The sequence below is a fragment of the Sciurus carolinensis genome, chromosome 4 (genome assembly GCF_902686445.1).
Source record: "Sciurus carolinensis chromosome 4, mSciCar1.2, whole genome shotgun sequence".
NCBI lineage: Eukaryota > Metazoa > Chordata > Mammalia > Rodentia > Sciuridae > Sciurus > Sciurus carolinensis.
In genome coordinates, this window is record NC_062216.1 from 124,415,385 (window position 1) to 124,537,280 (window position 121,896).

The 121,896-nt window shown below is 35.1% G+C and overlaps 1 protein-coding gene across 2 annotated transcripts; it reads left to right on the plus strand.

The window, feature by feature from the left end:
- The first annotated feature begins 53,029 nt into the window (after window positions 1–53,029).
- Lemd3 (LEM domain containing 3) lies at window positions 53,030–113,171 on the plus strand. Of its 2 annotated transcripts, XM_047549254.1 has the most exons (14): window positions 53,030–54,658; window positions 83,839–83,876; window positions 87,726–87,792; window positions 91,637–91,663; window positions 92,175–92,242; window positions 104,955–105,034; window positions 105,127–105,272; window positions 106,226–106,327; window positions 106,435–106,537; window positions 107,472–107,650; window positions 109,768–109,849; window positions 111,243–111,348; window positions 111,442–111,520; window positions 111,726–113,171. In XM_047549254.1, the coding sequence occupies exons 1-14, from the start codon at window positions 53,143–53,145 to the stop codon at window positions 111,887–111,889; spliced, it is 2,757 nt and encodes a 918-aa protein (XP_047405210.1). In that variant the 5' UTR covers window positions 53,030–53,142; the 3' UTR covers window positions 111,890–113,171. The 2 variants fall into 2 exon arrangements, with proteins under 2 accessions (XP_047405210.1, XP_047405211.1); XM_047549255.1 differs by lacking the exon at window positions 91,637–91,663.
- Window positions 113,172–121,896: the final 8,725 nt, after the last annotated feature.

Consider the following 121,896-nt stretch of genomic DNA (forward strand, 5'->3'; position numbering starts at 1 on the left):
CTTTGACATTTTTGTTGTATGTCTAAAAACCATTCTAAAATATAAAGTTATTTTACAAATAAAAGATGAAGGCCACAATACAGGTTTTAAAACAATTTAGCTACAAACATTTGAGAATCCAATTTCTTGTAAAAAGTGGGATTTCTGGCTTCTCTTACAAATTGAAAGGTCTGGCAATATTTCCTTCACACAAAGGGATAATCAGATGGTGTGAGCAGTGTCTGCTATTCAAACAGGGTGAGCACTATTTTAGTTCTCACAGATGCACCACTCCTTAACCAAGCTCACCTTTTAACCTGACCTGCAGGGCAAGGAGGGGCGACAGTGACACAGGGAAGGAGAAGGTGTCTGAGGTGGCTGGAGTCAGTCTTCTTTCTGGAGGTGCAGCTGATGGGGACAAGGGGCATCTTGTCAGTGCCCAGACATTCACTCAGCCAAGCAAGCAGAACATGCGACCTCAGCCAGAGCTCTCTTGGTGACTGCAGGTGTTGGGACTGAGAGTGGAGCATATCAGCGACACCCTGAGCTGTGTTTGGAGAAGGAGAGGAGCAGATACCCTCATAGCCCACTGCCATGGAAGAGGAGTCACAAGAAGGAAATGAAAAGCACAAGTTGCCAAGCATTGTGCTTAAGGCAATTCTGTTGTAAGAAACCATAGATAGGAACTTGGGAGAGGGAAATACTGGGGAATGATGTTAGTCAAATTATGTTGTTATACTCGGTGCATGTGTGCATGTGCAACAACAAATCCCACCATTATGTACGATTATAATGAGCCAATAAAAATGATGGAAAAAAGAAACTATAATTTTGTGTATGTGTATGTATATATATATGTATATGTATAATAACTATAGGTGCATAGTGATGTATAGATTATGATTATATGATGTACATATTTCTATATAATGCCTGATGGATTATATACCTAAGTATTTCCAATGATTGCCTATGTGGAATGGGAACCAGACTAGGGAATGTACACAAACATTTCCTGGCTTTTAATAAAATGAGCAGATGCTCCTGTAATTAAAAACTATTTTTAAGAGTAGAAGAAGACTATTTCTTTTGTGCTTCAGTCAGTTTCTCCCAAAGTAGGCAGCTGTCACCTCCACAGGCCAGCTCTTCTTGCTATGCTGCTTGCACACTGTATCACTTAAGAACTGCACGTGGCGACACTGACAGCTCATTAATACAGCACAGCACAGCTCAAATACTCATCATCAGCCCAGGCAGCTGTCCCGCTCTCCTTTCCTCACATGATGGCACTGCCAAGCAACCCGGCATATCCAGTCTTGCACAAATCATATCCATTATTTTCTGTTTATCCTGCTATTTCATCCCTCTGACATTTAATAAATGATTTTTTTATGATAGGGGAAAAAGGAAAATAATTTCATTGTCTAATATTACAGGAATGGGAAAATAAATTAGAATACCTTCATAGGATGAAAGGTTTTTTAATTCAAGGACTATTTGATGAGCTACTTCAGCTCACATTTCATTTGAGGAATCATAGGTACTTCAGGAATGTCTGTTAACTATATATTGAAAAGTTAATGCAGTGTTTGGATCCAAATGGCTATAGTTCCTCTTGTAAGTTACTAGTTTCTTTCAATTGTCTGCAGTCTGCAAAAATGTAGTCTCAACTCAGTCTGTTCTAATGGTCTGAATGCTTTGGACATTTATTGCTGATTTATAAGGATCACATCACTTATTCCCAAGGAATTTTTGCTCTGTCTTTTGAATATTGCAATAGAATTTTGAAAAATGGGAGCATAGATCTAGTTGCAGCAATTGAGCAATCCTAACAATACAAACTGGAATCTCAAAGAAAGCAATGTGGCTTTAAAAATTCTTTCTGTATACTAAAAAAGTTAACTTTATAGTTTCAAAAACCTTAAGACCTGTGTTACGAAAGTTGCCTTATTAATTAATGATAATTCCATTCAATCATGGCATAGGATCCTTCTAATGTGTTGCTGAATTTGGTTTGCTTGTTATTTTTTCAATTTCTTTTTATTTAATTTATTTTATTGTAAACAAATGGGATACATGTTGTTTCTGTTTGTACATGGAGTAACAGCATACCATTTGCGTAATCATACATTTACATAGGGTAATGATGTTTGATTCATTCTGTTATTTTTTTCCTTCCCCCCACCCCTCCCACCCCTCTTTTCCCTCTATACAGTCCCTTCTTCCTCCATTCTTGCCCCCCTCCTACCCCCCACTATGTGTCTTCATCCGCTTATCAGCGAGATCATTCTTCCTTTGGTTTTTTGAGATTGGCTTATCTCACTTAGCATGATATTCTCCAATTTCATCCATTTGCCTGTAAATGCCATAATTTTATTATTCTTTATAGCTGAGTAATATTCCATTTTGTATATATACACCACAGTTTCTTTATCCATTCATCAATTGAAGGACATCTAGGTTGGTTCCACAATCTGGCTATGGTGAATTGAGCAGCAATGAACATTGATGTGGCTGTATCTCTGTAGTATGCTGATTTTAAGTCCTTTGGGTATAGGCCAAGGAGTGGGATAGCTGGGTCCAATGGTGGGTCCATTCCAAGTTTTCTAAGGAATCTCCACACTGCTTTCCAGAGTGGCTGCACTAATTTGCATCCCCACCAGCAATGTACGAGTGTACCTTTCCCCCCACATCCTCGCCAACACCTATTGTTGCTTGTATTCTTGATAATTGCCATTCTAATTGGGGTGAGATGGAATCTTAGTGTAGTTTTGATTTGCATTTCTCTTATTACTAAAGATGGTGAACATTTTTTCATATGTTTGTTGATTGCTTGTAGATCTTCTTCTGTGAAGTGTCTGTTCATATCCTTAGCCCATTTGTTGATTGGGTTATTTGTATTCTTCATGTACAGTTTTTTGAGTTCTTTATATATTCTGGAGATTAGTGCTCATCTGAAGTATGAGGGGCAAAGATGTTCTCCCACTCTGTAGGCTCTCTCTTCACATTGCTGATAGTTTCCTTTGCTGAGAGAAAGCTTTTTAGTTTGAATCTATCCCAGTTATTGATTCTTGCTTTTATTTCTTGTGCTATGGGAGTCCTGTTAAAGAAGTCTGATCCTAAGCCAACAAGTTGAAGATTTGGACCTACTTTTTCTTCTATACGATGCAGGGTCTCTGATCTGATTTCAAGGTCCTTGATCCATTGTGAGTTGATTTTTGGGCAGGGTGAGAGATAGGGGTTTATTTTCATTCTGTTGCATATGGATTTCCAGTTTTCCCAGCACCATTTGTTGAAGAGGCTATCTTTTCTCCATTGCATATTTTGGCACCTTTGTCTAGTATGAGAAAATTGTATTTATTTGGGTTTGTGTCCATGTCCTCTATTCTGTACCATTGATCTACCTGTCTATTTTGGTGCAAATACCAGGCCGTTTTTGTTACTATTGCTTTGTAATATAGTTGAAGTTCTAGTATTGCAATACCCCCTGTTTCTTTCTTCCTGCTAAGGATTGCTTTAGCTATTCTGGGTTTCATATTCTTCCAGATGAAATTCATGATTGCTTGCTCTATTTCTGTAAGGTGCATCATTGGGATTTTAATTGGAATTGCATTGAATCTGTATAGCACTTTTGGTAGTATGGCCATTTTGACAATATTAATTCTGCCTATCCAAGAACATGGGAGATCTTTCCATCTTCTAAGGTCTTCCTCAATTTCTTTCTTCAATGTTTTGTAGTTTTCATTGTAGAGATCTTTTACCTCTTTGGTTAGATTTTTTTGTTTACTTTCTCAAAGAACCAACTTTTTGTTTTGTCAATTTTTTGAATTGTTTCTTTTGTTTCAATTTCATTGATTTCAGTTCTGATTTTAATTATTTCCTGTCTTCTACTACTTTTGCTGTTATTCTGTTCTTCTTTTTTCTAGGGCTTTGAGCTGTAATGTTAGGTCATTTAGTTGTTGACTTTTCATTCTTTTCTGGAATGTGCTCCATGCAATGAATTTTCCTCTTAGTACCACTTTCATAGTGTCCCAGAGATTTTGATATGTTGTATCATCATTCTCATTGACCTCTAAGAATTTTTTTATCTCCTCCCTGATGTTTTCTGTTATCCATGTTTCATTCAATAGCATATTATTTAGTATCCAGGTGTTGGAGTAATTTCTGTTTTTTATTTTGTCATTGATTTCTACTCTCAGTCCATTATGATCTGATAGAACACAAGGCAGTATCTCTATTTTTTTGCATTTCCTAAGGGCTGCTTTGTGGCATAACATATGGTCTATTTTCAAGAAGATTCCATGTGCTGCTGAGAAGAAAGTGAATCCGCTCGTTGATGGATGGAATATTCTATATATGTCTATTAAGTCTAGGTTATTGATTGTGTTATCGAGTCCTATGGTTTCTTTGTTTGCTTTTTGTTTGGAAGATCTATCTAGTGGTGATGGTGGTGCGTTATAGTCACCCAGAATTATTGTGTTGTGGTCTATGTGATTCCTAAAGTTGAGAAGGATTTGTTTGATGTACAGGGATGCACCATTGTTTGGGGCATAAATATTTATTATCATTATGTCTTCCTGATTTATGGTTCCCTTAAGCAGTATGTAATATCCTTCTTTATCCCTTCTGACTAACTTTGGCTTGAAGTCCACTTTATCTGATATAAGGATGGAAACCCCCGCTTTTTTACTGAGTCCATGTGCATGGTAGGTTTTTTCCCATCCTTTCACCTTTAGTCTGTGGATGTCTTTTTCTATGAAATGAGTCTCTTGCAGGCAGCATATTGTTGGCTCTTTCTTTTTAATCCATTCTGCCAGTGCAGAGACATATTTAAGCAGCTCTAAGATGGCAGCTGGCATTGGGCCAAGAGGTGGCACATAATTAGTGTTAACACAGCATGATCTCTTATGACCTTTTTCCTGATTAGTTAATGTCTCCTCTGCACTAGTGGTCAACAGATGTTCCTCATTCTTTCTTGATTGGTACTGGGTGCATGCTCCAATTGTGCTACTTAATCCTAAGCTGATTGGCTGTCTTAGTGTATATAAGATGGCAGAATGCGGGACTAAGCACACACCTCTAGGTCGCAGGTCGCAGGTTGCAGGACGCAGGCTGCAGGCTGCAGGCTGCAGTCTGCAGGCTGCACACCACACCCTGCACCTCCAAGAAGTGACTCACCTCTAAGAAGAAGAAGCAGAACTCTAAGAAATAGCTTCTCTGATAAGTGTAGCATCTCTGAAAGCGTAGCACCTCTAAAATTAAGCAAAACCTCTCTTCCTCTAAGCAAAGCCTCTCTTCCTCTAAGCAAAGTTTCTCTTTCTCTAAGCAAAAGCCTCTCTTCCTCTATAAACTAGTGAACAAGCAAGTAAGCAAGGAAGCAGCTCAGAAATAGAAGTAGTTCATTCCCAGTCCACCTCCAATAAATTCTGTGGGATTGTTGCTGCAGGTGGCAACATGCCAGTCTATGTCTTTTGATTGATGAGTTTAGGCCATTAATGTTCAGGATTATTATTGAGATATGATTTGCATTCCCAGTCATTTGGCTTATTTTTCAAGTTGGCTTGGTTTCTCCTTTGAGTGATTTCTCTCTAAGGTAGTTCCTCCCTTTGCTGACCTACATTGTTGTTTTTCATTTCCTCCTCATGGAATATTTTGCTGAGAACATTCTGTGGTGCAGGCTTTCTATTTGTAAATTCTTTTAACTTTTGTTTATCATGGAAGGATTTATTTCATCTTCAAATCTGAAGATTAGTTTTGCTGGGTATAGGATTCTTGGTTGGCAACCATGTTCTTTCAGAGCTTGAAATGTGTTGTTCCAAGCCCTTCTAGCTTTTAGAGTCTGGGTTGAGAAGTTGGCTGCTATCCGTATTGGTCTCCCCCATATGTAATCTGATGCTTTTCTCTTGCAGCCTTCAAATCCTATCTTTATTTTGAATGTTAGGCATTTTCATTATAATGTGCCTTGGTGTGGATCTGTTGTGATTTTGTGCTTTTGGTGTTCTGTAAGCCTCTTGTATTTGATTTTCCATTTCATTCTTCAGGTTTGGAAATTTTCTGATATTATTTCATTGAATAGGTTGTTCATTCCTTTGGTTTGTATCTCTGTGCCTTCCTCAATCCCAATAATTCTTAAATTTGGTCTTTTCATGATGTCCCATAGGTCTTGGAGATTCTGTTTAGGATTTCTTACCATTTTCTCTGTTTGGGCAACTTTATTTTCAAGATTAAATATTTTGTCTTCATTGTCTGAGGTTCTGTCTTCCAAGTGGTCTGTCTAGTCTTTTGGTGATGCTTTCCATTGAGTTTTTTATTTGGTTTATTGTTTCCTTCATTTCAAGGATTTCCGTTGGTTTTTTTTTTTTTTTTTGAGAATCTCTATCTCTTTGTTGAAATGATCTTTTGCTTCCTGCAGGTGCTCTTTCAGCTTATTGCTATTATCATTCATTGCCTGCATTTGCTCTCTTATCTCATCCTTTGCTTCACGAATCATCTTAATCATGTATAATCTGAAGTCCTTTTCTGACATTTCTTCTAACATACTGTCATTGGATTCTATTAATATAGAATCTAGATTTGTTTGGATCATTTTCTTCCCTTGTTTTTTCATGTTGTTCATGTATCTTCCCCTCTAGCAGTGCAGATCTGGGGTATTGCAGATTTCCCCCTATAGGCTCATAGTGGCCCTACAGGTTTCCAAAACCCTTTCTTTAAGGGGAGATCAATATTAGCAGTGCCCAATTCAGACACTATGCAATCCTAGACCAAATAGCTCCTATGAGGACAATAACAAAATTGTCATAATAAACAGAATGAGTTCAAATATTATCTTCAGTAAAACAAACAGATTTGCAATAAGATCTGCAGTTTCTAATGGAGGACAAAGAGGATGCAGAGGGATGTAGAATGTGGCTGTTAATGGGATAAGAAAAGAATATATAGAAGTTCTAGATAATAGAAAGGGTGAGAGTGTAATCAAAAGAAATTGGATATTAGCATGCAAAAAAGGGAGAAAGAGACTCTGAGGGAACAGGTAAACAAAAGGAAAAGAGCAAGAAAATAAAGAAATAAAAACTTAAATTTTTTCAATAAGGAGAAAAAAGAAAATCTACAGTATAACAATCATATAGTAATGAAACCTCCCAGTGTTCAGTAGCCTGATGCATGAGAGGTACCTGACAATGAGCTTCAAGCCTCCAGCAGGTGGCTCAGGATGGGATTTGCCCCACCTAAAGATGGGAACTATGGCGTCCAGGATAATCCAAGATGGCCGCTCTGGCTTCGAAATGTGTTGGCAAATGGGGAACTGCAGCTCAGGGTGTGGATGTGGTCAGCTGGAGGTCCTGGAGGCGGGATGCAGTTGGTCAGGCAGGGGTCCTGGAGGTCCAGTGTGTCTGGTGTGGTTGTGGGATCCTGGAGGCACAGGTGCAGTCAGTTGGTCTGGGGGTCCTGGTGGCAGGGAGCAGTCGATGTGAGGGCCCCAGAGGCAGGGAGTGATAGGTCGGGCTGAGGGGTCCTGGAGACGGGGCTCAGGCAGTCTGGCCAGGGGTCCTATGGGGCCTGGCTGTTGTCTCAAAATGTCGGCAGCCACGTGTAATCAAACCTGCAGGTACTGTAACAGTGAAGTTCCAGGCAACAGCAGGCAGCTGTTTGCTGGTGGTCGGCGATCAGTTTGCTGACTGTTGTCAGATGATCGGGAGGTGAACCTCGTGCGTTGGGTGATGGATAGGTGTAAAGCAGGCAATGGACCCGCCAGAGGCAGGCAAATGGCGGATGATAGATGCCTGACAGTGAGCAATCTGCACTCAAAAAAGGCGTCGATATGCTGGCATACTGCAGGTGATCACAGCAGACAAATGGGGTAAACACCAAGGGATCAATAAGCAGCAAAAACTGCCTCACCAAAAAACAGATATCCTCTGCTTGAATCCGGAGTTACGGATCGACAAGGAATGCAGCCTCCCTCTAGTCCACCATCTTGGATCCTCCTGCTTGTATTGTTTTGTTGCATCTGTATTCATCAAGAATATTGGCCTGTGATTTTATTATTAATTTTAGGTGCTAGGGATTGAACCCAGGACCTCATGCATGCGAAGCAGATAATCTACCAATGAGCTATATCCCCAACCTGTAATTTTATCTTTTATTAAGAACTGAAATCTTTGGGTAGGGTTGTAGCTCAGTGGTAGAGAACTTACCTAACACATGTAAGACGGGATTTGATTCTCAACACCACGTAAAAAAATAAATAAAAGATATATCCATTCTCAACACCACGTAAAAAAATAAATAAAAGATATCCATCTACAACTGAAAATATTTTTTAAAAAAGGAATTGAAGTCTTGTATCTTGTACTCATTCTTCAGGACACTGAAGCTTCCCAATACATCTTGCCCTCTACCACCTGAACATGATACATTTTCTTTCCATTCATGGGATTAATTGAAATTAAACAATACCAGATTATGTTTTCAGCATCATTCAAATAAACACTGAGAGTATTTATGTTGGTAGTAAATATCCTCTTTAAAAATATGCATCATGAATTTTTAAAAGGACACCTTCAAAATTTCAAGGGAGATTAGCTACTTGTAAAAGCAAGACCTACTGAAGGGACAATACCTTGGGCAGAGTTAACACAAAGTAAGAGTCGCTTTTGTATAGACAAATTTCAATTTTGTTACTTCAATGTTGATCTGCATATCAGAGATTGTTTCAGCTAAATTTAAAAAACTCATATAAACAAAAATAATAGTTTATTAATCTCTGTTCTATGTCTTTTAAGTGATTGCCAGGTATGGTGACAAGATGAGAAATAGGAAAGGCTCAGGAAAATCTGTTATTATACTCACAAGTCCTAGAAACAGGAGGCAGAGCACACCACGCAGGCCACTTGGGAAAGCACTGACATTGGTCAGCAGACAGAAGAGACTTCAACCATGTCAGGATAAACAGTTTAGGTTTGACTAGTTTGGATAATTTCAGCAGACTCTGAATTTTAGGAGTGGTCCCTCTTACCTGGTACTTGGCCCTGAGATAATCAAGGCAGAATGGTGTCTCCTGGAGTATATGGGCCATGTAGTGGGGTATGGCTCTGGACTAGTTAGTTTTCCAATCAAAGGCAGACTCCCTGGGCTCCCTTGGCTCCTGATATTGTCTAGCCCCAGCAGGAGCAGTCCCTCTCCAAACAGAAAGGTGTATAAGATGTCAAAAATCATAATTTACAGAAAATAATAATATAAACAACACAATCCCCAATGTGGGAAACAGTGTATTTCTGAAGTACATAAAAGTAGCAATTTAAGACATTTTTTTCCCAGTGTGAAGGTGTCCAGGAAGTTCAATTGGCAAACAAAAGATCAATGAACACTGATCCTTGATGAGATTAGTGAGCAGCATGATAGATATTTCATCTTGGCCAGTGGGTCTCAAATGCAGCCCACTAGGAATCATTTTATAAATTCTTGTGATTATTTTGTTTTTACAAGGACTGAAGGGTATTTGGGGCTCCTATGGGCTATAAAACAGGGATGGTAGATGTTCTGCTGTCCACTAGACAGGACTAAACAAGGATTGTTCCAAGTCTTTTGATTACTCCATTGTAGATTCATGTGGATGAAAAAGTCTGTTTATAATGATCTGAACCTAGAAACCTAACTGCATTTTATATTACAAACACACAGTTTTTAAGACATACTAAAATTTCTAGAAAAACTACTATGAATAGTAAGGTTCTGTGAAAAGTCAGAAAGCAAGATTGTACTTGGTTTTGTTTCTATTTCTACCAAGAATTGCAAAAATTTTAGAAAAATCACATCATCACACTCCTAGTGTCCCCCCACCATTTTTCTCTATTTCTTTTATATAGAACAGTTTCCAATCTTCTAACTTCCCTGAAAACTAAGCATTTTACTAAAATAGATGCAAGCATCTGACTACTTCATTAAGTCCAGAATAATTATGCTCAACTGTTTTCATTTTGAAAATGAAATATAATAAAAATTTTTTATTTTATTTTTTTGCTTTTTATGTATATTAGAGTATTATGTTGGTTATTTTGAAATTATTTGTGTTGGAGTAGATGATATTATCTGTGGATTCTATTTAAGAATTATAAAGGAGAATATCAAAATATTTATCATAAAAAAGCAGCTTTGGGTCTGTTCATAAAGGTTGAAATCTATGTGATTCCATTTATGTGACATTCTGGAAAGTCACTACAGAACAGGAACACACTCAGAGTTACAAAACACCAGAGACTTTGGAAAAGCTTTGATTATAAAGGGGAGCAGTATGAGGGAAATGGGGGGCAGGGCAATGTTAACTATTCTGAATCTTCATTGTGTTGGTGATTACATGACTGTATGCATTCACCAAACCTTAGAGACTTTTACACCAGTTTAAAAAGTGAATTTTACTGCACATAAATTTAAAAGACTCCAAAAAACAGGGGAACACAAATAAAACTCAGAAAATAAAACAACCAAATGGTGGCATTGGATCCTAGAGTTAAGAACCACTGAATGAGGTCATAGAAACCCCCAATGACATTCCTGCCCCTAGAACACAGTTCACATCTCTAGTGACTGAACTACTCATTCCCACCAGGTAGGGTTTCATTCTCTCGTGAAGAGCATCGATGTGTGAGAAGAAATTCCTTTTTATTGAATTCACACCAATGAATGAACTACATTTCAACCAAAGCCAACAAGTTATTGGCAGTTAGGGTTAAAACCTAGTTCGCTTAATTCTAGTGATCTTTTAGTACAACATATGCCTCCCAAGTTTTGTGCTAAAGTGGGAGAATACTGTGAATTATTAAGTTTTCCATTCATTGCCAGCATTGCACCTCTAAAGTAAAACAAAATAAAATGCCAGTTCTAGAATTATAGTACCACCTGAGTTTACTAAGAAAGCAAAAGAAAGAAAAAACTGGTTTTCTTAATAACATCACGACTCACATTCCTAGAAGAAAAGTGTTCTATAATGTCACTTCTATTGACAGGGAATACAAGCCTCTTGTGTTTTTATAAGGTGTTTATAACAGGTCAGTGTTTTGGCTAAGGTGTTAAAGGCTTTTTGCCATTTACAGTATATTCTGTAACCTTCTGAAACTGCTTTGGGAAATTTTAACATGTAGAAATGTTTGGTTCACTTATTGCAGGTAATTAAAATAGTTGAGAGGCACATTAACTAATAAAATACCTTAATTTGGATAATATTCAAATAATAGGTGTCAAGATGATGAATTAATAGCTCTTTAAATTTTCTTGCCAAACTGCTGTTGAGTCAATTAAGCAACATGAATAAGTAGCAAGAATCTAACATTTAAATAATCATTAATTGATACTTGTGCTAAGAACCTGTTATTTAAATCCAATATGCCTGACTTTCTAAAAGAATCAAATAAAAGTCAATTTAATAAATTTGCTTACAGTAATTGACATTGAAATTTGGTATGCATTCAAATAAAGACAAAAAACAAAACCTACCTCTATTGATTGTAAACTGAACCAAGGACAGATGAAAGTGGCTCCTTCCCACATGGCACATTCAAGCATCTGTGGCACACAGTCAGCCTTCATGGGTGCTCCTATTTTATTTTATTTTATTTTATTTTATTTTTATTTTTTTAGGGTAATGTGTTTTTATTCTTTTTTTTTTTCTATTGTATACAAATGGGATACATGTTGTTTCTCTATTTGTACAAAGAGTCAAGGCATACCATTTGTGTAATCATACGTTTACATAGGACAATGATGTTTGATTATTTTTTTTCCTTCCCCCCCCACCCCTCCCACCCCTCTTTCCCCTCTATACAGTCCTTCTTTCCTTCATTCTTACCGCTCTCCTTATGCCTAACCCTAAACCTAACCCTAAACCTAATGCTAACCCCTCCCACCCCCCATTATATGTCCTCATCCGCTTATCAGCGAGATCATTCCTCCTTTAGTTTTTTGAGATTGGCATATCTCACTTAGCATGATATTCTCCAATTTCATCCATTTGCCTGTAAATGCCATAATTTTATCATTCTTCATTGCGGAGTAATATTCCATTGTATATATATGCCACAGTTTCTTTATCCATTCATCAACTGAAGGGCATCTAGGTTGGTTCCACAATCTGGCTATGGTGAATTAAGCAGCAATGAACATTGATGTGGCTGTATCTCTGTAGTATGCTGATTTTAAGTCCTTTGGGTATAGGCCAAGGAGTGGGGTAGATGGGTCAAATGATGTTTCCATTCCAAGCTTTCTGAGGAATCTCCACACTGCTTTCCAGAGTGGCTGCACTAATTTGCAACCCCACCAGCAATGTATGAGTGTTCCTTTTTCACCACATCCTCGCCAACACCTAGTGTTGCTTGTGTTCTTGATAATCGCCATTCTAATTGGGGTGAGATGAAATCTTAGGGTAGTTTTGATTTGCATTTCCCTTATTACTAGGGATGTTGAACATTTTTTCATATATCTGTTGATTACTTGTACATCTTCTTCTGTGAAGTGTCTGTTCATTTCCTTAGCCCATTTGTTGATTGGATTATTTGTATTCTTGGTGTAGAGTTTTTTGAGTTCTTTATAGATTCTGGAAATTAGTGCTCTATCTGAAGTATGAGTGGCAAAGATCTTCTCCCACTCTGTAGGCTCTCTCTTCACATTACTGATAGTTTCCTTTGCTGAGAGAAAGCTTTTTAGTTTGAATCTATCCCGGTTGTTGATTCTTGCTTTTATTTCTTGTGCTATGGCAGTCCTGTTAAGGAAGTCTGATCCTAAGCCAACAAGTTGAAGATTTGGACCTACTTTTTCTTCTATGAGATGCAGGGTCTCTGGTCTGATTCCAAGGTCCTTGATCCATTTTGAGTTGAGTTTTGTGTAGGGTGAGAGATAGGGGTTTAATTTCATTCTATTGCATATGTTTTTTCCAGTTTTCCCAGCACCAATTGTTGAAGAGGCTATCTTTTCTCCATTGCATATTTTTGGCCCCTTTGTCTAGTATGAGAAAATTGTATTTATTTGAGTTTGTGTCCATGTCCTCTATTCTGTACCATTGATCTACCTGTCTATTTTGGTATCAATACCATGCCGTTTTTGTTACTATTGCTTTGTAGTAGAGTTGAAGATCTGGTATTGCAATACCCCCTGCTTTGCTCTTGCTACTGAGGATTGTTTTAGCTATTCTAGGTTTTTTATTCTTCCAGATGAATTTCATAATTGCTTGCTCTATTTCTGCAAGGTACATCATTGGGATTTTAATTGGAATTGCATTGAATCTGTATAGCACTTTAGGTAGTATAGCCATTTTGACAATATTAATTCTGCCTATCCAGGAACATGGGAGATCTTTCCATCTTCTAAGGTTTTCTTTAATTTCTTTCTTTAGTGTTCTGTAGTTCTCATTGTAGAGGTCTTTCACCTCTTTTGTGAGATTGATTCCCAAGTATTTTATTTTTTTCGATGCTATTGTGAATGGGGTAGTTTTCCTAATTTCTCTTTCTGAAGATTCATCACTTATGTATAAAAATGCATTGGATTTATTAGCATTGATCTTGTAACCTGCTACTTTACTGAATTCACTTATGAGTTCTAAAAGTTTTCTGGTGGAATTTCCAGGTTCCTCTAAATATATAATCATGTCATCAGCGAACAGGGATAGTTTGAGTTCTTCTTTTCCTATTCGTATCCCTTTAATTTCTTTGGTTTGTCTAATTGCTCTGGCTAGAGTCTCAAGGACGATGTTGAATAGAAGTGGTGAAAGAGGGCATCCCTGCCTTGTTCCAGTTTTTAGGGGGAACGCTTTCAGTTTTTCACCATTTAGAATGATATTAGCCGTGGGCTTAGCGTAGATGGCCTTTATAATGTTAAGGAATGTTCCCGCTATCCCAATTTTTTCTAGTGTTTTGAGCATGAAGGGATGCTGTATTTTATCGAATGCTTTTTCTGCATCTATTGAAATAATCATGTGATTCTTAACTTTAAGTCTGTTGATATGGTGAATGACATTTATTGATTTCCGAATGTTGAACCAACCTTGCATCCCTGGGATAAACCCACTTGATCGTGGTGCACTATCTTTTTAATATATATTTGTATGCGATTTGCTAAAATTTTGTTGAGAATTTTTGCGTCGATGTTCATTAAGGATATTGGTCTGAAATTTTCTTTCCTCGATGTGTCTCTGTCTGGTTTAGGTATCAGGGTGATATTGGCTTCATAGAACGAGTTTGGGAGGGTTCCCTCCTCTTCTATTTCATGGAATAGTTTGAGGAGTATTGGAATGAGCTCTTCTTTAAAGGTTTTGTAGAACTCGGTTGAGAACCCATCTGGTCCTGGACTTTTCTTTGTTGGTAGACTTTTGATGACCTCTTCTATTTCATTGCTTGAAATTGGTTTATTTAAGTTGTGTATGTCCTCCTTGTTCAGTTTAGGTAATTCATATGTCTCTAGAAATTTGTTAATGTCTTCGAGGTTTTCTGTTTTGTTGGAGTACAGATTTTCGAAATAGCTTCTAATTATGTTTTGTATTTCACTCGTGTCTGTTGTGATGTTTCCTTGTTCATTCCGAATTTTAGTAATTTGAGTTTTCTCCCTCTTTCTCTTTGTTAGTGTGGCTAAGGGTTTATCAATTTTATTTATTTTTTCAAAGAACCAACTATTTATTTTGTTAACTTTTCCAATTGTTTCTTTTGTTTTGATTTCGTTGATTTCGGCTCTGATTTTAACTATTTCCTCTCTTCTACTACTTTTGGTATTGGTCTGCTCTTCTTTTTCTAGCGCTTTGAGCTGTAGTGTTAAGTCGTTTATTTGTTGATTTCTACTTCTTTTTTTGAATGCGCCCCATGAAATAAATCTTCCTCTAAGTACTGCTTTCATAGTGTCCCAGAGATTTTGATAGGATGTGTCTTTGTTCTCGTTTACTTCTAAGAATTTTTTTATTTCCCTCCTGATGTCTTCTGTTATCCATTCATCATATAATAGTGTATTATTTAATCTCCAGGTATTGGAGAAGTTTCTGTTTTTTATTCTGTCATTTATTTCTAATTTCAATCCATTATGATCTGATAGACTACAAGGTAGTATCTCTATCTTTTTGTATTTGCTAACAGTAGCTTTGTGGCATAAAATATGGTCTATTTTAGAGAAGGATCCATGTGCTGCTGAGAAGAAAGTGTATTCGTTCTTTGTTGGATGGTATATTCTACATATGTCCGTTAAGTCTAAATTGTTGATTGTGTTGTTGAGATCTATAGTTTCTTTATTCAATTTTTGTTTGGACGATCTATCCAGTGGTGAGAGAGGTGTGTTAAAATCGCCTAGTATTATTGTGTTGTGGTCTATTTGATTTCTGGAATTGAGAAGGACTTGTTTGACGTACGTGGATGAGCCAATGTTCGGGGCATAGATATTTATGATTGTTATGTCTTGCTGATTTATGCTTCCCTTAAGCAGCATGTAATGTCCTTCTTTATCCCTTCTGACTAGTTTTGGTTTGAAGTCCACATTATCTGAAATGAGGATGGATACTCCAGCTTTTTTGCTGTGTCCATGTGCATGGTATGTTTTTCCCCATCCTTTCACCTTTAGTCTATGGGTGTCTCTTTCTATGAGATGAGTCTCTTGCAGGCAGCATATTGTTGGATTTTTCTTTTTAATCCAATCTGCCAGTCTATGTCTTTGGATTGATGAGTTCAGGCCATTAACATTCAGGGTTATTATTGTGATATGATTTGTATTCCCAGTCAATTGACTCATATTTGTTTTTGACATGATTTGGTTTCTCCTTTATTTGGCTATTCCTTTAGGCTAGCGCCTCTTGTTGCTGGTTTGCATCATTGTTTTCATCTCTTCCTCATGGAATATTTTGCTGAGAATGTTCTGTAATGCTGGCTTTCTTTTTGTAAATTCCTTTAGCTTTTGTTTATCATGGAAGGATCTTATTTCATCGTCAAATTTGAAGGTAAGTTTTGCTGGGTATAAGATTCTTGGTTGGCATCCGTTTTCTTTCAGGGCTTGGTATATGTTGTTCCAGGCCCTTCTAGCTTTTAGGGTCTGGATTGAAAAATCTGCTGATATTCTTATTGGTTTCCCTCTGAATGTAATTTGATTCTTTTCTCTCGTGGCCTTTAAAATTCTGTCTTTATTTTGTATGTTAGGTATTTTCATAATAATGTGCCTTGGTGTGGGTCTGTTGTAATTTTGTATGTTTGGAGTTCTATAAGCCTCTTGTACTTGGTTTTCCATTTCATTCTTCAGATTTGGGAAATTTTCTGTTATTATTTCATTGAATAGATTGTTCATTCCTTTGGTTTGTTTCTCTAAGCCTTCCTCAATCCCAATAATTCTTAAATTTGGCCTTTTCATGATATCCCATAATTCTTGTAGATTCTGTTCATGATTTCTTACCATCTTCTCTGTTTGTCCAACTTTGTTTTCAAGAATAAATAATTTGTCTTCAATGTCTGAGGTTCTGTCTTCCAGGTGTTCTATCCTATTGGTTATGCTTTCTATGGAGTTTTTAACTTGGTTTATTGTTTCCTTCATTTCAAGTATTTCAGTTTGCTTTTTTTTCAGTATCTCTAACTCTTTATTGAAATGATCTCTTGCTTCCCGTATTTGGTCTTTTAACTGTTGATTGGTGCGATCATTTAATGCCTGCATTTGCTCTTTCATCTCCTCCTTCAATGCCTGCATTTGCTCTTTCATCTCCTCATTAGCTTCCCTGATTCTTTTAATTACGTACATTCTGAACTCCCTTTCTGACATTTCTTCTGCTGTGCTGTCATTGGGTTTTATTGATGTAGTATCTAGGTTTGTTTGGGACATTTTCTTCCCTTGTTTTCTCATATTGGTCAGCTGTCAGTGGGACCCTGAGATATTGCAGATTTCCGCTATTGGCTTATAGTGTCCTGGTAGATTTCCAGTGTATCACCTCCCAGCCTTCAGTAGCCTGATGTCTTGGAGGAATTTGATAATGCAGCGCATCTGAAGAAAGCTGCCCCTAGCCCCCTACTGGTTCCAGGGTTTGGAGCTGGCTCTGTGTGGAAAGGCTCTCACTGGGGGCCTGCACCGTGCAGCTGGCCGTGTGGGAGGAGCCCACCGCCGGAGTGTGGAAGGCTACCTGGGGAAGACTCTAGCTGCCCTGCCCTGCTCTGATAAGCCACCCCTATCTGGGCCTGCCACCCAGGCCGAGCTTTACCCAGTGGGCAGACTCACCCGTGGCTCTATTTCAGTCCGAGTCTCTCAATGCCTCCCCTTCTTAACTCCTGGGTTCTGGAGTGACTGGGGGTGCAGTCACCCTCTAAGCCATCATCTTGGATCGCCCCGTGGAAAGAGCCTGTGGCCGGAGTGGGCAGAGCCGCCTGAAGAGGTCTCTGGCTGCCCTGCCCTGATCCCAGAGGCTGCTTGCGGATCGAAGCTCTCTGTTGGTTCGGGGACTTGTGGCTGGTTCTATGTAGAAAGCCTCTCACTGGGCAGTCTGGTCCGAGAAGCTAGCCTTGAAAGGCACCTCCCACCGCAGGGGTCCAGGTTGCTTTGGGAAGTCTCTGGCTGCCCTATCCTGGTCCCTGAAGCTGCTTGCGTGCCGGAGTACGCTGCGCTGCGCTGGCTCCGGGACTTGGAGCTTGTTCTGGTCAGAAAGGCTCTCACTAGGGGGCCTGCTCCGAGAACCTGGAGAAGCTGGCTGTGTGGGCGGGGCCCACCGCCGGAGTGCGCAGGGCTGCCTGTGGAAGACTCTAGCTGCCCTGCCCGGCTCCGATAAGCCACCTCTATCTGGGCCTGCCACCCGGGCCGAGCTTTACCCAGTGGGCAGACTCACCCGTGGCTCTATTTCAGTCCGAGTCTCTCAATGCCTCCCCTTCTTAACTCCTGGGTTCTGGAGAGACTGGGGGTGCAGTCACCCTCTAGGCCACCATCTTGGATCGCCCCTGGGTGCTCCTGTTTTAGCTGATCAAAATCAAGTTTGCAATCATCCTGTACCCCATCAATTTAAAATTGGTACCTTCTGTGATATATTCAGAATATATGGGAGTGGGGATGCAGGTATAGATGTAATAAGACTGGCTATGAATAATTAATAAGGTCATTGTTGAACCTAAAGCTTCCTTTGCTAGCCATGATGGAGTAACTGGTACTAGACCTGTCTTCAATTTGAATTTTCTTTCTCTTTGTCCAAACAGAAAATTAGACAAAATATAAGAAATACTTGTTTTAAGACATTGGACAATAGACAGCACAAGATTATAATCCCTAAAAGAAAAGGCAACAAATGATTTAAGTTCAATTATCATCTTGACTTTTCTTCTGAAGGTACTTTCACTATAGAATAGCGGAGAGGAATCTAAGAGCAAGGCTGTCTCTGAGAACAGGATAGAAGAGGTTGAGGCAGCTGGAATTTGTGGAGCAAAAGTCTAGAGCCTAGAATTTTGTTTAAAAAGAAAGAAAGAGAGAGAAGGAAGGAAGGTTATGGTTTGGATATGAGGGGTCCCCCAAAGCTCTATGTTAATGCAGGATATGCCGAGGTAAAATGATTGAGTTGTGAGAGCTGTAACCTAATTGGTCCACCCTAGTTTAAATAGACTAACGAGGTAACTGTAGGCAGGAGGGGTGTGACTGGAGAAGGTGGATCATTGGTGATGCCCTGGAAGGGTGCGTCTTCCCTGCAGAACCCCTTTCTCTCTTCACTGCCCAGCAACTATGAGGTGAGTAGTTCTCCACAATGTCCATCCACCACGATGCTCTGCTTTGGCCCAAAGCGATGGAATCAGCCAATCTGGTTCTGTAACCATGAACCAGAATAAATGTTTCCTCCTCTAAGTTGTCTTTTGAATATTTGATCACAGCAATGAGAAGCTGACTAACATGGGAAGGAAGGAAGGAAGGGAGAGAAAAAGCTCAAGAAGTCTGTATATAAAAGCCCTCTCTTGTCTATTTATCAATGATCAAAATTGATAGCGTAAATGACAAAAGACTGGTTAAGAAACTACTGAGAAGTTATAAGCTGAAAACTTCCCTCATCTCACTGGGAGTTCGGGAACATTTGAGTTCTAAATGACTGAAGTTAACAGACCTTGTTGACAAACTGAAGCACCTGATTGAGATTCCAGAAGACAAGCCTTTAATGGTAGGGTTAAGCTAGCTCTAGTGTGAAAGCTACCCACAGTCTACCCCAAAAAACTTGTTTGAAGGAAGTTATTGAGATTCAAGCACTTTAAAGAAAAAGTTAAAGATCCAGATATTTAAAGCCTAAAATTAAAAAGTTTTAGCAGAGAACAAAAAAACATTAGGCATGCGAAGATGCAGAAAAAAGGAATACATAAACTAGAAGATAAATGAATCACTAGAAAAGACCAAGAAATGACAGAAATGATGGAATTCACAGATGAGGACTTTCAAACACCTAATTTAAATATATTCAAGAATTTAAAGGAAAACATAAAATAATGAAAAGAGAATAAAAATGGAACTTCTACACTGAAAAAATACAATATATGTATCTGAAATGAAAAATTCATTGAATGAACTCAAGAGTACATTAGATAGAAGAAAAGATCAATAAACTCAAAGGAACAGTATTGGAAATGATCCAAACTGAAGCACAGAGAGGGAAAAAAATACTATTACAGAAAAGAATAGAGCCTCAGTGGTCTGTATAGTAATATTAAGTAGATTTTCACATGTGTCCTTGGAGTCCCAGAAAAAGGAAAGGGGACAAAGGCAGAAAAAATTACTTGAAAAAAGAATGTCTGAAATATTTCTAAATTAGATTAAAACTATAAACTCTCAGATGCAAGAATTTCAACAAACCCCAAGCAAGATAAACACAAGGAAAACTACATCAAGGCACATCTTAATCAAATTGCTAAAAGCAAATGATAAAAGCAATCTTAAAAGCAGAGCAGTAAAAGAAACATTCCTTGCAGGACAAGGATAGGCACAACTGCTGGAATAAAATTGGCTTTACAGTGCCAGAAAGAATAAAGTCAAGCTGGAATTCTGTATTCCACAAGAATGTCCTTCAATAAATTAACATGAAATAAAAACTTTTTCAAATAAATGTTGAATAAATTTGTCATAGAAGACCTGCATTATAAAATGTAGGGAGAAAAGGATGAAGGAAAATTATTTCAGATGAAAGTCAGAAATGCTAAGCATGTGGATAAATATAATTGTTTTCTCTTTTAAAAATTTCCTTAAAAATAATTGACTCTTCCTGGGCATGGTGGCACATGCCTGTAATCCCAGCTGCTCGGGAGGCTGAGGCAAGAGAATTGAGTTCCAAGCCAGCCTTAGCAACTTAAAGAAGCCCTAAGGAACTCAGAGAAACCCTGTCTTAAAATAAAACACAAAAGGGATTGGGGATGTAGCTCAATGGTTTAGTATTCCTGGGTTCAATCCCCGGTGGGTACCAATGATAAATAATAATAATAATGATAATAATAGAATAATAAATAGACTCTTTAAAGCAAATATAAATAAAAATGTGTCATGACATTTATAGTATGTAAAAGTCATGACAAAAACATGTAAAGAACCAGAGGAGGGCTGGGGATATAGCTCAGTTGGTAGAGTGCTTGCCTTGCAAGCATAAGGCCCTGGGTTCAATCCTCAGTACTGCAAAAAAAAAAAAAAAAAAAGAACCAGAGGAGGTAGGGTTAGGTATTTAGCTCAGTTGGTGGAGTGCTTACCTAGCATGTGTAAGGCCCTGGGTTCAATCCCCAGCAACACCACCAGGAAAAAGAACCAGAAGGGGAAATAAAAGTGTACTCTTATAAGATTTCTTATTATATATGAAGTAATAAAATATTATTTGAAAGTGGAATGTGTTTGATTAAAGATGAATATTATAAGTCCTAGGAAAAAACATCGAAAACCAAAACTAATAATAGAGATTAAATGGAATACCAAAAAAATCAATTAATCTAAAGGAAGAAAAAAGAAACATAGAATAGTTATGACAAAACAAATATCAAGATAATAGGCTTAAAAATAATCATCTTGCTAATTACACAAACTATACATGTCTACACATTCCATTTAAAAAGCCAAAATTGTCAGATTGGAATTTTAAAAGCCAAATTGTCAGATTGGATTTTGTTTACAAAAAGGAAAAACACTTCAAATGAGAAGACTCAGGTAGGTGAAAGGTAAAAGGATGAATAAAATGCATACCAAGCAAACGTCCAAGAAACCTGGAGCGACTTTATTGATATCAGACTCAATCAACTTCAGGATAAGAAATAACAGCAGTGTTACAGTTTGGATGTGAGGTGTCCCCCAAAAGCTGACATGTGAGACAATGCAGGAAGGTTCAGAGGAGAAACGGTTGGGTTGGAAGAGTCTTAATCCAATCAGTAAATTAATCCCTAATGGGATTAATTGAAGTGGTAGGATGTGGCTGAAGGAGATTGGAATTGGGGCGTGACTTTAGGGTATATAATTTGTATCTGGAGAGTGGAAACTCTTCCTCTCTGCTTCCTGGTCACCCTTGATGTGAACTGCTTCCCTCTGCCACTCTCTCCTGCCATGATGTTCAGTCTCACCTTGAGTCCCAAGGAATGGAGACAGACTTCTATGGACTAAGACCTCTGAAACCGTGAACCCTCAAATAAACTTTTCCTCCTCTATAATTGTGCTGGTTGGGTCCTTTAGTCACAGCAGAAAAAAGCTGACTAAAACAAGCAGAGAAAACTGTTGCACTAAGTTGATGAACACTGGGCAATTCTTTATTCTATTCTTTGTACCTTTGTATGTGCTTGGTGTTTTTCTTAATATAACATTAAAATTTGAAAAGGAAGAAATATGTGTTCAAACAAATGAAATTCTGTGTTTGGGATGATGGTGTGTGGGTAGACACCTTTTAAACACCAAAAAACCATCACTTATTTCTGTTACGCATTTTGAAACAAAAAAATAGCTTTTATTGTTTTTTCATTAATGGCCTTATACTACAGAGAACTACTTTTTCCTTCTTTTGTTACTCTAATTTCTCTTATAATGATTATTGTGCACACATTTTTGAAATAATGATACTTAGGGAAGGCTCATAATTCTTCTAGCATATATGACTATTGTGTTCTGGAAAGCTGTGGAGGATTTCAGTTTTATAGAAGTCCCAGAGTTACAATGTATGGAAGTGCTATTTGCAACTCATATTTTATGTATTCTATATTTTATGTATTTTTCTCAAATACATCAGAACAGAAACCTAAGCTTTCTGTTACTAACAGAATGCTTTTTCTTTTTGCAAAATAGAGAAGCATTTTGAAAAAAATGGCATATAATTTACATGACAATAAAGACTTCACAAGAGAATTGTTATAAATGGCATTTGGCCCAGTATAGAAAATATTTTTATCATTAACTTCCTTTCTCTTCATTGTTATTCATCAACCTCTTAAGGGTTTCATACTGTTTATCACAGATATTATTTCCAATCTCAGACCAGATTTTATAGATAAGCACTAAGCTATTACTCTCATATTCATAAACCAGAAATAAAATACACCTATGCATGTTCTTTCCTAATTCAGTAGGTATCACTTAATAAATTTCTATCAGAAACTGAAGGATAGTACTAAACAGAACTTTATGAGGCATACTACCTTAAACACAGCATTTTTACTATAGTTTTAACATCACACTTGTATGAAATAATACAAATCACTTTTGCATGATGAAACACTAACATTTATTTAGAATATGCCAGGCACTTTCATGAACACTAACAGTCTTATTTGTTTTAAGACTTGTTTCAACAGGAATTTTAAAGTGTTTTAAAAGACATAACTGGATTTGCAAACATTCTCAAGCCAGGGATCCTCTTAGAGTTGATGTCAGAAGATATTCTCTCCTCGGATGAAAACACTCTTGAGAATCTTCTTTTCCTCTCAGGAAAAAGTTTTCTAGATGCTTTACAGCACTCGTATTAGTGATTCTCACCCTGAGAATACCTGCAATAAGTATGACAGAGAAGAAATAATGTTATTGATAAAGAGCTCTTCCAAAGTAGAAAAAATAAAGTAACACACTAATGGCAAAATAAGCAAAGAACATAATTAAATAATACATAGGAAGAATGCAAAGGCAATAAGCATATGTTTGAAATATAAAATCAGTTTAAACAAAGAAATGGAAATTAAAATAAGACCAAGATACTATTTGTATTTTACAAAACTGAAACAGACATTTTTTAAAAATCATACTCAAAAGTTATCAAGAAAGTTAGCCACTGCTAGTAAAAGTGTTTACTTATGAGGTTATTTTTTTTTTTTTTGGTACCAGGGATTGAATCCAGAGGCTCTTAAACACTGAGTCACATCCCCATCCCTTTTTATATTTTATTTTGAGACAGGGCCTGCTGTCTGAGGCTGGCTTTGAACTCATGATCCTCCTGCTCTAGCCTCCTGAGTTGCTGAGATTACAGGTGTGTGCCACTGCGCCCAGCTATTCATGAGTTCTTTATGAAAAACAGCTTATTAATATGCATTAAGAGGTTTAAAGTGTTTACACTATTTGATTCAGAAATTCTCTGCTCAGGGATTAGACTGATTATTCTTCTCTTGTCCTCCTCGTCATTACTCCACCCTCTGTCCTCCTTTATGTCTTCTATGGGTTAGATTCATGGGCTCCTTTGCCCTCCAGCTTCTAGTTGGGTTTAGTCAAGAAAGACACTGGAAGGAGCTGAGAGGAGAAGTAGGGGATTTGGGCTGTATTTTTCTGATTGAATGTATTTACCCCCACCAGCTCCCTCTCTGCAGCGATGGTTTTGTGAGTGGCTTTGTTCCTCTAAGCTCATGACTGTAAAACTTCACATCAGAATCATCTGGGGGCCTCTTTTCTGATTCAGTAGAATGAAGTAGGCCCCCAAATTTCCATTTCTAACAAGTTCCAAGTGTTGCTGATACTGATGGTCTAAGACTACACTTGGAAAACACAACTTTAAAGCCACAGATCCCTTAGGTCCTGATTCTGTAGTTGAGGCTCTCTCTATGTTTTGATGATGCTGTGGCCTTCCCTTTCTCCCTCAGGTATAGCTGTGGGAAGGGCTTTTCCCTACATGTTTCACCATTCCTTATGAATTCCCTTAACTCTGCTCACACATTTTATAACTGCTCTCTTTGTTAACATTTCTTGATTATACTCTGACTATGCCGTCAGTTTTCTGCTAAAATCCTGGCTGGAGTAAGGATTTGTCCTAAGGGAAATAATCAAAGATTCAGACAAAGATTTCTGAGCAAGGACATTCTTTGCAGCATAATTAACAAGAGCAAAAGCATTAGAAACAAGATACATGTTCAACAGTAGGGAGCAGATAAAATATGCAATTATGGATTACTAACTGCATAACTATATTGACTAACCTGGTGAATGTTCATGATGCAATGTTTAATGAGAATAAGATCCAAACCCCTAGTTAAAGAATGTCCCCAATTTTGCAATTATATGTAGATGGGTTTGTGTAAAGTTCAGATTGGGGTAAAATTGAAGAAAGGAGTTTAACTGGAAATGGTTATACACACAGTTCAGTGGAGAACAATTTGGTTTGCAGGTATGTTTGTATTTTTCTGATTGAATGTTTTGAACCACATATGTAATTCCGATTTTGATTTTTCCTTCTTTGTTTCCAGTTGGTTTCAGTATTGATGCTATATTTAATAATTAATAAGAATATACTTAAATACTGAAAAATCTGAATTATATCCTAACAGTGGAATTAATTCTTCATGCCACAACTCCATTTTATGTAACTCCTTTTAAATATATGGATCCCACAATATTTACTTAGTGTCTGCCCTCAAGGAATTTACTGGCTAGCAGAGCACATAAGATGCAATGCAGAATCATAGAAACTACACAACTTGGAGTTACAACACCAGAATTTGAGTCTGGGCTATGTCATAACCACAATTAAGCAGCCCATGAAATCTTTTTCAGGGGATGTAGTAGGATATAAATTATAAAGCTCAATTATGTAATCAAGGAATCATGAAAAGCTTTTTCATCAGAGTCTGAATGTTCTGTGGCATACATAATAGCAAGTGTTTACCAAGTCAGAGTTAACGTTAGTCTATCCTTTTAATTCTCCAATTCAGAACAGACTTACACATTGTTCTCACTGCATTTGCATAATTACAAAAGTTTTATAGTATTGCTTACATGGAGAATGAATATTCAAAAACCAGAGTTGATGGCTAAAACAGAGGTGGCCTTATTCTTAGAGGGGAAAATGAGTATCCTATGCTTGGCTCTTATGGAAAGGTTGCTTAGGAGTCTAGTTGGTGGAAAGTGCAATGTAATGGGTATAAGTCAGAGATAAATGATAAAGAAAAATTATACAGTAGAAAGATGACACGATATTGGACTAAATTGACATTGACTGAAGGATTCCAATAAAATCTGAATGTAGGTTACTAAGATACGATGAGATTTCCAATTCTAATATTTCCCCTTTACATCACAGCATTCTGATATTATCATATTGTTTCACTCCTACTGAACTTACTCTTTGTTCAAAAACTAACTTTCAATTTTTTTACTTTTCTTTGTTCTTTTGGAATGTCTACCTGTTGCAACTTCATTTGCCTTCCTACCCCGTCTGTCTTTGTGGCTGGCTCGCCAGTAGTGTGCTTGTTTGACTGCTACATTGGACTCTCATCAGTACAAACATTTGTGTCACAACCTGTTGACCAAGACCTAAGCACAGGAACCCCTAGTGTCTATTTTCTTTTCTTATACTCTGAAGGTACCACACTCAGCTATAGAATCACACAACTAATTTCAACTTCTACCAAAAAGAGTAATAAAGGATATGATGATAGTTCTCTTCCAAGTTCCCTCCAAAATAGCCAGGAAAACATATTAAATGAGGAAAATCCTTTATAAATATATGGTAAGTTAAAAGATACAATCAGATTCTGCTAAGAAACAAATTAATACTTACCTCCTCTGAATTAAGATGGAACCATAACAACCCTGCTACTTGATCATTGCTCATTGACAGTGCCTGTGACTTAGTCATTAAAGTCATTGAAGTTTCACTCATCCCTAGTTACCTAGTCATTTATTTTCAGGTAGGGAAGCAATAGAATGAATGACGTTTTCAGTTCCCAAAGGACTCAGAAACAAGACTGCCTTCTCAAATAAAGGTCCTAAAGGCCTGCTTGAGAAATTCAATCATAATTTAAACTCAAGAAAAGTGGTGGCTAAAAGGGGGTTGGGTGATCACTAAGTTAAACATATAGATAATTGAATTTATACAAATAGCCTATAAATATAAAATGAGTTCCTTGAAGCAGAGACTTTATATGATTTAACACAAAGATAATAATGTAGCTTAGGACTACATTATAAATGAAAAAGAAAAAAAAAAAAAACCCAGGTGCAAAATGAGAAACTTCCCCAAAGGAAGCCAAAGCCCTGGGTTTCACATCCTTTAAGGGTGTTTTCTTGATTTTAGTAATTAGCTGGTAACAGCCTAAGAATGATTTAATTGAAACAGGATGCTTCCCTTCTCAATTAGTGCAGAGAAAAAGAGCAAACTAACGGTCCATACCTAAGAAGAGGAAAGGGATTAAAACCCAGGAAGCATAAAATAGACCTTTTATTTCTGTAACAATAAAAATGGTCATTTGCTGCTTTTTCTGCCCAGCACTCCTTCATTTCTCTGAGAAAAATCAATCGTCCCCTCATTCTACTCTAAATATATAAACTCCAAGTGGAGACATCACTGTTGACAGATGAGCTTATTACCTGGAAGAAGTGACTATCTGACCTAAGCTGGACCAATTTGTGGGGAGCCATCCTTATTTAGCAGAATCAGATAAGGTCGAGCCTCATTACACAGGGGCCTGACTTCCCGGAACTGGCAGATAGAGAAGTCTGTCCCATATTGCCAGGGGTTATATGGCACTGTGGGAGTGGTTCCCTGTCTCCTTGTGTGATAGTCCCCCTAAGAAAATGGCTCCCCTAACTCCAGCCCATCCTGTTCATCACAGAATAGGCTCCCCTTGTTCCAGGTCCCTTTACCTTTGTGTCTATAAATAAAAGAAAGTTGGGCTACTCCATGTTGTTAGAGGCCAGAGCTGGTATGGCCAGACCCGTCACACCCCCTCTCATTGAAAAAGAGTATTGGCTCGTGTGTGTTTATTGATGAGATCAGTTTATGAGTAATTGATTGATTTATAGCCAACATCAACCTCTGGCATGACCGTTAGTTTGCTCCTTTTCTCATCCATGCGGAACATGGCTGAGAGACACCCACACCAATCATAGGACCTCATCCTGACCCATGCACCACTCAGCTCTGTAAGGTAGTCCTGCTCACAGGCACATGGACATTGAGCAAAAGCTGTGAACATTTTGCTTCTTCTCCCGTGTGTATTCAACCGGACCTGCAGAGAAGTGGTTTTTCCTCTTTGGACGTAAAACTGGGAGACATATGGGACATGTGGGGGTAGAGAAAACTAGTTAAAGGAAAGGAAGGGAAGCAGAGCAAAAGAATCTGTTTGATGGTGGTAAGTCTCTGGCTCAGTGGGTCTCTTGCTGTGCTCTTGCAGGAGCCAGTGCATTTCCAGTTTGCCTACACTAATTCTAGATGAATGTCTACATCTTGGAACTAAATATGTAAGTGCAAAAATTGTAGTGGTGAATGTAAATAAACTTAATTCTCTTAGCAAAAAGTCTAAGACTCAGATTGGTATGGAAAATAAAATTTAGTTACTTAAAAGAACATCTAAAATCAAAGATTATGAAAAGATTCAAATAAGATTATTTGCAAATAAAATAAAATATATAAGACAATGTAATTCAAAGCTGAATACATTAAATAGGAAAATGTTGGCTTTTTGTCTGAATAAATTACATAATCCATAGAAATGATAGAGCAGGACTGATGTTGCAGCTCAAGAAAGACTTCAAGGAACTTATATATTTCTGTCTCACCCTCTTTGGCATGTGGTTCTCATTCTTCTGGTTGCAAGATGGATGCTTCTACATCAGACATCACTTCTGTATTCCAGGTGGGAAAAAAGAAGGAAAGAAGGGTGGAGGGACAGAGCAGAAGAGATGACGTATAAATTAAGAAAGAAAAACTATCTAGAAACCACTGGCAAACTTCTGTTTCAAATCTTCTTGATAAAAACTGTTCCATGTAGTCATCCCTAATTACAAAAGAATTTTGAAACAGGATGTAATCCCACCTCCCAAATTATAAGTCTGTTATAAAAAAGAGATGAATGGAAACTACACAGGCAACTTGCAATGACTAGCATATCTGTGGAAGGTTTAGTAAACCGGCCATTCTCACACCTTGTTGGTAAAAATCCTCTTGGACAGAAATTTGGTAGGATATATCTGGATCCTACAAAATCACTATGTCCTTTCATCCAGTTATTAATGAGGAAATGCATCTTCCATGCTCCTTTGGTTTTCATGTGAAAGATTTTTCCTAAACATCTCTCAGGCTCTTTGCTCAGCTCCTGGTCTTAAAATTCCCAAGGAATACAGAATGACATCTTTGCTTAGTGAGGTTAGGGTAATAAACAGGCATACACAATTTTTTTTTCTCTCTCTCTCTACCAGAAACACACATTTTGCTCAACCCACACTATGCCAGAGGTATTTTACAGCATCAGGTCCATTATTAGGAGACCTTGTTACCCAGATACACCTGTGATGGGTGGGTTATCCGAATCCTGAGTCTTGGCCTCCCGTACACCTGAACTACTTCCTTTAACCCAGCCTTTTTCAATAATTAAACTTGTCAAGCTGTTTGAAGAAATATTAGGGTTTTGACTGATTGCTCTGGTATCCTGTGTTTAACCTTCTGAAGAAATGCCAAACTTCCCTCCAAAGTACCTCTATCATTTTACATTTCCACTAGCAATGTGTGTGTTGTGTATAAAATGTTTGTGTGTGTGTGTTTCCTTATCAGATATACAACTTACAAATATTTCTCCCATTCTGTGGGTTGTATTTTCACTTTATTGATAGTATCCTTTGAAGCACAAAGGTTTTAATATTAAATGCAATCTATTTTCCTTATGTTTGTGCTTTTCATGTCATAGCTAAGATTCTTTGCCTAAACTAAAGTCACAAAGATTTATGCCTTTGATTTCTTATAAAAGTTTTTTAGTCTTACCTCTTACATGAGGCCTTTGATTCGTTTTGAGTTAAAGTTTTTGTCTATTTTGTGTGCTTCATTCTCTTACATATGGATATCTATAGTTGTCCCATCTCCACTTATTAAAGAGATTGTTCTTTTTCCATGAACAGTGCTGGCATCCTGATGAAAATCAATTGATCATAGATACTTGGGTTTATTCCATTGACCTGTATGTCTGTGTTTAATGTCAGTACCACACTGTCTTGCTGACTGTGACTTTTAGTGAGTTTTTAAATTGGGAAGTGTGAGTGCTGTGCTTGGGTCTCCTTTTTCACTATTGTTTAGGCTATTCTGGGTCCCCTGCATTTTCACAAGAACTTTAAGATTGGCTTGCCTTTTTTTTTTGTAAAAAAATGTTACTGAGATTTTGACAGGGATTATGTTAAGTCTGTAGACCAGTTTTATGGGTCCCTGTAATTTTAGTGTAAATTTCCTCTTAAAGAGTTATTAAAATTTTTTATTTTTTCTTTATTTTTTTGCAGTGTGATTATAGGATATGACTCTGTGAGTTATGTTGTTTGAATTTCGTTGAAATCTTCTTTGTTCTTTGACACAACAAAATCCATTTATTTGATAATGTTTCAGTGACATTTGAAAACAATACTCATCTACAATTATGTATGTGTCTGTGTATGTATATATTCACACTTCTAAATCATGTCATTTAAATCCTTGTATTTTTTCTTTATTTGATATGTAAGTTTATGCAAGGGTTTATTTATATTCATGCTTATGGACTTGCAAGTATCAATGTATTGCTAACAGTTTAAAAATATGTATTTTAGAATTGTGTTTTTAGATTATAAAGATACATAACTGTTATATAGTCATAGTTACTTACTTTTTTCATTCTACTTTTTCTTTCTGGGAATTAGAGTATATACTATATCCCTTCAAAACTTTTTAATACACATTGAACTTCTATTTTAATGATTAACAGTTGGAGTGGCTCAACTTTCTCTGAAGATGTTAAAATTTAGTGTTCTTAGAAAATCTCTAGTCCCTCTCTTCATCACTTCATACCATGAAATCATATGGAATTTTATTTCTGGAAAATTAATTTTTATTAAGTGTATATTAATAATTAATTAGTCATAACTTTCACAAATTCCTTTATTGTGACAATTAATGCATGAAAAGGGTTTGACATGAAGCTTGGCACATGCTAATCACTCAAAAGTGTTTGCAATGAGGGGATAAGGGTAATGGATAATCTTGTTCTGCAAAGAATACTTCTCTCTCTACAAGCTCTCTCTTTTGGCCATCTGATCCTCAACTTCTGCTGTCTCTACTACCTGGATGCTTTTCAGGCATGGCTCCTGGGCTTGTTTGTTTATTTTCAATTTCTGGCACCACCTAAATAAATTTCTAAGCACCACCAAAATATCAAGTTCAACACATTCGAATGAAACTATCTCCTCACTTCTCCATTTCTGTTCCTGAAACAAGCACTTTTCCCATCATCTGATCTGGGAGCCTTGAAGACATCTTTGTTTCTCCTCTTACCATGCCTGCATTCCTTAGCAGGATAGTGGAGCCCGGTACCTGTGCCATGTAGTTGCTCATTTAATGTCTGCCTTCTTTCCTTTCCTCCTTGAACTACAATACATTTCTAAGCCCTGTGAAAACTTAAAATGTCACTCCTATTTATCTTCCTCTTTAGTATTGCCTCCTCCCCGTGCATTATTTTTTTCAACCTAGTATTGAGTTAGACTCAGATTTCCTCATTTTTTTTGGATCCTTCTCCCTTCTTCTACTATCTTTGCAGATTTAATTCCCTCAAACATAGTGCCAATCATGCATTCAATATATCCTGTCTAATAGGCTACCTACCTTGAACACAAGTCTCAACTCCTCAGCCTGCTGCCCAGGCTTTCTAACCTACATCGCCAACTCTATCCCCTTTATGGACACTTATCATTAGTTAAATAGGCATACTGATTACTTCCTGAAAGCCCCACTTTCTGGGGCTGGGGTTGTGGCTCAGTGGTAAAGCACTTGCCTAGCATATGTGAGGCACTGGGTTCGATTCTCAACACCACATATAAATAAATAAATAAATAAATGAAGGTTAAAAAATTTTTTAAAAAGTCCCACTTTCTGAATTCTTTGGTTTGATCTTTGATATTCCTCTGAGCAGAAATCTTTCTTCAACCATCTCTTCCTATCAAAATCTTACCTATCCTTCCAGGACCTCCTAGAAAACCACCCTTATCATAAAACATTCATTCACACACCACATGTGACTAGTTCCTTTGAGCCACTATAACATTTCATGTGTCTCTTGCAGTGATGAAAATATTTTCTCTTTAATTTACATTTTCAGAATTTATATCTTTATCTTTTATCAGAATGTAAAATATTTAAGTGATTTTGACCTACTCTTAATTTAATTTGTAGGTTTTTATTAGTACAGCATATTTCACAAAGTTGGCACTCAATAAATATTTGTAGAATTTAACAAAGATAGTATACTTTAAGAGAAAGAAAAAAAATATTCTTTTATCAAGACATGGTGTTCGCAAAACTGATAACCCCATGCATAAGAATCAAATTGGACCCTTATATCATATACAAAAATCTACTTAAGGTGAATTTACAACTGAAACATGAAACCTGATACGAGACTACGAAAGTATAGGGAAAAGTCTTCTGACCATTTGTCTGACTGATTATTTTTTGGATATGACCCCACAAAGCACAGGCAACAAAAGCAAAGGAGATGGGATTATATCCAACCGAAAAGCTTCTGCATAGCAAAAGAAACAATCAACAGAGCAAAAAAGATAACTTATGGAATGGAAGAACACCTTTTATAGTCGTACATCTGCTAAGGGGCTAATATATAAGAAACTCAAACAATTCAATGGCCCAAAACCAAATAACCCAATTAAAAAATGGACAAAAGACTTGTATAGGCATTTCTCAAAAGAAGACATCCAAATAGCTAACAAATATATGAAAAGGTGCTTAACATCAATACTAATCATTAAGAAAAGGCAAGTCAAAACCACAATGAGATTTATCACCTCACATATGTTAGAATGGCTATTATGAAAAATATAAAAGATAAAAATGTTCCTGAGGATGTGGAGAAAAGGGAATCCTTGTATACTGTGGGAATACAAGGATTATTCCCACAGTATAATATTTTACATAAAATAGTGTAACCGCTATAGAAAACACAATATGGAAGTTCCCAGGAAAATTAAAAATAGAACTACCGTGTGATCCAGCGATTTCACTCTTGGGTATATATCCCAGAGGAAATGAAATTAGTAATTCAAAGAGATATCTGCACTCTCATATTCATGGCAGTATTATTCACAATAGCCATGATATGAAAATAATCTAAATGCCCATGCCCTTTGAAGAATGAATGGGTAAAGAAAATGTGGTGTATATATTCAAGGTGATATTATTTAGCCTTAAAGAAGACATAAATCCTGTCATTTTAGAAAGCATAGGTGAACCTACAGGACATTATGGTAAGTGAAATAAACAAGACATAGAAAGATAAATAATGCATGATCTCACTCATATATGTAATGTAAAATAAGTCAGACTCATGGAAACAGCAAGTAGAATGATGCTTATTAGGGGTTGTGGGTAGGGAGATGTTTGTTGGTCAAAGGGCGCAAAGTTTCAATTATGCAAGATGAATAAGTTCTGGAGATCTAAAGTAGAGCAATGCAATATTATATTGTGTAATTGAAATTTGTTAAGCAAGTGGACTTAAAAATGTTCTTGGCCTGCATGAAAAAAAAAAAGAAAAAAAACTGTGAGATGGTGGATATGCTGATTTATTTTATGCTAGTGATCATTCCATGATGTGTATATATCAAAATATCAAGTTGTACGTCTTAAATACATACAATTCTTACTTGTCAATGATATCTCAAGAAAGCTGAGAAAAGATAATTCTGAAGATATAACTAAGCTTTCTGAAACAGACTATGTAAAAGAAAGAATTGTTTAAGTATAAAAAGCCTGTTTTCTATATGAACGTTCACTTGGAGAATGGACTAGTTAAATATGTCTCTGAATAACACAAGAGAAGGCATAGACCTTTTTATAAATTTAAGCATAGACCATTTTTTTATGCTGACAGAACTGAAGGAAACATGTGCTTTGAAGGAAACCAGACCACAAAAGCAGCTGTGGCATATGAATACAAGTCTTTCTGAATATTTGATGAAGTGCCAGAAGTTGCCCATTGCATACAGTTATATAGAACTACTTGACTCTCTGTGTTGCCTTTGTTAATACAGAGATAATAATAGCTTTCAAGCACTAAACTGTACAGTTTGAGTAGTTAAAAGAAAATAATGGACTATACATCTAGAAATGAAAATTGCAAGCTAATTTTGAAGTATTTTGAATACTGGTGTTGGGATTTTATTTAACAAACAATCTGTTGAAATTTTCATTGTTATTTCTTGGTTTTGATCTTGTATAAACACCAACATAGAAATGTAGTTCAAGAAAATTAATCTAGCAGCAGAGAGTAGAATGGATTAGAAAGAGAGACCAGAGGTAAGGACCTAGCTGAGCTACTTTTAATGGAGTAGGAAGAGGTTCTATGGATGAAGTGGCAGCAGCGGAAAGGAGGGAAATGATGCAGATGCAAGAACTGTCACAAAGGACAGCTGTGGACCCACACGTGATTATGATCACTGGGTAAAGGAGAAACACCAACTTGGAAAGTTTACCTCTATGAAAAAAAGGTTATCTTCTTACCTCTCTCATTGTTCCTGCTCATTCTTCACATTTTTTTGCCCCTTTAGAAGTTAGTACTTAAGACGATTCACTAATACCTTGGCAGTACAAGTCAATTAGATACCTCTTTTTGCATAGCAAATAGGAAAACAATTTTAAAAGATTTATCATCTCATGTTGTTATTGGTATAGGAAAAAAAATGATATGGTTCCTCCTGGGGAAGTATTAATTGGGAATTAGTTTCATGATCCGAAGCATATGTAGAGTGTGTTTTTTACAGTTTAAATCAATTTTATTAGGATAGAAACTACATAAAATAGATCCATTGAAGTGGGTGAATTTTGATAAAGCTTCATGCATACCCCAGGTTCCCACTACCCCAATCAAAGTAAAGAAAATTTTCATTACCTCAGAAGCTTGTCCCTTTTCTATCACTCACTTTGTTTTCCACCAAAGGCAAACATAATTCTTCTTCCTGTATTTATGGATTAAATTTTTTGTTTACACTTTCCTATAGAATCATATAGCATATACTCACTTGTGTCTAGTTTCTTTAACTTAAAAAATACTTTTGAAATAAATTAAGATTGGTGTGTAAGTCAAGACTTATTACTGGATAGTTGAAATGTAGTTTCAATTTTAGTAGTTGCACTAAAATCTGCTTATATATTAACCTGTTGGAAGACACTGTTTCCATTTTTTTCCTATTATGTACAACTATCATTAACATCATGATTAAATCTTTGTGTGAATATACTGTGGCATTTCTCTCGGAGCAAAATTGCCAGGTTATATCCAGGTTATATGGTAAGCGTATGTTTAACTTTATAAGAAACTTCGAAAATTGTATCCAAAGTCAGTATACTATCTCACAATTCTACCAGCAATGTATGAGAGTATTGATTGTTCCATATCCTTGTCAATACTTGGTACAATATTTTTAAAAAAATTTTAGCCATTCCAGCAAGTGTGTAGTAATATTTTGCTGTGTTTTAATTTGCATTAAGTTTATAACTATGAATGTTGAGCATACTTTTGTGGCTTATTGACCATTTGTATGTCATTTTGTGAGGAGTGTTGGTTCAAATATTTTGCTCATTTTTAAATTAGTTTGTCTTCTTATTATTGAATGAAAAGAGTTTGAGATACTGGTTCTTTATCAGACACAGTTATTCCCAGTCTGTGGTTTCCCTTTTCATCTTATGAAAGGTAGTTTTCAAAGAGTAGAAGTTTTGAGTTTTAATGACACCCGATTTCTCAGTTTTTTTTTTTTTAAATGACCAGAGCATTAGGAACTTCAGTTTTAAGAAAATACAAGCCACAAATTTAGTTTGCAACCTGTCTGCTACTCCCTTTGAATGCTTTAAAATTGCAGAATTGGGCTAGAGTCCAGGCAAATCTTACAAAAGTTCAAGAATGTGATAACTACTTTGGTTTATATATTTTTATTTTATTATATTTTATTTTTTAAGGGAAAGAAGTGGAAATGGACATTGATCAGGGAACCCACAGTGTCTACTGCACTTAGACACACATCTTGTTTACCCTTATCTTCAAAGCTTACTTTTATAAGTTCTTATGACTTGATTTATAGCCTTGGCAAGTTACTTAGACTCTAAATCTGAATTTCCTAAATTTTCTTTTTTAAAAATTATTTATTTATTTTTTAATTTTTTACACACTTGATTCATTGTACACAAATGGGGTACATCATTTCATTTCTATGGTTGTACACGATGTAGATTCATACCATTCATGTGATCAGACACGTACATAGGGTAATGATGTCTGTCTCATTCCACCATTTTTCATACACCCCTCCCTCTCATTTCCTTTTACATAATCCAAAGTTCCTCCATTCTTCTCTCACTCCCACACCTCCCACCTCATTCTCCACTTATCAGGGAAAACATTCAGCCTCTGGTTTTTTGGGATTGGCTTATTTCACTTAGCATATTTTATTTAGCATATTGTCCAATACCATCTATTTATCTGCAAATGCCATAATATTATTCTTCTTTATGGCTGATATATTCCATTGTGTATATATACCACAGTTTCTTTATCCATTCATCTGTTGAAGGGCATCTAGGTTGGTTCCACAATCTAGCTATTGTGAACTGAGCTTCTATAAACATTGATGTGGCTGCATTACTGTAGTATGCTGATTTTAAGTACTTTGGGTATAAACAGAGGAGTGGGATAGCCAGGTCAAAAGGTGGGTCCATTCCAAGTTTTCTGAGGATTCTCCACACTGCTTTCCAGAGTGGCTGCACCAATTTGCAACTCTACCAGCAATGTATGAGTGTGCCTTTTTGCCCACATCCACGGTGCCTGCCATGTGATAAATAGCTTGCTAAATTCTTTCACGTAATATTTTACTTAAAAGTCTTAAAAATGGGCTAGGGAGATAGCTTAGTTAGTAGAGTGCTTGCCTTGCAAGTGCAAGGCCCTGGGTTCGATCCCCAGCACTGCCAAAAAAAAAAAAAAAAAAAAAAAGTCTTAAAAAAAGTCTTACTAAAGAGAAAACTGGCACTTAGAGTAATAAAGTAATAAAGGCATCTATACACTATCAATGACCGGAGTCCAAATCCCATTGAATGTTAAAAGCTATGCAGAGTTCTATGAAATATTTGTATACTTCAAAGTGACAAAGATATTTTCTTATGTTTCCTTCTAGCAGCATTATATTTTAATATTTATGTTTAGGTCTGCTATCCATTTGAGTCCATATTTTTGTGTATGGTATGAGAAAGAATTGAAGTTTATCCCCACCCTGATCATAGGTATTGAAAGCACCCAGAAACCACTCTGGATGTGGGAACTCACACAAGAAACTTTATTAGCAAACAAGCAGTGTCTGCCAGGGCAAAAGAGAGAGAAAGAGTGAGAGAGTGAAGGAGTGAGTGAGAGTGAAAGTGAGAGAGAGAAAAGAGCAAATAGCAGGGGAATTACCTTTAAATAGTGAAAGCCTGCAGGCTAATTGGACCAATGACTGACAAGAAAGTTAACAATCTAGATTACAATATGGCGTGTGTGGAGGGGGCAGAATCAGGGGAGAAATAGCTGCAGCCTTGTTCCTTACAGGTATCTAGTAGTTCCTACATGATTTGTCAGAAAAGATTATCTTTCCTCATTGAATTACCTTGACACTTCTTTAGAGAATTAATCTTACTTCTGTTTTTCCTCCTCTCCTTCTCTTCCTCTCCTCCTTTTTCCAATTCCTCTTGCTCTTCTTTTTTGTTGTACTGGGGGATCAATTTCAAGGCCTCATGCATGCTAGGCAAGTGTGCTACTGAAGAGATACATCCCAGACCTTTTAGTTTATTATTTTATTTTATTTTAAGACTGGATCTCACTAAGTTGCACAGAAATTCTTTAATATAGTATGTGGAGTTGAAAGTGAAGGATCTTTCAAACTTGTGATCCTCCTGTCTAAGCCTCCTGAGTAGCTGGAATTAATAGGCACAAGCAACCATAACTGGCTACTCTAGAGAATCAATATACCATACATTCGTACTATTTTCAGAATCACTATTCTGCTCCATTTATCTTTATCTCTGTTCATATACCAATACCAGACTGTATTGATTATTTTTACTCTAGACTATGTCTTGAATTTAGGTAGTGTGATCCACTCAACTTTGTGGGGGATTTTTCCAACATGATTTTGACTACTATAAATTATTTGAATTTCCATATAAATTTAGAATAAGATTGTAAATACTTATTTTAGAAAACCTGCTGGGATTTGATTGGGTCAATTTGGAAAGGATTGACATCTTAGTAATATTAAGTCTTCCAATTTGTGAGCATGATCAAACTAGTGAGTTAATCAGGTCTTCTTTCAATTCTCTCAGCAGTGTTTCATAATTTTCAATGATCAGGTCTTATACCTATTTTGTGAAACCTATCCTTGAGCATTTCATGTTTTCTAACTGCTATTACAAATGGCATTGTTTACATTTAAATTCCAATTGAAATTTAATTTAATTTCTAATTGTTCATTACTTGTATGGAGAAAGACAATTTTTTATATTGACCTTATATCATGGTTTAATTAATACTTGCAATAGTTTCTTTTTCTTTATAGGTTCTTGATGCTTTGCTATGTACCAAATCATGTTATTTCTTCCTCTTTGTCCTATATGTTTTCTATTTATTTTTCTTGCTTTACTCTGTTGGCTAGTATTTCTAGTACATGAGCATGATGTGTTGGACATGACACTCAACATCTATTTCTACTTGTTGCTAGTGTGACTTTTTGTACTAAAGTAGATGGAAAACTAAAAGCTAAATTTCCCAGACTTCCTTGCCACCAGGGTTCTACAATAGATTGGATTCCACCAGTTAGTTGCACCTATACATATTTGGGAAGGTGGTGCTAAACCAAAGGTCCTCTTATGTGCTCCTTTTGGTTGTTTACTGATGACAAGTACTGTCTTAGAGAAGTTGGAGGCGGGGGTGGTTCTGCTGTGTCTGGTCTCCAGTTTAATGGTTGACAAGACCCAGTTGCAATGGCAGCAGCAACTTCCTGCCCTTGAGATGGCAGCTACAGCATTTTGTTTGTTTTGTTTTTAACCCTGATAGTTCTAATGGCAGGTTCCTGATTGCCTACCTCCCTAATTATGGCAGAGGAGGTAACTCCCTGGGAGGAAAGTTTCATGAAGTTCAGGGAGTTTTTCCCCGGATCTCAACTTAGAACCCAACTTTCTCTTCCTTATAATGACTTTGTAATAAGTCAATCTCTGTAATAAGTCTATTTAAAATAGTTCAGATATTTCTGTTCAAATAGTTCACACAACTTCTCTTTCCAGCATTGAACCCTGTTCAGTACACGTGGTCAGGGCAGATATTCAATGAAGGCCTAAGTAGCCAATAATCAGAAAGATAAACAGTTGATTTAGGCAAAAGACATTGAGTGCTTGGGGAGATAGGTGTGCCAGTGTGGCCATAACAAGAAACCAAGGCACTGTCTTAGTGATCAGGGCATCAGAAAACTGATCTTAAAGCAGGGCGGGTTGCAACACAGTCTGTGTTGAGGTGGAAACTCCTCTCCTGGGGCTCTTGGGGCTCCTTTTGTTTCCTATGCCTAGGTCCAGGGCAAGATTATACCTTCATTCAAGGTGACAATTAAAGGGACACAGGGACTGGGAAATAAGTAGGGCAATTTACAATTTAAAAGAATTATCTGAAGACAAATAAAAGAGAAAGCTGCTTCATAAAATGTTTAGTAGACGCATGCTTCTCATTGCCCAGAATGTGAAATAGTTATATGACTTTAAATGCATTTTCTTTTTACACTATTAAGAACTATAAGTAGCCAGACAAATCATCGAGCCCATTTGTTATTGAATTTAGAAATCTTTTCAGTGTTCATAGGCTCCTGCTCAAACACAATGTCAAGGGATTCAGTATATCACCAACCTGGCTATTCCATTTCTGCAATCATCAGAAAACAATTTTTATATGTTTATGAATATCAAATCATCTCACTGTAATTTTTTAAAAAAATTTAGATGTTGCTAGACCTTTATTTCATTCATTTATTTATATGCAGTGATGAGAATTGAACCCAAAGTCTCACATATGCTAGGCAAGTGCTCTACCACTAAGCCACAACCCCAGCCTCTGTAATTTTTTCTGTCTGAGGGCAAACACCTGCTCTCTTGCTACTTACCTCTGTTTCAAAGTATCTCTGGTATCTGTCATCTATTCCACTAAAAAAATACCCCAACATCAGCTGGGCGCGGTAGTGCATGCCAGTAATCCAGGGGACTCTGGAGGCTGAGGCAGGAAGACTGCAAGTTCAAGCCAGCCTCAGCAACTTAGCAAGGCCCTAAGCAATTTATCAAAACCCTGCCCCAAAATAAAATAGGGCTGGGGATATGACTCAGTGGCTAATATCCCCTGGGTTTAATCCCTGGTAACAATAAAATAAAATAAAATAAAATAAAATAAAATAAAATAAAATAAAATAAAATAAAATAAAATAAAATAAAATAGAACACCAAAAAACCCAATTTCCTTTTAGGAGATGACGTCTCTTCCATCATGTATGGTTTTTAAAGGAGAAGACCTGTGTGGGGTCCTCCCACTAGGAACCAAGGGGCAAAATCTTTCCTTTCCATGCCCTCATAAAACCAGGCACATGGCCTAGATTTGGACAATTGTACACTTTTCTTGAGATTTTTAATCCTGAGGAAACATGGCTCGAAGGACAGGATAGTTGGAGGTCATTCAGCACAGAGGTCATTGCGAAGGGCACATTCTAGTTAGGAGAGAGTGGCTGCGCTACCTTAATTACTATTTCAGAACCTAGTCTGCCATTCTCAATTTTAAGTACCCCAAATAGCCTTCCAGAGGTTTAATTAGCTTAGAGTTTGTTATTCTGGCTTGGAATTCAAATCTCTAGTCAAAAATCCTGTATGCAAATGGGTGAGGAGATGCTTTTTCTGAAGGGTCTAGTCTCTGTTCATCTTTCTGGTTGTAATAGACAGAACTCACTAGCTGACTCAGAAAATGAGAGCTTCATTGAAACAACACAAAGAAGGCTGAAGACACTAAGGACAGGAACTGGAGCTGAATCTGAGGAAAATGAACTTGGGAAATGGGAAGTTGGGCACTGAGCTTATTCCTTTGACTTCTCATAAATTGTGTGTTCTCCTTCACATTCGTCTCTCTTGTGGCTTCACTGCTGTTTTCTACACATATGTCTTGGATTTATCTATTCTTGCTAGATCCCTTTTTAACCATCTCATATTAACTGTTCTTGATCTTTTATCCCAAACTCCCATCAAGTGACTTATAACTCTTTGTCTCTTAATTCTAATCATTAAGAGACAAATTTGCTTTCTTAATAAGTAGTAGATTGATTGTTATTCATCCCTGTCAAATCAGCTAAAAAAAAAGGAGGAGCAGGCTAATTGTATATTCCTTTTGGGGTAGCGGGTGTGGCAGATCAAGGTAGAAGGTAAAATTGTCAATAACCCCCAAATGACACTCTCTCTCTCTCTCTCTCTCTCTCTCTCTCTCTCTCTCTCTCTCTCTCTCTCTCTCTCTATCTCTCTGGTACTGGGGATTGAACTCAGGGCACTCGACCACTGAGTCACATCCCCAGCCCCATTTTGTATTTTATTTAGAGAAAGGGTCTCACTGAGTTGCTTAGCACTTTGCTTTTGCTGAGGTTGGCTTTGAACTCTCCATCCTCCTGCCTCAGCCTCCTGAGCTGCTGGGATTACAGGTGTTGGACACTTCATCTAGATCAATATTCTCTTGATGGGTAAATAGACCCCGAAAGACCAGACTCCTGAAAAAACTTGTAGCTGGGAATTAGTAGTTATCCTCTTCTAAGAATCACTCAGGATTTCCTATTCACTAAAAATAATTTTTCTTACCAAAGGAAAGCTGCTTGTTTGTAAGTACCTATCCTGATTTCACTCACCAGTTGTTGCCCCCACTGAGAGATTAAGAGAAATCTATAATCTTTCTTCAGTGGCTCTCTGTCATTCCAGGATTTCTCAAAATGTTGTCCATGGGTCACCTGCAGTAGAATCTCCTGAGAAATTGTTTAGGGTAAAGATAGATTGCTGGGATTAACTCTAAGTCTTCAGAAGTGGCATGTCTACAGGGCTTGAAGGAGTAGAAAGAATTAGGAATCTACATTTTTAACATTTTCTCTAGTTGACTCTGAAGCACATTTTTTTTTTTTTGGTTTTTTGGAATTGGCTTCTTTTATTTAGCATAACAGTCTATAGATCCATCCATTTACCAGCAAATGACATAAACTCATCCTTGTTTATGGCTATGTAATACTCCATTGTTTCTGTATACCACATTTTCTTTTTTTTTCTTTTTTTTTATTATAAACAAATGGGATACATGTTGTTTCTCTATTTGTACATGGAGTCAAGGCATACCATTTGTGTAATCATAAATTTACATAGGGTAATGTTGTTTGATTCATTCTGTTATTTTTTCCTTCCCCCCCACCTCTCCCACCCCTCTTTTCCCTCTATACAGTCCTTCCTTCCTCCATTCTTACCACCCTGACTCTGAAGTACATTAACATTTGAGAACCATTGAACCAGACTACAAAGTTCTTGAGGACAGGGAACTGTGTTTGTCTTCTTTAGGATTATATTACTGACACAAAGAAGATACTTGATAAATACATGTGTTGAAGAATCACTAAACTATCTCTTACATCAATAGCAGACTTCTGATTATATACAAATGTATAACAACAGTGAAGAGGCTTATTCTGCGATTATTGATTGAATTGTATTTTGCAATTATATTATAAAATCACATTATTTCTATCAGTTGCTAAGACTACTCATAAGGTTGCCAAAAAATAAGCCCATTATTGTGATACTTTTAATATCTGGAGTTCTTCTTTGCTGTTAATGTTAAAATTGCTTTCAGTCCATATTCCCATTCTTCCCCAAGGCATAGGTATGCCCTGGATGAGTCTTACATAAATTCAGTTAATTACTGCTTTGTTGAACTATTTTGAGGTAGAAATATTTATTTGCATTTAGCCTTGATGTTCATTTTTCTATTAGTAACTCCTTGATTATGTTTTATAGTTTTAGCATGAATAAAATGAGCAGAAGATGAAAGGGAATTTGAGGTGGGGAGAGATCTTGCAAATGACTTGGAAGTCATAATTCAAGTGACTCTTCAAGAAGGAGGTAGCTCATAGCCTATCTTTGTTTTCCTTTTCTATTTTGTAAAAAAATGTTGTCCTTACATTATTGTAGAATAACTATAATAGTGGTTTTATGTTAACCATAATAGTGGTTTTATGTTTTGTGATTTGTATTTTAATTTATGACTTGCTGGGAAGTCAGTTTAGTGACACTGAGCTGTGGGATTCATTCTTGGATCTTAACTTACACCCAATTTTTGTGACAGTCACAAATCTTTTCTCCTTCTGTGTCACTGAGTCAAAAGGTTATGGCATTGGAGAGAGAGAGAGAGGCATGTTCCAGCTCTGCCTACCTCCCACCCACAGGATGGTAATTTTCCTCTTCTTTCTGTCATTGAAAGGTCATCAAATGTGGCATATTCCCCCTCCCAACACCTCATCACCCACTGATGTGGTCCTCTGAACTCATGGAGATTCAGGTAAATTTTAACCTATTTTTTCAAAACACATTTCCTTTCACTTAGATGACATATATTTCAAATTCAAGATATCCAAAATTCAGACACCTTTCCACTGCTTTTTCCTGGTCTAAGGAATTATTAACTCTTGCTTGGATTAGTGCAATAACCTTTGTTTTGTTTTTAAGTTGAGGCTATTTTGATGGATCATTTTAATATTTTTTCCTAATACAAATCATTGTCCCACTATCTTTAGCCTATTCTCAGCATCACACCCAGAATGATGTCTTGAAAATATGTGAAGTGCAGTTTACCTTTACCTAAAACCATCCACATGGCTCCAAACCCATTCAGGTATTGCCAGTATCCTTAGAATCACCATAAGGCCTTACCTTCTCCTGTGTGTTCTTTTAGTTTTTATTGAGTGAGTGAATAAGTATAAGAAACCATTAATTCTCCCTATTTTTAAATTAATAACCCTAGTTTCACATAAGTTTCTTTGAAGATATGACTTTGAGAACTTCTGTTCAGCTTCCTCTAAATGGATTTTAGCTTTATAGTGTCCTTAAAAAGTGGCACTAAAATGTGAACATGGTGTTCCCACTTTTGCATATCCAGCAAAGTTTACTCTAATACAGCCTTTGACCACTGCAGCCCAGGAGAGCATTAGCTTTTTTTTTTTTTTTTTTTTTTTTTTTTTTTTAGTAGCTGTTTCATAACATTGGATTGGATCACATTCTGTTTCCAGTTAACAAAAAATTCCCACATCTTCACCCAGAAACTGACGTAAATTCAAATTACTCCCTGCACTTAGGCAGTTGGTGTTTTGAAACTATGTAAGGACTGACCCAAAATTATTTTCTTTCATAGAATTTGATTATTTTTGTTCAAAGAAACTTGCATCAATGCCTCTAATTGCCAGTTTTGTTACTATGGCAACGCTTTTACTTGCTACTATTTTTTCAGCTGTTACATTTTCTATCAACATGCCCCCTTTATTTTTCAACTGGTATGTAACACAAAAGTTTTTGTTTTGTTTTTAAGTTGAGGCTATTTTGATGGATCATTTTAATATTTTTTCCTAATACAAATAATTGTAGAAAGAAAAATTAGATGGGATTTGGAAGGTCTTGGTACTTTCTTAAACTAGCTTTGTGATCTTAGAGAAGCAAATTAAACTGTTTCTCAATTTTATCACCTATATAAAACAAGAACAATGAAAACTTGCGTTTGTTATTCAATAGGATTGTTTTAAAGTTGAATGAGATCATGAAAGGGCCAAAGGAATATTGATATAAAACAAACAAATGACCAGAGACCCGATGTTAATTTACAGTCAGACTAATGTCTCTTATTCTGCTACTTACTTTCTCTAAAATACAACTTCATCATGTAGAAGCTAAGATACCTGTGTTCTAACCCTAATTTTCTCACTCAACAGCTGATTGACCTTTAACAAATAATGTAGCCTGATTTATTTCCTTAACCTAAAAAAAGAAAATAGGATTTACTTATATATTTTCTAAGATGCTTCTCTGCTCTTTGGATTTTTAAAAATCTTCCATACTTAAGAATGATACAAGTCTTGTTTATACATGTTTACACATTTACAAATGTTTAAATATTTGTTTTCATCAAGTTACATGTATGGGGTTTTTATAATGGCTAAGATATTTATGTTGCATTTCAAATAAAAGTAGAGGTATAAGAGTTAAAGGCTTTCAAAGAAGTCCTAACACCAAATTGAAAGCAACAAAGTTTAGTTCAAGAAATTCAAGTAACCACTTGAGCTAAACTGAAAATATTTTCTACTTACTGTAGAAAGTTTTGCAGCTCAGAACTCTACCCCAAACCTATGGGTTTTAAAGACTTTAATAACAACAATGCATCTAGCTCAAATAAACATAGTATAACCTTTTACATACAATTTAGAGGATATAGATAGATGCAATCAGTTATTTCTTCTTTAGAAAAAATGCACCATTTTAACTTTTATGCAAAACATCAAAAAACTAAGAAAATGGGCTGGGGTTGTGGCTCAGTAGTAGAGCAATTGCCTAGCACATGTGAGGCACTGGGTTCGATCCTCAGCACCACATAAAAATAAATAAATAAAATAAAGGTATTGTGTCCATCTACAACAAAAAATATTTTTAAAAAATACTAAGAAGAGAACCTAAATTGTGAGCAAAAGAAAAGAATGACAAGTTGGGACATTAATTCTTTTTATGAAGCTTATTTTTATTGAAAATATGGATAATATTTAAGACATTTAAGTTACATTAACTATAATTAAATTAAATTTAGATAATTAAAATAATGTTATTCATAAACCCACTACTTTAATGCAACTATTTAACTTTTTGTTTGCTTATTACTTGTTAATTTAAAGTCATCTATTTGAGGTCTTTAACTTTTGGGGAATCATTACCCTTAGGCCTTCGTGGGGACAGTCTATTATCCACAGGACAGTATGTGATTGAGAGGAGTCTCCAAAATTTGATTTAGGCTCTTCTAAAACATCAGTCTTTTGGTTTTCCTCTGTCTCACTGCCAGTTAGTTTCCAGTCTCTGCAAGTTTCTTTTTATCTTCTGTTATCTCTAAATGTTGGAGTACATCAGAGATTGGTTCTCAGACTTTTTTCTTTCCTTGTCTAATTTCCATGAGTTTAAATTCCACCTATGTGTTGCTGAGACTCACATTTATAACTTTAGCCCAGAGCTTCTCCCTTGAACTCCACACTCATGTGAACATCTGCTTACCAGACTCCTTTACTTGGAAACTGCAAACATCACAAAGCAAAATTATCTTCTTGAGTCTTCAAAAGACTTGCTGTGTCCCAAGATGCTATATCCCAATAAATAGTAACTTCTTTTAAAAAAATACTTATCCTACAACTTTGCCACCATTTTTATTCCTTTCTCTCATCTCCACATTCCAATTTATAAGCAAATTCTTCACAGCTTTCTCTTTAAAATGGGGGTAGGGAGATAGGGAAAGGTAGATCCAGTGGTAGGTACTAAGCTACAGTTAGAAACAAGAAGTTGTGGTGTACTACATAGCCACAGTAGGGTGACTATAGATAATGCTGATGTACAAGATATTTCACAGTTAGAAGAAAGAATTTTGAAAATTTTCATCATAGAGAAATGACAAATATTGAGGAAATACATGTTTAATCTGATTTAAACATTATACAATGCATAAAAGTATTGAGCCAATTCATGGTATTCCATTAATATGTATAATTTTGTTTTATGTTTTATATTTTTAAAATAAAATTAAATATATTCAGAATCCCAGTGCTTCTCACATTCTTCCACCACCACCCTGTTCTTAATCAGAATCTTTTTCACCTGGATTGCTGTAATAGTTTCCTATCTTGTTTCTTTGTTTTTCTCTTTCCTCTCCTAAAGTACTCAACACAACAGGTCTTGAAACGTAAATTAGATCATATTGCTCCATTCCTCAAAAACCTTTAATGCCTTTCCATCTTACTCAGAGTGAAATCCAAAGTTCTTGTCAAGGCCCAAAAGACCCTACAAGATCTGCACTCTTGCTCTACCACTTGACTGATCTGGTCTCCCATGGTTGTGCCCCCCTCTCCTCTCTATCGTAGTTATTCTGGTTCCTTTCTATTCCAAGCATGATCCTCCCTGCCACCTCTATCCCCATCCTGCTCTAAGTCTCTGCCTTGCTATTCCCTTCTTTCCTTAGATAACCACCTGGCTTTCTCCCTCACTGTTCTCAGATGCCTATTTAAATGTCACCTTATCAGAGAGGTATCAGTATGACAAGTGAGTGAGGGAAGAGGAATATTTCTATACCATCAGCAAAAACTAACAATGACTCTCTCCCTGCCATCCCCTCTATCTATACTGAAGCTTCTGAGAGAAACAGATAAGAAATATGAAATGCTACATAAGCCAAAGTTTAAAAGTATTATGAAACCTAAACCTGATGATTCTCTGTGACTGTTTCATATGAAGTTCTTTTAACCACAAATATAATGACATTTAAAGAAAGGATTTCATTGAAAAGAATGTGTAATTATAAACTGAATTTTTGGTTCTGTTTGTTTACATTGTTGCTCACATCATGTGGGACAGGAAAGTCTTCGTATTAAAACACCTTTCAAGTCAGGTGCAATGGTGCATGCTTGTAATTCTAGTTGACTCAGGAGGTTAAGATAGGAGGATTGCAAATTTGAGGCCAGCCTCAGTAAATCAACAAGGCCGTTAGCAAATTAGGCTGTCTTACAATAAAAATAATAATAATAAAAACAAAAAGGGCTGGGGTTGTGTTTCAGTGGTAAAGTAGCTCTGGGTTAAATCTCTAGCACCAAAAACCAAAAAACAAAAACAAACTACCTTTCACTTCTTAACGAACCTAAACTTATAGAGCAGCCTGAACCATCATCCACTTTGTAGATATATTCTTTAATCTTTTTTTTTTTAATGAGGCACCTGAATAGGAAGAAATATTCCTTAGTCTTCATGCTTAATTTGTAGAGTCATATTTCTCCCCTATTGCTAGATAGTCTTACTGGAGACCCATCCTAATACATTTCTTTTTTGTGTGTCACCCGAAAGTCTTTCTACAGCATTTTGTGACATGTAATACGTCTTTATAATTCTTTCAACACATTTGTAATAATTATCTACTGTGCCTAAGACAATAAGGTAGGAGGTGGGAAGGATAAAGATTTCAAAAAGAGACAAACCCTTGTCTCAAGAACATTGAGAAATAAGAAATAAGGCAGGTATACAAATAATTATAAGTATAATGGTAAATATTATAAGAAAGTGTTTTCACAAAGTCTGGATTTAGAGGGATCATAATGGTCAATCAAATAGCTTTGCGCCCACGTTTTCGAGATGAATAAACTAAAAGACAAAAGATTGAATGACTCATTTTGTACATTACTATCTACTCAGGTAAGATAGTGTGGTGGGCTAGAAAGAACAGTGAACTGAGGGTCGGAAGACCTAGGAGTACTGTTGGATTTCTATCCTTATTAGTTCTTACAAAGGACCAAAGTTTCAAAAGAGAAACTTTTTGAGTTTTAGTTTTCTTATCCATAGAATTTGGATAATAATACCTTCCTGTTAGGATAGGTTTAAAGATCAAATGAAATAATGAAAAGATCTTCTAGACTATGCAGCAATATAAAAATGCTAAATATTACTATAGTGAATGAATTACAGAGCTGGGAGTTGAACTCAGACCTCCTAACTTTGAGACCCTTCTCCATGATATACTAATGTGAAATGTTCTCCATGGCTTTTAGCATATGATTTAGGCAATTCACTCACTTGCATATTTAGAGTAGAATATAATTAACAATCATGACACATGTACGTTGTTTACTTGAATTCTGATTGCTCCTCACCTGTTTGAATTATATATAGAAAAATAAAACAGATGCTCTCGCTACAAAACGGATTCTCACAGTAACGGGATACAAATTTTGTCCAACATTTCTCACTACTATGTTATATTTTCAACCTGTTTATTCTGACTGAAGAAGTGTTAGTGTTGAATAGAAGTTGAGTTATTAAAAAGAAAGTAAACACCAGGAACTTTGTAGATAAAAACTAGTGAACGCGTCCTTGAGGCGTTTTAAGAAAAGTTAAGTGATAGCATCAATATGTCACTTCTTTGATCTGTTTGAAATTTTAAGTGATAAAATCAGGTTTTTTTATTTCTAAGTTTTCTTTCCAGTGTGTCAGTCCATTTTCAGTTGCTATACCAGAACACGGGAGCCTGAGAAATTTATAAAGAAAAGAGACGTATTTAGCTCAAAGTTCTGGAGGTTGGAAGTTTAAGATCAGACTGGAAATCTAAGATCAGGTGGTTGCATCTGTTCAGTGCCTGGTAAATGGAGAAAAAAAAAAAAAAGAAGGGCAAACAAGGTCATATGGAAGAGAATCAAGAAGGATAACCCTACTTTATACTAAAGTTTATAATTTATAATAAGTTTATAATAACTTGCTCTAGAAGTAACTAATCCAGTCCCTCTAGAGCAAGAACTCATTCATTCCCAAAATAGGGCATCAGTAACACATTTATGATGGCACCACCCCATGACCTGAACATCTCTCACTAGCACCTCCAATATTGTCACATTGAGGAAATGAGCCTGAAAATAAATTTTGGTAGAAATGGACCATATTCAAATTTTAGTGGTCAGTTATAAGAAACACCTCCAAATTAAGCTTTAGTTTGATTACCTAAGAGCTTTGGGGTATAGAGACAACCTCAGGCTTATGGCTTCGTTTTTTTGTTTTGTTTTGTTTTTTTAAACCATCCATGTTTTCTGACTCTTCAAAAAGTTCATCATAGAATTACCATATGATTTGTTGTCCAGAATACATACACAAAAGGACTGAAAACAGGTATTCAAACAAATATTCGTACATCAATGTTCATAGTGCCATCATTCACCACAATCAAAGGTGGAAACAACCAAAATGTCCAACAATGGATGAGTGAAAATAAAATGTGGCATATTCTTACAATGTATTATACATTCAAAACTGAAATGAGGTACTCATATATGTTACAACATGGGTAAAATCTTGAAAACATAGGTTTGATTCTATTTACATAAAATATTCAGATTAAATTCCTAGAAGTAAGAAGTAGATTAGTGATTGCCAGAAATTGGGGAGAGAGGGAAATAGAGAGTGACTGTTTAGTGGGTATGGAGCCTCCTTTGGGAGTGATGGAAATGTTTTGGAACTAGAGAGAGGTGATGGTCACACAACATTGTGAATGTACTAACCACCACTTGTTGTATACTTTAAGCCAGCTAACTTTTTGATATATGAATTTCATCTCAATAAAAAAAAGCAAAAACAAAACAAAATCAATTGCTCTGGAAAATTGAACTATTTCTAATAATGAGATCAGAAAAAATATCCTTTAAGGAAATGAACCATCAAGCCTGGATGCTATGGTACATGCCTGTAAATTCCAATGGCCTGGGAGGCGGAGGCAGGAGGATTGCAAGTTCAAAGCCAGTAATAACAACCTAGTAAGGCCCTGTCTCAAAATAAAAAATAAAAAGGACTGGAGATGTGGCTCAGTGGTTAAGTACCCCTGGTTAAGCACTCCCTACCCCCCACCAACAGATTGTTAGATTTTATTTTATCCTATACATGATCCTTCTATGTAAGTTGATGTCATGACTCCAAAGGGTAATATAGTGAAAAATATTGAAAACTGAGAGAAAGAAGCAGGAGGGCAAGATGTTAGTAATGTAGTCCAAGCTTTATTTGTCTTTGATGAGCAGGATTAAGGCAGAATAAAATTCAAAGCATCCAGAGGAGGAGACAGTCTGGGTTTTTTGAAAATCCGTTACAAATGTGTCCCTCGGTCAAATTTTGAGAAACTGTTGAGGAGTGAGTTTAAGATTGCACTTCCTGTCAAATATATGGGTTCAGTGAAGAATAGAGCCCCATGATTTAAAAGTATCTGGAAGCAGGAGTAAGAGCCATTAGCAACTGAGGAGAATATGGGAAGTGAGTAGTGAAAGTTCTCCTGAGAAAGTGTCTTGTCTGTTCAAACACCCAAACTAAGGGAAATTATAAACCTATGTAATTCCCTGCAATAAATCATCTCATGGTATCCTCAGGGAAGAAAAGCATTTTTGTAGATCAGATGAAACCATGTGCATGAAAGTTCTTGTAAAATATAAAGTTATACATTAATGTGGTAAAAAACATCTATCATTTTCACATACAGTATTCATTCACCATTCTCAAAAAATATTTACTGAATATTTAATGTTTGTCAATAGGATAGGTAATGTTGTCAACACTTTAAAAAAGAATAAACTGAGGTTCTGAGAGTCTAAGATTTGCCCTAAATCACTTAACTTTGAGACAGGAGGCCTTTGGTTCCTAGTTCATTTTAAACCTCCCTGCCCTCAAAGGCTGATGACCAAGAATTATGTTTACCAAAGCCCTCGATCTTCATTGTATCTTAGATGTGATTGATAACTTGGACAAAGTTTGACCATTTCTATTTCTATCTGTGGAGTAGCATTTTAATTGCTATTACATGGAATTCTCAGGAGCCATGCTACTAAAACGGATACACAGAATGTTTGCCTTTACATTATTGACTGATATTTATTGAGTGCACATTGTGTATTAGGCATGAAACTAAGAGTTAAGCAGATATAATCTTATTTAATCCTTAATATAACCTTCTGAGGAAGGCTTATAATCCCTGTGTGTATATGTGTGTGTGTGTGTGTGTGTGTGTGTGTGTGTGTGTGAGAGAGAGAGAGAGAGAGAGAGAGAGAGAGAGAGAGAGAGAGAGAAAGAAACTAAGGCTCAGAAAAAAAAATCACTTTATCCCATAGCTACAGACAGAAATAGAAATGGTCCAAAAATCTTTATAGGAGGACATTTAAAATCATGGAAATCAGAGCCTGAACCAATAGATGTGTATGATTCTTACCTGAAGAGCCAACAGAGTGTGAAACAAATGTTAAACCAAGACTAAGAGACAAGGCTGGGTCCACATTCAGTTTTAATTCCAAAGTCCACAGGTTAACAACTCTATTTTGAGATGGAGCTCTGTAAATTTGTAATAATTTGGTTCACTATTTAGATAATTATGGTAATAAAATTTTGTGGCATCATCATAGCACTGTAATTTATTGTGCCAAGCACAGTTACAAGTGCTTAACAGTCAGATTCAGGACCGTTTGTAAAAAATTTGTTAAACTAATCTGATTCAGGTAGCTATTCCATTCATAAATTTTAAAGTTACAACGAGAAAGGAAGTGACCCTCCAAATAAAAGCTTCTTTTGAGGACATGGCAAGCTTTTGTTTAGAAGTAAATATTGAGGTAACCAAGTATTTTTCAGAATTCAGGATGTGAAAAAGCTAGTAACTTTGCTTTTGACTGACATTTTTTTTCTGTGTAGCTGTGTATAACTTAATTCGTAAAGTAATTCTTTGACAAAAAAAAAAAAATTGTAATGTTTCAAATACTGAGCTGGGTGTTGTCCTGTAGCTGCTAGGGTTTACCTACTAGGGAAATGTCTGCCTTACTAGACTTTGAGGAAATGGGAAGTGATCTTCACCTAACTGGGCAAGTTTCTCCTCTCTGGGGCTGTTCTGTAAGTGAGAAGGTAGGATTTTCAAGTCTTAACGGGCTTTGGTTTTGACTTTGTGTAAAGGTTTATCTTCCTCTCATACCATGATAGCTTTGCAATTCATTAACTCATTCAACAAATGTTTACCGAGCTTTTAGTAGTGTTGTAATAAAAGCAAGGTTCCTCTGTGCATGGAGCTTACAGCCCAAAGGGATGACAATAAATAATTTTTAAAATAAACAAAAGTATTTATTAATAATTAATTATTGGTTGGAAAAATGCTAAGCAGTAAATAAATAGGATGATGTATCTTTCTTCAGAATCCTACAATGAAGCAGACGGGGGCTCTTTCATTTCCCCAAATGACGGCCTTCTGAGGTCATCACATTTTTAAAAAGAAAAAAAACATGTTAATAACAAATCAAGTAGTGAATGAATAGTTACCACTCTTGAAAACTGTATTGTAACCAGGTCTATTCTGTATCTTTTTGGAATGAGAACGGAGAGGTTTTTCAAAAAGAGTAGTGAAAGTCACTTTTTTTTCTAAGTCAAGTGGAAAGATAAACCGAGAAGAAAGAACCTAGACTCAGGGAAATTTGACAATCTTGTCTGGCTCTAAAGCTTTCGTCTCTTGGCTTCCTCAGCAACGAGAATCTGGATGGAAAGGAAACTAATGTCATGAACTTCAATCAAGGTAGATTCCCTTTCGATTATGACCGCCCGGTGGCAGGAACCTGGGAAAAGGTCAAGGAGCGGTTTGGTAAGAGACAGCTCACGGGGACAGCACTTGGAAGGCCAGCGCTGAGAACAGCAGGAAAGGGAGCCAGACAGAGGGGGCGACTGCGCAGCCACTTCAAGGTGAGAGTGGAGAAACACTCCGCGGCGGGAGCTCGCGCCGCTCAGGTGGCCCTTTCCCGCTCAGGTGAGCTCCTCCCGGGCCTCCTATTGGCCGAGGCGCCCGTGGCGCTGGGAGGGCGACGCAGCCCGGTCTAGTTCAGGGTCTAGGGCGGCGCGTCACTTCCGGTAGCGCGGAGCTTGTAAAACACCCTGGAGAGAAAATGGCGGCGGCGGCGGCGGCTTCGGGGCCCCAGCAGCTCTCGGATGAGGAGCTTTTCTCTCAGCTCCGTCGTTACGGCCTGTCTCCGGGACCAGTGACGGAAAGCACCCGCCCGGTCTACCTCAAGAAGCTGAAGAAGCTTCGAGAGGAAGAGCAGCAGCAGCACCGGTCCGGGGGCCGCGGCAGCAAGACGCGGAACAGTAATAACAATAACACGGCAGCCGCCGCGGTCGCCGCCGCCGCTCCGGCGGCGGCGGCCGTGGGGATGAGAGTCCGGCCGGTCTCGGGTGACCTCTCCTACTTACGGACCCCGGGGGGCCTGGGCCGAATCTCGGTCTCGGGTTCGGAGAGCCCCCTGGGAGGGCCCGGGGGCGCCTCGGCCGCCCCCGTGGCTGGCAGCAAAGTGCTGCTGGGCTTCAGCTCCGACGAGTCGGACGTGGAGGCCAGTCCCCGAGACCAGGCGGGCGGCGGCGGGAGGAGAGACCGGGCTGCGCTCCAGTACCGCGGGCTCAAAGCGCCGCCGGCGCCCCTGGTCGCCAGCGAGGTGACTAACAGCAACTCGGCCGAGCGACGGAAGCCCCACTCGTGGTGGGGGGCCAGGAGGCCGGCGGGCCTGGAGCTGCAGACCCCGTTGGGGAAAGATGGAGCAGCGGAGGACGAGGAAGAAGAGGGAGAAGACGGGGAGGAGAGGGACCCCGAGGCGGAGGAGCCGCTGTGGGCGAGCCGAGCCGTGAATGGCAGCCGGCTTCTCCCTTACAGCTGCCGGGAAAACTATTCGGACTCCGAGGAAGAGGAGGACGACGACGTGGCCCCCACCAGACAGGTATTAAAGGACGACTCCCTTTCCCGGCATCGGCCCAGACGGAGCCATAGTAAGTCTCTCTCCCCGCTGACTGCTAAATCTGCCGGCAGCCGGCTGGAGACTTCAGTTCAGGGAGGGGGAGGACTCGCGATGAATGACAGGGCGGCGGCTGCCGGGAGTCTAGACAGGAGCCGAAACCTCGAAGAGGCGGCGGCCGAGCTGGGAGGAGGGTGCGATCAAGTGGACTGCAGCCCCATTCCTAGATACCGTGTTAGCGCTAAGAAACTGGCCCCTCTCCTGCCCCCACCACTTCCTGACATGGACTCAACCTTGGATTCGTCTACAGGCTCCCTTCTTAAAACCAATAATCACATCGGCGGTGGGGCCTTCAATGTGGACTCCCCCAGGATTTATTCCAACAGCCTCCCTCCCAGTCCGGCTGTGGCCGCCCCAACTTCACTCAGGATCAATCACGCCAATCATACTGGCGCCAATCATACCTACCTGAAGAACGCATACAGCAAACCGAAGCTTTCAGAACCAGAAGAGGAACTTCTCCAGCAGTTTAAACGGGAGGAGGTGTCCCCAACAGGGAGTTTCAGTGCTCACTACTTGTCAATGTTTCTCCTTACTGCTGCCTGCTTGTTTTTCCTAATATTGGGACTGACTTATCTAGGAATGAGAGGGACAGGAGTATCCGAGGATGGAGGACTCAGTAAGTATTAAAGCCGGTGGGTAAGGTTACAAAGGGACCGTCGCTAGTGGTCTGCTTTAGCTGCACTTAGCATTTTCCTTGAGATGACTTTTATCTGCAAGAACGTGGCTTAACAGTGAAACAGAAGTCATGTGTCATCTGTCTTTAAGAATGGTATTACCATTATCAGTATGATATCTTATGACTGTTTTTAAGTTTTTGTGCATGTTGTATTGTGAAATTCAAAATAACTTCTAAAAGAACAGAATATTTACGAGCCTGTTAGTAAAATGTGGGTGACTCAATTTTGTTTTAGCCTAAAATAACTCTTTGTGCAGATGTCAGTTACTCATTGAGTTTTGAAGTATTACCATTGTCAAGCAAAGTCATAAATGCAGTCTTTTTTTTTTTTCAAATTCATTTGTGATTCTAAAAGGCGGTGTATTTTCTCTTGAAATTTGGGTTAAGTATTTTGTAGAATGAAGTATATGTATAGGTAGTTCTGTGATTTCTTTAGAGAATGAATACTTAAAAAGCAGCAATGCACATTTCTTGTTTTCCTAGCTCAAAGCAACTCACCTCTCAACCTGTGAAAGAGTAGTGGCAGGACGTTAAGGAGCTTACTGTCAGGTTTACTTGGATTGGTTTCCAAGCCCTACTATTTTACCTGCTTGATGATTGTTGGCAGGTGTGTTCATTCATTCATTAAGGCAGCATCTTCCTCTATGCTAAACAATCAGGAAATGGCAACAAGAGTCAAATCATTCTTCTTAAATACAGAAAGAATGTAAATACCATTCAAGGATGGAATAATTGGTGTGCATTACTTCCAGACTGGATGATCAGAGGAGGTACTATTAGGTGAGACCCAAAGCCAGAAGAGATTGCCTTGACTGCCTTGTAGAGACAGGAGAACATTCTTGGCAGATATTATAAAAAGGGGAAAGGGCTTAAATTGAGCAGTAGCCTTCCTGTAGGTAAGAGTAAAGTTTCCCTTTCCCAATTTTTAAACTGATGCAAATAGGATGATATTTGTGAAGATTAAAAGAAAGTAGTGTATAATGAACTTTTGAATACATGTTTCTCAGTGTTAGGGCATTCTCTCCATTACCCATAAAGATTTCCTGCCCCATGCCCCTTTTGTTTTGGTACTGGGGATTGAATCAAGGGGCGCTCAACCACTAAGTACATCCCCAGCCCTTTTATTTTTTATTATTTTGAGACAGGACCTTGCTAAATTGCTGAGTCTAGCTTTGAATTTGGCGATTCTCCTGCCTCAGCCTCCTGAGTTGCTGGGATTACAGGTGTCTGCTATAGTGCCTGGCAGATTTCCTGCTCTTTTCACCCAATATGAATTCACTGCATCATGATTTGTATTTATAAATTTGGCTTATTATAATATTTATTTCAAAATAGAGTGAAAGATGCAGGTAATTGACCCCAAATAGCTTTAGCTTTGATTTAAATAATAACCAATTTCAGAAAGGTCAAATAATAGATTATTACAATATTGCTTAATTATAGGGGTTGAAAGAAGAGTGAAATCCAGCACTTACTTTAATTTGTTCCCTGGAAGCAAGAGTGATGTACTGTGTCCTACTGCAAATATTTGGGAGGAAAAAAAATAAGAACACTTTGGAAATTAAACAAGTAAAGTTCATATAAACGACTACCTATCAGTGTTACCTATGTGCATCTGTTTCTGTAGCAACAGTGTGATCTGGTCATTTTTCTTTTTTGGGGAGTAAGAGGTATTGAACCCAGGGGCACTTAACCACTGAGCCACATCCCAGCCTTTGTATTTTTTATTTTGAGATAGTGTTTAAGTTGCTGAGGCTGGCTTTGAACTTGCGAGCCTCCTACCTCAACCTCCTGAGCTGAGGATCTGGTCATTTTCTAGGAGCTAATAGCTTTACACATATTATTTGTTATTCCTGACAACTTATGAATGCATGTGGTGTTATCCTCATTTTATGGACCAGGAAGATGAGTCTCAAGTGATTTAAGATATGTACTCAGTTTGATAGATTAGTGGTAGGACTAAGATTTGGTTTTAGAATTTTTTCCAACTGTAAAGCCCTTTTTCTTAACACTGTTTTTGCATGCTGTTAGTAGGGAGCTTTCTAGATAAGAGAGTACCTTTTTATGATTAATAATTGAATGGTAGGATTTCCTTTCATATTACTGATTAGCATAATTCTCAATTAATATGAGAATTATCTTATTAAATCCTTTTTCTTACTACTAGAATGAATGATTAAATGCTGTATTCCAAAATTTCAAGTAGAATGGGATAGAAATGCTAGGATTTTTGGTACTCTTCTCCATCAATATGTAAGAAAGGAGAGCATAAAGTGTTTTACATTTAGTCAGTGGTAAATGTGGGATAGCTTGGATGATGGAAAAAAAACAATCTAAGAGATTGGGAGGTTGGAGTTCTAGAACTTGTGTGAATGATCTTGACCAAGCTCCTTAGCCCCCTGAGCCTCACTTTTGTAGGCTGAGTGAGAGTAGCAGTTTTTGCTGTCCATGGCATTGTGAGGACCAAATGAGATAGTTAAGTAAATATAAGGTGGTATTCAGAAGTTCAGATGAAATTAGTTGATTCCCGGGAAATTAGAATATATATGTAATGAAGTAGTTGTTTCTGTAAATGATATTTAGTAGTGCACTTCTTACCTATTTGACTTTAGTTTTTATTAACTTCATTAAATACACATTGTGCAAGTTGATGCAGAAATTTGAATCAAAGTGTGATGAATCCTTAAACGTATGATACGTTTGACATACTGTGTACCCTGGTAGAAAGAATTGCCTACTAATTCAATCTGGTCAGCTAATGGTGTTAGTCTCAAAAGTGAATGATTTTTCACTCTCTACATGTATGTATTCTGAATCTTTTGTCATATTATGGGTTCACTGATCAAATAGGGCTTGAGGAAATAGATTTTCTTTGAGTAATAATTAAATCAGAAAATTGTAGATTATATGTGAGAGTAAGTTTTAATAAACTTTTATTGGTTATTTAAATTATGTGTAACATAATAGTCTTTTAAATAGTTCTTAATCATTTGATCTTTTGAATTTTTCTACCAGCATTCTATTTTTATTAATTAAATTACTTTTACTTATTACATTATTGAGTTGTGGTTTACATACCTATAAAATAGGGATGGATTAGATGATCTCTAAGTTCTTTCCAACTCCAAGGTTAAAGATTCTAACTTTGTACTACTTACCAAAACAACTCAAGATCAACCTGCAGTCAGATTGCTTGTCCCACTGGTCATTAAATCATGACCCATAAAAAGAAAATGGAAAGCAGAATAGATTGACTGTCTTAGGCTTACATGATTGTAAGTTTATTCTTTAATTGCAAATGACATGATTCTGTAGAAAATTTGAATAAAGATGAAGCAAAAAAATGAATGAATATAGCATGTCCCTCTAGTGTCATGCTCATTCCTGGTAGAAATAAATTCAAATATTCGATCTTTTCAGAACTTCATTAATTTTTTCGTGTAAATGATGTGTGTATAGATTTTCACTTAACTACAGAGGGCCAACTGTACCAAACCCAATTTTAAGCAGGAGAGATATATGGTGAACAATAGGTGGATATGAGGAAGATGAAATCTCCTGGAGCTTATGTTCTAGCGGGCGATGATGGACAAATAAATAAGAATTTCAAGTAGTACTAGTTGTTAACACAGGAAATGCTAGTAACTTTGGGGGATTGGGGTAAACAGGCATATAATATATACATACAGATCTCTCTAAGAGGGTGACATTAGAATTGAGATCTGAATGACTTGAAAGATCTAGCCATTCACAGGGAGAAGGGCTTTCTGGTATAACTAACAGCAAGTAAAAGATCCCTGAAGCAAGGATAAGTTTGCATGTTGAAGGATGAGAAAGAATGGTGGTGTTGTGGGACATAGTGAATCAGGAGAAAAATGGCATTAAATGAAGCCCAGTGGTTAGACATTGGTCAAATCATAATGGACTTAAAGACCTTGAGGAGCACGGAAAGGAGTCTGAAATTTAAGTGACATTGTACTATACATATTATACAACATACATGTTTTTATATTTTTTTAATACTTTTTTCATGTCGTGGGTTACTTTTCCATATAATCTCAGTCTCCATTGGTCCCTTTCTCATCCTGTCAAAAGGCTAAACTCTGTGCCATTCTAAATATGTTCTTCAACTCTGTTCTGTAACTGCTACTCTTCTCAACCAAGCTATTCAGCTTGTTTCCTCCCCTGCCATTCACTGAGCCCTGTCTAGTTTAACTTTATTTACCAACCATTCCTCTATATCTTCAAGCCATCGATTACTCACTTTCCATTCCTCACCCCTTTGGTACATTCTTTGTATTGACAACTCCCTTTTTCATCAAACTCTCCAAATTGTCATCTGTTTTAATATTTTTTTAGTCTCTGGAATTTTCTTTTTGGTGTTATCCTTTTTGTACATATTTCCCTAGACAGTTTCATCTACTCTCCTAGGTAATTCTTCTTAATTTTGTATTTTCATCTTAGATTTCTGAGTTCTAGACTTATTTATTAGTTGTATTTTGGATATACCAGAAGTACTGGTACCATCTGAGTCATACCTTACCTTCAACTTGTTTTTGTCTCTCTATACTTTGTTTTAGTGGTGCTTCCATTCACTCAGAACTCAAGAGAGAAACCCTGGGTTTGCCTAGATTCCTTCCTTTCCTTTACCTTCCTGCCAACCCTCAGCTTAACTGGTTACCAAGTCCTGTAATTCTATTTCCTATATATCTTTTCTTTTTTTTTAAATTTTTTTAGTTGTCAATGAACCTCTTTTATTTATTTATTTATATGTGTTGCTGAGAATTGAACCTAGTGCCTCACACATGCCAGGCAAGTGCTCCACCATGGAGCCACAACCCCAGCCCAGCCTGTGTATCTTTTGAATCAGTCTCTTTCTGTCCTTGCTGCTTTAAGGTTAGCCTCCTTCCTTTCAATAGCCTAACAAATGTCACTGCTGCTAGGCTATAACTTTTCTAGTCCAGTTTTCAGTGCCAGAGCAATATTTCGAAAGCACACATCCTCTTGCTTAAAATCACTCAGCAACTTACTTTTATTGGCCCAAATCTGAACTCCTTAGCTAAACCGTTTCTGATCTGACTATGCTTGCCTTTTCTAGCTTCACTTCGTACTAGTCCTTCTCATCACATTTATTTTCTGGAAAACTGAACTACTTGGTATTCACTGCATAAGTCATGGAATTTTGTGCTTTTATACCTTTGCACACATTATTGCCTTCTTTGGAAATTTGTTTCTTTCTATTCTCCAACTGCTATTCATTCTTAAAAGCATTGACTGTGGACAGCTCTGACTCCCCATCCTCTTTCCCTATAGTTTCACCCATTATTCTGCACTCAGATGAGATCCTCTGCATCCTTGACAGCATCTATATGTGTATAATTATGTAAGTTCACCATGCCAGATGGATTAATTACTTGAATTAATCTTTCTGTAGGTGGAGTGGTGTATAATACAGTGGAAAAGGGTTTAGACTTTTCACTGTTTTTAAGTTTGATTCTCAGTTGTCTTTTATTATTTGCTCTGTGACTTTACTAGGAACTTAATTGTCACTTATTAAAATTGAAGATGATAAAACCTGCCTGAGGATTGCTTTCAGCAATATGTGAGATATGTATGAAAAGTGTTTAGTATTATTGTCTGGCATTCTCTTAGTAGATGAAAGTCACATTAGTATCCTTGGCACAAATTCATTACTCAGTAAATAACTTGTTGAATAAATGATCACCTGTCAGATACACAACACAGTGGTCCTTAACCACTTAACAGGTTTTTCATTTGTGGATTCAACCAACTGCAGATCAACAATATTTGGAAAAAAAAATCACATCTGAACATGTTCAAAATTTTTTCTTGCCCTTATTTCCTAAAACTATTTATATTGTGTTTACATTGTATTATATATCCTAATTTAGAGATACTTTAAATATGTAGGAGGATATATGTAGGTTATATGCAAGTACTATACCATTTTGCATAAGAGTTAAGCATCTACAGATTTTGATATCTTCTAGAGGTCCTTGAACTAATTCTTCATGCATTCTGAGGGGCCATTGGTCAGCTCTTTATTGAAATCTGTAGTTTACTTATCTGTTCTGTACATGGGTAGAACATAAATTTATTGCTGTGTAAGTCTCCACTCCACTAATAACAGTCACAGAAAATGGTTAAGAAACATATAGGGTATTATGTGATGAGTGCCACACTTTTACAAAAGCCAAGAATTCACTGTGAGCCAAACCAGTCTTAAATGATCAAAACTCCTGAATTCCACGTTTGGACTTTATTCTGTAGTTTAAGCGATGGGAATCCATGGAAGAGTTTAAAGCACAGAACCAACATGATCAAATTGACCTTTTAAGAAGAATAAACAGGTGGTGTAGTTAATGAAGTGACTGTGATAAGCACTGGAGTTGTGAAACCTGTAGGAGTTCATAATTGTGGAGATGGAGGGTCTGTGAATGAGATAATCGTTGAAGAAAAATAAACATGGTGACTACTTTATCTCTTCTAAATTCTCTATACTCGAGATAAGGACTATTCTGTGGTCATGAGCCTGTGAGGCGAGAGAATGGTGATATTACTGAGAGGAATTAGAGATGTGGAAGAGATCTTGTTTGGGGAAAGATAGTCTAGAGAAAATGAGTTTATTGGGGTGTATTATTTGAGTTGTTCAAGTGGAAATTATCCTGTGGATTATTGTAGATAACATAATTAGAGTAAAGATGAGAGACTGATGCTGAATGTGATTACTAGTGCTTTTTACTAAAGGAATAGCTACTTTTTGAATATGTGTATGTGTGTGTGTAGATACAAGGCATTTTGTAAATACAAGACATTTAACATTTTTTATAAACTATAAGTAATAAGATTAGCCAACAGGTCTAGAACTTGGTATCTACAAGTAATGTGGGGTTAACAGTTTTGAAAAATAAGTTGTTGCTCTCATTCTTGAAGAATGGAAGCTGATTATTATGTTTGAAATTTTTCAAAATTGACTACTTTGTAAAATTTTTCTAGATCTCTAAAGTTATTTCTGTGAAACAAAGTTTGCATGTGCTAGTTCGATGACTTCAGAAATTGAAGTATACTTTATGCAAATGTCTTTCACTTGGAAATTATCTCTAATTTAAATTAGAAATCATCAGAGTGAAAACGTGTATATCCCCACATGTATGTCCATGGAGCCTAGTTTGAAAATATGTTGGCAAAGACAATCTGTGTTTGGGTACTGGCCCTTTCACTTACTAACTAAACTTTTTTTTTTAACTGAAGATAAGTTGTTTAGCCACTCGAATCGATATTCTTGTCTGTAAAGTTAAATGACAATTAATGAAATAATGAAAGGAAAACTATGTGACAAACAGTAATAATAACAGCAATAGCTAACCCTTATGTAGTGCTAACTAATGTGCCAGACAGTGAGTTAAACAATTGTGTAATCCTCAAGATAGGTACTTCTTCCACATTAGAAATAAACAGATGGTGAGAAGTTCAGGAACTTACCCAGGGTCAGGGTTTGAATTCAGATAGTGGCCCTTACCCAATCTGCTAGATTGTCTTTTATTGCATTTAAATACACAAGAACTTCATATATGTTCTCTATGATTATTGTTATCCAGAAAATTGTGAAATTTATGTCATATGTAGAGTGTGGAGGGGAGCAGATTAATGCTTGAAATCCCTGAAGTACCAGGAATAGTCTGTGAAAAGAAAGTACAAATATGTATTCATTCAACAATTAGGAATTGTGTGGAACTATTTATCCTTACTTAAGGTTTTAATTCATTGATATATGGGGGAGGGGCATCTGCTATAATGTACAAATTATAATACATGTAAAACTATAATACAATATTTTACTTTTTCTAATTTTTAAAAATCTGCAGTTTTAAAACTGGTGGGGAAAGTGGTCTCTGGGCTTGTATTACTGCTGTAAAACTATTTTTTCCATTGTTTGTTTTTAAGAGGTAAAGACCTTTATAGAGTAATTTGGGTTTTCCTTTTTTGCTCCTTTTAAATTAACTTTGTATTTTCCCTTTATATTCATTTGTTTTAGTGGAAATGAAGCATTCTACAGTTTCAGGAATGGATACTTTAAAGAATTATTTTCATAGGTGTGGTGGCACATGCCTGTTACCCCAGTGACATGGGAGACTGAGGCAGGAGGATTGCAGGTTTGAGGCCAGCCTGGGCAACCTTTCAAGACCCTGACTCAAAAAATAAAAAGAACTGGGGATGTAGCTCAGTGGTAGAGTGCTCCTGGGTTCAATCCTCAGTACTGAAAAAAAAGAAAAGAAAAATTTTTTCATGATTCCTCAGAATTGTGACATTTTAAAGCTAGCTCTACTTGTTCATTAATTCTTCTACATTAACTTTACTACTTGAAAAATATCTTACATAAATAAAAGCAAATGTAACTTCAATGAAAAGAGATATTTAGTCTAGTTTATAAGTAGTTTAAAAAAGTACATCTTAAACTATGCTAAATCTCCGAAGTATATGATAAATAGAAGTAACTGCTTTATGAACATTTTATTGCTAATGGTAACCCTGTATTTCTTATATACTAAAATTTTTGCCATTTAATTTGGGAACATAGCTCAATAAAACTGGTAATTGTAATAATTATTTACTTATAACTTTAGGTTTTGACTTACATTTAGGATTTATTTTTAAGATTTAAAGTGAACCAAGTGACATTAAAACAATAATAAAAGACAATTTGATTAATAGTTTATTAACACATTACTATCAAAAAGAGTTGACCAGGAAAAATGCTTAGGTTTTAATATTTATTTACTTAACATTCCACAGTTAAAATTTATATTTTAAAAACACATTTCTAAGGAATTTAGAAAAATATAAAAATTATATTGACAGCAGTTATAATGTCTGAAAATAGAAAAATACATCTGTCACATGGAAGCTCCTGTGTTGCTCTTCAGGTATCTCAGATGTCTTATTTTTATAGGTATATAGTTTAAAATTATATCACTTTTTTTGTCTGGGTAATTGATTCATTGTTCTGCTTTCCTACATTTTTTTGCTTCAAATGTTTTTTGCAAGATGACTTCTGGATTCTTTGTAGCTGTGTTGATATTGAGTGGCAAGCCAAAGTTTAGAAACAAGGCTTGGGTGCAAAACTATGTAAGAGTTTAATTCAGCTGTCCTAAAGTAACTGGGTGGTAAGTGCATGAACAATTAATTGTTCTCTTGCCCTGAATGTGATGTGACTAGAAAAAGTCCTTTAGGAGTAAGTGGATATTTTAGTACATAGCAGAAAATTAATTTTGTTTTGCAGTTAGAAAGCCCACATAAATATATGGATTTGCTGACTGTGGCTAATGCCTGAAAGCACTTTATACTTGTAAAGGAAGCTTTTCTCCAGCAGGAATTCACCCAGATATAATTTTCAAAACTTACATATGGAGATTACAACTGAAGTTAATTAGGAGCGGAGATATTTTAAAATATCTCTTTTTTCTAGCCTCTGGGCTGTGGCTTAGACCCTTGGTCATGGTCAGCCTTATTAATTATTTCCTCTAATGAGATCTCCCAGGGGATTTCAAAATGCCTTTTTATTTGATTTAATTTGGTTGAAGAAGCATTTCTTGTTTCTTCCATTCTCTGACTCAGATTTTTATTGAGCACCTTCAGTGGGCAAGTAATACCTGAAAATGAGTATGTACTTTTTAGAACTACAGGAGTGATATTCTTTCAAACAACTGTCCCTCCACTCCTACTTTGCGGGGCAGATATCTTTCTTCCTAAATATTTATACACTAGATAGCCTTCAGAATTGCAATTTGATTACCATGCAGCAGTGTTTCAAATTTATATATTATGACTTGTGAAATATAACTTTAAAAATTATAACTGCAAATTTGACTATGCTTCTGGTAGAAATGACCACAGTGTATATTCTACAAAAGAAATAGTTGGATAATCCCAGTGCTAAGTGTTAGTGTGTATTGATCATTCTCCTTTCACATTTTCTGTATTACAGTTTTGTCAGTTAAGAATTCCATCTTTAAAAGTCATGCAGTTTTAATTTCATTTCATTCAGGTTTTAGAAGTAATTGTTTTTTTGATGAATTGTTTGCTTGGTTTAATTTGTAGTACATATGAAGGTATTCTGTTTTCACAAAACAATATAGTGCCTCATAGCGGATTCCATGCTTGTCCTTTGTGGTAGAGATGAGCAGGCAGGCAGGGAAACTCGCCCCTCATGTGGGGCCACAGCTGACTCCTGAGCACCTGCTGACAAAAGCTCAATACTGCTGGACACTCTTGCCTAGGTTCCTCAGCCCCAAGACTGGCAAGTGCTGACTGATCACCTCCTCCTCATAGTACAACTTTATCTCGCCCGGGCAGCGACAATTGAGCCACTGGCTGTAAGTTTTTAAAAGGAAGAGATATGAAGAATGAATTTGCCATAGTTGAAAATGTTATAAATCTGAACATTTATGACTATGGTTCCAAATGTTCTGGAAGTATTCTTATGCTTATGACAAAATGGTTTGTTATCTCCAAATGTCCTTTCTTGCAGAATCTAAAGCTTTAATTGATAAGAGGAAACACTTATTGAAAACTTTGTATGTGTGAGCATTTATTTGAATTTTCATGAGGATAACTAATAATATCCCTGTGAGAAAACTGAAACTTAAATAAGTTTACCAGAGGATTGTCCAAGATCCCATAGCTAAGAGTTAAACAGCTAAGTGTTAGAGCCAGCATTTGAATTCATCATCTCACTTAAGAGGCTACTGTCTTACCAGCAGCAGTGGTAGTTATTTATGCTTTATCTGATTATCAGCTACTGTTTGGGCAAATAAGTTACTCAACCTGTGGGCCTTACTTTTTTATATCTGTCAAATGAGAGCATAGTAAAAGTAACTTTACTTCCAGCCAGTGTTTTTTTTGTAGGTAACTAATGAAATAATGTCTATAGAAATGATTTGGAGAAATTTGAAATAATATAAACTGAATATTTTAATTTGGTTGAATTAGGATTTTCCAGCTATAGTAATGTAGTTTAAGCAATACATGTTCAACACTGTGCCATGCCTTATCAGTAATGTTAATAAGTCATAAAAGAGTTGGTTAAATTTATAGTTCTTAGTATTTTTAAACCTTTCTCTCACACTGAGCAGATAAAAAGAGAGTTATTATTTCACATTGATTAGTGTCTTATTTCTAGGACTGAAAAAAATGTTTTTTCTAACTATACTAATGTAACAGGTGATGAAACAAAACTTGAAACTAGACTTTAACCTTGCCGACCATCATAAGATATATTTGCTGGTAGGAAAGTCAGAGATGTGATATGTGTCTTTAATTCAAAACATAGCACTAAACTTGAGGCAGAAAAACATTTCTTTAGGAAATGAATGGGTCTTAGAGTAAGCTACTGTTAATGTTATCTGAGGAGCAGACAGTGCATATAGTTGGTAGAGAAGGATGACTTTTCACATGCTGTTCTTCAGCTGATTTGTAGGATAGTATGAGTACTATTATGGAAGTGGGAGGATGAGGTGTGTCCCTGTGAATAGGCAATAGATTAAATGAGACTAGGAGGTGTGAAATAAAATGTACTTAAAAATAGTATATTAAAATTATACTACTTAAATGAGAAGGAATTTAAAATGTATTAGGATCTTCAGTCTTCTAGATAATTCATATGAAGTACATAATGAAATTTTCACCCCATTTTGCATTTGAAACTTTATCAATGATGTGATTTGTTTAGAGCAGAACTGTTCAGTAGAAATATAGTATAAGTCACACATGTAATTTTAATTTTTCTAGTAGCCACATGAAAACTAAAAGGTGAAATCAATATTAATAACAGATTATATTTAATTCACTATAACCAGAATATAATTTTGACATAAACCAATATAAATGTTGATGACATATGTTCTTTTGTACTAAGGCTTCAGAATCCAGTGTGTATTTTATATACTCACAGTATAATTCAGTTCATAATAGTCATGTTTTAAGTGCTCACAATAGCCATGTGTGGTTGGTGGCTTCCTGTTCAAAAGTGCATACCTAGACTGCTTCAGTTAAGGAGTTACATTGTTGGCTTAATGAATTCTAATGACTATTAAGTTTTGAATGATTACAATATGCCATGCATGATGTTTTCTACATTTTTTCAACTAATATTTCTAATAATAGTTGGATTTTTTAAATATTTTTTTTTAGTTGTTGATAGACCTTTATATGTGGTGCTGAGAGTCGAACCTAGTGCCTCACACATGCTAGGTGAGTGCTTTACCACTGAGCCACAACCCCAGCCTAATAATAGATGTTTTATTATTATAATTTTATAGATGCAAATAAGGAGGTGTAGAGTTATTATTTGTTAAGCAGGTGTTCTGTAATAGGGCAGGATTCACAACTAGATATAATCATAAAACCCTTGGCCTTGTATTCGGTTTTACAACATGACCACAGTGATAGGGCAGGTAGATGAGTGAGATTTACTGTTTTTGATTCAGTATGATGACTTGTGACTTATGACCTTATTACTCCTTATTTTAAGGCACCCATTGCTTCTTAGCGTAAAGTGAAAGTGGTACCCCCTAAGTACTCATATTCCGTATTGAGAATGTTCTTTTGTTTGCTTTACCACTTCCCATTGTAGGCAGCTTTCTATAGTTCTTCAATCTAGATGTAGAGGAGAGATGGCCTTTTGGGTTTGGCACATGACTGTGACAAGAATGGGGAAAAGTCAACTTCTAGTGGGTGGAGTAGCAATATATGCTGTTACTTTGTAAACTGAGTATTGTTTTTTAATTTCAAGCTAAGATTGGGAAAAGAGGAAAAAGAAAAGATTTATTAATCCTCCATCTTTCATGTTCTTGTGTATAATCATGAACATCCCCAATATGTTAGGTTAAACTAGAGTCTTAGGGTAACTTGCCTAAGATTATAAGTCACTAAAGTTGGAGATAATATTTGTTGCTCCAGAGATTTTTAAATTTTAAAAATTGTACTAGATTGAAGTTAATACAAACATTTATAAATTATATCAGTGTTATCTTATCCAAGAAGGAAAACAGGGTAAAGTATTTCCCAGTTATTTTGAAAATGTTTAGTACCTTTAAACAAATTTTGTATTTTGATTTGGAAAATGAGAGAAGTAAAGGCAATTTAGTGTCTTGTTTGAATTTTATTTTGGACAAAATCAGTCCACATGCATTTTTTAAAAAATAGGGGTACAACATTCTGTTGGGTTGGTAGAGATTGCTTTTCTTTATTTTTTCTCTTGCAAATTCACCCTACCTTTAAAATTCTTTTTGGTTAATAATTTCTGTAGAGATTAAAGATGCTAAGGTTCATTCATATCTGCCTAGTGATAAAGAACTATGGTACAAGTATTGGAAATATATAAGCATGTTGAATGTATTTGGAATTTAAAAAAAGATTAAGTAGGCTATAGTAGGGTGTATAATTTGAGAGAAAAACTACTTAAAGTAGAAGAAATTCTGGCAAGTCCTTCTGCTAACTAAAGAAGACATAATGTGAATATAATTTATTTTGCACTTTAATTTACAAGGTCTTTTACATACATTCTTCCATAGTCATCTGTACCATAGCTGTTGCTATGCTTTTCTTTATTATCTGTTTTTGCTAATAAATCCTGGTTCTGAATGAATAAAAGCAGTTACACTTAAAATCAACTTTTTTGCCACCTAAGATTATCTTAGGGTTTAAAGGAGTTTTGGAAATCTTTAGCTTTCACAATGGAATGTGGGAGTATATAATGCTTTAGTTGGGCTCTTTTGGTCATAAGGACAGTTTTAAGAGATTGAGTGTTTACTGTGAGGATGCATATAAACAAACCAGAAAAGCTTGAGCGAATTAAGTTCAAAGGACTCTAGGTCTATGTATTTGCAAGTACCTCTGTCTCTGTACTGTAAAAGTTTTGCTTGCATTATTTAATTCTTAAAACCCTAAGAGCCAGGTATTACTGTTTCCATCTTTAGATGAGGAAAGGAGGGAGGATTAGAGAGGTTAAGAAACTTGTCCAGAGTTAGTAAGTGGCAGAACCAAGAGTTGAGTACAGATACTATGACTCTCACTATAGGATATTTGAACTTAAACTATTACCTACATGATTTTATGTCTTCTCATGAATTTTTTAAAATTTCTTTTAGAGTTGTTTAAAAAAAAAAGTCTGATATTCTGCTAGACCAGGAGTTCTTAAACAGTGATCCATGAATCTTAATGAAGCAAATATAAGGACTTTAGTAACTCCTTGAAATGCTTGAAAAGTTTAAAATAAATAAATAAATACGTGTGTGTGTGTGTGTGTGTGTGTGTGTGTGTGTGTATTACACACATTTAGGGAGGAGAGGGTCCATATATTTGATTCAGTTCCCAAAAGGATCTGTGCCTTCCCTAAGTAGTGAGAATCATTCACTCCATTGTCAGTTACACTAGGAAAGGTTCTATGACTTTTTATTTTTGTGTCCCCTAATACCTTGATTTTGACTATTCAAAAAATATTTGTTGAACAGAATTAAACAAATAGAGAATGTGTTAGTTTTCCATTCATTATTGTAACAAATACTTGAGATAAATCAACTAAGAAGAGGATTATTTCATCTCACAATTTTAGAAGGTTCAGTTCTTGATTGGTTGACCCTGTTGATTTGGGTCTGTGGTGAGAGCACAGTATGACAGGGAGCTTGTGGTGAAGCAAAACCATTTACTTCATGGCCAGAATGTGAAGGGGAGTCAGAGAAATGGACTAGGGCCCCAATATTCCCTTCAAGGGCATGTTCCTAGTGACTGGAAGACCTCTCACAAGGACCTACCTCTTAAAGGTTCCCCTACCTCTCAATAGGACCATAGGCTGAGAACCAAGTCTTCTAACACGTGAACCTTTTGAGGAAACTTATCCAGACCATAGCAGACATTATATAGGGAGATAAGCTTGAAATTCATCCTAATCCAAATTTTTAAAATGCCTGTTTACTTAAAGGAGTACTCATTGTTCGGTCATACTGACTTGGTTTAGAAAACTGTTTTGTTCCTGATGAGTTCAAATTTCAAGTTCTGGTATATACTGGTTGCATAAAGTTAAGTTTTGAAAGAGCATGAAGCAAAAATTAAACATGTTAAAAAATGCCATTGAGAATGCATGGAGGCTGCCATATGGTCTTTCAAAAAGGACATTTGTTTTTTCTTCAGTGTAAGATTAGATTTAAAAAAAATACTTAATGAAGCATTAGGGACTATTATTTATCTTTAAACATTAAAATCATACTTAGTATAGTATTAAAGGAACATAAAACTTTTGACAAATCAACAGTTTATTTAAGCAAATAAGAATTCATGAATTGGGCATCAGAACCAGGAGAGATTCAGAGCTCTATTCCACAGTACCGTAGACAGTGAGCTTTTATAGGCTGAATGTGGAAGAGAAATTCCCTTTGGTTTATGTGGACTCTAATTAGAGGATAGTTGGCAGTTTCTAATTGGTTAAATTTATGTTTCATTTTACTGCTTACATTGAATTGGATTTTGGTTTACTTACATTGGGGCTCTGCTTACAGAGACAAGCTGAGCCTAATGACTTCCTTGTTTGTTCACTGAGTAGAATGAATGAGGAATTGCATGTATCACTTTTTGTAGCATTTGTCCACATAATACTCATTTGTGTTCTCCCACTCTGATACAAGTAGATGTTGTAGAAATTAGAAGATGTTAGATGAGAATCTGATATGATTCTATTGTATGCTGTGCATTCTGTCCATCGTGTTTATATAGAAGCATATAGTTCTATACTCCCAAGGTTCTATATAACCAACTAAAAGTCTTATTTAGCCTAGTTTACCACATGTCATAACTGCTTGAATTGTTGTTTTATCCCGTGGTTTTGTTTTTCATTTAATGATGACATATATAAATGTCTCTGTTTCCTAAGTGACTTTTCATCTGTGTCTGCTCTCTTCTAGAGCTAAAGTCAGGATAGATGTGACTTTTAAGCACATTTCTCGATGGAAATTTTTTAGCTTCAAATTTAGTTCAGATGTTCATTTTGGTCAACCTCTGTGCTTTGTCTAGACATTCTATGCCCTTTTCCATTTTATCAAAACTGCTCCTTACTTTTGTATGATGAGTGAAATGAAAACTGCCATTAATTTTTTCAGTCCTAATTAAATCTCTTCCTCAGCAGACTATCTAGTTTTCTTATTTGCATATTGTCTATGTGCAACACAAAATTAAACTGGTGATAGTCATTTAAGATTTCAAACATATTTATTGTAATTTACTGTTGTCTTAGTCTCCTGAGCTGCTATAACAGAACACTTGAAACTGAGTAATACATAAAGAACAGATTTATTTATTTATCGTTTTGAAGGCTAGGAAGTCCAAGATTGAGGGGCATGCATCTGGAGGGCCTTCTTGGTGTATCATGTGTGTTCTTTCTTGTTTTTCTACCTTTTGCCATGGAAAAAGTTAACTTGCTTTTATAACAAACCCTCTCTCATGATAATGCATTCACTTCTGTATGATAATGTAGAGCCTTCATGACCTAATCATCTCCTAAATATTGCATCTTTCAACACTGTTATATTGGGGTTTAAGTTTCTAGCACCTTAACTTGGGGGACACATTCAAACCATAGCAGTTACTAAGTTAGGTACCTACTGTATATAAAATAGTATGGGAAATTTTGTTGGTTTATTGCATTGCACTGAAGATAGGCTGTACAATGTATCCCAGATCCCTTTTGGGTTTCTAGATTCTCATTTAGCTTTGTTCTTTCACAACAGACCTTGTTATAATGCAAGTTTCACTTGTAATCTTGTAATGTAAACCCTGAGAAAGTGTTAGAGTTTCTAGTGTGTAACAGTTAATGTATAAAATCTCTCAGAACAGTGAACTGTCATCATGTTTAATAAATTACAGTATTTCATTAGCATAAACTCCTCTGAGTGCCAAGTTTGCTGTTGCACAGATGCCTGGTATTATTTATAGGTTTGTATCTAACCTTTGTGGGTTGTCTTGCTTTTATTTCTATTCACTTGTCACTATGCAGTAATATAATTTAACTGCCAAATGTACAAAAATAATTTTCAAGAAATCTGTTTAAAGTTACTGAAAAGCAGAACACTTAAAAGTTTTGGACTTTGAGCAGTATGGTAAGTAGACATGCTGCTTTGTCTTTATTTGAATATGTTCTTTCTCCTGTTTTTCTTTTCAGCATTTGGGTGAACTTCAGGTATATCTTTGGCAAAATTAGATGGAGATAGTTGTCTGATTCTTTCCTTTGGAGTTTTGAACCACTGAGATTTGTCTTTGTGTGAAGGCTCAGGGGGTAGGGAATTTATTATTAATTTTATATTTTATTTTAAATTGTTGATATTTTCTTGAAGTCTGAAAGTCTTCTCTCAGAGTAAACTTTTTTTTTTTTGGCATGGGCTCTTCAATTTTAGTTACTAGTCAAATTTAAGAACTAATAAATCCTATGAAAAATATTTTTTAATTGTGGATGTTATAGGATATCAGAGTTCATTTTCGGAAGAAACAGACTCAGTAGTATTTTGATATTCTTTCCATTTGCTAGTGATCTATCTTCCTAATTGAATCATATTTTATTCAGAGAAGTGAAACTAGTTTTATAAAATCATTGATGGGTGAATTAACCTTCAGCTCAATAGGTTAGTAAGCTCTTTAGAAACTAGTTAATTAATATTTGTGGACATTTACTTTTAAAACTACTAGACAAAATGATGTATTTTGACTGTTTTCCAATGTGTGGTTTCTTAGTTATTTTAGTACAAAGAATTTTACGCTCCTATTTGTAATGTAAATTTTGTGAATTTTAAAAAATAAGACTAGCTAGACCTTAGTTTAAAAAAAAAAAGCCTTTTTATTACGATAAATCAGATAGTATGTACTCTTTTTAGACTGCCTTCTTTCACTTAGTAGCATTCATTTAAGCTTCTTCCTTTTTTTTTTTTTAATGACTTGTTAGCCCATTTGCTTTTCAGTGCTGAATAAATATTCCATTGTCTAAATCTACCACAGTTTGTTTATTATTCACCTATCGAAACACATCTTGGTTGCCTCTAAGTTTGAATAATTCTGAATAAAGCAACTGTTGACATCCATGTGCAGGTGTTTGTGTGGACCAGAGTTTTCACCTTCTGAGGGTAAATACCAATGAGCATGATTATTGGATTGTATGGGGAGAGCATGTTTACTTTTATGAGAAAATACCAAACTTTCTTCCAAAATGGATGTGCCATTTTGCATTCCCACAAGCACTGAAGGAAAGCTCCTGCTGTTCAATGGCCTTGCCAGCATTTGATAATGTCAGTGTTCTGGATTTTGGCTATTCTAATATGTATGTAGTGGTATCTTCTTGTTTTTATTTGCATTTCCCTGATGACTTGAGTGTCTTCTCTGTACACCTTCTTTGGTAAATTGTCTGTTGAATTCTTTGACCCATTTTTAAAATATTGTTTGTTTTCTTATTATTGAGTTTTAAGAATTCTTTGTGTATTTTGGATAACAATGCTTTACCAGATATATTTTGCAAATACTTTGTGACAGTCTGTGGTTTCTCTTTTGATTCTCTTGACAGTGTCTTTTGCAGAGTGGAAATTCTAAATTTGAATGTAGTCCAGCTTATCAGTTCTTTCATACCTTTGGTGTTATAGCTAAAAAGTCATTACTAGTCCCTGGACCATCTAGATTTTCTCTTATCTCCTAGAAGTTTTATAGTTTCATGTTTTACGTTTAGGTCTGTGATCCTTTCAGTTGATTTTTATGAAGGGCATAGGACTGTAGGTTCCTTTTTTTTTTTTTTTCTTTCTTTCTTTAAATGGTACCAGGGATGGAAACCAGGGACGCTTAACCATTGAACCACATTTCCAACCCTTCTTATTTTTTTACTTTGAGACAGGGTCTTGCTAAAGTTGCTTAGGGCCTCACTAAGTTGCTGAGGCTGGCTTTGAACTTTCGATCCTCCTGCCTCTGCCTCCTGAGTTGTTGGGATTGCAGGTGTTTGCCACTGTGCCTGGCTGTAGGTTCATTTTTTGCATGTGAATGTCTGCTTTTTTCCCAAACATTTGTCAAAGATTGCCTTTGCTCCTTTTTCAAAATCAGTTGTCTCTATTTGTGTGGGTCTATTTCTGGCCTCTCTTTTCTGTTCCATTGGTCTCTTTATCCATTCTTTCACCAGTACCACACAACCTTGATTACTGTAGCTTTAAAGTAAATTTTGAAGTTGGGTGCTGTAACCCTCTACCTTTGTTCGTCAATATTTTATTGACTATTTTGGGTTTATTGCCTTTCCATATAATGTGTAGAATCAGTTTGATGATATCTGCAAAATAGCTTGCTGTGATTTTTTTAAAATATTTTTTTAGTTGTCAATGGATCTTTATTTAATTTATGTATATGTGGTGCTGAGGATTGAATCCAGGGCCTCACACATGCCAGGGAAGCGCTCTGCCACTGAACTATAGCCCCAGCCCCACTTGCTGTGATTTTGACATTGGTATTCAATTGAATCTGTAGAAGAAGGTGGGAAGAACTAATACCTTGATGATAGTGAGTCTTCCTATCCATAGACATGAAATATCTCTTGTTTTATTTAATTCTTATGAGTTCTTTTATCAGAGTTCTAAATTTTTTAAACTGATACATAAGAGCATGAAATGTACGTATTTATGGGGTACCATGTGATGTTTTGATATTTGAATTCCTTATATAGTGCTTAAATCAGTATAAAAACATCTCTTTTCCCAACCTTTTATTATTTTTAGTGAAAACATTCAAAATCCTTTATTACAGCTTTTTGAAATATGTAGCACACTATCATTATGTATTGTTGCCCTACTGTGCAAAAGGACTCCAAAACTTCTCACTCCTGTCTCATGGTAAACTAGTACCCTTTAAATAACCTTACCCCGTCTCTCTCTACCCTCTCTCCCCAACCTCAGGTAACTGCCAGTCTGCTTGCAATCTCTATGAAATCAACATTTTTATATTCCACTTATGAGTAAAATCATATGCCTGGCTTATTTCACTTGACAGTAATGATCTTTAGTTCCATTCATGTTGTCACAGTGACAGGATTTCATCCTTTTCTATGGCTCAGTAGTATTGCATTAAGTATTTGTACCACATTTTTCTTGGTCCACCCATCAGCTAATGGACACTTAGATTGTTTCCATTCTTGGCTATTGTGAATTATGCTGCAATAAACATGGTCTTGCAGTCTCTTCCACACATGAAAGCATTTCCTCTGTGTGTCCAATAGGGGTTTCCTAATGGTAGTTCTGCTTTAAATTTTTTGAGGAACCTCCATACTGTTTTTCATAATGGCAGTACTAATTTACATTTTCATCAATGATGTGCAATGACAGCACAATTCTTTCAGGTTTCTAAAGCTGTTCATAATAAAGTTAAGGGAGGAAATATAAATATATAAAAACATATGCTTTAGTATTAAAATGTATTTTTTAAAAACAAGAAATATTTGTTGGTAGTGCTAAAATATCATCAGAGGTCTGAGTTTCCACCCTGGCGTGTAAGAAGCCTTGAAGCTGCTATTCAGTCCTGGCAGTAAGAGTTGAACAAGGTAAACAATCAGCAACTCCTCTCAGACCCCAAGAAAAGAGAGGTTATAGGGCAAACTGCTACTGGCATAAATGGAGAGCCCAAGTGGCAAATAAAGAATCACTACTTAACTGAAGAAAAACACACAACTAGTTACTTCTGAGCAGCTACCTCTTGGGGAACCAGTGCCAGGACAAGGAAACCTGAATTGTAATTAACAAAGTGCTGACAACTCAGGAGGTATATTCCAGTAGGATACAATCACACAGGTGGCCCCACGTTTCTGTGAGTTCTACCTCCAAGAGCTTTTCCAGGTTCTCACATTGGCTGTCAGAGAAGTATCCCCATATAATTCTATGGGGTGGGGACAAGAGGCAATTTTAAAATATGCTAGTCATTTCTGTTCTTAAAATCTGATCTCAGGAAAAGTTAGTTAACCAGAGTCTAATCTGCTGGGGTCTTATCAGAGGCTACAGGATCTGGGAGAAAAGAAATACTTCTCTACCCTTCCACATAGGAGAGGGGAAATGTCCAATTCCAACTCTAGCCATCAGGTCCTACTTGCTGGGTGGGGATGACATTCATAATTCAGAATACAGGCTCTGAAAACCTGAGACGTAGTCAGAGGACTATAGAATGCCCTCCTACCCCCCAAATATAATTTACCACCATATTACTAGGTTTATATACTGCAACTACTTTCACCCAATTCATCATGTCTGTCTACCAAGAAAAAATTACAAGACAGACTAAAAACCAAACAGAACAAAAAACAATTGAAGAGACAGAGCAGGTATCAAAACCGGACTCAACATATGGCAGGGACGTTGTAATTATCAGACTAGGAATTTAAAATAACTATGATTAACAAGTTAAAGTATCTAATGGATAAAGTAGTCAATGTGCAAAAACAGATGGGCAACATAAACAGATTAAGAAAATTTTAAAGAAACAGAAATGCTAATAATTAAAACCACAGGATAAGGAATGATACAGTGTCTTTGATGGGTTTTAATGGACACTATGGAGGAAATAATCTCTGAGCTTGGTGAATCAACAAAACCTCTAAAACTGAAAAGCAAAGGGGAAAAAAGGCTGGGAAAAAATTTTAAGAACTGTGGAACAACTACCAAAGGTATAACATTTGCAAAATAAGGAGAAAGAGAAAGGGTCAAAAACAGTATTTCATGCCATTATGGCAGGATATTTCCCTAACTTAATGTTAACACCAATTTATAGATCTAGGAGACTCAGAGGACACCGAAGTGGGATAAGTGCCAAAAAAGCAAAACAAACAAAAAATACCTGAGCATATAATTTCAAGCTATAGCAAACAAGATAAAAACATCTGGAAGAAACCACAGACCAAGTGAAGAAGTCACAGGAACCATGTTAACCTATAGAGGAATGAAGAATGATATCTACAGTATTCAAAAGAGATAACTGCATACTGTCTTTACTAAGGTGCTATTCACAATAGTCAAGTTAGAGAATCGGCCTAGGTGCCCATCAGCAAATGAATGAATAAAGAAAATATGGTGCACATATACAGTGGAATATTATTCAGCTAGAAGGAAAAATGAAATCATCTCATTTGCAAAAAAAAGGGTAGAATTGGAGGTTATCGTGTTAAGAAAAATAAACCTGACACAGAAAGACAAGTATCACATTTTCTCTCATATATGGATATTATCAAAGCATGAAATATTCATGTATGGAAATGTCATAGTAAAGCCCATTAATCTATGTAATTAGTTAATATTTATAATAAAAAGAATGGTAACTTCTCTGAAACCATGTATTTAAGTAGAGTTAAATATTAAAGTGTTCAGAGAAAAAAAGCCACCAACCCAGAACTTTATGCCCTGCAAAATAATTCTACAAGAGAGTTAGAAACTTTCTCTGAGAAACAAAATTTGAGGGAATTTGTTGCTTAGTAGACCTGACTTTTAAGAAATATTAAAAGAAGCTCTTTAAAGAGAAAGAAAATGATGCAGCTAAGACACTTGAATCTATATCTGAAAGGAAAATAATCAGAAAAGGAATAAGTGAAAGTAAAATAAAAACCTTCATTTTTCTTATTAATCTGATAAGTGTTTGAGTAATAACTGGAGCAGTGGTTTTGAGTATGCATGCCTATGCACCTGCATATTTATGTATATGTGTGTGCTTATTCTTATAAATAAATCAAATGAAGGACAGCAGTAAAACAAGGGAGAAAGGAAAAAATTGGGTAATATTTTCTTATTATGAGTTTTATCTGTGAAACAGTATATTGTTATATGAAAGTGGACTTGCATTAGTTGTAAATATATAAGGCAAACTGGCATCAAATAAAAAAAAAGACTGATATGCTATGAAAAGAAAAAATAAAATTTAAAAAGCTCAATTGAAATCACAAAGGCAGAAAAAGTGGAAGACAAAAATAGGAACAAAGAACAAGGGCAATCGAAAACAATAACAATTACAGTAGCTATTAATCCAACTATCACTAATTGCTTTAAATGTTAAGTCAAAATGCACTAATTAAAAGTTCAAAGTAGATCAAAAAACAAGCACCAAATATATGTTGTCTACAAGAAACTTGCTTTAAATACAAAGAGAGAAATGAAGAGATGAGAAAAGTCATATAGCCAGGCAGGATCGCACACACCTGTAATCCCAGCAGCTCAGAAGGCTGAGGCAGGAGGATCTCAAGTTTGAGGCCAACCTCAGCAATATAAGCAAGGTACTGAGCAACTCAGTGAGACCCTGTCTTTAGAGAAAATGTTTTTAAAAAGGGCAGGGGGGGCTGGGGAGATAGCTGTCGGTAGAGTGCTTGCCTTGTAAGCATGAGGCCCTGGGTTCGATCCCCAGCACCCAAAAAAAAAAAAAAAAAAAAGGGCAGGGGATGGTGCACCCTTACAGGTTATGTCCCTAGTGACCCACCTCCTCCACACATGCCCTACCTGCTTACTGTTAATCACTCATTCACACTGAGATGGAACAATCAGGTCACAGCTCTTGTAATCTAATGATTTTAACTGAATATTCCTGCATTAATACAGGAGCTTTTGGGGACACCTCGCATGCAAACTATAACACTCTCCTTCCTTTCTCTTTCACTCATTATCCCTTTCTAGATTCATACCTCTATAATCCATATAGATTGGTGGAATTACACGGAAAGGTTATTCATGAGTAGAGCAAGGATAATCAAGCATTTATTTTAGGCAAGTTTTATAGTAGACAATAGATCATTTTTGTCTGATTTGCTTAAATAAATGAACTTGTCTTGTAGAATGAACATATGTTTAATAAAAGTATGAAACAATTGGAAATTTTTCAGAGAACAAATGGGCAAAATGCTGCATTGAAAAAGAATGTCCTGCCTTGTTCACCCTGTCCATATTTAGATCAGTCTAACTGATGGCGAAATGCAGAAGGGTTTGCAGCGCAGGTGCAGTGTTCTGCAGCTGTTGGAAACATTCCCTCTCTCCATTCCCCTACCTTCTTCACATATAATTATGTTCTGCTTAAACCATTAATGCTAGAGATGGGATTTGAGAATCTGAATGTCTCTGCAAAAAGGTACAACCTAGAGAGCAGGCAGCTAAATTTAACTACCTAGATCACTTGAATTTTCCTAAGATTAAAACCTAGATAGCCCTATGGTCATAGAATTTAGAATTTAAGAGGTTGCCTTTGTTAGCCCATGTTGGTAGAGGTACTACTGTCTAGAATTTGAGAGCAGGGCTTGCTTATATTCATTCTTGATCTCCTGCAACTAGCATGATTGGCACATAGTAGGCACTTGATGCATGTTTGTGAATATCTTATGTTGCAAGATGAAGCCAAATGAAAATGTTTAAACATAGTTTGATACCATCTAAACCGGAATTTATGATCATTTTAAGTGGATGCCATGTGATAAGTTCCAAAGCAGTCCTGTGAACAGAGTGCTGTTGCTGTAGAGAAGGGGAGTGAGTAATTCTGCTCACTGTAGTCACAGGACACGTTATATTGTATATATTTTCCTAAACTGCAAAAGAGAACTTCTTTCAGAGATTAAGTTTTTCCCTCATCTTAGAGCCAACAGCATATTCTTCAATAGCAGCATTTCCCCCGTATCCACATTTTTTTGTCCTCTTTTGATACATTGTGTCATAACGATTCAGTGCTTTTCTTAAATCAAACAGAACAAATATTTTCTGTGGTTATTTCTGTATTGAGAAGAATGTAAATTTTGAACTCAGATTTGAATCTGGTCTTTCTGAATTCTTAATTGCATGTACCTAAAGGAAACAATCTTATGTCTCATTGTCTCTGTTCACAAAAATAGGATAATACGTTCTCTAAAATAGTGGTAACATGAGAATGAAATGAGTATATGACAGCAGTATTATTCCTGGCACATCCTCAATAAATGTAATTTCCTTTTTATTCAAAGGAGAAGATTGTACAAGTGTTTAGAACTATAGTACTTTTTTGACATTGGTAAAGTGTTACTCTAAGAGGCTCAGTGTGCCTTCAAGCTTCTATTTGTTCAGTATGTACTTAGCACCCAATATATTAGCATTGAGATAGGAAGAGATTTTGTAAACTTATTGGGCAGGAGCCTGGTAAATAAAATTATAGTTAAATTATAAGGTAAATGAGGTTATAGTTAAATTATAAGGTAGTAAAGATATTGAGAATAAATTCATAGAGGTTCTGAGAAGAGGAGAGTCATAATGAGCTACAGTAGTTTGACATCCTTCCTGGCTGGAGCATAGCTGCAAACTGGACCCTCAAAACTGGAGAAATAAAAGAGAAGGAAACTATTCAGGTATGAAGAAAAGCTGAAAGATCAAAGGCCCAGAGTCATCCTGGAAAAATATTTTTATGTACTGTGATTTACATTAGTTCCAAATATATTGCTGTTTTGATCTACAGAAAGCTGGAAGAACCCTGAATGTACTATTGCTTGTTTTTCTGGATCCATAAATAGCAGATCCTTTATGCGCTCAATGCTTAGGACTTTGAAGCCAGAGTGAGCTGCCCCTTATTCCATGTACCTTTCTCTTGAAGCATGAGTCAGATAACACATACTCCCACTTCTCTGAGGTATCTCTCTTGAAATACAAGTGTTCAAAGCCCTTCAGATTCTGTACCAACTGAGGCTCCTTTAGTTGGACTGGTTGGACTTCATTTCTTACCACTTATTGTCTCGTCTACTCTGTCCAGCTATACTGGCTTCCTTCCATTTCCAGGAGTAATGATCCGGAAATGTTACCACCTCATAGCCTTTGGACTTAGCTATTCTTTCTTTCTATAAACATCAACCCTTATATATCCACATGACTTGTTCCCTCTGGTTCCTATGCAAATGCAATCTTAATATGACTTCCTCTGTCTTATTTAGTTGCGTCCCTCCCTCTCATATCAAGCACTGTTTCTTCTGTTTTCCTTCCAAAGCACTTAGAATCATCTGACACTATGCATTTTTAGAATTGACTTGTTCATTGTTTCTTCAGACCCTATTAGGACATAAGTTCCATGAGGGCAGAGATTTTTGTTGTTTTATTAAATGTCAAATTTCCGTTGTCTAGCTCAAAGTACTCAGTAAACATTTGTTAAATGAATACACTGTTATCTTCTGAGCCATAAAAGAACAACAAAGTTACTGCTGACTTTTCTGGTGCTGAGAAACCAAAATGGAGCCTTTTTGAGAGATCATTGATTTATTTGGTTAATAGTAGCATGTACTTTGAAGTATATCAACAGTAGTTGAGTTTATAATTTATTCCTGTTTATCTGGGACTTCATAATGGTTGATATATTTGATTTCAGCTTAAAAGAGTGGAATAAAGTTTATAATTGATGAAAGGATCAGTAAAACTGGTAATGTTTTTGAAATTCGTAGAAAAGTTTGGAGAAGGAGAACCAGTATGTCTTATAAATATCACAAGAATTAGTTCCTTAGATAAAATGTTATGGGAAACCATTAGAAGATTTTTATAGGGGTCTAATTAAACATGAGGAATTTGATTTTTTGTCATTAGGATAGATTAAAAGAAAGAGAAGTCAATATATTACAGACATGTACAAAGAATAGTTTGGTACATTTGAGTTTTGAAATAATTTGAACAGAAACATTGAAGAAGAAATGGCCAAACAAGAATTTGAGAAAAAGCAATAATGAGAAGCCAATGGAGTTGTATGGTGTAAAGGAAGACAGCAGGTTTAAAAAGGTTGTTCCTTTAGGGGATGGAAGAGTAAATTTTGAAATACCATCTTGGCATTACCGTTATTTTAGAATAAGGGATAAGAATTGTAATTCATTCTCGGGTCTCCCTAGATAAAAAGACTGAATAATAAATGATATGGCCAAGTTTTGCTACTGGCTGCTTTTGAAATAAGGTGCCCCCCACCCCCACAGTTGCTTAATTGCTAGTGTTAGGTTTTCTTACTAGGGATAACAGTGTGTATTTCCATTAAAGTGTGTATTTCCATTTTAGAAATACTGAAATGATTTGGAGGAGAGGGGTTAGATATATCAAGATACTTCTTGCAGAAATTTGAGGGGTTTTAGAGTTTCTGTTTTTTGGATAGTTTATCCTTCTGAAACTTAAGACTACGTATTCTGTTGTTAATTTAATAGATTTGTCTGTTAATTTAATAGATGACAATATGGGAAAACAAGTTGCATAGGGAAGAATGTATCCTCTTGACTTTTTAGATATATTATGCAACATTGTTGTTCTTGTTAGCTTTCTCTGTGTTATCCCATTCTTCTACCTTCTCACTTGCTTAGAACCACACTCTCTTCTAGCTTCCTGCCAAATACAACATTTTTGCTTTAGTGTTAGCACTTAAAGTAAAATAGAGTGGATTTAACCTAGGTAGCACAATCAGCATTTTTCAGGCACTAACTCTATGTCCAATACTATGGTTGGCTTCAGTCATACAAATGTAAATAACACATGCTCCTGTTGTGAGAAACTCACAGTGGAGCAGTCTGGTTGTGCTTTCATAGTGGTACTTGAAGAGCTGGTTTTCCATTTGATAGCCCTGATGAAAAATAATTTTGTATAAAATTGAAAAATAATGCTATCGTGTTTCTTTTTAGAACTGCATGTATTCTCTTATAAAGAACAAATTATTAAGTAGATTGACAAGGTATTGTTTAACTGTAGCTTTATGGAATTAACTATAACTTTATTTCAAACTGTTGAAATCTTACATAAAAATGTTATTAAAGTCTTATTTCAGTCCTTGTGTTTTGCTTTTTAACATTTAATATCTAAGTTGTATTCTTTTACTACCTTTTAAGTACTTTTGATTATCTATTTTTCAAAAGTTTTTCTTTCCTAGTATTAAAATCCTTTCGTTGTATGGGAAAATGTCTAAAAGTCTATTAGCAAAAATAAAATCTCTTGTGATGATAACAGGATACATTTTTTCCCCTTGCTTTTTTTATTGTACCTTGTTAAACTGGTCTCTCACATGAACTTTCTTAGAATCAGGCAGTTCCTGGTTCCTATGGGACTTCCTGTTTTCTCAAATAAAAATAGAAAAGTATCTCAGAAAGGAAACCTGGTCAGTGTGAACTACTTTGTAAGATCAACTAGTTTCAGTTGTTACATGTGTGTGTGTGTCTGTCTGTCTATATATAGGTATGTATAGATATATAAGCTGTGTAACACATAGGAAGTTTTCAACTGAGAGATTTGAGTATTTTTGCATATACTATTAAAAGAGATGTTATAAAGTTCTGAATAATCTTGAGTTGCCACGTGTTCAGCCATAAACTTATTTATTGAAGGGGGAATAGGAAGATTATATGGAAAATGTTAAATCCTTTCCTTGTAATTTAGTATTTTATTGGAAATTCTGAGTTGTTTAATTGTGAGAACTAATTCTAGTTCTAGTTACTTTGATCAGTTTATTTTCTTCTGCTTTTCCATATGTTTGCAAACATTAGGAAGGTGTTCCCTTTGGAAGTTGGAATCCTGAATAATTAAAATTTAAAGCAGCTTGTAGTCAAATAGTTAACTGCTTATAGTCTACATTTTGAAGAGAAATCAAATTAAGGTGGAAGCATGATACAGTCATTAACAGAAATGAGTAAAATATATGAAGTATATATTAAGTGCTTGACACTATACAAGGTGTTTTATATGGATTATCTCAATTGTGACAGCAATTAGATAAAGTAGGTGTATCATTGTTATTTCTCTTATATAAAAGAAGAAACTACAATTTAGAGTGACTAAGTACATGTTACTTTAAAGAGATGTTGCTCATAAGTAGTAGAGCTGGGACTTGAATTCAGTGTCTGACACCAAAACTCGCAAGAAAACTGAATTCAAAGTGAGAATGGTCAGTAGAGATGTCTGAAAAATCACTTCCCTAACTTATGTTATCATCAGTTTGTTTGCATATTTACATTCAGTTTTAGGAAAGAACTTACTGGCATTTCAGTGGGCTTGTTTAGGTAGGGGGTTTTAAATTCTTAAGTGATGCTAATAGTTCTTTTTTTGTTTTTTTCTTTTCCTTGATAGTAAAAAACCCCTTTGATGAAACATTTGGAAAAATACAAGTAAGTAAAAGATGATAATACTGATACTTTGTGTCATGTTTTATGATAAAAGTATTAAAATGACGACTTTAAAAATAATTTTTAAGGTTCTTTTAGTCTCAAAAAATACATTTTCTTATTCTGAGTATTCCTTAACTATAATATAATTAAATCTGACACATATTTTCTCCTAAGGATTGAACTGTTTATCGCTTTGAAGCCAACTGCTAAGTAAAATGGAAGTGACATGTCTTCTGTGGATCTGGGTCTTACACTTAAGTAGTAGTATTGTTTTAAAAGTATGCCCATTGTCTTAATTGTTGGATGCCTTAGTACTTTTTGTCCTTTTTGTCCTCATCTAGTCTCTGAATCTTTTCCATCACAAATTGGCATGCCTAGTTGGTAAGGATTTAGAAAGAGTTCATTTCAAAGAATGCTGTAATTTAACCCACGTTTTATTTACAGAAATACATTTTTCACTTAACCATAATTATAGGTACTTTGAAGATTAAGATGTTTAATTTTTTACATATATATATTTAATATATGTATACATACATATGTGTTCATATATACAGTAATTCATATCTCATTAATTTTTTATTATAGCAACTGACAGTTACAGAGACTGTGTAGAAAACATTTGTTTTTGTACTCAATGGAAGAATGTTTAATAAAGCATAATCAGACCCACAGAGTATTATTTTAAATTGTTGAGTGGACCTTTGAAATAATTATGTTCAGTAATATTCTGTTGTGATGACATTTAAAATAAAGTTGACTTACCCATTGCAGTATTGAGTCTAGCAATACTATAACATCAAAATTTAAGGTTAGTATGATATACTCACTGAACTTTGGAAGTACAAGACTGTTTCCTTTTGTGTAATTTTCCCCTTGGGGGAAACTGAAATTCTGAACCTCCAAATAATAGTATTAATTATATTGAAGATAATGGTAGTTCACTTACACTGTTTATTCTATGCGAGGCACCATGCTAGGTGTTTCAAGTGCATTATCATTTAATCAAAGACTTGATAACAGTTAAATATGTCATTGAAGAGAAACTGGATTGCAGACAGAAGAGAGAAATACTTGAAGGTATTTAAGTATATGGGACCAGTATATGAGAAAATTTGATAGGGTCATCCTACAGTTTTTTTAACCCCATGAATATAATATTTGCTTTAGAAGATAATATATATTGAAAAACAGTAATCTAAACCTAGCTAAAAACAGACAATTAGAAGTATAAGTTTAAATTATAAAATTATTTTTGTTTAATTAAAGTTACTTGAAAGCTTATTTATAATACAGTATTTATTGTTAGGTCTTTAAGTAGTTTATAGGGAGATGAAGCTAGTAGTTAGACATATTTCAGATTGAAATGTTAGGAGGCAGTCTGAAAAACAGGAAAGAGAAGAGAGTAATAAAACTATAAATCAGTAAGAAAGTAACTAAAATTTATTTGTACTTTTCAGATTTTCAGCTAGTTTAGCATATCTGCTAATATGCTAAACTAATTGAACCAAAGCCTTTCTATTTCTTTTTCAAACTTGAAACCTTATTTAACTGGTTGTTTGTATGACACTATAGGCCCCATAGTATAGAAATCAATTTGATTGAGTTTTAATCAGAAAAATAATTTTTGGAAAAAAAAATTGTGGTTAAACTTTTTGAGTGCTTAAATTCTTTGAAAGAGAATATAACGATATGTGTGAGATTCAATTGGTCAAGTTTTGTTATTTCTTTTATCTAGTTAGGTGTTAGTATCTGTGACTCAAAGGATAAAAGTTTATTACCAAGTCTTTTATGTTCATTAAAGACATAATCACGGAGGATAGGTATCAGATGTTTAAATTTTGTTTTCTTTTTGAAAGGAGGGTAAGGATGGGTATGATCAATAAAGAATAAAGAAAAGGGAACCAGTCTCTTCTCCAGATGAGAGACACACTTCAAAACTTTCATTTACCTTAACTCCATAATTTAATCACATATTCCTTGGTTTTGTAAGTTATACTGTCATTGGAACTCCTGCTCATTCTGTTGAACATTTGTATTGAAAATTCCTTTGTAGTTTATCACATATGCATAGCTTTCAGAATCTTGGGTTGCAGTTCCTACTTTTACTTTTTATGTCTGATTTTTGCAGTTTGGATTTTTAATCTTAAGTGAAGATAATAATTGGTTTGGTAAGAATCTTGTTGACATAGAGTTGAGGGGAAAAAACGGTAAAAGGGTTGAAAGGCGAGTAGTTAACTGAAGGAATATCTGTGTCAATCATATAACATAAAACCAGGGTGGTAGGATCTTGGAACATTTGATGTGTTTTCCTCTTCTTAATTCACTGAAAAACAAAACAAAGCATATTGACAAAAACATGTTACCCAGTTGGTTATACCTGTAATCCCAGCAACTCAGTGAGAACCTATCTCTAATAAAATATAAAAAAAGGGCTTAGAAGGTGGCTCAGTGTTTAAGCGCCCCTGGGTTCAATCCCTGATACCGAAAACAAACAAACAAACAAAAAAAAAAACCCAAAACATGTTACCCATAGAGTACAAACTTAGTGTCTTCTTTTCTTGAACATAAAGCATGAAAACAAATGGATAGATGAGGTTGCATGTCATTAGACACATAGATGTTACTTTGCCTTTTATATCTTGCTTGAATTTGCTCCATGGTCATATTCAGGCAGCAATCCTGTTCTGTTAAACACTTCAGGAGGAAAGGAAATAATAAAGATAGTCTCCTGATGAGTCAATAATTAATTTCAGATAGTGTAATAAACAGTTATCCCCTCTCCTAACTTACTCTTTTTCACTGGTCCATCTTATTGTAGTTGCTCTTACATTGGGAGTATCAGGATTAGACTATTTGGCAGAGTGCTTAAGACTATGCCATTGCAATAGTTCCCTCTCTAGACTCCTTTCATACAGTCATTCTGCTTCCAGACCATTCTATACATTCTGATCTGAGTAATAGGCCTGATATGCACAAGTCTGGTTTACTTTCCTCCTAAATTTTCAGAATGAAGTCAAATTCTTTGTCTTAGTATCCAGCCCTCTCTGGCAATTAATTCCAAACTACTTTTCTAGTAGTTTACTGATTCAAACTAGGTTACTGGTTACATAAGAAATTTAACAATTGTTTTACGCCATCCTGCCTTTGTTCATGCTCTTCTTTCTGCCTGGGAAGCTGGTCAATTATTTTCTTCCAGTGAAACACACCACAAATACTCTGTTCCACAAAGAGGTCTTCCCTTACCTCCCTTTTCTATATTTGCATTTTACTTTGCAACTGTAATGTAATGCTCCACTTGTTTTTTGAATAGGAATCTTCTTATTCTGTTGGTCTCTCACTTAGCTCACTTGACTCCTACTTCTTCATTGAACATTTGTTTCAATTTAATGGTTCATAAGTTTGTACAGGGCCATCTTGGAAGCCTATGAGAGAACTAGGTCAGAGTGCTAGAATTTCTTCCCTTTGTTTTGTGTGGTTGAGGCAGATTGAAACAAAACATAAAGGGAAGCTTTGATGAAAAACAATTCATGAGAACAATATACATAGCTTAGAGAGGGATAGGAAGCTTTTCTTAGGTGGATGGGTGAGTTTACTGTGTATGAAATCTTGTTAGCACCAGTCTTAGTGTCAACTTCTTGATCATTCTCAGGAAAGTAAAATCTTTAAAGTAATAATTTAGATTTCTAGAGTAAGGTTCCTTAAAATGTGGTGGCCATGATTTAAATATAAATTTGTCTTTCAGATTATGCAGCACCCCTGATTTTAAATTTCCTGTTTTTCTTTTGGAATAATAATGTATCTTTTTCTTGGAATTTGGTATTTCATAACAACTTCTTTTAATTTTAGGAAAGCGAAAAGAATCTTATGATGAGCACATTATACAGGCTTCATGATCGATTGGCACAGCTTGCAGGTAATTGTTTAGCATTTGTAGTCTAAATATGTTTGTAAAAATTAATTTGTATATCTAGTATATTAGTGGAATTAGTCTTTCTAAAGTGCATTGTCCTATTTGTGAAATATTTTTCATCAGAAATTTTTATTACCTATACAGATTATAATTTTTATTTATGTACGTATTTAGTCAAGGCCTTTTCTCTCTCTGCCATGCATATTAATTATAGTATATATGTATATCAACTAATTTAAAAATCAACCTAATTTCTATATTCCATTAATAGTAACAAAAATTTTGAAAGTTTAAACGGTTAAATTGGGTAAGTGATGAATTAACTAAAATCTTGGATTAACTATAAAAATGCAGAATTTTCTTTTGGTGGTTAGTTATATAGGTGTCATTCATTTGGTTAAGTTAAACATGTTATTCTAGAATATTTTTTTCCTGATTCATTGAATTTTCCTCATATCCTGCTCTTAGTAAGTTTTTGAACTCTTTCAGTTTTCAGCATATCTACTATTAGAATAAATTGTTGCTTATGAATTAGTATCAATTTTAGCATCTGTTAGTATCAAGTTTAGCTATAGTCACAATATCTGTTTATTATGTTTTAACTTTTAAAAATATTATTCTTTTATATATAACCTGAAAGAAGAGAAACTTTGAATTCCCTTCTTATAAAGTTACAAGAAAATAATAATGTCTGGGTCTGGGGTCATGGCTCAGTGAGAAAGTGCTTGCCTTGCATGTGTTAGGCACTGGGTTCCATCCTCAGTACCACATAAAAATAAATAAATAAAAGGTATTGTGTCTACCTACAACTAAATTAAAAAATTTTAAAAGAAAATAATAATTTTGTTCTTTAAACGTTAATGTAGCAGATCATTTTGTGAAAACCAGAAACCTAGTAGATGAATGTGGTACTTCTCTGGTTGAATGGAAGTACCTATATTTCTTTTTTAGTTCAGGTCTTTAATTCTCTTCAGTTTTTTAGGCTTATAATTCAACACTAAAAGCCTTCTTTGCATTGACTTGCTGTCATATTTATGAAATACAAGCTAATGACATTTGTTACACTTTAGCATCTGAATAGAGTATATTCTCTAGCTATGATGTTGCTAACATGAGTATCTATAGCTATCTTTATAGCACTGTTTTAAGAAATGTAGTCTGTGACCCATTAGATCAACATAATATAGGTTACTTTTAAAGATCCAGATTTTTTCTTCTGGAATAGGGGTTAGTAAGCAAGCTTTTTTGTTTGGCCAAATAGTAAATACTTCAGCTTTGCTGGCTAGACTGCCTCTGTCAAAACTTTTCAGTTCTATTGTTACAGCATGAACATAATCGTAAATTCTACATAAATGAATAAGCTTGACTGTATTTCAATAAAACTTCATTTCTAAAAACCATCAGTTGGCCACATTTGGCTCTGGACTATGGTTTGCTGACTTCGGCTCTAGATCTATGGAATCTGAATCTCTGAGGATGCATTACAAAGTTTGAAAACTTGTTTACCAAGTGAGCATTTATTCCCTTCTTGAATCTGCTAGCATTAAAATGTTACTACTTGAACAAAGGTGATAAATAAAAACCTGGTTGCTTTTATTATTGAAAAATTGCCAAGGATTTTATTTTAATTGTACTTTTTTTGTTCTAGTTATACATAACAGTAGAATGCATTTTGATACATCATACATAAATGGAGTATAATTTCTTATTTTTCTGGTTGTACATGATGTAGAATCACACTGGTTGTATAATCATATTTGTACATATAATAATAATATCTGATTCATTCTACTGTCTTTCCTATCTCCATACTCCCTCCCATCCCTTCATTCCCCTCTGCCTAATCCAAAGTACCTCTATTCCCTAGTCCCCCCCCCCCCCCCACCTTATTGTGAATTAGCACCAACATATCAGTGAAAACCTTCAGCCTTTGGTTTTTTGGGATTGGCTTATTTCGTTTAGCTTGATATTCTCCAGCTCCATCCATTTAACTACAAATGCCATAATTTCATTCTCCTTTAAGGCTGAGTAATATTCTATTTTATCTATATACCACATTTTCTTTATCCATTCATCTGTTGAAGGGCACCTAGGTAGGTTCCATAGTTTGGCTATTGTGAATTGAGCTGCTATAAACATTGATGTGGCTGTGTCACTGTAGTATGTTGATTTTAAGTCCTTTGGCTATAAACTGAGGAGTGGGATAGTTGGGTCAGATAGTGGTTTCCAAGTTTTCTGAGGAATCTCCATACTGCTTTCCTTAATGGTTGTACCAATTTGCAGTCCCACCAGTGATGTACCTTTCCCCCCACATCAACATTCATTGTTGATTATAATCTTGATAGTTGCCATTCTGACTGGAGTGAGATGAAATCTTAATTTTGATTTTCATTTCTCTAATTTCTGGAGATGTTGAACATTTTTCATATATTTGTTGATCAATTGTATTTCTTCTGTGAAATGTTTGTTCAGTTCCTTACCCCTTTATTGATTGGGTTATTTGGTTTTTTTGGTGTTTAGATTTTTGTGTTCTTTATATATCCCGGAGATTAATGCTCTATTTGAGGTGCATGTGGTAAAGATTTCCTCCCATTTTTTAGGCTTTCTTTTCACATTATTGATTGTTTACTTTGCTGAGAAGAAGCTTTTTAGTTTGAATCCATCCCATTTATTGATTCTTAATTTTACATTTTGCACTTTAGGAACCTTGTTAAGAAGTCAGTTCCTAAGCCTTCGTGGTAAAGATTTGGGCCTACTATTTCTTCTATTAGGCACCAGTTCTCTGTTTTAGTACCTAAAAATCTTTGATCCATTTTGAGTTGATTTCTGTGCAGGGTGGGAGATAGAGCTTTAATTTCATTTTTTTTAACATATGAATTTCCAGTTTTCCTGGCACCTTTTGTTGAAGAGGCTGTCTTTTCTCTGGTGAATGTTTTTGGTGCCTTTGTCTAGTATGAGATCACTCTATTTATGTGTGTATGTCTCTGTGTCTTCTGTTTTGTACCATTGGTCTGTGTCTATTTTGGTGCCAATACCATGCCATTTTTCTTACTAAGACTCTGTAGTATACTTTAAGTTCTGGTATTATGATGCCTCCTTCTTCACTTTTCTTGCTAAGGATTGCTTTGGCTATTCTGGGTATCTTACTTTTCTAAATGAATCTCATGATTGCTTTTTCTATTTCTATGAAGAATGTCATTGGGTTTTTAATTGAATTGCATTGACTCTGTATAGTGCTTTTGGTAGTGGGGCCATTTTGACAATATTCTGCCTATCCAAGAACATGAGAGCTCTTTCCATCTTCTATAGTTTTCATTGTAGAGGTCTTTCACTTCTTTTGTTAGATTGATTCCCAAATGTTTTATTTTCATTTGAGGCAATTGTGAATGTGGTAGTTTTCTATTTTCTCTTTCAATCGATTCTTCACTGATCTGTAGGAATGCAGTTGATTTATGGGTATTAATTTTATATCCTGCTACTTTGCTGAATTCATTTATGAGTTCTAGAAGTTTTCTGGTAGAGTTTTTCGGATCTTATAAACCATGAAGGGGTGCTGTAATTTGTAAATGCTTTTTCTTCATCTGTTGAGATTATCATATGATTCTTGTCTTTAAGACTTTAATTGTACTTTATGCTAATTAAAAAAACTATTGGAAGTAATATGGCAGGAAAAACAAATTGCAGTTGAATGTAGAGGATAATTTAATAACCATATATAGCATAAAGAACAAATCTTTGAATTCTATTCTTATAAATGGTTACAAGAAAAGAAAAACAATTTCAAACTTTTCTAACACATCTCTTTAGAAACCAAATCATAGATAGTAACTTCTACCTAATTTCCCAGGTGATCGGTGTCATCACAATTTTTCAGGTATGCATACCCCTTGCTAAAGATAGGCATAGCTATCCTCTGAAAAAGCTCATGTTTTAGTATAATAATAAATTTAAGCTTATTTGAATTATTTGCTTTAAGAATAACCATGTAAGCCTGTAAGTTACATAGTGAATTTGTTGAAATTTTCCCCTTTAGAAATAATACAGAATTGTAGAGGAGCCACTTTTGTGTCAACATCACATTGAATAGCCATCAATGTGACATGGTTTCTACATAGGCTTATAGTTTACTGGGGAAGAATATAAGAGGAAAATGTGTTCCTATCTAGACTGAAGTGCATTTACAGATTGTAATTTATATAAGGGTTATTATTTACTTAATTAGTCATTTGAATTTTTAAAGAAAATATAAATAATATTGTTAATCTTTACTAATTATAGTAATATAACCTATAATTGTATAATTACTAAGATACATTTGGAAATTTAATTCTTCTGTTTAACAGTGTACTTACTGATTAAAAATTAATAATATGCTAATCTTTCAGGAGATCATGAATGTGGGAGTTCTAGTCAAAGAACACTTTCTGTCCAAGAGGCAGCTGCATACTTAAAAGTAAGTAGTGAAATTAGAATTTCAGTATGTGTTTTCTTAAAATTTATGCAAATCATTTACTATTTGTATCAAAGGATCATGAATTGACTACTTCAATGCTATCTTGAAAAGCCTGCGCTTGCTGTTTGGTATAATATGAGTAGATAAGATAAAATGAAATTGCTCATCATTTTTTGTTTTAGTTTGTTTTAGAACACTCAGTGTTTAGAGAATTTACATTAATTATTTACTTAATTAGTCAATTTTTACATTAATTTGAAAAGGGTTTAACCAACATTGGTAAGAGGTAGGCACGGTAGTCTTAGCTACTTGGGACGCTAAAGCAGGAGGATCATTTGGCATCCAGGAGTTTGAGACCAGCCTGGGCAGCATTAAGAAAAACAAGAAAAGAAAGAAAGAAAATTGGTAAGAGGGACATTGAGATAGGTGAGTAACATGTAAGGAAACAAGTAAGTACATACCAATTATTTCAAATTTGCCCTAGATCACTTTGAGGGTTCCAAGAGATTTTGCAGTTGAATTTTCTAAACTACTGTAAATAATCTTGGAAAATCCTGGATGGAATGAAAGGCACCAAAAGGTTAAAGATGGGCAAATGTCATTTTGACTTCAAAAAAGGGGAAAGTGGAATTTGAAAATGATACCGTAAAGCTTTATATCAGTCCGGTTCCAAAAAAATAATTCCATAAAGATGTGAGTGCTTGACAAATGGAAACATTGATCCTAAGAAAGTGACTGGCATGGGTTTCATGTGAATAAGTTACGTCAAACAAATATCATTTCTCCCACATCCCTCCCCTTTTTAATATTGTAAACATAACATGAAATCTACTCAATTAGCATTTTAAGTATATACAATACAGTATTGTTAACTATATGCACATTGTTATACATCAAATTTCTAGAACTTTTTCATTTTGAATGACTAAAATCTTATATGCATTCCACAGCAGCTCATTTTTCTCTCCCCCATCACTCTCCCCTCCACCCCCTGCAACTACTATTCTACCTCTTGCTTATATCAGCTTGACATTAGATACATCATGTAAGTAGAATCATGCACTTTTTATTGTCTAATGGCAGGGTTGTTCTTTTAACATGTCTTCAAAGGCACATATTATAGCATATGATGGTATTTTTCTTTTTTAATGCTGAGTAGTTTCTCATTGTATATACACATTTTGTTTAGCCATTCATTTGTTGATGAACTTTTTTTAAAAAATATTTTTGGTTGTAGATGAACACAATACCTTTATTTATGCTATTCAAGCCCTTTAAATTATTTATTTATATTTTATTATTGAGTTGTCAGAGTTCCTTACATACTTTATTAAACCCCTTTTTAGGTATATGATTTACTCTGTTCATTGTTTCCTTTGCTGCCCATAGGCTTTTTAGATTATCTACTTCCCTTTTGTTGCCTGTGCATTTGGTGTCTTATCTTTGCTTATACCAACATCACAACGTTTCTCCCTTATGTTTTCTTCTAGGAGTTTTAAAGCTTCAGGTCTTTAATCTATTTAAGAGTTGATTTTTGTGTATAGGTTGAAGGTTCACTATCATTCTTTTTGCATGTGGAAATACAGTTTTCTTAGCACTGTAGATTGAACAGAATATGTCCTTTCCCTTTTGTCTTTACACCCTTGTTAAAGATCATTTCATCACACATAAGTGGTTATATTTGCGGGCTATTCTGTTTCTTTGGTCTATATGCCTTTTTTTTTTTTTTTTTTTTTTTTTTAAGTTGTAGATGGACACAATATCTTTATTTTATTTATTTTTATGTGCTGCTGAGGATTGAACCCTATGCCTCACACATGCTGGGTAGTTGCTCTACCACTGAGCCATACCCCAGCCCCTGTATGCCTGTCTTTATGCCAGTTATTATACATGTTTTTTATTATATCAATTTGTCCTAAGTTATGAAGGCAGGAAATGTGAAATCTTTAGCATTTTCATTCTTCTTAAGATTGTTCTGGTTATTTGGGGTCTTTTATGGTTCCATATAAATTTTAGGATTTTTTTCTATTTCTGCCACATATGACATTGGGATTTTATTAGAGATTACGGTGTATCTGTATAGCTTTGGGGGATACATAAATTGTATCACTGTTAAGTCTTTAGTATGTGTCATTATTTGTGTCATATTTAATTTCTTTAAGCAGTGATTTGTAGTTTTCAGTGTATAGGTCTTTCACCTGCTAGGTTAAGTTTATTCCTGAGTTATCTTATTCTTTTTGATGCTATTGTAAATAAATTTGTTTTTTAGTATCCTTTTGAGAGTGTTGTTAGTGTATACAAACAACTGATTTTTGTGTGTTGATTTTGTATCCTGCAAGTTTCTGAATCCATTTATTCTAACAGGATTTTTCATAAAATCCTTAAGTGTTTTCTGTATATACAAGTATACTATCTATGAGGAGAGAGAAATTTATTTTTACCTTTCTGGTTTGGATGCTGTTTTATTTCTTTTTTTTTTGCCTAATTACTATGGCTAGCATTTTTGGTACTATGCTGATTAGAAGTGACAAGAGTGGGCATAGCTCTTTACTGTTGAGTATGAGATTAGCTGAGGACTTTGCATATTTGACCTTTGTTGTGTTTCTTCTGCTCTTAGTTTTTCAAGTTTTTTGTTTTTGTTTGTTTTTTATAACCATGAAATCATGTTGAATTTTGTCAAGCGCTTTTTCTATATCTACTGAGATAATTGTAATTTTTCTTTTTCTTTTTTTATTGAGAAGTAATATTTGCACATCTTTATAAGGTACAGTATGATAACAATACACATATACAATTTATAATAAATTAAGGTTAGAAGCAGATAATATGATTTTTTAAAATCTTCTGTTAATGTGTAATCACATCAAATAATTTTTATATATTGAACCATCCTTGGGTCATGGTGTATGATTCTTTTGTTGTGCTGCTGAATTCAGTTTTCTCCTATTTTGTTGAAGATATTTGTGTCTATATTAATCAGTGACATTAGGGTATGGTTTTCTTGTAGTAGCTTTCTCTAGTTTTGATGCTACAGTAATGTTAACCTCATAAATTGAGAGTGTTCTTTCCTCTTCTATTTTAGGGGAAATTTGAGAAGAATTAACATTAATTCTTCATTAATTAAGTCATAAAAATTAGTGCCTTAGTTACCTTTTCATCACTGTGACCAAAGAATCTGGCAAGGATGACATGGAAGGAAAGTTTATCTTGGGCTCATAGTTTCAGAAGTTCAGTTTATGGCAGTGAACTTCATTGCTCTGGACCCAAAGCACGGTACAAAATGATAGAGGAGAGCTCTTCTGCTCATGACAGGCAAAAAGCAGAGAGAGAGAGGAAGGTGCTGCAGGGAAGATCAACCCTTCCAAGGCATGCCCCCAGTGATCCACATCTTCCAGCCATACCTCACCTGCTTACATTTACCACCCAGTTAGCCTGTTCAAACTAAGATGAACCAATTAGGTTACAGCTCTTGTAATTAATCATTTAACCTCTGAACATTTCTCCATTAACACAGAACCATAAGAATTAGAAATTGTCATTTTTTTTCTTTTTTAGTGTAGTTAAGCATTTGTCAGTCTTATTGGTTTATTTTTAAACTGACTCCTAGTTTCATTGAAGGGATTGGATTGAAGAAGTTTAAGGGGACATAGAGGAAAATATTTCAGGAAGAAGGGCATATCATGTGGAAATTCAAAGCTAGCAAAGGGTTCCTTATGAAATAATTCGAAGTGTTTTTTACTTCTACTCATAGGAAAATCTGATCCAGTCCAGTGCTTTCTACTTTTTTATCAGTTCATTTTTGTAGACAATGATATAAATATATGTTTTGGTTGGTTATAAATTCCTGGAGCAAGATTCCTTTACAATTTAGAAGGAAACCAAGATTCTTAAAACCAAAGTACTATGTTTAAAGGAGTCAATAAAATAGGATAGACTTGGGAAGAGGATAATGCCTGGCCAGTAGTCAGTCTACAACTGGGGAACAAAGAGACAGGGTTGGTGTGTAAAGTTTATTAACCTTTCTTTCTTTCTCTTCTCAAACCACTTAATTACAGCTCTAAGTAAGACCAGGTAAAAAGAAGAGACAGATTCAGAGAAGCAATAGGGTGTAAGATTAATTCTATTAAAGTCTTATAGCAAAGAATTTATTGGTGCCAATACTGTGCTGTTTTTGTTACTATTGCTCTGTAGTAGAGCTTAAGGTCTGGTATTGTAATACCTCCTGCATCACTCTTCCTGCCCAGAATTGCTTTGGCTATTCTGGGTCTTTTGTTCTTCCAGATGAATTTTATCATTGCTTTTTCTGTTTCTATAAGAAATGTCATAGGGATTTTAATTGGAATTGCATTAAATCTGTATAGTGCCTGTGTAAGTATGGCCATTTTGATAATATTAATTCTGCCTATCCAAGAACATGGGAGATCGTTCCATCTTCTAAGGTCTTCCTCAATTTGTTTCCTTAATGTTTTGTAGTTTTCATTGTAGAGATCTTTCACCTCTTTGGTTAGATTGATTCCCAAGTATTTTATTTATTTTTGAGGCTATTGCGAATGGAGTTGTTTTCCTCATTTCCTTTTCAGATGTTTCATTGCTTATGTATAAAAATGCTTTAGATTTATGCGTGTTGATTTTATATCCTGCTGTTTTGCTGAATTCATTTATGAGGTCTAGAAATTTTCTGGAGGAGTTTTTTGGATCCTCTAAATAGAGAATCATGTCATCAGCAAATAGTGACAACTTGAGTTCCTCTTTTCCTATTTGTATCCCTTTAATTTCTTTAGTCTGTCTAATTGCTTTGGCTAGTATTTCAAGGAGGATGTTGAGTAGAAGTGGTGAAAGAGGGCATCCCTGTCTTGTTCCAGTTTTTAAAGGGAATGCTTTCAGTTTTTCTCCATTAAGAATGATGTTGGCCATGGGCTTAGCATAAATTACCTTTACAACATTTAGGTATGTTCCTACTATCCGTATTTTTTCTAGTATTTTGTCGAATGCTTTTTCTGCATCAATTGAAATAACAATATGATTCTTATCCTTAAGTCTGTTGATATAGTGGAATACATTTATTGATTTACGGATATTGAACCAACCTTGCATTCCCGGGATGAACCCAACTTGATCGTGGTGCACTATCTTCTTAATATGTTTTTGGATATGATTTGCCAGGATTTTGTTATGGCATCAAAATAGACAGGCAGACCAATGGTACAGGATAGAAGACATGGAGACATACCCACATAAGTACTCATACTCATACAAGACATACTCATACAAGACAAAGGTGCCAAAAACTTACAATGGAGAAAAGATAGCCTCTTCAACAAATGGTGCTGGCAAAACTGGAAATCCATATGCAGTAAAATGAAATTAAACCCCTATCTCTCACCCTGTACAAAACTTAACTCAGAATGGATCAAGGATCTAGGAATTAGACTTGAGACCCTTCACCAAATAGAAGAAAAAGTAGGCCCAAATCTCCATCACATTGGCTTACGACCAGACTTCCTTAACAAGACCCCCATGGCTCAAGAAATAAAAGCAAGAATCAATAAATGGGATAGATTCAAACTAGAAAGTTTTTTCTCAGCACAGGAAACAATCAATAATGTGAAAAGAGAGCCTACAGAATGGGAGAAAATCTTTTCCACACACACTTCAGACAGAGCACTCATCTCCAAAGTTTATAAAGAACTTAAAAAACTTTACACCCAAAATACAAAGAACCCAATCAATAAATGGGCTAAGGAACTGGGCAGACGCTTCACAGAAGAAGATATCTAGGTGATCAACAAATATATGAAAAAGTGCTCATCATTCCTTGTAATTAGAGAAATGCAAATTAAACCACCCTAAGATTTCATCTAACTCCAATTAGAATGGCTATTATCAAAAACACAAGCAATAATAAGTGTTGGCATGTTTGTGGGGAAAAAGGCACACTCAAACCTTGCTGGTGGAGTTGCAAATTGGTGCAGCCACTCTGAAAAGCAGTATGGAGTTTCCTCAGAAAACTTGGAATGGACCCACCATTTGACCAAGCTATCCCACTCCTCAGTTTATACCCAAAGGACTTAAAATCAGCATACTACAGTGACACAGCCACATCAATGTTCATAGCAGCTCAATTCACAATAGCTAGATTGTGGAACTAACCTAGATACCCTTCATCAGATGAATGGATAAAGAAACTGTGGTATATATACACAATGAAATATTACTCATCCATAAAGAAGAATAAAATTATGGTATTTGCTGGTAAAAGGATGAAGTTGGAAAATGTCATGCTAAGTGAAATAAGCCAAGCCCCCAAACCAAAGGCCGAATGTTTTCTATAAGCGCATGACAATATATAATGGGTGGGGGGTGGCAGAGGGAAGAGAAGAATGAAGGAACTTTGGATGGTGTAGAGGAAAAAGGGGTGGGGGACAGAAAGATAGTAGAATGAAACAGACAGTATTACCCTTTGTATATGTATGATTACATGAATGGTATGAATCTGCATTGTGTACAACCATAGAATTGAAAAGTTGTACCCCATTTGTGTACAATGAATCAAAATGCAGTCTGTGAAAATAAAAAAATAAAAGAATTTATTGGAAGCACCTATGTATGAACTGTGTTAAAACCCAAATAAGTAAAAGAAGATATTAATTAACTGCATTCCTGAAGATATTTCCATATATCTTTTTCCTCAGATTATTTTATGTTTTAGACTGGATTTTGCTCTTTTATTTTTATTTTCAATTCTGTAGAATTTCTGTTTTGATTTTTACAAAAGATCTGTGTTTATTTTATTCCATGTCTTAGTTAAATGAAGTTATTTTATACAGAACGTTAATATCCTTTTGCATTTAGATTTATTTCTATATGCAGTTCTGGAGATTGAAATAATTAACGAGGATATTTATCAAAAAAGTCTAGATCAATATATTAGGTATGTTAAAAATAATGCTTGTATTTTCCAAAGTAAATTTAAATTACACTTATGATTATAATTTATATGGAAAATAAAAAAAATAGGTTTCAAATTCACTAACGATAAACACTGGTAGTACTTTGGCCCATTTTTCTGCAGTCTTTTTAAGTATACTTTTAAAATTAGTATTTAAGTATTTCGCATTATAAATATTCCTGTATTTCCCCTTAAATTATGTACATTTCCATCTGTCATTGAACAGTTTTTTGAAAACTTATCACTGGGTAATATATGATTGTATTGTATGGCTTGTCATTTTTCAGTTATTATGGAAGCACTCTAGTCTTTACACATAGTATTAGATTTTCTAGTCATTTCTTTAGAAATTAATTCTAGGACTTTTAAAAATTCTGGAACTTTTAAAAAATGCTTTTGATATATGTTCAAACTATTTCCAATGGTAGTTTTAGTGTAGTCTAGTCCAAATTGGTTATTTTATTTTATACATGTTCTGGCATAAATATGGAAGAGATTCCCTAGGAAGTTGATATTAACAATGATAATATGTATATTATAGGCTTTTTGCTTATAGAGAGAGATCTATTATTTTATACCTCCATATATTTATAGTATGGTTTCACTTGCAACACAGTTAAATTTTTGGATTTAGCAGTAAATAAACCCAAAAAATGTGTGAACAGGAATTCTACACATTGTTGTAAGCTAATTTTTCCTCAGCTTCTAGTGCATTTTAAACACAGTAAGTATTATAAATGTTTGATGGAGTAAGGTTAGTGAAAAGTCTCAATAAAATGTTTTTGTTTCCTTGAATTTGATTATTTACATTCACTTATCCTTTTAGTTATCCTACTATGTCCTTCAAAGGAAGTTTGTCAACTTAATAATTTAAATAATTTAAACACTCTTAAGTCCCCTGATTTTTTTTTTTTCTGGAGCTTTATTTTTATCATTTTTGATATTGAAAGCTTTTATTTACGAAAAGTGGAGAGGTCCCTCTGGTGGAACATTTAGGAAATACATAACATTACATTTTCATGAAACTACATATTGGTTATATTAACTTCTCTGTAGAATGGTGTAATGAATGGTGGTAAAGTCCCTATGTCACTTTCAGAACTTGATTATCTTTTGACACAGTGAATATATTTAAGATTATTTTCGATAGGAATATAGATAGTTGAAAATATGTCAAGTGTTGTAAATATGCTAATAGGCCATGATTTTTATGGCCTAGCTTGGAATGCTAATCATAGTTAATAAAATTGTCTGTTTGTAAAATTATATATTCTGAGTAGTAGGATTAGGGGGAAATTTCATAATAAAACATTAAGTATAAGTTATTTTGGTACTTCCTATATAATTTAAAAATGATTCAGCAAGTTGGGTAATATCAGATCCAGTTCATGAATAAAATAAAACTTACAGGGGTTCATTAACTAGATCATGTAGCTAGTATGTAATTGAACTGGGAATAGAACCCCAAAACACTTGTTCTTCTCCTTTACTATTCTGCCTCTTAGATAGATTGGGTATGTAACCCTTAACTCCAATTATTGAATGGACAAGCGATTTGACGCTATTAAGAGTTATGAATGATCTAAAGAGGTGTAGTAGTCAAAGTAGGTACAGGTGCATGGATGGCATATTTCTCTTGTCCCTACTTAATTTTGTACATAGTTAGTCTACAGTGGAGCTAACCAGGATCTAAAGTCTCAGGCCTTTTTGATTCTAAAGACCAGTTTTTCTCTTATTCCTGGAGGTGAAAGATTAAGTTCCCCTTGAATCATTGGTAGTTAAATCATATTCAGTATTGTATTTTTATAGTTTAAATGATGATATCTGATGGGTAATATATATAATCTCAGAAATAACCAGAATGTTCACTAACTGGAAAGCCATTTACCTTGTATCTTATTCTGAAACTTGCTTGTGTAACTTATTTCATGAGCCTTTTTTGGTGGGGGAGGGAGGGTATTGGGGATTGAATCTACTGGTGCTTTGCCACCCAGCTAAAGTCCCTAGCCCTTTTATTTTTTATTTTGAGACAGGGCCTCACTTAGTTGCTGAGACTGGTCTTGAATTTGTGATCCTCCTTGCCAGGATTACAGGCAAGCACACACCATACCCAGCCACATTGTTTTTATTTCTGGCTCTACTTCTGCCTATAGCAGTGCCTTTTTTCTTCCTTACTAAAGTTATGTTGTTTCATTTAATGAATTGAGTCTTTTATACAAAGCAATATTATTTTTTGTACTTTGAAACTATGTAATACACGTTTGAAGCATCTGACAAGGGTTTTAAAATACACGTTTTTCACTTTTTTTTTTTTTTTTCTTTATAAATACTAGGGCTTGAACCCAGGGCACTTTACCACTGAGCTATGTGGTAATTTTGAGACAGGGTCTCATTACATTGCTTAGGGCCTCACTAAATTGCTGAGATTGACCGGAACTTGCTAACCTCCTACATCCTCCTGAGTTACTAGGACTACAGGTGTGTGCCACTACACCCAGCTCACCAGTTATTTTGAAAATAAGGTACATTGGAAGTGGGGTTCCTGGGTGGGTATGTGTGTGTGTACATGCATAATGTATTCAACATATTCTAGATTTATATGAAGCAGTAAACAATATGTTGACTGAGTTATTACTCATAAGTAAATAATAGTAATGATAAAGGTGCCTTCAAAATTAGAAACTTTGCGTATCATTTTTGTTACCAGTTTTTAGAAGATATTTGTTTTATGATGCTGGAATGCTTTATTTCAGAGGTTGACAAATTATGGTCCATGTAACAAATTCATCCTGTTTTTATATAGTTTGTGAACTGTGGCTTTACATTTTGCAGGGGGTTACCAGGGATTGAACTCAGGGGCACTTGACCAATAAGCCACATCCCTAGCCCTGTTTTGTATTTTATTTAGAGACAGGATCTCATTTGAGTTGCTTAGTTCCTTAGTCTTCCGGGCGCACCACCACACCCAGATGGCTTTACATTTTTAAAGGTTGCTTTGTAGCTGAATGTGGTGACACATACCTATAATCCCTGCTACTCTGGAGGATAGAAAGTTTGAGGCCAACTCAGCAGCTTAGTGAGACCATCTCTGAAAATAAAAATAAAAAGAACTGGGGATATAGCTTATTGATAAAGCACCGTTGGTTTTCAATGCTCAGCACCAAAATATAAAACTGAATAAAGGTTGCTTTATAAACAAACAGAAATGTTTATCTACAAAATTTAAATGTCTTGCTCTTTAAACATTTACAGAAAAAAAAGTAATTCACATATCTTGCCTTAATCATAGCTTATCCAAGTAGCTACAAAAAGTGAATAATAACAGTTTAAACTCTTTAAAATCAAAGTAGATCCTATTATGTTACAATATTAGCATGAAGTATTTAATTAGCATAAGCATTAGAAGAAAACAAGTTTTATCATAGAAATTCCATTTTATAATACTGTAGAACTTTATATACTGTATAGAATATTTGTGGAAATAGCATAGTTAAGACCTAAACACTCCTTTGAATCTTTAAAATTTTTAAGTAATTTATCAATTGTTTTGTAAGAATATAACATAACATGGTTCTGTTATATTCCAGATGATGAGTGGATATTGAGTATAGGGAAAAGAAAACAGGAAATGGGGAAAAATAACACTCTTTTCTTACTGACTCCTTGTATTTTGTAACTAGAAATTTACAAGCATACCTACTTCTAATGAACTCATTAATTAGCAAGGACACCTATGATTTTAATAAGCTAAGTATGAGGAGGAACAAAGAGCCTAAGACTTTTAGCAGCTCAAGATGTGGAAACCAGGAAGCAGAGAGCTCTGCTCACCAGAGATAAAATATAAACCCTAAAGGCATACCCCCAGTGACCTACTTATTTTAGCCACACCCTAACTGTCTACCATTACCGCCCAGTTAATCTGTATCAGTGGATATTTAGCTCATACTTCCCATAATGTAATCATTTCACATCTGAAAGTTCTTACATTCACATATGAGCTTTTAGGGGATTCCTCATATCTAATACATAAGAGACATACTTTCTAATAGACTGTATAATGCATGAACACAGGAAATTTTGACTGTCTTGCCTAGTGTTGTACTTACAGTTCTTGATATGGTACCTGGCCCATAGTGAGCCCTCAATAAATATTTGTTGAGTGAAAAATGTTTCGGGGATTTTTGTAATAGTATTGAAATATGTTTTTTAAAATTCAGGCTGGTATTTAGCTCAGTGGTAGAATATTCCCTAGTGTGCACCTGGTTTCTATTCCCAGAACTGCAAAAAAAAATTTTTTAAAGAACATACTCTAAATATTCATTGATAAAGAGTTGATTTAGGTCTAGAATAATCATACAATGGAGTACTATTTTGCTGAAAAACCTAGGACTTTTCCATGTGTACTGATATTGACATAATACTTAATTCCATGAAAAAACCAAGTAAAAGATTAGTGCATATGTGATGCCATTTTCATTATTTTGATTTAAAAATACCCATACGTACTAGTTAAACTTTTGAACTTTCCATAATAACTGAGAGGTCCTATATGGCTGTTTATGGTTGTGTGTGTGTGTGTGTGTGTGTGTGTGTGTATTTATATTTGCATTTGTGGATATATGTGTATAAATATATATTCTATACATTTATTCTAATTTGGTAGATATAAGTATATACATATAGTTATGTTAGAATTAAAAATGAAAACATTTTGAATTATTCACTTAGAATAATGACTGTTACATGTTGACATAATTTTATGAGACATGATTTTATGAAAAATAATTGTTTTCCAAAATATAGTTTATTGAGAATAGTGGCATTGCTTTCCATTTTGCAAAAATTTTTAATGTCTAACTTAATGAAAGGCAACTGGATTCTTCTCTACTTTTGTATTCAGTCTGTTGTGATGCTGTTTTGTTGAAATATATCAAGAAAATCCAGCCTCACATCAATATGGAGTTGAAACAGGGGAAAATGTGTTAATTGCCTTTTCAGATAATTATAAATATTCTTTGATAGTATACCAAACCTCACAAGTAGTTTCAATTGGGAGTCTCAAACATATCAGTAAACATTTTGTACTCTCCCCAATAAATCCTTTGGAGTGCTTTGTACTTTGAATAGATCTTTTACCCATGCATGATTGTATAACTTCAAGCATTGTTTATTTGAAAAATATAGGTATACTGAGTTATTAGGACTTCCAGTTGTTGTCATTATATTGTATCAAAAGGTCACATTTGTTAATACCATACCAATCATAATGGAAAGGTCTTAAGTACTGTGAACCTATTAAGGATGCAGTGATCCATGCAAGTTTTTCTCAGTTGTTTTTCTCTTGGAAACTTGAGTTCATTGTTTACACAGGTTTTTTGAGCTTATATGCTTTATGCATTCATTTGTAAAAATAAAACAGCCAAATCTGAACAATTTGCTGTTTATTCACATGAAAATGATGTTCCATTAAAAATTGTCACTCTGATCACAATGACACTTTAAAACTATAAAAAGAACTCCCAAATCTATAAATATAAAAAGGAGAAAGCATAGCAAAATATTAACAGTAGTTATATTGGATTAGTGAGAAAATGACTTATCTTTTTTTTTAATTTCTTTAATGAATAATACATTTTTATTATATTCATATAGTTAAAAATGTTACATGGAGTATGTTATTTATAGGACAACTCATATAGAGTCAAGAGTCAAATGTATGTGGATTATTAAAAATAACCTTTTTTTTTTTTTTTTTCTTGTTAGGATTTAGGTCCTGAATATGAAGATATATTTAACACCTCATTGCAGTGGATTTTAGAAAATGGGAAAGATGTTGGAATAAGGTAGAGGAATTGATTTCCACTTTGATTGTTTTATAGTATAAGAAATGCTTTTATTTTTTACCTTAAACTCTACCTTAATTATTTTTAAATAGGTGTGTTGGTTATAGCCCAGAGGAAGAATTGAAAAACATAACTGATGTGCAGTTTTTACAATCCACAAGACCACAGATGTCTTTCTGGTGTCGTTTTCGACGTGCTTTTATTACTGTAACACACAGATTATTGTTGTTATGCTTGGGTAAGTTGTTAGGATAAGAAAAGTTATGTATTTCAGTCTAGAATTTTTTTCGTGTTTATATTTTGCTAAATGCCAGAGCCAAGAAGTTACTTCTCAGTTTTATGATAGATGTCATGTAAATCACATCCAGAAGTGTTCACTAAATGGAGTTGAGGGCTTTCTATAATGTCATACCAGACTGAGGGCTCAGAAAACAGTAACAGAGAGAGGTAGGAATAAAACTTTGTCATAAGAATGTCACAGAAATAGTAAGTTTATTTACTTTAGAAAATATAAAATTTTATTTTTAAATAAAGTATTGTAAATTAAGCTCATTGAAATTATTCTAAATTTAAACAGTATCATTGGGCTGGGCTTGTGGCTCAGTGGTAGAGTGCTTGCCTAGCATGTGTGAGGCACTGGGTTTAATTCTCAGCACCACATAGAAATAAAATGAATAAAATGAAGGTCTATCAATATCTAAGAAATATTTTTAAAAATAAAAATAGTATCATTTATGATAATTAAAATTTATTCCGGTTACTAAATTTTGTGATGATAATAGGAATTTAAGAGATATTATTCATTGCCTTTTCCTTTTTCTTAGCCCTTTAAAAATAATTCAATTAAAGTAAGATTTAGCATGTTTAATCCTTTAATTAAATTGTTAAAGTAGTTTAGTGATATAAAGGGAAAAAATTTTTTAAAGTTATAATTTTTTAAAAGATAGAATTTAAATGTTTAGTCATTAGTGGAATACAAGACATTTTCTAGAAAGAAAACTCTAGAAAATGTTTAATGTTAAATTTTTTTTGTGCAGTTTTATATAATTATGTAACTAATTCACCCTCTGTCATAAAGGCTCTTTGCATTTATCCATTAGGACAATTAAGATAATCACTGTAGAAACTGCCTAATGTTATTAAATACCATTGACCACAATTGTTAAAATGCAAAATTTGTGAATATTGCAGGTGTAGTGATGGTTTGTGTTGTTCTGCGTTACATGAAATATCGCTGGACAAAAGAAGAGGAGGAATCAAGACAGATGTATGATATGGTGGTGAAGATTATAGGTATAGTATTTGTAAAACTCTAAATTATTTCTAGAACAATCATTACTTGATAATACAATAGTGTCAAGTGATTGATTCATTTGTGAAGTTCTTTGATTTATTTTCAGATGTTTTGCGAAGTCATAATGAAGCTTGCCAGGAAAATAAAGATTTACAACCTTACATGCCTATTCCACATGTGCGAGATTCCTTAATACAGCCTCATGACAGGTGTGTTCAAAGCATTATGAGTTGAAGTAAATCAGAATGTAGATATCTTCTGTAGTCTTGAAAATTATTGAGAATTGTGGCTGTTTTCATCTAGACCTATTTTACCATTCATACTTTTTACAAATATTTTATATTCTCTTTCTAAATTCTCTTCTTGTCCTCCTGATTTTCAGTCACACAGAAGATGACTGGATTTCTAAATTATTCTCATTCCTGTACATTTTTGATTCTTTATCATCACTCTCCATCTTATCTCCTTTAATTTCATTTTGTTAAAAGAAACAGAAATATGTACATACCACAGTTACTCTCACCATTGTGTACATCCACAAGAAATTAATTTTAAAAATAACTATGAGTAAATGGCAGAAATATCAATTGAGGGAAGGAGAAGGAGAGGTATTGGGGTTTGAATTAGAATAAAATATATTCCGTGCTTTTATAATTATATCAAAATGGATTCTACTGTCATATATAATGAAAACCTAATAAAGAGTAAATTTTCAGGAAGAAAAAAAAAAAAACAGGAATAGCCAGTGGTGTTTTACTAATATTTTTAAGTACCTATTTTATTAGTGAAGCTTTTAAAATAAAAACTAAAAAAAAAAAAAAAAAAAAAAAAAAAAACACTTTGAAAATAAAACATGATGCCATGTCTAAAGCATCATTCCTAACCTAGCAGCACATCATAATCACCAGTGGAACATTTAGATTAAAAAAAGAAGAAGAAGAAAACAATCACATGCTCATTGATCACCTGTAGGAACTGAAATTCAGTAAATCTGAAGTGGGGTACAGGCACCTGTATCTTCTTTTAAACAAACTGTGAGTAGTGATAAGAACAGCTAGGATTAATGATAATCATTACTTCAGTTACTAACGTTTCAGAAAGATGACAAGCCTAGATAAATTTGTTGTTTTGTTCATGTAATAGGAAGAAAATGAAGAAAGTCTGGGATAGAGCTGTTGACTTCCTTGCTGCTAATGAGTCTAGAGTTCGCACAGAAACACGAAGAATAGGTGGTGCAGATTTTCTAGTTTGGCGGTGGATCCAGCCTTCTGCATCGTGTGATAAAATATTAGTAATACCTTCTAAAGTATGGCAAGGTCAAGGTATGTATTTTTAAACAAAAAAGTATAAAATTGATGTTCTTCTAATTTTTCAAAACAATATGTTTAAATTGAAACCATATAATTCAAAGATGTATGAAGGCAAAGCTACCTTTATAGTTCCATCCCGTAAAATCTTGTTATGTACCCTTCCACACTTTTGTCCTTGTTAATGCAAACACAAATGATTTGTGTTTTCTGTAATAAAGACAAACATTTCTTTGATCTTGTTTTTTTCACTTAACAAGCAATATAATATAGATCTTGTTGCATTCTTTTCATCTAATTTCTCTATGTGAATAAGACATAATTTATATGTTTAACATAAACATCCATATCTTATATATTTAATATATGTAAGTGGAAACAACCTTTTTAACTATTCTTTCTTCCAGTTTTTGCTTGTCTCCCTCTTCTTTCTCACACCCCTCCATTTGTGTATTCCCCCTGCCATGTATCTTTTGTAGGTATCTTTTCATAGTTTTCTTATTGATTGCATATTTTCAAAACCAGTCATATATTGTGGTTTTTTAAAGACTGGCTGCCTTGTATACCCAAACCTCTTCCATAAAGTAAAGCAGAAAATTATATATAAGGAAATTGTGAATGATAAATTGTTTTCTACAAAAGCATAGTTATCAATGTTTGCTAAACATAGTATTATTAGAAAAGGTAAGTAAACTGTTTTGGAACTACTAGAAGAAAACCCAGTCACTCCTTTTTTCTCTAATTTTTCACTTTCAAAGTGCTTGAATAAAAGCTTCTTTAATCATGGTGTAAAAGTGAGACTTTGGTGTTACCCAAAATTATAACAACAGAAGGGCCCTATGAAATTGAAAACAAAGAATTACTTATTTTACTCAATCTCTTTACTCAGTTGTTTGACAATTCAGCACTCCTTGAAACTTTATCTTTGGACTTAGGAGATGCTGGGGGTTTTTTTGTTTGTTTGTTTATTTGTTTTTCTCCTGGTTTTTCTTTTACCTCAGACCTTTTCTTCAATTTTTTTCCCCCTAGATCTTTCTCATATGATTTCTGGACTTCTAGGCGTTGGAGTTTTTCAAGACTGTCTTCTCATTCTGCCTTTACTCTTAAATAACTTCATGCTGTGACTGAGTCTGATGTTCTGGTTTTCAGATTTTTGTACTGAGCTTTATACTAATCTTATTTTTTAGGAGATGTGACCCACAAATTCAACATGTGCATGAATTCAATATTTTTTCCCCATCTCTAGTATTTTCAGTCTAGTTATTAATATCATTCCTCACTTGGTTCTGCCATAAACCTGGGAGTCATTCTTAGTCTTTCCCTATCCCCTTTGTTTGGTCTTTCAACCAGTCAAGTCACATCTATTCCCTAATATGTCCTGATGCCATCTACTTTCCATCTGTGCTATTGGTCTGTCTTTTCCACATTACTATCAGCTCCCTTCTAGACAACAATATCCTTCTAACTGATGTCTTTGCATTCATTTTTGCATTTGTCTGATTGATTCTTCACATAACAAAATCTTTTAATTACAATTTTGAAAGATGATGTCATATTATTCCACTGCTTAAAACACTTGAATGGCTTTCTATTATTTCTGTGACAATGTTGTACTACTTCATTGTGGCCTAGGTGGTCCTGAATAATCTGACATATCCCTCTCCAAGTTTATCTTTTTAATTTTCCCACTCTGCCACATTGGCTGGCTTTGGTTGGTTACTTGAATATATCAGGCTCCTTCTTGTCATAGAGGCTGTGTAAAAGCTGTCTTCTCTGCTTGAGATGTCTTTATACTTCTCTTCACCCTGGTAATTTTTATTTATTCTTTAGTTTCCAGTATAAGTTTCACTTCCTTGGGGAAGTCATCTGGTATTCCCAAATGAGGTGAAGTTATTATTATTATTATTATTATTATTATTATTTTACAGCTCGTTGTACCCTTCTTTCTTAGGACCTATCACAATTATGTCTTGGGTGACACTGTTTATCATCTGTCTGTCCTTCTGCACTATATCTAACATGGGTCTGGCTCTTAGTACAACTATGTAATGAGTATTTTTTTAACTAAATGATGAATGCTGTTTAACAAAATGGAACAATGTCAAATAGTAAAACTAACTTGTTTTTTGTAGCATTTCATTTAGATAGAAGAAATTCACCGCCAAATAGTTTGACACCATGTTTAAAGATTCGAAATATGTTTGATCCAGTTATGTAAGTATTATGATCACATGTAATTTTAATTGAAATGTTTGGCTGAAAAATTTGTGGCATTCTTATAATGCTGTGTCTGTATTTGAAAAATCTGTTTTCCTTCTGAATTACTAACTGTAGAAATTTTAATGCTTTTCTGTTTTGTTAAATTCCCAGCAAAAGATAAACCAGGAAATACAGTTGTATAAAGATTTGGAAAACATTTCTAAATCTTTGTATTTGCTGTGAAGCCTCATAGCACATGGATGCTTGAGGTAAATTGACTCACAGTAACAATATCCTTTATTAAATATATAATTCATTTTACAGATGACTGCCAACATTTTTGTTTCAGTAGGTTTATAAATATATATATATATACACACACACACACATATAAATATATATACACATATATAGATATATACACACATATATAAACTGCTTTAATAAAATTTTCAGTGCCTAACTGTAAAAATATTTCCCACAAAGTTGTACATAGCTTCCTTTCTTTAGGGCCTACCTTTCCTTGTCAATGTAATATTTGTAGAATTTTTTTGACTATAATTATAGCAATAAACATATCCAGAGAATGGCAGGGTTAAAAGTTGCTGCCTTAGAATTCATAATATTTTACATATTAAGCCTTAATAATTTTTACACTTAGCTTTTTGGAGGTTAACTATTCAACAATATGACAGATTAAATCATGTTTTTAAAATTCTAACAGTAGAATCTGTATTACATATAAAATACTTCAGATTGCATCTAATAATTCATTTATTTAGAAAGTTATTGATGAGATTTCAAACAGATGACAGCAAAATTGGAAATGGGGGAAAGCACTATCAGTGTATACAAGCACATATGCACACATATCCTCTGTTTTGCACATATGTAAACAATTAGCAGTGTGGTGATACCTCTGTAGGAACTCTGACATCATGCCTTAGTAATGAGGAAATCATTGCCAGCCCAATACTTAATTGTCTAAGATGAAGATTTATGATTTAAAGTGAAGTTGCTTTTCTTTTGTCTCACCATATATGTCTCACAAGTAAGACAAATGTGCATTACTGCAGCAAGAGAACTTAAAGTTCTCATTATAGTAAGGTAACTATGCAAAATGATTTTCCTGCATCACTCTTCCATTATCTTGGAAAAAAGAAGCTCAATATAGTATTTACTAAGATTTTTCTTAAATTCGAGAACTCTAAAGTGTTGTTAAAAATAAAGAAAATGGTATTCAACTTTTGCACCTTTAATGAGTTAACACTAAAAGAAAAAAGAACTTGCAAGTGCATGGGATTTTAAATATAAAAATGACTCATTTGTTCTGCTGTGATATGAGATAATGAAGACTTTCAATTGAGTAGGAATATAGTTGTTGATTTTTGGCTTTATTAATTTTTAGGGAAATAGGGGATCAGTGGCATCTGGCAATTCAAGAAGCAATTTTAGAAAAATGCAGTGATAATGATGGCATTGTTCACATTGCAGTAGACAAAAATTCACGTGAGGTAATGTAGCTTCAAGTATTGAATTTCATATTTTGAATTTGTTGCTGTTTAACTAAAACATTTCTTTCTTTTTTTGTTTTTTTAATATCATAGGGTTGTGTATATGTTAAATGTCTGTCTCCAGAGTATGCTGGAAAGGCTTTTAAGGCATTACATGGCTCTTGGTTTGATGGTAAGAAATTTGTGTATTACAAAAATTTTGAAAAGATAATTAGACCGTGCCAGATTTTATATTGAGGAATTTTAGGTTAGCACTTTTTAAGTAATAATTTTAAATTATTTTGTGTTTTGTGCTCATGACTTTACCACAGTTAACTTTTCTAAAGATATTAAAGATGTTTTTACAGATCTAAAATATTATTTTTATCTTACAACAGGGAAGTTGGTTACAGTAAAATATTTACGACTAGATAGATATCACCATCGTTTTCCCCAAGCTCTTACTTGCAACACTCCCTTGAAGCCATCAAATAAACATATGAACTCTATGTCTCATCTTCGCCTTCGGACTGGCCTAGCCAATTCTCAAGGAGGTTCCTGAAAGGACTTTCTTCACTCCTAGGACTGTTATTTACAATAGGAAAATTCCTGTTTGGCTTCCTGTCTTCCTTTTTAAATGCTTTTTGTATGTAATATTTTTATTGCTGAGTACAGCTCTGTTTGAAAGTTCCAGAAATCTTAAGGTTCCAAAGGGATTTAGCAGTGAGGCAGCAATGCTGAATATGTAGAATAATTGTTTCATTCAGTTTTGGGAGTTCAGTAAAGCCAGTGCATTTAAAGTTTTGCATGAGGAACACTGACTTTATTAAGCATTTTCAGATATGGTGGTTATATTTTTGCACCAGGAAGTGTCTGGATAACCACATAAAAGCATGGTGAAGAGGCTTCTTGTATTTCCATAATTTCTTGTGAACTAATGTGAATTTTTGTATACAGTCACCTGCATAGTTCCTTACAAGCTAGTGTGGTAAAACTGTTAATTTCCCAATTTAACCTTAGGTTTCTATTGCTTGTAAGAAATTCATTTGCTACAGCTGGAATATGGGAAAATTTATTTGGTTTTATTGGTTACATATATGTGTAAGTGGATGTATATGTACTTAAACTGGCTTTTGTAAATATGTATAAATGCTGGTGGTGGTGGTGAACGTAGTCTTGTTTTGTGAGGATGTCTGCATAAGCAGTAAAATAAGCTTTCTATTTTATTCATAATCTAATTTGTGTATATATGTGTGTGTGTGTGTGTGTGTATACATATATATATATATATATGTGTGTGTATGCACATATATACATATGGCTGTACTATCACATAGATCAAACAGCCAAACACCTGGAAGTATTAGATACATTTAAAATATCTTTTATAGATTTTATATAAAAATGTCTGAGTATGATTTTGTGTGAAAGTTCTGACACAATTGTAATGGATTCAAATTTATTTGAGCAATAAAGAAGCAATTGGCAGATATTAGAAAAATATTTTGTGAAAAGCTGTATTTATTATTAATTAATAGGGCTGTGACATAGTACTGTTGGGATTAAGTCTTTTTCCCAATCTATTTATAATTTAATGAAATGTTAGCACCCCTGTTATATGTCAATTTTAAAGCAGGGCACATGGTAGCAGCAAAACGTATTAGACAAATTATACTCGGAATTTTGGGTCATGAAAAGTTGCAATATAGTAAATGCAAGAGTGACCATTGGTTTGTGCCTCAGTATTTAATTTGTTTTTAATAAAGTTGCTTTGTTACTGTTCATGATTTCAGATTAAAATAGTTGCTAAGCAAGGTTTATTTGTAATCTAATAATTGGCTTTTTAAAAATAACCTGTTGATATTTCATTGTCCAGATGAATATGTGAAACAGCTGGAATTGTACCAATTTTGATTTTGTTTAAAGCTCAATTTCCTTTTTGTTTTGTTGTATATGTGTTGGGTTTGCAGCATGAACTTGCACAGATAATGCACGTTTTCTGGTTAAGTAAACATGATGCACACTATTCTGTAACAGAAAATCCTATTGTGCCTTACCTATGTGCTTTTGTGGGCACCATGTTTATGAAGAATAAAAAAAAATTTGTTATCTGAAGAGAATAAGTTTTAAATTCTCAGTTTATGTCTCAGATGCTAATGTGTGAAATATAAATATATATAATATATAAATTAACCAATCTTTCTGTATTTTATGTGCATCATAGTGATTTATCTGAGCTTAGTAACCCCATCTTGTAACCTGTTGCAAGAGTGAATGTAAAAAAAAATAGTTGTGGCATTTTAACAGGTCGCCTTTTGATGCAGATGCATCTTTTCCTTGCTTCTAAAACATATTTCATGTAAACAATGTACATTTATTATTGTAATATATACTGTTACGCAGCTTATTTTACCTGAAACTGTTAAGCCGACCAAGATTCCTCCCTGCAAGACAGATGGGAATATGTATAATAATTAGATATTTGATAAGTTCTGAAGTTTGATGTAATGTTACTTGTCCTGTTTAAAAAAGAGAGAGAGAGAGAGAAAACGTCCTAATTAAAAATTTATTAGGTTTTTTTAAAATGTGTCTTCACTTTTAAAAAAGTTCTTAAGTGCCTTGTGTCTTTATTTTTACCAGTGAAAAAGATGCCTTTATTTTAAATCTGTTTTATTTGGGAATGTACATTTGTGATGAAGACTCTTAAGTTATTAGTTTTAACCATGCATTCTTTAGGATCTTGCTTTTCTTCATAAAAGTTTCTTCATTCAACTTGGATTAAAGTGGGCAAGAGTATAATTGGCTATACTACTAAGCACTAGTTAGACACTTTTTCAAAGAAAGACTCACAAAAAGGAAGCAATTCTTTTCTACATACATTTTGGCTTAAACTCTTTATCCCGTCAGAAACCAATATCAAACAGTTCTTGGGCTAGCTTCTTTGAGTAGCATTAGTTAGGTTTTTTGATATTTTAACCAAGTAAAAAAAAGACTTGATTTATTAGTCACATGGTAGACTTCTGGATTGCTACTAAATGTCAGCACAGTTTATGTTAGAGGTACATAGATGAAAACACACAGCTCAATCCTTAATGTAGTCACAGTCTAGAGGAAGAACACAGGTCAGATTAAAAAATAATATGAAAAATAACAGTGAAAGAGAAATAGACTGGGGGGATTCTGGGAGTACAGAGAAACATATGGATCTTAATAGAAAGGATATCAGGATAGGTGAGAATATAAGCCATATTTTAATTTGGTATATCTATTAAGCACTTCTTAAGGATAGATACAACAGTAAGTCTCCTTTCCCTTGAGCTCTCAGAGGAGAGCTTGTAGGGATGAGATCATAAAAGTTAAATGTGTGGAACCTGTGTCATATTAAAATTCATATGCATACTTGTATATAGATTCCTGAATGTCTTAGGAAATTTGAAACCTGATATTGGACCTATATTTTTCTTGTCTTGTATTCACAGTTTGAATGACAAGTTGTGATTTGTAAGTGAACAATGTTTTGTTGTGTTGTGTGCCCAGAACATTTCCTTTAGTAAAATTGACCTTACAGTTCTCACTCCTTGCTCTTGGTGACATCCAATTACTGAAGGTCACCTATGTGACCTCCTCACCATTTTTTCCTACACCTATCTTGGCAAGTCATTTCTTCCAGATGGCTCATCAGAGGATGCTAACTAAATCAAGCAGAATTTTGCCCACCTTCTTTTGGGAAGGGTGCTCAAGAGCAGGTACTTAACAGAATAATTAGGAACCAGAAGTTGTGGTTTAAAGAAACAATGTCCAGGATGCTCATTCTTAGCCTTCCTGTAAGCGCAAGGAAATTTTATGGGTAGATAGGGTTGCTATACCTAAGAATGTCTGGTGTAGACAGTAGTATAGACCCATTTTGTTGATTCTTAGTTTTTAAAACCAGTAGAACCTGTGTACTTGTTTACTTTTTCTGCCATGAGTAGACATAGCACATGAAGGAAGACATGTGAAACAACCTACTGCTTGTATAAAATATAAGTAGTTTCTTATGACCAAATCGAGGAAAGGTAGGCCATGGTCATATCATGGAAATCTTTGTAGGCCACATTATGGAGTTCAGTGTTGCCTGGTGAGTTCCGGTAACAAACTAATAATGAGGATTTGTTGGAATGAATACTATGGAAAGGATTTGAGGAATATTTAAGAAATTAAATGGGAAAGATGATTATTAATTGGATATTGAGGGAGAAATTGATATTGGGTTTTCTAAAGTGGGAAATGTAAATTCCTATTTGAAGAATAGATGATAAAGAATATATTGGATAAGAAAGATGATAAACTGAGATTTTGGATATTTTGAACTTGAGATATCTAAAGAACATTCAGGCAGGTCACAGTTTTCTACCTAGCATCTCATTTTTCTACAATTCAGGAAATATTTCTAGTAAGTATTAAAAGAGTCAGGTAGTGACAAAACATTAACAACAATTCTGTTTTTTGTAGTGAAGAGATTCTCAGAAAATTATCTTGTTAATCCTCTGACAGTGTTCTATAATAGAAAACCAAATTTAGAAATATTTGATCTATATTTGAATTTCAAAAATCTATAGTCAAAACAGTTCCCAGCATACTTGAAATAGTTCTAAAAATTTTAATTAATTCAAATTAGATTAAAACTTTGGTTATTCAGATATACTGGCCTAAGTTTAAGTACTAAAGAGTCACATGCAGCTTGTGGCTGCCATGTTGACAGTTGTAGGTCTTGACCAACCTATACCTTTCTAGTCAAATGCCAGTCCTTACCCAGCTACCTGTGCTCCAGCTTGAGTGCTTGTCTTTTTCATTCCTATCTGTCTTCACTGATACTTCTCCTACATTGCCTTCTTTATTTAACCCTCTCCAGACATCTAGAGCATATGCTTCCCATACTAGGACCTTCATACTTGATCTCTCTTGATACCTATAACACTGTTCTTTTGGGTTTACATCTGCATGATCTACTCTCCTTATTCAGGTTTCAGCTCATATCTATTTGCAGAGCACTTCTCTAAATACCTCTCTTTTAAATTAGTTTTATTTTCTTAATGTAGTTTGTTACTATCAGCAAGTATCATATATTTGTGTTTATTTTCTGTACCCTTTGATACAATATAAGAGTAGGGGGTCTTATTTGTAGAAGTTTCTTAATTTTTAGGGCCCAGAAGAGAGCCTCCCTTGTTACGTGGTCACTTTATATTTAGTGAAACAACCCATAAAGCACACATTTTAAAAATGTTTTTCTGGATCTAAAATAAGTTTGTGTTTTGATTTTAGGGAGTGCAGTATAACTTATAAAAGATCTGATTTCATATGCTACAGCAGAATCCCACAATTTTTGGTATGTTGTATTTTCATTTGCCTTTAGTTCAAAATACTTAATTTCCTTTCTGGTTTCTTCTTTGTCCCATTGGTTATTTAGGAGTGTGTTATTTAGTTTCCAAATACTTGGAAATTTTCTAGATGAACTTTTTGGTTTTGGCTTTTAATTTTATTTCATTATACTCCAGTGTATCATTTGAATCTTTTTAAATGTGAGACTTACATTATGGTTCATAACATGATCTTGGTAAAAATTCTGTGAGTACTTAAAAAAAAAAAATGATATTATCTGCTCTTAATGAGTGGACTGTTCCAGTCATGTGAATTAGACGTGGTTGTTAATGTTGTTCAAGCCTTCTTTATCCTTACCAATTTTCTGTGTACTTGTTAATTATTAAGAAGAGTGTTGAAATCTCTAATTGGGGATTTGCCTATTCGTTGGCAGCAGTTCTGTCCATTTTTGCTTCATGTATTTTGAAGCTGTGTTATTTGGTAGACATTTTGGATTGTTATATCATCTTGATGTTTTGGCCCCTTTATCATTATAAAATGGTCTTTATCGCTGATCAAATATTTTGCTCCAAAATCTACTTTATCTATATTAACATAGCTACCTCAGCTTTCTGTGTGTGTGTGTGTGTGTGTGTGTGTGTGTGTGTGTGCGCACGCGTGCGCACACGTGCGTGTGTTTTTTTTCTCAAATTTGTTTTTATTATTTATTTAAACTTTGGATTTAAGAATATGGAACACTTCACAAATTTGTGTGTCTTCCTTGCTCTATATCGTTCTAATTTTAGTATGTGTGCTGCTGAAGTGAGCATTCCTGCTTTCTTTTGATGAATGGTAGGATGATTTGTCTTTTTACCCATCCTTTTACTTTTAACCTGTTTGTGTCTTTAAAGTATGGTTTTAATAAGTGGATTTAGGTAAATTTTTTTGTTGTTCATTGCAATATGAAACTCTTAATCTTTGCTTTTAATTGGGATATGTATTCCATTCACATATAATTATTGATTTGGTTAGGTTTCAGTCTTATCTTACTACTTGTTTTCTCTTTACTCCTTCTTTGTTCTCCTTTTACTTTTTTCCTGTCTTCTATGAATTAATTGAGTACCTCTGGTTCCATTTTATCTCCTTTATGCCTCTTTGTTATTGTTAGTGGTATCATTAAGGTTTATAATATACATCTCAAACTTCCCAGTCTGCCTTCAAGTCCTATTTTACCACTTCATGTATAGCATGCTCACAGTTCTTTCTTGTGGTCCTGGGGATTGAACCTACGGTCTTTGTGCATGCCAGGTTAAGTGCTGTACCACCAAGAGCACTTACCCAGCACTACATCCCCAGCTCCCTCCCTAATCTTTATGTTTTCATGTATTTTGTTACATATGTCATAAAATTTATTTTTTATTTTTATTTATTTATTCATTTATTTATTTATTAGTACTGGGGATTGAACCAGGGGCACTTAACCACTAAACCACATTCCCAGCCTTAAAGGTATTTTATTAGAGACAAGGTCTTAGCCTTCCAAGTTGCTGGGATTATAGGCATGCGCCACCACACCTGGCTATGACATCTTTTTTGTTGGCACAATTATCTTTTAAAGATATTTCAATGAGAAAAGAAATCTTAGCTTTACCCATACAGTAAACAGATTCCATGCTTTTCATTCCTTGTGTAGATTCATATATAACCTTGTAAGCATTTTCCTTATGCCTACTGGGTTTTAACTTTTTTGTAGAAAGGATCTGATAGAGATGAATTCTTTCAGTTGCTGCTAACAGGCACTACTCTTAAAGAGATTCACTCCTTTTTTTTATTAGAGCATATTAATTATATAGAATAGTGGGTTTCATTGTAGCCTATTCATACATGCACTTAACATTTTGATCATTTCTAGTCCCCTGTAATCTCTCCAGACCTCTCCCCACCCCACCTTTGCTCTTCACTAATAGTCTCTTGCCTACATTTATGTTTTTTTTCCCCTAGATTCCACATATGAGAAAAAAATGTCATTCTTTGTTAATACTTTTTAGTGCAATTTTAACTTCATTGTATTTCTTGGCTTCAGAATTCTTTTTAGAAATATCTGTCTATAAATTTGTTCTCCTTGTTTTCCTGATTTCATTCAATTGTTTTGTTTCTCTATATTTTCTTGATGTTCACAGAGCTGCCTTAAAATAATTGTTTTGAGTTCATTGTCAGTTTCTTTAGTTACTTGTGCTTTATTTCTCTGGTGGTGTCATGTTATGACCTTCATTGCTATGCATTTGGTATCCGTTGACTTGAGTGAGCCTGGTTTTACTCTAGTTTTTTCTGACTGGCTTTGTCTAGGAAAGCCCTTCAGTCATCAGCCCATCCAGAGATTCTGGGCAGGCCAGTTGGCATAGTTTGAGGGTGGCTTACTGCTGGAATCCTCAAGGAGGCTGGCCTTTTTCCTGGGTCCTCAGACACTGACTTGAATTTTGTGTTTAAAAGGGCATACGTGGTGCTTGGATGGGCCTTGAAGCTAAGTTTGCAAGGCCAGCCAGATACTTGGATGGGCTTGGTGCCTGGGTCCACTGGACCTGGAATCTTAAACTGACATGGTACTGGGGGAGACATGAAGCTTGAGTCACAGGGCATCATTCTTGAGCTTGAGATTGTGGATGTTAGTCTGGTTCCTTGAGCTAGAGGGACTTGTCTGTAGCTTGTCCTGGAGGCTGGGTATCCACATGCTGATCTAGAGTCTGTCTGCCAAGGACGGCTTGGGTCCTGGAGCCAGGATAGGCTTGGAACGTGGATCCACAGGGATTGTCCTGGAGGCTTGGTCTCTGGAGACTCTTCTAGCACTGGGGTTTACTGAGATGAGCCTGGACCAGGTGTCTGCTGGAGTATGCTGACAGGGCCAACCTGATGACTAAGACTGATGGGCTACTCTGGTCTGAAGTGAGTTTAAGCCTCAGTCTGTGGAGAATGGATTTCTCCTGAGGCAGATACAGGTCCCTCCTTATTCTCAGCATCATACTGAACTGTGAGAAATTGGAAACTTTTCCCCCAACATCAGTAACAAGGATGCCCACTCTCACCACTTCTCTTCAACATTACGTAAGAATAATTAGGCAAGAAAATGGTAGGTATCCAAATTTGAAAAGAAGAAATTAAATTGATGTTTGCAGATGACATGATCTTATATAGAGAACAATTTTTTAAATGAACAAATACGATTAAGTTGCAGAATACAAAATAAACATGAAAAATTAGTGACCTTTTAATGCACTGATAATACTTAGGAATAAGTTATCAAGGAGGTAAAATATGTTTACCCTGGAAATTATAAAATACTGATGAAATAAATTGAAGAAGATACAAATAAATGAAAAAAGATGTCCCATATTTATATACTGGAGGAATTAATATTGTTAAAACATCTATATGCCTAAAATAGCAGAATCAGTAGAATTTCTATCAATTCAAATGACATTTTTCACAAAATAGAAAAATTCCAAAATTTATATGAAACCAGAAAAGTCCCTGAATAACCCAAACAATCTTGAGTAAACTAGCAAAGTAGGAGTCATCATGCTACCTGATTTCAAAAAACCCTGCAAAACAGCATAGACTGCTGTGAAAACACACATTTGTGTTCAATTTATTTTGGACAAAAATGCCAAGTAAACACTGGAAAAAGGACACTGTCTTGAAAAAAATGGTGTTAGGAATACTGGGTATCCACATGCAGAAGTGTTTAATAAGACCTGTGTTCTCACATCATATATAAAATCAACTCAAAATAGACTAAAGACAAAGATAAGCTGTGAAACTAGAACTACTATAACAAAATATAGTGGAAAAGCTCTGACATTGGTCTGAGCAGTGATTTTTTTTTTGGACAAAACATGTGCGGACAACAACAGTGAAATGGATAAATGGACTTACATTAAACCAAAAAGTACAGCAAAAAAAAAAAAAATGGAATGAGAAGGAAACCTGTATTGTCAGAAAAATGTTTACAAACCATAATCTCATTAGGAGTTAATATCCAAAATATATAAGGAATTCAACTCCATAACAAACACCCAAATATCCTGAAGAAATGGACAAAGGACATGAATAGACATTTCTCAAAAGAAGATACATAAGAAGTGACCAACGAGTATATTTTTAAAAATGTTTAACATTATATCAGGGAAGTGCTTATAGTCACAATAAGATATCAACTCAACCTGTTAAAGGATAACAAATATTAAGGAAAAGGATATGGAAAAATGGGGACCTGAGCACAATCTGTTATGTCTTTTTGTTTTGTTCTTGGTACTGGGAATTGAACTCAAGGGCAATCAGCCACTGAGCCACATCCCCAGCCCTGTTTTGTACTTTATTTAGAGACAGGGTCTCACAGTGTTGCTTAGCACCTCACCATTGCTGAGGCTGGCTTTGTACTCTCGATTCTCCTGCCTCAGCCTCAGCCTCCCAGGCCTTTGAGATTACTGGTGTGCGCATGTGACCGGCTGTGCACAATCTTAACAGCCATTATGGAAAACAGTATGATATTTCCTCAAAAAATTAAAAAGTAGAACTGCCATATGAGCCAGCACTGCTGCTACTGGATAGCTATCTATTAACATTTTGTTAACTATAAGAAAATACAGGAGGCAGTTAGCTTAGAATAAGTTTATTTTGGCTCACAGCTCTGGGGATTCCAATCTGAAAGAAGTCTCAACTTTGGACCTCTGGTAAGAGTGGCATATCATGGAGAAGGTACATCATGGTAGGAGTACAATGGCAGAGCATACCACTCATCTAATGAAACAGGAAGGAGGAGGGACCAGGGTCCACAATCTGCTCTGAGGTCATGCCCCAAATGACCTAAGGGCCTCCTACTAGGCTACACCTCCCAAAGATTCCACTACTTGTGAAAATTTCTTTCATCATTAAGTATGATGTTAGCTGTATGTCATTTGCATTCATCTCAAAGCATTTTCTCATTAGGTTAAAGTTCTAGTTTGTTGTCTTTATCATGAAGGTATGTTGGATTTTATCAAATGTTTTTTTGTTGAGACGATCATGTGATTTCCTTTCCCCTTTATTCTATTGATAATGGAGATAGATTTTCAAATGCCAAACCAACTTTGTATTTCTGGGATAAATCTTAAGTCATTGTGTATAATGTTTTTTACATGTTGCTGGATTTAATTTGCTACTATTTTATTGAGAATTTTGCCTCAACATTGATAATAG

Excerpts from the sequence above, each read along its gene's own strand:
- Lemd3 (XM_047549254.1), top strand. The coding sequence starts at position 53,143 with ATGGCGGCGGCGGCGGCGGCTTCGGGGCCCCAGCAGCTCTCGGATGAG. Across the intron at positions 91,664-92,174 it reads GTGTCATCACAATTTTTCAG|GAGATCATGAATGTGGGAGT; the intron begins GTATGCATACCC and ends CTAATCTTTCAG. Across the intron at positions 111,521-111,725 it reads ACATGGCTCTTGGTTTGATG|GGAAGTTGGTTACAGTAAAA; the intron begins GTAAGAAATTTG and ends ATCTTACAACAG.